Source organism: Acomys russatus, chromosome 7 (assembly GCF_903995435.1).
Source record: "Acomys russatus chromosome 7, mAcoRus1.1, whole genome shotgun sequence".
In the NCBI taxonomy this organism is placed as follows: domain Eukaryota; kingdom Metazoa; phylum Chordata; class Mammalia; order Rodentia; family Muridae; genus Acomys; species Acomys russatus.
In genome coordinates, this window is record NC_067143.1 from 66,132,340 (window position 1) to 66,276,518 (window position 144,179).

The window sequence follows — 144,179 nt, forward strand, 5'->3', positions numbered from 1 at the left end:
GTAAAGACATCTGCTACCAACCCTGAGGACCCAAGTTCAATCCCGGAGACTCACACAGTAGATGGAGCGAATCAATTCTCCCCAAGCTGTCCTTTGACCACACACATTACAAATAGAGAGAGAAAGAGTGTGTGCGTGTGTGTGTGTGTACTTACACAACAAATAAATATAGCATGCAGAAATAGGAATATTAGTATACAAATGAGAAGACAGTTAATATTTATGGAAGACTGAGTACTGTTAGGATGCCATGTTATCCAGTGGGAGATGTGGGTTACTGCATTCTCTGTCAGACATGTTTTACTCACTGTATTAAAAAAAAATCCCAAAGTTCATGCAGAGCTACAAAGTCCTATGAGCAGTCAATGCTGTCCTGGTGAGAAAGAGCAAAACTGGAGGCTTCACACTTCCTGGCTTGAAAACATACCACGCAGTTACAGTAGTCAGGTCACTGTGGCGCGGACACAGAGCTGGACATGGTCAACAGTACAGACCAGAGAGCTCAGAAACAAGCCCAAGTGTTTATGTTCACTTGAGTGCTGACAAAAGCACCAAGAATACGCAGTAGACAGACGATACTCTCGCTAACAGATGATGGTGGGAGAACTGTGTATCTATAAACAAACACAAGATTTGGGCAGTGCTCCTTTAGTTGTTCAAGTCCATCTTCAATGTTCCATGTCTAACTTACTGGCAAATGTTCCAAACCCGTTCCTTTTGTACTGCAGACCTGTCCACACCTGGCTCTTCTGCCTTCTCCCCTTTCCTGATTCTCTGTATAGACACAAGGACATCTTTAGATTAAGCACACTTAGATGATACTATAAAGACTCCAAGGTGGCCAGCCATGCGTGGGGCGTAGGAATGGGGCTACCACTATAAATCCCTCATGGCCAACAACTTCAGTACATAGGCCAGACAGGCTGGTCCATGGGCTTCTGATGGTTCAGCGGTATCTGCCTCCCATCTTGCCATCACTGGGATTTACAGGTGGGTGCCATAGCTGGCTTTTCCAGGTGGGTGCCACAGCTGGCTTTTGCAGATGAGTGCCACACCTGGCTTTTCCAGGTGGGTTCTGGGGATCCAAACTCAGGTCCTCACACCTCATGCTTTGCTGATTGAGCCTGTAAGTCTGATAACAAAATCTCTATCTCTTTGTTGATTCCTTTGGGCAGGATGGAATAGGAGCTGTGTGTCCCATCCTGGTCTTTGATCCCCATTTTGTCCCTCCTTCAAGGAATCTTGGTTAAAAACAACATAGACCATGGGCTCCCTTGAGCTGGAGTTTGAGTCCTACCATGACTTAAAAAAGATTTATTTATTTTTATTATTTCAAATTATGTCCCCTTCCCCACCCTATGTGTGTTCATGAGTGCAGTGATTGAGGCCAGAAGATGGCATTAGGCTCTCTGGAGCTTGAGTTACAGGTGGTTGTGAGCTGACCCTGTCGAGCTGGGAGCCAAACTTGGGTCCTTCAGATGGGCAGTATGTACTCTTAACATCTGAGCCAGCTTTATAGTCCCTCCCCAGGCTTTTTTATTTTAAACGTGCAATGCTTTACAAGTTAGCACGTCATCCTTCCTCAGGAGCCATGCTACTCCTCTCCGTATCGCTCCAGTTTCAGTATATGTGCTGCCGAAGGAGCGCCCTCCCCGCGGCTTTTATCCCTGTGATTTGGGAGGTGACGGCTTGCATTTGGGCCCAAGGGTGCCCTGCTGTTGCTGAGATCTGGGTTATTTAGGTATCCAGGATCTTTCTGTTTTCGATTTTTGTCTTGTTCCTGCACGCAGAACATGCACATCATTGCAAACCAGGACCTCTGCGTCATGTGTCCTCGGGGCGGGTGCAGAGCGCCCACTGGCCGGAGGAATGGTGAACTCTGTCCGGAGGTGTGCAGGGTCGCTGTGCATGCTGGGAACTGAAAGTGGGGTGGGGGTGGGGGCCCTTCGTTGCTTTACTTTAGAAAGGTTGTTACCTGCTCTTCCACAAGCCATTCAGCAGGTGCCATATACTGTTTTAAAAATACATATATTTTTTGTGAGTAATTTTAGATTTGTAGAAAAGTCTCAAATATAGCACAGAGAATTCCGGCATTCATCCTTCATCCGGCTCGTCCCAGATTAGTAGCATCATGTATCACCTGAGTATATTTGTCGAAACCATGAAGTTAACACCACCACATGGCCATTAACTAAGCTGTGACTGCCTAACGATTTTATATGTGTTCCCATTGATTTTCTTTTTATATTAAAAATAAATTTTGTGCCTTTTTCCCCCTGGGCTAGGGATGGAACACAGCGCCTTGTAATTGTAGTCAATCCCTTTACCACTGAGGAACACTCCCACACTAGTGCCCTTAAGAGCCTTTTATTTTTGAGTCAAAATCTAATTTAACATATCTCCTTGCATTTATTAATTTTACTTTAAATTAAACATGTTATTTATCTGTGCACATATGCCCATGTTATACATAAGTATGCATATGTAGAGGCCAGAGGATAGTGTTAGGCATCTTTATCAATTACTCTCCACCTTATTTATTTATTTACTTACTTATTTTGAGGCAGGGTCTCTCATTGAACTTGGAGCTCATTGATGACTTGGCTAAGTTGGTTGGCCAGTGAGCTTCAGGGACCCACTGACCTCTGCCTCTCCAGTGGCAGGGTTATAGGCATGTGCCACCATACCTTGCTTCTTACTTGGCATGGTGGACCCAAGATTGGGTAGTGAATAGAAAGGACCTGCCAACTGAGTCGCCTCCCAGGCCAAAACCAACCAACCAACCAACACTTTAAATTCACTCCAGGTGACAGTGTCCTTTGCCTTAAAGAAGCTTTTCATTTTCGTCATGTCCCATCTATTAATTGTTGATCTTAGAGCCTGAGCTGCTGGTGTTCTGTTCAGGAAGTTGTCTCCTACACCAATGCATTCAAGGCTCTTCCCCACTTTTTCCTCTAGCAGATTTAGTGTGTCTGGTTTTATGTTGAGATCTTTAATCCACTTGGACTTTAGTTTTGTGCAGGGTCATCAATACAGATGTATTTGCATTTTCCTACATGTAGACATCCAGTTAGACCTGCACCATTTGTTGAAAATGCTGTCTTCCCTCCTGCCCCCCCCCCCCCACTGTATAGTTTTGGCTTCTTTGTCAAAATCAAGTGTCTGTAGGTGTGGGGTTTATTTCTGGGTCTTTGATTTGATTCCATTCATCAGCCAACCTATTTCTATGCCATTTTTTATTACTGTTGCTCTAGAGTACAGCTTGAAATCAGGGATGGAGATTCCTCCAGAAGATCTTTTATTATACAGGATTTTTTAAAAGCTATTCTGGGTTTTTTTGTTTTTCCATATGAAGTTGAGAACAAAATGGCAACCTACAGACTGGGTAAAGATCTTTACCAACCCTACAACTGACAGAGGGCTAATATCTAAAATATATCAAGAACTCAAGAAACTAAACACCAACAAGCCAAATAATCAAATTGAAAAATGGGATACAGAGCTAAACAGAGAACTCTCAACAGAGGAATATCAAATGGCTGAAAAGCACCTAAAGAAATGTTCAAAGTCCCTAGTCATCAGGGAAATGCAAATCAAAATGACTCTGATATTCCATCTTAGACCTGTCAGAATGGATAAGATTAAAAACTCAAGTGACAGCACTTGCTGGCAAGGATGTGGAGAAAGAGGAACACTCCTTCATTGCTGGTGGGAGTGAAAACTTGTACAACCACTTTGGAAATCAATCTGGAATTTTCTCAGAAAACTGGGAATAGCTTTACATCAAGACCCAGTTATACCACTCAGAGACATATACCTGAAAGATGCTCCACCACACAACAAAGACATTTGCTCAACTATGTTCATAGCAACCTTATTTGTAATAGCCAGAATCAGCAAACAACCTAGATGTCCCTCAACCAAAGAATCGATGCAGAAATTGTGTTACATTTATACAATGGAATATTACTCAGCTATCAAAAACAAGAAAATCATGAAATTTGCAGGCAAATGGATGTAACTAGAAAGATCATCCTGAGTGAGATATCCCAGGTCCAGAAAGACATGCATGGCATATACTCACTTATAAGTGGATATTAGCCCAAGATTGTTGTTCTCTGAGAGACTCCACCCAAAGAGGGATTGGCACAGATGCTGGGACTAGCAGCTGGACTCTGGGTAGAGCACTGAGAGGTGTATGGAAGAGTGGGGGGATGGAAGGACCTGGAGGGGTGAGGAGCCCCACAGGGAGACCGTCAGGGCTGATGGATCTGTACCTAGGGAGGCCTGCTCTAACTGGGGCACCAAACAAGGACAATGCACACAGAGACCCCAGAACCCCCGTTCAGATGTAGCCGATGGGCAGCTCACTCTCCACATGGGGGCGGTGGGAGCGCAGGCTGCCTCTGGCATGAGCTCTGTTGCCTGCCATTTGATCACTTCCCACACAGAGGAGTGGGATGCAGGCCATCCTGATGAGACCTGATAGTCTGTGGTCAGATCATGGGGGAGGAGGCCACCCCTCAGAGGACTAAGGGAGGGGGTGGAAGAGGGTGGGTGGGAATGGGAGGATATGAGTGAGGGAATAACAATCAGGATATAAATGTGAATAAATTATTAAAAAATTAAAAATTCCTTCCAGCAAACACAGCTATTGGATGCACCTGCTAATGTGGACCACTCCTATTGACTGTATCTGCCAGTGTGGAGCACTCCTGCTGACTACACCTGCCAGTGTGGAGCACTCCTGCTGACTACACCTGCCAGTGTGGAGCACTCCTGTTGACTACACCTGCCAGTGTGGAGCACTCCTGTTGACTGCACCTGCCAGTGTGGAGCACTCCTGTTGACTGTACCTGCCAGTGTGGAGCACTCCTGTTGACTGCACCTGCCAGTGTGGAGCACTCCTGTTGACTGTACCTGCCAGTGTGGAGCACTTCTGCTGACTACACCTGCCAGTGTGGACTACTCTTGTTGACTGCACCTGCCAGTGTGGAGCACTCCTGTTGACTGTACCTGCCAGTGTGGAGCACTCCTGCTGACTACATCTGCCAGTGTGGACCACTCCTGTTGACTGCACCTGCCAGTGTGGACCACTCCTGTTGACTGTACCTGCCAGTGTGGCCCACTCCTGTTGTAGTCAGCAACATAACCCATCAGCACAAAGCCTAGAACAAAGGGCAGGGGAGTGGGTGGGTTGTGAGGGAGGAGCTTCAATCCCACAGGGGCTGATGGGAGCACACTTCAACATGACTGTTGTACTACGTCTTTACCTACTAATGTTGAAGCTGCATCTGGGTCTCTGCTAGTAGAGCCTGGACATTTTATTTTATTAGTTTAATTTCTTGTGCACTCACTGACTCACTGACTCACTGACTCACTGTTTCACTCACTCACTCACTCACGCACTCACTCACTCACTCACTCACACTTATCTCTTGAGCACTGGTATGTGCAGACACCTTTCAACATTGAAGATAAGGAGAGGGATGAACCACGGCTCCGCCCACTCTCATCAAGTTTGTTTCTATTGTGACAGTTGACAATAAACACATATACTAATATTGGTTAATTAGTCAGTTGCATTTGTTTGTGTGTGTGTGTGTGTGTGTGTGTGTGTGTATGTGTGTGTGTGTGTGTGTGTGTGTGTGTGTGCCTGTGTGCTTGCACATGAGTATGTGTGTGCATGTGATGACCCAAGGCTGTGACTGTGGGAATCCCCCCGTACGGAGCTGGCCAGTTCATCTTGTTTACTTAGCCTGTTTGCTTTTTTTTGGGGGGGGGGACTCACAACCTCTCCTAAGCATTGGGATTGCGGCTAGGTTGCCATGCCCACCCTGTGTTTCCTTGGGTGCTGGGATTCACACTCCTGCTCTCCTATGTGTGTGACAAATTCTTTACCCATTGAGCCATCTCTCTATGCTGAAATATTTTATTTGAAAGAATGCTTGAGTTGACACAGAGCATCAAGGGCATGCCAGGGGTGGAGGCACCTTTCTCAGCATAACAGCTTTATTAGATGCATAAGTTGTACAGATCTCCTTTTCCCATCCAGGGCACACAGGGCGAGGGGTTTTGGCGCGTTCACAGAGCTGTGCGAGCAAGACCACATTAGGTCTTCGAGCAGCGCCATCGCTCTGAGAAGAAACTTTCCACCCGGAACCTTCCTCACACCCTGAGCTCACAGAGGCTCCCTGTGATCTTTGCCGCAGACACTTCATGGAAATGTTAAGGTGTTTCTGACTGGCTGCTGTCACTGCTTAGACTCCTAAGGTCTGTTTAGGGTGCCATGTGTACTAGTCCTCATGCTTTCTTGCTGGCCACCACTCTGTGTACAGACAGGACATTTCTTATTCCGTTTATTCATTGTATGGACATGTGGGTTGCCTCCATTTTTTTACAGGTTGTGAACAATGCTATTATGAACATTAGAGTGTCAGTGTTTTTGTGTGCATATGTGTTGTTATGATGGCTAGCTTTAATAACCTACTGGACACAACCTCCAGGCAGCTAGACGGGGAGTGTCAGTAAGAGGTTGTCAACATTGGGTTGGGCTGTGGGCATTTCCATGGAGGGGCTGGCTCCATTGCCCCCAATGGTGTGGGAAGAGCCACTGCCCACTGCTGCTCAGGTAAGAGGACATGGAGGCGGGATGCTTTTCCTTTTTTTTTTTTTGCTTGCCTGGCCCTCATGGTCTCCAGCAAGGTCATCTGCTTTGTTGGGGGCACTGTTGATTTCTTCGCTGATAGCAGAACCAGCTTCTTCAGGCCTCCAACTTGGATGGAAGACTTCAGTGATGTCTTTGCTGATATTAGAACCAGCTCCATTGGGCTCCCAATGTGAACTGAAGACCATTGCTTCCCCAGGAACCCTCAGCTCTCCAGCGCCAGCCTATGACTGATGCACCCAGCAGCATGGACTGAGGGACACACCAGCTCCCCCATCTTTCTGGTGGGAGCCACTGCTAGGCTCCTCCAGCTGTATTGTGGAAGCCAGTGTAAAGGTTATCTTTTAATGCATATGTGTCCTGTTGACTCTGGTCCTCTGGAGCTGAGGACCCTCACTAACACTGTGAGCCTTTAACACAGGTCCTCATGTCATGGTGACCCCCAGTCATATAATTTTTTTCATTGCTACTTTGTAGCTCTAGTTTTGCTACTGTTATGAATTGCAGTGCGAATATCTGGCGTGCAGGATATCTGGTACGTGACCACTGTGAAAAGATCATTTGACCCCCGAAGGGGTTGCAACCCACAGGTTGAGAACCGCTCCTCCGGTCACATGCACACTAGACTTCTCATGAAAGTGACAAAACACTTGAGAAAGCAACTCTAGGAAGGGAGGGTTAGCCTGGCTCCCAGGTTCAGAGGTAGTGGCCATGGTAGGTTGGTTCCGTGTTTCTGGGCTAGTGATGAGCATCATGGCTGAAGAGAATGGCAGGGAAGAGCTGTTCGCCTCATGTCATCTGGAAGGAGGTATGTTTTCCCAGAACATTCCCTTAGTGACCTGCTGCCTCCAGCTAGGCCCCACCTCAGCTTTCCAACCCCCCTCCCCCCTCTCCGTCCTAGAGCACTGCTGGTTGGAAACCAACTATTCAGAACTTGAGCCTGTGGGGGAATAGCTTCTATTTAAACCAGAACAACATGCTCTTAAATATTCTTCTTTATTTAATAATCTTAAAATTATATTCATTTATTTGTGTGTGTGCACATTTGTAGGTCAGAGGACTTTTGGGATGTGGTTCTTTACTTCCACAGTGTTAGAGTTGGGGGTTGAACTCTGGTCACGGGGCACATTTACCTACTGAGTCATCTTGTTGGTCCTGGCTTTAATACTTACTTACATGGACTTAGGATGTAACTTCTGGATCTCCTTGAGGAGCTGCCAGTTTTGCTTTCCGCAGTGATGGCGCCACTTTACATGCCCACCGGCAGAGCGCTGAGAGTTCTAATTCCCTCAAATGATCACTGTTATCTTCATCATCCTGATGTTATAAAGGGACATGTCTGCCGGGCGTGGTGGCGCACGAGTTTAATGCCGGCACTCAGGGAGGCAGAAGCAGGCAGAGCACTGTGAGTTCAAGGCCAGCCTGGTCTACAAAGCGAGTCCAGGGCAGGCAGGGCTATTATATAGAGAAACCCTGTCGTGAAAAACAAAACCAAAACAAAAACCAAGCTAACAAAAAAGAAAGAGAGAAAGAGAAAGAGAGAAAGATGGAAAAGGATGTGTCCTTGCCAGCTGGGCTCATGTCATCTGGCACCTTTTCCTGTGTTTGCGGGCGATGAGTGTTATGTGGCCCTCCCTCATGTGGGTTCTACATTTGGGGAAGGCAGAGACCATACAGTACAGCTCTGAGAAGGAAGGTCTGCATCCAGGGCCTGATAAAGTTTCCTCAGGTCCTTCTGTCAGGGCGTGAGCTCCTGAGAGCCCCTGAAGGAGGGCTAGGGTGCAGAGAGCCACAGGGAGAGGCTGCTGCAGGTCCAGGCAGGAGGCAAAGGGTACCTGGACAGGAGCTGGAGGCAGGCAACCCGGAGAACAGTGTGAGAAAGGCTGAGGAAGTCAGGATCGGGACTCCAGGCTGATGAAGTCCTGGGGGCGGTGTGGAGGGGAGGGAAGGACGGAAGCCTCGGGCTATGGGATGTTCCACTTCAGCGGCAAAAGTGGGAAAGGCATCTGTAAAAAGTCACCACATGTGTAAAGTGTGTAGGCCAGACATCTTCTCCCACTTAAAAAAAAAACACTGTACATTTATAAGTCAGAAGAGCAATCCTTTGTGTGTGCAGCATGGAAGGGATGTAACCGAGGTAGCCTAGACAGCTACTGACTCGGCTTGTGTCTAGCACATTTCTTATACTGTTATTTACGTTGGGTCGTTCACTATGGCACTGTCCTGTTTACCTTAATCGTCTTCCTACTTGCTCACCCTCGGGGACCATACAAGGCAGGGTGGGTTAACGGTTTCCTCGCTACCCCTTTCTCACCAGCTGCACCCTCGCTGTAGACCGCACGTTGTTGTAGATATTACTTTTTGTTATACCTGCCTTTCCAAACCCCTACGAGGGCCGTGTCCCTGTTTCACAGGTGAGCCAAATGGTGCTTTTCTTTCCTGGAGCGGCTTGTTTGAGGACTCAGCCAGTTTATGGCCTAGGCAGGTGTGATGCTTTAACTATTAACTTGGTGCAACCTAGACTCACGTGGGGCGAGAGTCTCACTGGGGGGTTGGCCTGCGAGCGTGTCTTTCTCTTGACTGGCAGTTGAGGTGGGAAGGCCTGGCTGGAATGTGGGTAGCACCATTTCGTGAACTGGGCCCTGAGCCGTGAGCGGAGAAAGCGAGCTGAGTGTGGGTGAGTAGTCCGCATGGGCGCATTCGTTCCTCTCGGCTTTCAGCTCCCAGACTGACTTCGCCTTCGTGATGGACTGCAGACTGGAATTGTAAGCGGAACAAACCCTTGTTTCGCCTAAGTTGCCTTTTTGCCAGATTATCTTTTACCACAGCGACAGATGGGAAGCCAGGAGTGATAAGAATAGTGTTTTGTTTTATTATTTTTTTCTTCGTGCTCTATGCCCGCTTATACAGTTTTTTTTTCTTAATCTCTTGTTCATCCACTAAAGTTGGCATCTTTGCTTTAAAAATAAGGAAAAAAAATTATCCAGAACTGCCCAGCTTCGGAAGTGGCACGGTCTGAACACAAACCTCCCTGGAAGAGTCTCTGGCTGCAACAGAGACTTTCACAGATGGCCCGCTAGAACCCAGAGAGGAAACTTCTGCTTGTCGGGGAGAGCCTGCAGTGCAGCCGGCTGCTCCTAGATGGCGCTCGAGGCTCAGCTTCCAGGCCAAACCTGAGGCTTCCTCTCTAGGGCTTGTGGCCAAGGCAGGCAGGGGAGTTTCTGCAACTATTTCAGGAAAGGAAGACTTCTAGTGCCCTTTGTGCTTGTTCTGGCTTTGTTTCCGTTTGCAAAGCCAGTCTTCCATCTCGAAGCTTGCATTTTATATGTAGCCACATTAGCCTGACAAGATGAAGCCTACGCGAAGAGAGTGGGCAGACACCTGTTGGAAAGGACATCCCAAGTAGATAGAAAATGAGGTGAAATGGCGCTATCACAGATAGCTCTTTCCTTGACCCTGTAATCAAATTTGTCACGGCTTTTTAGATGTCAGCAGATTCCCCCTGACCAGGGAAGAGAGACCTCTCTCAGAAGAGGGTGGGAAGAACCTGTCATTTGGAGTCTGACCCCTCATTTTGTAGAGCCGGGAAAGAGTGGCTGAGTCACTGGGATTCTGCGCACCTCGTTCACACTTCGCGTGGGGCTAATGGGCGCAGATGCGTGCAACAGCTGGGCGTGCAGTATGGGGAGGAACAGGAAGCTGGAGGTGCCTTTCTTGGTGGAGGTGACAGTTACTCAGCTGAGCCTTGGGGAGATGAGTATGATCTGGATTAAAAAAAAACTCTAATGTTTAGTTGGCGTTAACTACCAGTAAAAGAAAAAGAAAAATGGCGTAAGCGTAAGGAAAAAGAAAGAAAAACGTTAAGCAGGATACTGGAGTCTTGGTGGGGGAAATTGAGGTGTCTGAGGTCAGCGTCCCGGGAGGGAGGTAGATGGCAGCCAGCAAAGGGCATGTCAGCTTGGAAGGGTCTTGGTAGCTGACCTGGCTGGCTCCAGCTCTAGAGAATTAGAATGGGGAGACCCACCATCTTTAATTTCTGCCGCCGCCCCCACCCCATTCTAAGCGTGTCCATCCTCTCCTTGCTCATTTGAGATTTGATTGCCAGTTCTGAGTTTCATGCAGACTACTTTTGATTTCTCTTTTTCTTTTATAAAAAAGGATTTTGTTTTTTATGCGAGCACGTGTGTGTGTGTGTGTGTGTGTGTGAGAGAGAGAGAGAGAGAGAGAGAGAGAGAGAGAGAGAGAGAGAGAGAGAGAGAGAGAGTCAACTGGGGTGCAATGCCCATGGAGACCAGAAGAGGGCACTAGATCCCTGGATCTGGAGTTAGAGGCTGTGGTGAACTGTTTTGGGTGCTGGGGAGCGAACTCAGGTTCTCTGCCAAGAGTAATGCAACTCCATAGCCACCGAGCCATCTCTCAAGCTTCTGATTTTTTTCTTTGCTTGGATCTCCGGAAAGCTTAGCACCTGGTTGGAGTCTGGATGCCTAGAACGTGGGCATAGCCCAATGCCTTTCATGGCTATTTTCCCTGTGGTTTGCCTTTCTTTTCCACGTGTCTTTTCCCTGGCTTTGTCTTTCAGTTATATTTTCCAGTCTGATTGTGCCGCACACATTGTTAGAAGCTCCCTGATACCTCCTGTGGAATGATTTGGGATGCTCGTATAGCAAGCGAGCCGGTTGCATGAGCTGGGGGTAGTGAGGATCTGACTGGAGACAGCGCTCCCCTCTCCTCTGCCTACTCCCATGTCTTGGAGGAGGAGGAAGAAGGAGGGGGTGGTACAAAGTCTGTTTTCCTTTGGCCCTTTAGCCCTCTGTACTGGCTTTGGGTCTTGTGATCAGAGGCACACAGACTCACAGATGTCCTTCATAGGAGGCTTGGTGACATCAGAGGCAGAGCGTTATGGCAGGATCTGGCATATATTTCAGATGGCCTTCACTGTGCCCCACTGACAAGCGAAATCGCTTCAAGACCTGGGAGAAAATAGATGATTGAACCCCGACTTCTGGACCCTTCAGCGAAGTTTGCTATTTTCTATTTATTCCTAGACAGTGCTGCTGGTGGGAGCTGTGGGGACACCTGGAACAGCCCGATGGTGACAAACAGCAAGGGCTCTCCTCTCAGCCCACTCGTGGGCCAGTGAGTGGCATGGCGGATCTGAAAGGGCTTGCTGGACTCTGGCATTGGATGCAGAGGCTCAGAGTGCAGATGCCTCAGGTGGACCAGCAGCCACGCTGAGAGGGGCTGACTGCTGCAGACCACCCCCACACAGAAAGCCCACACTGCTGTCATTGGCACAGTGAAAAGGGTGGTTAGGTTGTCATAATCAAGCAAGTGAAAGCACACGTCTCCATGTATATAGCAGTTTTTTTCCCCTTGAAAATAGATTTCATGGAAGAGTTCACATGTGTGGAACAAGGTGTGTTCATGATGTTTACTGTCATGTCATTTGGGATAGTGAAAAAATGGGGCCAGATACGGTGTGCACAAGTTAATCTTGGCACTCAGGAGGCAGAGGCAGGTGGATTTCTAGGAGTTTGAGACTAGCCTGGTCTATGTGGTTAGTTGCAGGCCAGCTAGGCCTACGTTGTAAGATTCCTTCCTTAAAGAAGAAAAGAAGAGCTCTTCCTCTCGGTCCCATATTAAACTCAAGTTGGTAGAGATGAGTCTGATCTCAAAATGGAGGGCCATGGTCCAAAGGAACCAGAACAGCTAAGGAAGCAGCTGATTGGTGGCCTGAGCTTTGAAACCACAGATGATAGCTTTAAGAGGACATTTTTAAAATCCTTTTAAAAATATTTTATTAATTTATTCATATTACATCTAAATTGTTATCCCATCCCTTGTATCCTCCCATTCCTCCCTCCCTCCCATTTTCCCCTTACTCCCCTCCCCTATGACTGTGACTGAGGGGGACCTCCTCCCCCTGTATATGCTCATAGGGTATCAAGTCTCTTCTTGGTAGCCTGCTATTCTTCCTCTGAGTGCCACCAGGCCTCCCCATCACAGAGTTTGTGTGAAAGTCAGACCCCACCAGACTCAATGGTGGAGAATGTCCTGTCCATTGGCTAGATCTGGGTAGGGGTTCGAAGTTTACTGTACATATTGTCCTTGGCTGGTGCCATAGTTTGAGCAGGACCCCTGGGTCCAGATCTGCCCATCATAATGTTCTTCTTGTAGGTTTCTAGGACCCTTTGGGTCTTTATATTTCCACATTCTCCCATGCTTCTCTCACCTAGAGTCCCAATAGGATGTCCTCCCCTCTGTCCCAGTTTCCTGGTAAGTGAAGACTTTCATGGGACATATCCTTTGGGCTAATGTCCAAAAGAACATTTTGAGGAATGGGGCATGCTTGCAGACTGTGTGGTCATGACAGATCCCCAAACAAAATGATCCAGGGGCTTTGGTTTTGTGCCCTACTCTTGTGTTGAAGAGGTGGATGCTGCAATGTGTGCTCGGCCACACACGGTTGATGGGCGTGTGGTGGAACCAAAGAGAGCTGTTTCTAGAGAGGATTCTGTAAAGCGTGGTGCCCACTTAATGGTGAAGAAAATTTTTCTTGGTGGTATTAAAAAGGATACAGAAGAATATAATCTGGGAGACTGCTTTGAAAAGTATGGCAAGACTGAAAGCATAGAAGTTATGGAAATCAGGCAGAGTGGAAAAAAAGAGAGGATTTGTTTTTGTAACTTTTGATGATCATGACACAGTTGATAAAATTGTTGTTCAGAAACACCACACTGTTAATGGGCATAATTGTGAAGTGAAAAAGGCTCTTTCTAAACAAGAGATGCAGTCTGCTGGATCACAGAGAGGTCGTGGAGGTGGGTCTGGCAACACTATGGGTCGTGGTGGGAACTTTGGAGGTGGTGGAGGTAACACTGATCGTGGTAGAAACTTTGGTGGAGGAGGAGGAGGCTATGGTGGTGGAGGTGGTGGCAGCAGAGGTAGTTATGGAGATGATGATGGTGGATATAATGGATTTGGAGGTGACGGTGCCAACTATGGTGGTGGTCCTGGTCACAGTAGTAGAGGAGGCTATGGTGTGGTGGACCAGGACATGGAAACCGAGGTGGTGGATATGGAGGAGGAGGAGGTTACAGTTAAGGAGGAAGTTTTGGTGCAGGTGACTGTGGTGGTGGGGGAACTATAATGACTTTGGAAATTACAGTGGACAACAGCAGTCAGATTATGGACCCATGAAGGGGGCAGGTCTGGTGGAAGAAGCTCGGGCAGTCCCTATGGTGGTGGCTGTGGATCTGGCGGTGGAGTGGTGCATACGGTAGCAGAGGGTTTAAAAAAAAAAACCAGCAGAGAAAGGCCACAGTTCTTAGCAGGGGAGAGAGCGAGGAGGTGTCAGGAAAGCTGCGGGTTGCTTTGAGACAGTCGTCCCAAGTGCAGTAGAGGAGCTGTAAAAGTCTGCCCCAGCAGGAGCGATGATCCACAGTCAGAGAAGTCACTGCCGCTTCAGCAGGAAGCCCTCCTTGTTCAGGACGTCACAGCCACAGTTTGCAACAAGTGCAGCTGTTGGTTAATGCAGTGTAGTGTCCTGAGGACTTCTATCTGCTGTAACTTTTTCTTTTCATTGCATCAGGTATATTGCCCTGTAAATTGTGGTAGTGGTACCAGGAATAAAAAATTAAGAAATTTTAACTTAAAAAAGAAAGAAAGAAAGAAAGAAAGAAAGAAAGAGAAGATGAAAAGAACAAAGTGAAGGACCCTAAGTCGCCATTACTAAGGAAATATAAATTATGGCCTCCACCCATACTAGAAAGTGCCATGTGCTAATATGTGAATACCTCCAACATATCAAGTTCATGTTATAGAAGATGCATATGTGTGTACATGTTTACTAAATATACTTTATACTGCATAACTACATATAAGAACAGATTTATGTAAGTTCAATGCATATATGTAAATGTCTGTATATTTTATATGCATATAGATATCTGGGTAAGTATGGGCTATGTTAGTTAATGTGGTGATTATTTGTAATTGCCAACTTCACATGACCTAGAATTAATTTCACTCACTGGAGAAGAGAGTCTTAGTGAGGGATTTCTGCATCAGGTTGGCCTGTGGTGTGTTGGTGGGATTGTCTTGATCGGCTTAATTAGTACAGTACAGCCCAACCTGGTGACACTTATTTTTATATCCTCAAATAAGTGTAGCTTTCACCCTGTCTTAGTTTTTTCTTTTTTCTTTTTCTTTTCTTAGTTAGTTAAAAAAAAAGTTTTAATTGATTATTTGTGAATTTCACATCATGCACCCCGGCCTCACTTATCCCCTTTTCTCTTTGCATCTGTCCTTGGTCCTTGCAACCCCTCCCCACAAAAAGAAAATAAAATAGAAAATAAACCAGAAACCAAACCAAACCAAACCAAAACAAACCAAGAACAAAAAAATCTCTCTGTGGAAGCGTCAGTGTGTCACAGTGTGTCCCACAGTAACCCTTTTGACCAAACAGCTTTACTTGCAAATGTTCATTGCACTGAGTCACTGGTCTGGTTCGAGGCCTTTGACATCTGCCACACCACCAGTACTGGATCCTCACTGGGACTCCTCTCAGATACCCTGTTGTTGGCCTGTCATGGAGATCTTGCAGGTTTGGATCTGTAGGACCAGCCCCTCCATGTGCTCCAGAAGTTCACATATGGGGTAGATGTTGGGGTGGGCCAACTCGAAGCCCTGGATCTGGGCCAGGCCAGGGTGCTAGCTGAGTTGGTCAGCCTGCCAGCTCTCCTGCACCCACACCCCTAGGACTTCCTAGCTATCTCACCAAATACTGCAGCTGGAAGGGGGGGCAGCTCTCCCACTGTCATGCTCTTGGGGTGGCTTGCTCACTTTCACCCAGCTCTACTGTGCTGGCCAGGTGAGGTATGGGGGCACCACTCTCCCAAATGTTGCAGCCGTCCAGGGATCGGGGCAGATCTGCATGGCCCTTGGACATCAACATGCATGGGTCCAGGTGGCAGCCCAGATGAGGGATGTTTGCTTCTGATGGTAATATGAGCCATGAACATTGACACAGATCCCTGCTGCTGCATGGCCATGCATCCAGACATGGCTCCCAGTGGAGCCCAGCCAGGACTGCACCAGGGCCTCAGGTGCAAGTCAGGCTACTCACATCAGGCTATTTCGCACTAACCTAGAGTCTCCCGTTCCACCTCTCTTCATAGTGTTCAAACCATTCTGTTTCTCTTTCTCTCTCATCTCTCCACCACATACTTGCACACTGCAGTTGCTCCCACTGGGGGTAAGCCATAGGGGCAGGTGGGCCTTCTTCCCACTGTGTGAGCGAAGGTGGGCCTCGGTTACTTTTCTATTGCTGTTAGAAAATACCACGAGCAAGGCGACTTACAAAAGAACGTACTTAATTGGCTTACAGTTTCAGGTGGTTAGAGTCTCTGATGGTGGAGCAAAGGAATGGCATCTTCATCCACAAGCCAGAGGCAGAGGGAGAGACACTGGGAATGGCAGGGATCTTTGGAAACATTAAAGCTCACCCCTAGTGACACACCTCCTCCAATAAGGCCACACCTCCTCATCCTTCCCAAACAGTTCCACCAACTGGAGACTGAGCATTTAAACATATGGGCCTGTGGGGGCTGTTCCCATAGAAACCACCACATTCCTCTTTTTGCAGCAGATGAAGATCATCACAGAAAGGCACAACTAACCAAAATTCAGGACAGCAGACTGTGGGGTGCTCGGCCCTAACTGATACAGCTGCCGCGCAGCTCCTGCGCCTAAGGCCTAGGGAATAGCTAAGAAGAGGGTCTGGTAAGATTGTAAGGACAAAGGCGTCAGGGTGCCTGCTGTGATACCGTCTTCCAGACTACACCCACAACAATGTCAGCGATACTGCTCCCTAAACAAGGTCTGTGTAATGACCGTACCCATTGGCATGCCAGCTGTGCTGCAGACGTGTCCACTGGACTCACCACAGCGCAGTAGCTGTGCTGCAGATGTGTCCACTGGACTCACCACAGCGCACTGGTCTTGGCATTGTGTCTAGTTATGGTTGTCTGGGATGCTGCCTACTTTCTGTAGAGAGGCTGCTTTGGCAAGGGTGGTAGCTACCGTTATGAGAGAGTAGAAGGATGAGCTGAGGGACGCAGTGAGGAGGCGTGCTGGCGCAGTGTAACTCTAGCAGCAGCACAGTAAAGAGCAGGGGGAAGTAGCTAAGCACTTAGCACGCACAGACTCCCGTCTCTCTGCTCTTGACTGGATGTGGTATCACCTGCTGCCACAAACTCCTACCACTGTGACTTCCTGGCAGTGATGGGCTGTGACCTGGAATTGTAAGATAAAGTAAACCCTCTCTCCTCTAAGTTGGTTTTTGTCAGTTTATTTTCTCACAGCAATAGAAACAAAACCAGAAGTTAACTACATACATGTAGTTAGGGGGGCATATGTGGTTTATAGTTTGTATTTAGCTTTGTTATCTATATTAAGTATACATATGCATATAGCTATAGTTAATGTCTATATGAATGTACACTATATAGAAATATAGTTTATATATTGCATATAACTGAATAGTTTATGTACATAATATATAGCTATAGTTATACACACCTATAAGTATTGTTAATTATAATATCTATACAATTATCTCTATATAAATATACTTACAGTGTATATTCATAGCATATGTATAAATGGAATATAAATAAAACTGAAATATTTTCCACACTATTTCAGTGTTCTATATGTAACGATGGCACCTTATGGTAAGATCATCCTTTATGTATGTATCCACCTATATAGGTAGATGTAGTGTGTGCGACTTTATTCATGTACACTGAGCACCCTCCCACTCTACAGGAAGGCCCCTAGGCTGTAGGCTGCCTGGTCAATCACTGATTGTGGAAAGCTACTGTCTGAAGTGTGGGTCACAAGCAAGATCTGTGACCACCCTTCGGGCAGGAGCTCTGACCGAGGAGCAGATGTCCAGCAAGTGCTGGAACTGCCATTGTGCCCCCTCCTCAGTTCTTGGATCCTGGAAGGAGGGCCATAGAAGGCCCTCTACGCTGCTGAGTAGCTGAATGGAAACTTCCTGTAACAACTGTGACTGGCACACCCAGGCTCGTGAAGCACTAGCTGTGCTGTCCTGGGTCATCTTGCAGTGGTGTTTGTGTGTGTAAATGGGTGCATATGAGCATGTATGTAAGTATGTGAGTGTGCGTGTGTGGTTTGTTTGAATGTGTGTTTGCATGTACATGGGTGCCCAGGTGCTTGTGCATGTGTGTGTGTGCCCATATAGAGGCCAAAGGCCATCCTTGGTCGTCATTTCTCAAGTCCTGTCCATCGTATTTTTTGAGAGAGGGTCTTCAGTTATCCTGGAACTCACTGACTGGACATGGCTGGCTAGCCACTGAGCTCCAGGGAACTGCCTGTGTCTGCCTCCTTACTGCTGGGATTATAACTGTGTGCCTCCATCACAGCTTCTATTTTCACATGGATTCTGGGAGCGAAACCCAGGCCCCTGGGTTTGACTGACTGAGCCATTTTCCCAGCCCCTTATGTTTCTTGCGCCTCCTGAGCTGTGAGTTGGGCTCCTTAGAGCAGAGGTCTTTGAGAAAAGTTGAGGTCTGATGTGACCCAGACATCCTGTAAGAGTCTGCAGGAGGACTTCCTGGCTTCTGCAGGAAACTTGGTCATTAATAACCAGAGTGGGGCCAGGTGCAAACTCTTTTCCATTCATCTCCACCTGCACCATCAACACCCTGGAGAACTTTAACTGCTGCGCTCAGCCCGCTTGTTCATAATTTTGGTTTTGTCCTACAAACCAAAGCACCATTGTTTATTCTTCCTTTCCTTCTCTCCAACAACAGAGTCAATCTACTCCCCTACCCTCTGCCTAGCTGGTTCCTGAAATCAATAGCCTTGGAAATGTCAATGTATTCCTGAGTGAGCTGCCGAGGCTTGGGGGCGGGGGAGGTGATCCCGGGAAAGGGAGCTGACAGGCAGACTTTTGGCATCCCCAGGCAAACAGGCTGCCCCCTGCAAATCAGACCAGGCAGAGCCCTACATACACCCAGTCTCTGGACTTCACCACCTGAGACCAGGGTCATGGCTTTTCAGATAATAGAAATTCATATCTGTTTCTGTCATGGTTGCCTCCAAAACTCCAAGCTGACTGCAGACAGCTTTCAGCTTCCAATGGTGGCCAAGGAAATCCTATGATGTCACAGCCGTTATTTTAGTTGGGTTTCTGTTGCTGTGATAAACACCATGACTAAAACAAACATGAGTTAGGAAGGGCTTCCTAGGCTGACACTCTCACATCACTGCCCAGCATTGAAGGAAGTCATGGCAGGACCTCAAGGTAGCAGCTGGGAGGCAGGAACTGAACAGAGGCCATGGAGGAACAGTGCTGACTGGCCCACTCCTCACAATTTGCATAACCTGCTTTTTTCTTATAACACCAAGGACTACTTGCCCAAAGGTAGCACTGGCCACAGTGAGCTGGGCCCTCCTATATCAACTGTCAATCAAGAAAGTGTCTCATAAACTTGGCCACAGAGATTTCTCAATAAGTCCCCTCTTCCTAAGTGACACTGGCTTGTGTCAAGTTGACATCAAAACTAGCCAGCACAGTCATTCTAATGCAACTCACAGTCTCTCTCTGTGTGTCACCCTGTCACCTCATCCATGACGCTAGAGTGTGTAGGGCACAGGAAGGCTGGAGTCTTGGCTGTGGGAAGGCATGAAGATGACTGTGCGTAAGCAAGCTCTGAAACAAACATGGCAACTTTTTTAGACTGTCAGCCAACTAAGACTTCAATCTGCTTCCTGGAGAGCAAGGTGCTGAAACAGTCGCCAGAGGTTACTGTTTTGGGGAAGAGAGGTCAATATAGAGTATCTACTGTGTGCCAGTCATGTCATTGAGACTTTATTACCATAACACATCTTCACCCATCCCGGAGGCTCAGTAACACAAAGCCACCTTAAGTTCAGGTGGATAATAAATGGCCAGCTACACCAAGATCAAGGGTATGCCTTTTTGAGTCCACACACACACACACACACACACACACACACACACACACACGCATGCACGCACACACATACCCCTTTCTGTCTCTGTGTCTCTGTCTTCCTGTCCCTTCCTCCCTCTCTCTGTGATCTTTCTCAGGCCTATTTGCCCCATACAGGGGGAAAAGGAAGGCAGGGAGGGGGTTGTGGGGGGCGGGAGGGGACCAGAATCTGAACGTCCTCTGAGTGTCAGAAGCGTAACAAGAGCCATGCCTGTAATGTGCTTAGTCGTACTTTATACTTCAAAATAGTCAATGCTATTATTATCTTCATAATTATTCTGCTTTGTGTAAAACATTTGCGTTCAGACATTTCTGGCTTCAGCACATTTGTAAAAATATTTTTCTTGTTTTTACTCTGAAAACATGTAAAATAAATTCAGATAGGATATCTGTCTTCAAAGAGGTGGCCATCTGGTTATGGGTGGGGGTTGGGGGGGGAGGAGGGGAAGAAACAAATGACAAAGTTGTGTCATCTTTGTCACATAGAAGGAGCAGAGAGAGGAGCTCTGTGATAAGCCACTTCTCAAATAGCCTGTGGGGATCCGAACTGATGAAAGAGGATGAGGAAGAGCCGCCCATGGGAGGGCATCAGGCTGTGAGCAGAAGGAACAGCACGTCCAAAGGCACTGGGGTGAGGAAAGCCCCGGGCCACAGGGGAAAGCTGCAGATGGGCTGTGGCCTCTGAGGTGAAGACAGCTTGTTGAGAAATAGCCAGGGCTGGACCGGATGGTGGCTGCACTGGGTTCAGAAAGTCTTCCTGGCTGAGGAGCATGTATGTGTGCATGTGTGTACATGTGCGTGAGTATGTAACTATGCGTGAATACGCATGTGTATGTGCATCTCTCTGTGTAGGCCAGAGTACAACCTCATGTGTTGTTCCTCAGGGTCTGTCCACCTTTTTTTTTTTTTTTTTTGAGGCAGGATCTTTCTCTGGCCTAGAGCAGCTCACTAAGGAGGCTGGGCAGCCTGGTCAGTGAGTTCCAGGGACCTTCTTGGATTGTACATCACCAAATCTTTTTTTTTTTTTCAAATAAAACATTTATTTTATTTTATGTGTAGGGGTGTTTTGCCTATATGAATGTCTGTGTATCACATGGGTGACGTGCCCACTGAGGTCAGAAGAGGCCTTCAGATCCTCTGGGGTTGGAGTTACAGACAATTGTGAGCCATGCTGTGTGGGATTGAACCCGGGTTCTCTGGAAGAGGCGCCAGTGCTCTTAACCACTGAGCCATCTCTCCAGCCTCTGGACTGTTTTTTGTTTGTTTGTTTGTTGTTATTGTTGTTTTTAAATGGGTTAGGGGACTTGAACTCAGGTCTTCATGCTTACGAGGCGAGCACTTTACTAACTAAGCCAGCTCCCACTGAAGACATTTGAATGGGAATGTTGCAGACTTGAAGCTCTGTTTCAGTTGACTCCTGTGGCTTTGTGGGACTTTACTGGGATGACTGGAAATGGGGGGACACAACAAGAGAAGATGCAGGACTGCTCCCCCAAATCTTTGAGCTTCTGAGTTACCTGCTGTTGGATTTTGGATGTGAAATGTCCTCACTCATGTGCTTAGGGAGATGGTGGAGTCTTTAGCAGGTGGGTGCTCAGGAGCAAGCCTCGAGGGTCACAGGCCAGCGTCAGTTCTCTGCTTCCTGGTCTCCCCAGCTATGAATGAGCTGTTTCTCTCCCAGCAGCACAGAGTTTCCCTCTGCCCTGCCTTCCTTGCCATGAGATGACTGAATCTCCTGAGCTGTGGCCCACAATAAATTCCTCCCCACAGCTGTTTCTGACAGGCATTCTATTACAGTCATGAGGAAAGCCGCCACTGGTAACAGCAGCTTCCTTTCCTTGCCTTTTGCTGTGTTAAGTTTCTGACTTTTTCCTGCCTAGTCATGGCTTGGGGAGATCAAGAGAGAATGAGTCCCAAGTCCAATGTGGTGAGCAAATCCTTTTTGTTGTTGTTGCTATCTTATAGAGGCCAACTAATAACCATGGACGAATGGACTCAGTGATGTGCCTTTTATGGGGCTGTGCCGAGGACAAGGGCATACCCCCAAATGCTGTGAATGGTGTGTCTGGGTTGAGTGCCTTACCTCGCCCTAGCTTTGGTGTCATCAGAGGGGATCCCTCAAGGATCTGGGAGAAGACTATTTCTCCCAATCTCCATCCTGTTAGTGGACATTGCTTTCTGGCTCTTGCTTCTCAGATGCCCAGGCTTGTGTGAGCGCCCTTCCTTCTCTGAACCTCAGCTTCAATAGCCGAAAAGTGAGGCCACTGGAGTCTCTCCTGTTCTGGAAGGAAATGGAATGTCATTCGAAAGGTGCTCTCTGCCGGACGTGTCCCCACGTAAGGGGGGGGGGCATGGACAGAGGGTGCACCCCCCAATAAGCTGTAGCTGGTCACTTCTTTACTTACCACAGGAACTTTGACTTGGTGTAAAAATGTGTCTCATGTTTCATTGCTATATCAACGACCAAGCAGGAAGAATGTCAGGAAGCATCCTATTGGTGCATACAGCAACCGCACAGTTATCAAAACCAAGTAAGAGGAAGAGACCGCAAGCACATACACACAGATGCACAGAGGTTGCCTAGGGAGTCCCAACTGTTGCTTCCCTGGAATTACAAGTGCATGGCACCGTGCCTGGCTTTCATGAACTGGAGGACTCAGACTCAGACTCACAGGCCTGCACAGTGAGCACCTGTCCAGGCCCCCACCCTCCTGTTCTCCTAAAGATGCCATTACGGCCTCACCTGCCAGCGCTTCTGTGCTGCCAGGATTTTGTGCTGAGGAGCTATCCCCTCTGCCACTTCCTCTGCCCTCTGAAAGATGAAATTGTTGGCCAGGCAAGGCAAGGATTTATCAGATGCGACACCTGGCAGATGTCCAGAGGATGCCAATCCCCACCGCTGCTCCATCTTGCCTCCGTGCCAGCTTTCTAATCTGTATTAGGAAAACATGGTCTGGTTGATTGCTCCGTAATAGACTTCCACAGCATTAGCCCTTGTATCCCTTTCTCCTAGCTCTCTGTGATATTTGTTTTCATTTTCAATTCCAGTTCAATTCAATTAGTTGCTTGTTTTGACTCAGGCATGAGGCTGGGCGTGGAGGAGAGAGGGTGGGAATAAAAGGGTCGCCCCTGCCTATAGGAGGGTCGCTCTGCCAGGAGATGCAGAGGTATCAGTCCGTACCGTGCAACCCACCCAGAGACCAGACCCCAAATGTTGTGGTCGTTATAAATAGGAGGTAGGTTAGTAGGTGAGGTGCTTGGTATGCAGGTGCGAGGACCAGCAGACTCACTTCTACTTGCTGTTCTCTCCCTTGGGAAGCGGGCCAGAGCTCGCTGGCCATCTGAGAACCTGAGCTACATGAGACCCTGTCTCAAACAAAACAAAACAAAAAGAGTAAAAGGAAAAAAACCCCATAATTTTCAGCAGGAGTTTTGGTAAATCACTCAGGCTTAGTTTTAACTATATATCTCAGCCATGCCTTGAACTTGCCATCCTCCTGCCTCAGCCTCCTGACTGGGATGACAGACCTACACTCTCAATCCTGACTGCTGTGTTTGGGAATTACTAAGACCGATGTTAGGAAAGCAATTATTCAATTCACTTTTCTCTGCTTTGAGGAAAGTCACTCATCTTTTTTGCTGACAGCCTTTTCTGTATCCTCAGAGGACAAAAACAAACTTAAAAAAAAAAAAGAAAAAAAAATCCAGGCAACATGAAACAGGATGACAGTTTGTGGTCTCAAACCCCAGAGGGGACTCTCTGGGGTCACTGTGGTATGTCCATTTACATTTCCCACCCCCTGCCCCCACAACATCCTGTGTTGGAACGTACAGCTATTTTGACATCTCTATTGTGATATTTATTTTAAGACATCAGTTGGGTTTTAAATAGCTCAATAGTGAACTCTGGCCTTTGGGGAAGGCAAACTCATTACTTCCCGAGCCTCTCTGCACAGTATGCCCCCAAGGTTTCTTTTCCTCTTTTCTGGCAGCCTAGGAAGGAAGAGTGGAGCCAGCTGCATGGTGGGGACAGGAGCTCAGAATCTTGAAGTCCAATGCCACAGTGGCCTCTGAAAGAAACCAGGCATCATCAGAGAGCAGAGCATGGGGGTCAGAGCTTCGCACAAGTGGCTCTGGGTGGAGTAGAGGTCCATTGTCGCTATGCTGAAGAAGGCTGGTCTCTCATGCGTGCTTGGTCTCTCAGTAGCATTACTAGGCTGAGGTTTGAGGCCTGTGTCACAAACGTGGAAAAGAAACCACCGAGGGATGAACCTTTGTCCAACGTCACAGAGGCAGGAAGTTGAGAGCGGTTTGCCTGGCACTGGAGTGTGTGAGCTTAACCATTTGGCTCTGTGGCCTTGGCATGTGTCATTTTGTGTTTGAGATGTGGTCTTCTATTGTAGCCCAGGTGGGCCTTGGACTCATGGCAATTCTCCTACCTCCTCTTCCTAGGGTTCTAGATATAGGCCACCATGCCTGGCTTGCTGTGCATCCTTGGCAGCTCACCCCACCACTCTGAGTGTGTGTTTCTCCCCTCATTCGATGGGTATGAAGTACCATCTGTTTCTCCATTGCTGTAAAGGTGAAATGCTGGATCAGTGGGGTTTTGTGAAATGCCTTAATTTAACATCCCAGAGCCACATGGTCCTGACGTGGCCTTCAGGTATCCACTGTAGATGGCACAGCTCTCCTGGCCACATGAGGTCTATCCCCTGCCCTTCATTTTCCCTAGCTCCACGCCTTGGACTTAGTCTGTTCCTTGGTTCTCTTGCTTATAGGGTCTCTTGGATTCTGGACCTCTCACTCTCGGAGAGTGATGCTTCATGGCAGGGGTGAGGCATAGGGGTTTCAGAGTGCACAGAGGTGAGGCCACTGTGAAGTCTGGAGGTGTAAGAAGTGTCTCCAGGGAGCTGACTCTGGGGATGAAGATTAGGAAGGAGAGGGGAGTGGAGGAGGCATTTGCAGAGAAAGGGCACTTGCTGGGACCCATGGACATTTGTCAGGTAACCTGAATCTGAGTGCAGAACTATTTATTTGTCTTTGCTGAGACAGAGTCTCTGTCTATCTCCCAGGATGATCTCAAACTCTAGCTCCTCCTGTCTCTACCGTCTCTACCTCCTGAGTACTGGGATCATGCCTGGCTCATACATTAACATATACACACACACACACACACACACACACCCACAGAGAGAGAGAGAGAGAGAGAGAGAGAGAGAGAGAGAGAGAGAGAGAGAGAGAGAGAGAGAGAGAGCCCTTTTTTTCTCACAGCAAAGATTGGTCCTTAGAACCACACTCCTCACAGAACCGAGTTCCTGGTGGGGCTCAGAGCCATCCCTGGGAAAGACTCAGGTCATTGATTTGTTAATGAATGATAAATACTGGATTTTGTTAGGGGAGATGGAGATCAAAGCCAGGGCAGAAAAGCCAGAGTCTGACAGACCTTCCATCAGCCTGTATTTGCTCTGAGCCTGTTTTCTCATCTAAGAAATGGGTTTGTTAGGCAGAGACTTAAGTATTCACATTATTAAAGGGCAGTGAAGCTGGAACTCTCCCTCACACAAATGAGGAACTAGAGAGGCAAGACCAATCACTAGGCAGAGGATGGAACCCGAGCTCTGTCCCTGGCTCTGGGAAAGGGTGTGACATCCAAACAGCAAAAGCCATGAGCTGAAAACTTTCTGAACTTGGCCCAAGAATCTTCACACTTCATGAAATTAGTATATAGGAGACTCTAACAAGGACCAACCACTGACCTTCCTGTGAGAGCCAGTCCAAATGGGCCTGACAATCTCCTGTGTAGAGACATGCCCCTCAGGAAAGCTGTCTGTCCCAGAGTCTTTAGAAACCAAACTAGGGTGGCACAACAGTCTCTTTGGCCAGTGTCCCCACTCATCCCTCAACAGTACTTCGCGTCTCTGTGCTACCCTCTGTCAGCTCTTTTCAATTCTTTCCATGTAGATCACAAGGCCTAGAGAACTGAGGAGAGTCCATGGTGTCTGTGGTGACATATGGTGACATCATTTTTGACATTTCTGCCCTGTTATGGTTGGATTTATGTGTGCGTACATGTTTCTGTGAGTGCCTGTGCACATACAGAGATGCACAAGTGGAGGTCGAAGGTCAACTTTAAGTGTCTTCCTGAATTGCTCTCCACCTTGTGCTCTGAGGCAGGTCTCTGACTTTGGAGCCTACTTGATTTGGCTAGACTGGCTAGCCAGCAAGCGCTAGGGATCTTTTCATCACGCCTCCCAGTGCTGTGGTTACAGACTGTTCCACCACACCTCGATCTACATGACTGTGCCTGTCTGCACATAAACTCTTTCTTGGCCAAGCTCCATGATTGACTTTTAGATGTCACCATCATGATGAGGCATGGGCTGCCCTTCCTTGGGCGGAGATATAAACTTGCCTGCGCCTTCCTTCGGAGTGTACACTTCTGTGCCTGTCTATGAGATCTCCCCCATTTTCCTACACTTGGGGAGTACAAGCCTTAGAACACTAGATCTTGCCTCATTTGTGCTTCAGTTTCCTGTGACATCCATGGTCAGGTGCTTTTTCCAAAGGGGAGTGACTTGGCATGTGCCAATTCCTCCAAGTGACTGTGTTGTCATGAGGTGAGGTCACTATTTTCCTAGCAGATGTGGGAGATGACACCAGATACCCAAATGCTGGACCCTCTGTTTTGGGGACCCTTATTTTGCCCACTGTACTAACTGGTCCTGAAGGGAACTTCTAGAGTCTTCTGTGGCTAAGAGCCTCTGATACACTGTGACAGGGATGAGGCTCTTTCTTTTTGTCCGCTTCCTTACAGGAAGACACTTTATGCTGTCCGAAGGAGGAAACCATATCTTTCTTGTGTATGAGGAATACAAGAGGGAAACTCAGTTCCTTACTGGCCAAGGCAACTTCAGAAGCAGGCAAGGCATGCTGAACCTGATCTCTAGGCTCCTAAGTCAAATGTAGGCACTTCTTTCACCCATTGTTTTTTTGTTTGTTTGTTTGTTTTGTTTTGTTTTAATAAGGCCACAGTTGAGCATGAGCTCCTGGTATTTTTCCTTGTGTTAGTTTTTGTCAACCAGACACAAGCTGGAGTCATCTGGGAAGAGAGAGCCTCAGTTGAGAATATGACTCTGCCAGGTTGACCAGTAGGCAAATCTGTGGGCATTTTCTTGATTAAGGGTTGCCGTGGAGCCGGCCCAGACCACTTGGGGAGGTGGTCCTGTGTTGTGTAAGAAAGCAGGCTGGGCAAGCCATGGGGCACAATCCAGGGAGCTGCATTCCTCCATGGCCTCTGTTTCAGTTCTTGCCTCCAGGTTCCTGTCCTGCCTGAGTTTCTGCTAATATGAATGACTATAGCCTCTAAGATTTAAACCAAGTTGGTTTTAGTCAGTGTTTTTATCATAGCAATTGCAAGATTTCTGTTAATTTTTATCTCCAAAGCATCCTTCATAATTGGGACAAATTTTACCCCCAAGCCTTAGAAAGAGACTAACATGACTTTTATACAATGTAACTAGACAGTGTACTTTAATAAAAAGATGGCAGCTGGGTGTAGTGGTGCATGACTTTAGTCCGAGCACTTAGGAGGCAGAAGCAGGAGGATCTCTGTGAGTTCAAAGACATCCTAGTCTACAAAGAGAGTTCTAGGGCAACCAGGGCTATTATACAAAAAAACAAAAACAAAAAACAAAACAAAACAAAACAAAAAACAGAAAAAAAGTTGGTGACATATAGCCAATAACTGATAATTTAATCATCAACAGCATCCCTAAATAGGTGCATCTTGAAAAAATAAAATAAACCTACAAAGCGGCCAAGCATTCCCTATATCTAGGTTTTTATGATTAAAAAAAAAAAAAAAAAGAAAGAAAGAAAAAGAAAAACCCAGGCTGGGGAGATGACTCAGTGGATAAGAGTGCTTGATGTACAAGCATGAGCACCTGAGTTCGAGTCCCCAGCACCCATGTCAATAGCTGGTTATAGCCACATGTGGCCTTCTAAGCCCAGCGCTCTGGGAGGGAGAGACAAGACTCACTCTGCAGCTTGTAGATGGCCAGCCTAGCATTGGGCTCAGTGATAGACTGTCTCAAGGGAGTAAGGCAGAGAGTGATAGCCTCTTCTGGTGCCCATGTACACTGGCTGTATCCGCCATATACACACTACACGTACGTTCATACACACAGGGGAAAACCCAAACGGCATCAGCAATGCTGTCAAGAAGAGCAGGGCTGAAAAGAGCTGGCCAGTGTGAGGAAGAGCTGTAGATGGTGATAGTTACATAAATGCACCCCTGACAAAAGGAAATCCTTTCCACAAGAAAGGATTTTACAAAACAAAGTAGTTTTGTAAAAGACTGTTCCAAAATGGGACAAGAGAAAAGTTAGGAGAAAACAAGGAGGCTAGGAATTCTCACAAGAGGGTCTGTGAACACTGATAAAACAATAATGTGGATGTGACTAAATTGACTATTAAAAGTTCTAATGTCAAAATCTGTGACTATTTAAAAGTAGAGGCTGATTTGCTGCTTGCAGCCATAAGGTTTCCTTAAAATATTGATCTGTTCTTAATAGACTTTGGAGAAACAGGTTTTGAGAAATAAGGTTTTTTTTTTTTTTTTTTTTTTATTACTTACATTGTCTGATGAGTTTGTCAGGCTTTTAGGAAATAGAGTGTGAAGAGTCAAAATCTATTTAAAAATCTGTTTATTTTGTCAAGCTTTAAGTGTACTACAACAGCTAAGCTAAAACCATTTATTTGTTCTTTGAGTCTGGTATAGTTGACACTCAAGTGCTCAGCAGGCCGTGAGTGGAGGTCAAAGCCAATGAAGAGAAAAGACAAAAGACAATATTTTGGCATCTGGTCCAGGCCAGAAAGTTCTCAGATGAGACACTTCTGAAGGGCCCTACAGCTCTGGTAAGTTACCCATCTGATTGATCATGGATCATAGGTCATGGAGACTGGGACATTCCAGCAAGTGACGTGGCTGGTAGAGAAAAACTCTACAGGAACTAAGGGCTCTTCTCCCAAGTGCCTGTGATGATTAATTGGGTTGTAAACTTGACAGGATGAAGAATTGCCCATGAGGGGGACCTCTGAGCACACCTGTAAGGTATCACGTAGATTAGGATAGCCACTAGGCACAGCTGTGAGAGATTTTTCTTGATTTCATTAATGGAAGTGGCAGATCTATCCTGAATATGGCAACACTTTTTAGTGGTGTCCAGACATACAGAGGTTTATAAGAAAAGCATTTGCTTTTTTGCCTGCTTGCCATTGTATCTCATTGGCAAGTTCGTTTACCGTGCTCATGAATCCATCTGCCCTGTTGTTGAATTACTGCTGTCACTGATGCTCAAATCTAGCTTCTTTCTTTTCATGTGAGGACCAGAGGCTCTTCTAGAAATTTCCAGGCCTCCAGCACCAGATTGGGATTGCTGAAACAAACAGTTGCTTGGACCAAACAACTAACAGGTTCTTGGCCTCTCTAGTGTAACAACCGTTGTTCAACTATCAGTGTCCCATCACCTAGGCCAATTTAATAAAGTCTAGAGAGCCCTGGATAACACAGTCACTCCAAGGAACCTCAACTGGCCTAATACAATAAGGAAAGAAAAAATGTTAATTTTGGGCTACCTGTAGAGTTTTAGACACTCCACATGGACATAAAAGCCAAGAATGGAGTAATTAGTAATAATACAAAACAAAAGCATCCAGACTAGATTTTGAAATTGTCAAACATCCTTTATAGGCCTTCCCATCAATTCTGAGCATGAATTATTGACACGCTGCACAGGACAATCATATAGCCCAGCTATAACCAGATCGGAGGAGTTCATACTTTTCCTAAATGGGAACAGTATTTTACCTAGTCTGAACTAGGAGTGAAATTTCAATTTCTGGTGAGCAAAGTCTTCCACTGTGCGGTTTTAAAGTTCTTGCTCCCTCTGTAACACCTCAATGCTGACCAATAAATTATTCCTCAATTTGTCTTCCCAAGACCCCTTCAAAGATAATAATGATCCTTTATTTCCTGAATGCTTGGTCTGCAGCTTAATCTCTGGGCATGATAGCCCCACTAAGATCTCACCTGCTTTATGTAATCTACAAAATCATAACCAGACCATGTCAGACACATGTCCCTTAATGGGTTGAGAAGGAGAAGAAGGAGTTGACATAGGCGGATGAACTCAGGGGGCACTCCGCCTGAGCTCTTATCTTTGTTGACTGTCCACTGTGCTAATACTTGCTGTCTGATAGAGTCTTTGCCTCTTCAGTTGGCAATAAGGGGAGGGAAAATTACATATATAGAACACTGCCTGTGATGGCTATCCTTAGCTGTTGACACAACCTAGAATCTGTGAAGAGAGCCTCACTGGAGGATTGTCCATAGTGTGTTAGCCTGTGAGCACATTTATGGGCGTTTGCCTTAATTAATTGATATGGGCAGGCCCAGCCCACTGTGGGTGGCAGCATTCCCTAGGCAGAAGGTCAAGAGTGGAGAAACCAAGCCGAGTACTGAGCATGTGCTGACACGCCGTGCTGCCCTCTTGACTGTGGGTGCGATGGACTGGATGCTTGAAGTCCCTGCCTCCGGTTCCCCACAAGGACCAACTCATCTGGATTTTTTAGGCTGGCAAAAGCATCTTTCTCTCCTGAGTTGCTTTTTGCCGGGGTATTTTACAAAGTGGGACAGGAGCCAAGCTAGAACACTGTTAACTCGGTCACCAACTGTAGTTACGGCACCAAGAGTTGACTCTACCACATCCCTATTGTAAGATGGGCGTTTGCCCTACAGCAGGTGCAATGCAAGACGACCCCAGCATGCAGGAGCTACACTTCCTCTTCACACCCATCTGTGCTGAAGGCCTGGGAGCCCCACAGGCTTGCAGACCTAGGGAGGCTCCATGACCCTCTCCTACCCTCAGCTCCTGGCCTTCTGATCTTGAGCTCTCCTCAGCTCTGTCCCACCAATGTAGGGGACTTTTAAAATAAAAGACCTAAATATGTATTTATTATTTTATTTTGCTGGGCCTGGGATGGCTCTAAGAATGGTGTGTGGGCTCAGGAATTTGTTGGTGAGAGGCATGTACTGCCTCCCCGTCTCCCAGCCTCCTCCTTCACTCACCTTCAAGATGGAGTTAGTGTTGCTAGATCGCATGCCGTCCACCCCAGTGCTGTCTTTCAGTGACATGTTCCACATTGGGCCATTGACAGGAGGCAGGTGGAGGGCCAGGGAGTTCAGGGCAGTGTTTCTACAGGGAGGCTCCTGGGCTGTCTGCTTCGTTTAGTCAAACTTGAAAGGAGCTTGTGGTCTGTGCTCTAGGATGAGTGACAGGTACTTTCCTAGCGTGCCTTAGTTCTTTAAATTATAAATTTAGGTAGTATATAAGAAAACAGGTCTCACTGTGGTGTTTTGTACACTCACACCATTGTAACTTGATCATGTTCACTGTGCCCCATGCCCCGGCTCTAGTCTCCTCCCCTCTCCCAAAGTCTCCCACTGGGCCTTAGATTTATGGCTGGCCTCTGAAGCTTCTTCCCTCGGTAGAGAGCTTTCTCCTCTTCTAATAAGGCGTCAATATAAACTTACAACCAATATTATTGATGCTTCCAGAAGCAAACCCGTTCTTCCTCTCTCTGCTGCAAACTGGGTCAGATCCCCCTCTGTGACCAGGTTCCTGATACACAGAATGAGGCCACACATCCTTCTTCCCCCCCCCCCCCGCCCCACTTTGTAAGCACTGAGGCCATCTTCAGACACACGACTGTATCCATGAAACAGATTCAAATCTGTACCCGTGTCTTGAAGTCTTACCTGGATGGTGTTTTAAAATATAATTAGCGGGGCTGCAGAAGTGGTATAGCAGGAGCAAGTTCAGTTCCCAGCATCCAAGTCAGGCGGCTCACAACCACCTGTGTCTCTAGCTCCAGTGGGTCCACCACCTCTGGCCCCAAGGGGTCTGTACTAGCATGAGATATCTCACCCACCTATGCATACATTAATTAAAAATAAAATAAAATATTTTAAAAGCTAGGTGAAAAGTCAGTAGCTAGTCTGATATTGTGGCTCAGACTTATAATTCCAACACTCAGGAGGGAGTGACAGGTCATCCTAGTTCGAGGCCGTCCTGGGATTCATGAGACCCTGACCCTGTCTCAAAAAGAAAACAAGGAAATAAAGCCTATACTTTTCTTAGAACTTAACTTCTTATACAATACAATGTGACATTTTCTTGGAAGAGAGGTTTTAATTTACGGCCTAGAAGATATGTCAGCATTGTCATGTGTGATGGCTAATTCATTGACAAATTGGTTAGATTCGGAATCAGTATGGGGGCCCATTTCTGTGTGGGGCTATGGGGTTATTTCCACAAGATTTGACTGGAGAGGGAAGACCCATCCTGAACAGGTGGCACCATTGTCATGGGCTGCAGCTGTGGCCTAAGTGAGAAGGAGAAAGTGCGCTGAGCACCAGCGCCCACTGAAATCTGCTTCCTGACTGTGGGACGCAATGTGACCACCCACATCCTGCTCTTTCCTCTGTGGCCCTACCACCATCCTATACTGTGTCCTCAAACTGTGAGTCAAAATAAGCCCTTTCCCCCAAAGTTGCTTCCCCCCCCCCCACCGTCATGTATTTTGTCACAGCAATGAGAAAAATAGGTATCTCATCATACTGGTAGCGATGACTGGGGAAAGAATTTCCAATCAAATCAGTACATGAGCTTTCCTCCCTACCTGAGCCTCGCCTTCTCTCCTGCCTAGCTGAGGGTCAGCTATGACATACAAGGTTGCAGCCTGGGGAGATCACCTGCTGGAAGGCAGGAGGACCCATGTTTAGAGTTCTAGCACCGTTGGGAAAAGGTTGGTTTGGTACTGTGCGCCTGTGAAACAGTGTGTGGCTGTGGGAGGTGGGAGAGATGGGTGGCGCTCTGGAAGCTCAGCAACCACATAGTAAGTGTCAAATCCAGACCTATGCTAATCAGAGAATGGAAGCAGCAGAGACCTCACAGCCAACGTCCTCTGTGTGCTGAGTGAGTGCACTCCTGTAACCATACAAACGCAACACGAGCTCCCGTGCACACACACACAAGCATATACATGCACAAGACTTACACATACATTCAAAGTCACACCCACCCACTTGCACACACAAGCACATACATGCACACACACACACACACACAGACAGACAAGCTTCATCCTAAATGAAATGGCTGGTGGGCGGAGGAAGCAGGACAAAGCTTAATGAGCCAGGGTTCAGGAGTGCCGATGGAACCTCTCCACACTCTCCGTTTTCATCTCCCAATCAATAAAGCCACACATGAGGGAGAAATATGTTGGTTACATTACTTTAAAAGTGGCCTGGCAAAATATAATTTTTTATTGATTAGTTTTGAGGTTTGTGGATAAAAGAAAATTGACTTCTGAAAATGCTAAAATAAAGTAAATGAGGGAAGATGTTTCAATGTTTAAAGTGTAGAAAAAAAAAAAAAAAAAAAAAAAAAAAAAAGACATAATCAATGTCCCCGAAAGTGCTACTTCTGAAGGTGCTGCCAAGCTTGGGACCTAGGTAGCTTCTGATCTGATTGCCTTGGTCTCATTTATTATAACATTTGAAAAACCGTGAGGCCAACCTTTGGAAAGCAAAACTAGGCAGAGGTTTTATGGAATAAAGAAGGGGAAAGGACAGAGAACAGGGCTGTGTGTGGCCATTCCACCTGTGATTTCTGTTTCAGGGAGACACAGGCCTCCCTCTGAATTTGAGGGCAGATCTTGCACTACATAGGGTATGCCATAGCGAGTGGCTGTTTTTCTCTTTGGCCTTCCTGACCTTTGTCCCACGGTCTTTCTGGAGCGACCCATGGTGGCGACTGAAGATGCTGACTGGCGAGGCCTTGGCACATACCTTCTGTGATGCTGACTCAGGGGGTTGAGTTGGCTTCACCTCCCCTCAGGGACTGGTGGGCTGGCATGTCGAAGGTGCTTTTCCAAAAGTAGTTGCAGTATGGGGGAATGCATGTTAGGCTGCCAAAAATGATGACTTTTGCATTTATCTCTGCATCTCTCCATCTATCTATCTATCATCTATCTATCTGTTCATGTATGTATATTATATAATAGAATATATTATAATTATATATAAATTATATATAATTACCTCACTATCTGCTTATATATAAACAATATATCTATATAATATATAAAATAGATATATAATATGTATATAATATATCTCCATATATACATTTACCTTCCTACCTGCTTAGGGCTTGTGGATTAGATGTAAGCTCTTCAGAGAGATGCCTGCCCACCTCTTGCCATGATCCCTCAGACTCATCCTCTGAAACTCTAAGCAAGTCCCCTATTAAATGCTTTCTTTTATAAATTGCCTTGGTCATGGTATCTCTTCATAGCAAAAAAAGGTAATAAGACAGAAGTCGGTACCAGGGAGTGGCCTGTTTCTGCGATAGGCCTGGCCATGATGCTTCTTGAAGGGACATGGACTTCCAGCTTTTTGGATCAGGAAAGCGCTTGAATGTTGTGTGGATCTTGGAGGATGGTTGTGCTGAGAGCAATGTGGAGTATGCAGACCTGATCAAGAGCTTTCAGTGGGGAACAATGTTACCACCTGGGCTAGGGACCATTGTTGTGATAGTTTCCTTAGGCCCAGTGTGTGTGTGTGTGTGTATGTTGCCTGGTTCTCAACACAGAAGCAGCATCAAGCCTTGGGCCATTCTTGTTTTTTTTTCACTTTGATTTTCATCAGAATTTGCAATCTTAGAACTTTTGCACAGTTTTCCAGCCTAGACTGTTTAATTTTTGAAAAATCACATGTAACTGGTATCTGTAAGCCAATAAAAATGGTAGTTACATCAATAAGGTAAAAACACCGTGGGATGGAGGATTTATGAAAATATTGTTTACACAGTGTATACTGAACAGGTTCTGTTTAAAATGATCTGCTCTCTCTGTGAGTATAGGGGAGGCTGCAAATGAGGGTTCTCTGACGTCCGATGACGTTTCTAATGGAAGCTGCTCACCTAAATCTCAACAAATAAATTGGGAAGACTAGTCTTTGCTCCCTCCTTTCTTTGTTTTAGCCTTTTGACATTTGGACAGGGCACAGCTGCCTACCAGTTCATGCCTGAGAGCTGTGAAATAACGTCCCCATGCCCACAAACAAACAAACAATCAAACTTAGAAAAAAAGAAGAAAACCAAAGCAGAAAACCACCTGGATGGCTCAGCAGCTAAAAGCAGTTCGTGTTGTTGCAGGGAGCCTGAGTTGCTCCCAGCGTTCACATGGCAGTTCACAGCCACCTGTAACTCCTGTTGCAAGGGATGCATTGTCCTCTCCTGGTCTTCATGGGCAGTGCATATATGCCATACGCAGACCTGCATGTAGACAAGACCCTGAGATTCATGAAATAGAAATGCATATGTCTATATATGAAAAGCCCTAATGCTTTAAGTTTCCGATTTTTGTGTAGTCCCTGCCGCATGCCGTCTGCAGGCTGTGGGTTGGACATACCTGCTTTAGGACGTGACTGCTAAAAGTTTTGGGAACTAGAAAGGAAGTGAGTGTTTATTGAGGACAGCTAATGGCCAGGTGCTGTGTGCCACTTGCGGAAGGTGAGCTCATCCAGTGACCTCGCTGATTCTGCACACATGGGTAGTTCTCAGTGCGGCGAGGCTCCCTTCTCTTCCATTCCAGCCTCCGACAGCTGCCGCTCTGTTAAAATCTGCTCTCTAGACTCATTTGTAGCTATGGTTCTGGCTATGACTTGGGGTCTGTAAGTTAGATGCTGTACAACCGTCTTTTGTTGTTGTTGCAGTGATAAATTATCCTGAAAAAAAAAAAAAAAAAAAAAAAAAAAAAAACCAAAACAAAAAACCCAAACCAACAACTCAAGGGAGAGAAGATCATTTTGGCTTACAGTTCATGGTGCACTTAGTCATGTCATGTGGAAACTGAAAGAGGCAGAAACTTGCTGGAGAGAGAGAGAGAGAGAGAGAGAGAGAGAGAGAGAGGGATTCATTCCGGTGCATAGCTCTCTTTCTAACTTTACATAATCCAGGACCCCCTGTCCAGACACTGGTCCCATCCGCAGTGGCCAGGTCCTCACACCTCAGTGAGCACAGCCTGTCTCTGGGATGATTCTAGATTCTGCCAAGGTGACAATTAAGGCTAGCCATCACACGTGCTTTCCCATGCGTCTTGAGTTCAGAACCTTGTTAGGAAGGGAGAAAGACCCGAGACAAACCAGCATCTGATTGGGCCTGCAGCCATTAGCTTCCTGACTCAGCGGCTTCCTGTAGTGGTAGCAAGCATTCTCCCTGGTGCGCAAGAGGCAGTCACTGTACACTCCAGTAAGGAATTCCTTTCAGCTGTCATGGCCTCCGCCATCTGCAGCTGAACTCTAAGGCCCTGTGCCTCGGACATCCTCTGCCCCATCTCACATGGGGACATCGTGTGTCTGAACTGAAATAACTTGGCTCATCTTTTGTAGTAAGTACACAGGAGGAGGAGTCTTTTTCCTCCTTTCCCTGGATCCCTTTCTTATCTCAAATCCTTCTCCCACAACACGGTTTGTTTGAAACAGATGGGATCTAACAGTTTCAAACCCCAGGGGCCAGAGGAAACCATTTCCAGGCACCTCTCCGCTTTTTTCGGGGCTGTGGTATGTGTCGGAAGGCTGGACAACTCTAAGGTGTGAGGCAGGTTCTGAGACACCTGCTTGAGGAGGCAGGGAAGTTGTCGGAGGGAAAGCTGCCATGGGATGGAGAAGAAGGAAAGGCAGGACACAAACTTCATGTCTTCGTCTCCTGAGCGGTCCTGACTTACCTACCGCGAGAGCCTCCCCAGCGAGAGCCTCCCCAGCTTGCTGAGAGCGCTTGGCCCCAGGTGCTAGGCTTCAGAAGCTCTGGGTGAGGTGGCTAAGCTGGCTGGAGCACACGCCCAGTTCCCAAGAGCTCTCCAGTCAGCTCTCAGACATGCCAGCTAATTCCTTCTCATAGGTTTGCCTGGCTTTATTAGCGGTAATGGTATCGAGGGTATTTTTCTTTATAGACATTATAATTAGTAATTGTTTTGAAGGGCAATTGCTGTTAAACTACTTATTTTTTTCTTCTCCTGGAGGACAGGACAATTTCCAGGACTGATTATTTTGCAATTGAAATTCCACATCTCCCAGAGGGAAATTTTTATAGCAGTCAGTGGAAGTCAAATCTGCTATGGTTTTTTTTTTTTTTTTTTTTTTTGCCTAGTGCTCATTTACACACACACACACACACACACACACACACACACACACACACACACATACACATACATACACACACACGTTTATGGTTGACAGCTTTTGTAAGCAGTTCCCTGGCTCTCTGGCTAATGGAATAGATGATAAATATTCCCGTGATACCATTTCAGTCAATTAATTAGCTAATGTTCAAAGATGGAAAGTGTCATGTAGACAGAGAATATTAAGACAGTTTTAATAAAAAAAGACTTAAAGTGAGGAAAGCCACGGATGGGGAGATAGTGTGTGTTTTGCCTTTGAACTCTAATTTTCTTTTCTCTTCTAGTTTTGCAGCCTGTCACAGAGCTGAAAGCGCTTCATGCTATCAGGTCATCTCTATAAAGCTTTTTCTTCTGCTTGGAAGTTTTCTGTGCCATGTCTGTGGTGAGCTAATGAACAGGGTATTTCCTCTTAAGTGAGGCCAGGGTAGTGTTCAGTCTGTCAGGCTTGCTGCACTACAACACCACAAACAGTGTGGCTTACAAACAATTTGTGCCTCCCAGTTGTAGAGGTTGGAAACCCGAGATTAGGGACCTGGTAGGTTCAGTGTCTGACCATGGTCCCCTTCCTGGTGCAAAGACAACTAGCCTTTCTCTGTGGTGTCACGTGGCTGGAGGGATGAGGATCTTTCCAGGTGATATACCAGTTACATTTCTAATTGACGTGACACAACACCCAGCACACACAACTTAATGGAGGGGAGGTTTATTTGGGATTGTGATTCTGGTAGGCGTAGTCCGTTGGGGTGGGGAAACTGTGGCAGCTGGGCCCATAGTGATGGGAACTTGCAGGCTGGGTCTTCATGTCTTCCTGGAACAGGAAGTAAGGAGTCCTTCAGGTTGGATTCAGAAGCAGGTACCACTGTCCGGACCCACTGTTAATGACCCTTTTCTTCTAGAAGGCCACAGTCCCATCGATTCCACAACTTCCCCGAACAGGAACACTTGCTGGGCATGAAGTGCTCAAACACAGGGGCCTGTGGGAAACGTTTTATGTCCAAATCATAGGACTGGGTATCTTTTATGAGGGTACATCCTTTCATGAGGGCTCCCCTGCTTACAATCCAGTCACCTCCCAGAGGCCCGCATCCCAACACCATCCCCTTGATGACTTCCACCTTTGTGTTTTTGGGGAGCACAGTCTTATCCAGACCATAGGAACCAAGGATGTTGGGCTTTTGTGACCAGGTAGGAATAGTTACCTAAATTAGCTTTGTTTGGGAGCAAGCAGGAGGTAGGGTGGGATGTATTACCCTATTTTTGCATAGCCCCAGCCATCAGTGCTTAAAGAATAAAATATGGTCCTTTACGGTGAGCATTTAGAGATGAGTTAGAGATGAGACGGGTAGCAGATGGCTTACATGCTGGGTGTGTAGTTGCTTTGGTAAGAAGATTTGGGATGAGAGCAGACAGCCCTCATCAAACATAGGGTCCATCAAATTCACCCTCCCCCTGTCCTCCACGGAGGCTGCCTATCTACCCATCACCCTCCCCCTGTCCTCCACGGAGGCTGCCTATCTACCCATCACCCTCCCCCTGTCCTCCACGGAGGCTGCCTATCTACCCATCACCCTCCCCCTGTCTCCCACGGAGGCTGCCTATCCTACCCATCACCCTCCCCCTGTCTCCCACGGAGGCTGCCTATCCTACCCATCACCCTCCCCCTGTCTCCCACGGAGGCTGCCTATCCTACCCATCACCCTCCCCCTGTCTCCCACGGAGGCTGCCTATCCTACCCATCACCCTCCCCCTGTCTCCCACGGAGGCTGCCTATCCTACCCATCACCCTCCCCCTGTCTCCCACGGAGGCTGCCTATCCTACCCATCACCCTCCCCCTGTCTCCCACGGAGGCTGCCTATCCTACCCATCAGCTCCCCCCCCTCCCCCGTCCTCCACGGAGGCTGCCTATCCTACCCATCAGCTCCCCCCCCTCCCCCGTCCTCCACAGAGGCTGCCTATCCTACCCATCAGCTCCCCCCCCTCCCCCGTCCTCCACGGAGGCTGCCTATCCTACCCGTCAGCTCCCCCCCCTCCCCCGTCCTCCACGGAGGCTGCCTATCCTACCCGTCAGCTCCCCCCCCCCCCTGTCCCCCACGGAGGCTGCCTATCCTACCCGTCAGCTCCCCCCCCTCCCCCGTCCTCCACGGAGGCTGCCTATCCTACCCGTCAGCTCCCCCCCCCCCTGTCCTCCACGGAGGCTGCCTATCCTACCCATCAGCTCCCCCCCCTCCCCCGTCCTCCACGGAGGCTGCCTATCCTACCCGTCAGCTCCCCCCCCCCCCCCCGTCCTCCACGGAGGCTGCCTATCCTACCCGTCAGCTCCCCCCCTCCCCCGTCCTCCACGGAGGCTGCCTATCCTACCCGTCAGCTCCCCCCCCTCCCCCGTCCTCCACGGAGGCTGCCTATCCTACCCGTCAGCTCCCCCCCCCCCTGTCCTCCACGGAGGCTGCCTATCCTACCCATCACCCTCCCCCTGTCTCCCACGGAGGCTGCCTATCCTACCCATCACCCTCCCCCTGTCTTCCACGGAGGCTGCCTATTCTACCCATCACCCCCCCCCTGTCTCCCACGGAGGCTGCCTATCCTACCCATCACCCTCCCCCTGTCCTCCACGGAGGCTGCCTATCCTACCCATCAGCTCCCCTCCCCTGTCCTCCACGGAGGCTGCCTATCCTACCCATTCTTGTTTACCCCTCGCCTGTCTATTAAGAGGGTCCCAGAGAGGCAGCTGCACCAGAGAGGCTCAGACGTGATGGCTCCCTAAAGTTCTGTTCTATTCTGATCGTTGACAAAGTGGCAGTGTCTGATGTGGAAGACACATCCCTGGGATGACACGCTCACAACTGTGTGCTAATAAAAGACTTTTCCCTTGTCACAGCTCCTTAGGCACTTCTCATTAACAGGAGTTGGGAAACAATTGATTAAGAAATAATCTCCCGACTTCCCGTACAGCATCCAGTAGAACACCGACTTTGGAGTCAGACTGTTTGGTGGTCAGAAACTTGTCTCTGTCATCCGCTGGCTGTGCAGATTTGTGGCATTGCCTGATCTTGGCATTACCTCAATTTCCTTATCTGCAAATGAGGCCAGTGGCAATGTAGGACGAGCCAGAGGGCCAGTCAGCTATTCATTCATTGCAGAAGTATGTATTAAGCGGGTGTGGTAGCCACTTAAAAGGTTGTTATTGTTTGACAGTGTCATAGATTTTTATTTTATATTTTATTTTTTCGAGTTTCTATGTGTAGCATTGGCTGTCCTAGATTCACTTTGTAGACTAGGCTGGCCTTGAACTCACAGTGATCTGCCTGCCTTTGCCTCCAGAATTCTGGGATTTAAAGTGTGCGCCACCATGCGGGGCATAGGTTTTTATAATGATTTTTTAGGCACATCTTCTCTGTTCCTCTCCCTTATCTCTCTGTCTTTCTCCTTTGGCACAAGTGTTCTCAACCAGTCCCCCACACAGCGCCTCAGCTGAGGATCAAACCTCCAGAAGCAGAGCCTGTAGGAGACGCTCCCTACTCAACCCACAATGGCAGCAGGTGTGGACTCGCATTCTGCTCTCATAACACTTTGCCCGAATATCTCCGTGTTTTCCTGAGGCCTGCATGTTCATGGGAAGTGGGGATTGGTCATGTGATTACACATGGTGATGAGGGTGGTAGCTGTGTGCAAGGACCAAGTTGGTCCCCCAAAACCATGTGGTGTGTGTGGGACTACTCTCAGTGCTGAGGAGCCAGAGCTAGGAGGATTCCTGGAGCTCCTTGGCCAGCCAGCCCGCCTTACTTGGTGAGCTCCAGACAGTGAACGACCTTTTCTCAACACAAGGCAGTCAGCGTTGGAGGGATGACACTTGAGATTAACTTGTGACCTCTGCAAGTGTGTGTACACAGCTGCACTGCTGCCCTTCCCCCTTAAATATGTACCTGATTGATGTGCTATGAAGGGAACACAACGGAGGAGCCTGACGGAGAAAGACCACTGAACGTGGGCAGCTTTACCAGGGGCCACATCTCTGAGCTGATGTCATGTTGAGGAGCGAGAATGGATGAGCCTTGCACATCTTAACGGAAAGGCATTCTCCACAGACGGAGCAGCAAGTGCAAAGGCAAAACTCTTGCCTTTGCAAAAGGAAGCTTGGCAGATACTAGGAAATGGGCAGGGCTGGTGTGCAGGCAGCATAGGATGGATGTCAGAGGAGAGATGGGTCAAAAAGGGCTGGAGGTGTGGAAACATGGCTGGCTTTGCCCCTTGGAAACACCATGGGCACCCCACTGAGATTGACATTGTGATAGACTGAGAGGGGCCATTCTGGGTCTGGAATTCTGGGACTCCAGTTGGGCTATTGTGTTTCTAATTGAGCATCGATGGGAGGAGGGAGCCTGAGGAGAGACCAGGGATTGCAAGCCTAGAGAGAGATGCAGGCAGAGAGGAGAGGAGAAGGCTGCAGGCTCCGACCATGATGGTGCAGATTGCTTCTGTCTGGCAGAGAATCAGCATGCAGGCCAGAGACACCTAGGGATTCCTCCTGTAGAACTGATACCCAGAAGGTTTATTATTGTTCCCTTAACCTCTTTTCCCTCCTACTGTCCAGATATAAGTGAATATACACCATTTGAGTCTAATTGTTAATAAACAGAGCCAAGGTGCTTGTACTAGTTTGCATTCCCACCAGCAATGAAGGAGTGTTCCTCTTTCTCCACATCCTCGCCAGCATGTGGTGTCACTTGAATTTTTGATCTTAGCCATTCTGATGGGTGTAAGATGGAATCTCAGAGTTGTTTTGATTTGCATTTCTTGATGACTAAAGATGTTGAGCATTTCTTTAAGTGTTTCTCAGCCATTAGATATTCCTCTGTTAAGAATTCTTTGTTTAATTCTGAGCCCCACTTCTCAATTGGTTTGTTTGGTTTTGTGGTGTTTAATTTCTTGAGTTCTTTATATATTTTGGATTGCTGGTGGGAATGCAAACCAGTACAACCACTTTGGAAATCTATCTGGCGCTATCTCAGAAAACTGGGAATAAGGCTTCTTCAAGATCCAGCTATTCCACTCCTTGGAATATACCCAGAAGATGCTCCAGCACACAACAAGAAAATTTGCTCAACCATGTTCATAGCAGCCTTATTCATAATAGCCAGAACATGGAAACAGCCTACGTGTCCCTCAGTAGAAGAATGGATAAAGAAACTGTGGTACATTTACACTATGGAATACTACTCAGCTATTAAAAACAAGGAATTATGGGGCTGGAGAGATGGCTCAGTGGTTAAGAACACTGTCTGCTCTTCCAGAGGTCCTGAGTTCAATTCCCAGCAACCACATGGTAGCTCACAACCATCTATAATGAAATCTGATGCCTCTTCTGGCCTGCATGTCTACATCAGATATACAGAAAATAAATAAATTTAAAAAAAAAAAACACACAAGGAATTCCCGAAATTTGTGGACAAATGGATCGAACTAGAAATGATCATAATGAGTGAGTTAACCCAGAAGCAGAAAGACTCAAATGGTGTATACTCACTTATATCTGGACACTAGCCCAAGGAGCACATTCCATGAAAGTCTTCACTTATTCTGAAAGTGGGAAAGAGGGGAGGACATCCTATTGGGACTCTCGGTGAGAGAAGTATGGAAGAATGGGGAAATAGATGGATCCAGAGGGTCCTAGAAACCTATAAGAAGAACATCATGATGGGTGCATCAGGGCCCAAGGGGTCTGCTCAAACTATTGCACTAACCAAGGACAATACATTGAACCCCTACTCTGATCTACCCAATGAAAAGGACATTCTCCACAGTTATGTGCAGAGTGGGGACTGACTTTGACATGAACTCTGGTGCTCCATATTTGACCACCTCCCCTTAGTGGGGAGGCCTGGGGGCACTCAAAGAAAGAATAAGCAGGCTACCAAGATGAGACTTGATAGCTTATGACCATATAGTGAGGGGAAGGAGGTCCCCCTTAGTCATAGACCTAGGGGAGGGGAATAGGGTGGAAGCGGGAGGGAGGGAGGAATGGGAGGATACAAGCGATGGAACTGCAATTTAGTTGTAATCTGAATAAATTAATAAAATTAAAAATAAAATAAAATCTTTGTCTCAGAAAAAAAAAAAGAAAAGGAAAAAAAAAAAAAAAAAAAAAAGAAAAGAAAAGAAACAGAGCTGACACAGATGACAGCAAAGAATAAACCCAGCAATTGAGGGCCTGGTACAACTCTGTGCTCAGTCATTTAACATTTGCTTTCTTTGCAATTTCTCTTTCTTTCTTTCTTTTTCCTCTTTAAATCATTTGCATTTCAATAGGAAAAATTACAATGGGGAAAGAAAAATTTAAATAATATTATAGTCTGTAACTGGACCAGTGACTGATGGAAATAGAAAGTTATTTTTTTTTCTGTCAAAATATTCTTATTTGTTTTGTACATATTTCTTTTCGTGTAAGTTTTTTATATAATATATTTTGATTGTATTCTTTTCCTTCCCCAAACTTCTCCCAAGCCTGTCCTACCTCTACCCACCCAGCTTGGTGTTCTAAAATGACAAAATAAGAAAATAAAAACAAGGAAAAACTCAAACAAACAAAAAAAGCCTTAAATAAACAAACAAGCCAAACAAAATAAAATAAAAAACCCCACAGAAAGACATGACGTCCGTTTTGTGTAAGACACAGGACCTGCCCTGGCTTGTGGTCGACACAGCCACTGGCACTACTGAAGAGAACTGACTTCCTTTTCCCCTCAGGGAACAACTACAAACAGCTTCTTGATTAAAGACGAGACTTAGTGTCCACTTCTTCCTCTCAGACAGGCCCTGGACTGAGGAAGACTGTCAGAGCCAGAGACGGTGGATGACTCCAGGGAAGCAGTGTCTCCCAGATACAACAAGATTGATGCACAGATGGACTCACAGAGGCCCAAGACCCACCCAGGTACAAAGGTGTTTCTTTTCCTTAGACCAGGGCTGAATCCTGTGAAGGTTATTGAATGGCTGTCCTGGACGTTTCTTCCCATAGTGGGGCAAGAATCTCTTACTTCACAAGAAAGGTCTTGGTTTCTTTGACAACAGCATAGACTGTGGGCAGCTACCACGGAGGGGTTTCATGCACTTTACAGAGAGAATTCCATATGCTCAGAAGGCTGAGCAGCCAGACTACAAAGATCATAACAGTCAATCTCACTGCAAACTTGAAGGGATTTGGAATCACCATGAAAATGCACCTCTCGGTGTGACTATAGCATGTTGTCAGAGAGGTGTATCTGAGCAGAGACGATCTCTTTAAGTGAGTGGCACCGAGGGCTGGAGTCTTCTGCTTCCTGACTGCAGTGGCAGTGTGAACAACCTCCTCCTCCTACCACAGTGTCTTCCTCAGTGTTCTGGACTGCCCCCTCAAACTGTGGGCCAAAATAATCCCTCCCTCCGTTGTGTTGCTTTTGTCAGGGAGTTGTGTCACAGGGTTTAGAAAAGTGACTAATATAAGACATGGGCTTATTAAGCTGTGATATAGATACCTGCACAAGCCCATAGCTTACTGATAAGAAAGCACTGCAACTGACTTGAGGTAGACCTTGAGTCCAGAATGCTCAGATAACCAGGTCGTAGAGTGCCAGAACACTGCTGTGGAGGAAGGGTGAAGAAAGAGAATACGAATGATAGCAAGGAATATTTTATTGCATTTATGTGTGTTATGTGTATGTTTTCATGTGTGTGGGTATCCATGTATGTATGTATACATACACATGCATACATACGTGTGTGTGCGCGCGCGTGCGCGTGTCTAGGCCTGAAGTTAATATGGGATGTTTCCCTCAATCGATTTATTGAGGGAGCGTCTTTCACTGAAGCCGGATATCACTGGCTGGTTAGTCTATGCATCGCATTGCCTCTGCTTACAAGCTGCCTCTGCGTCTCCAGTGCTGGCCACAGGCAGCTGCCGTGCCTCCCTGGCTTTTTTTTTTTTTTTGTGCTAATTAATGGTTTTATTGTGATTTACCAGAATATTTATTGGTCACATTTTGAGTAATTCGTCAGTATTTTTTGACAAGAAAGGAAAATGTAGGTGTATAACTGAATCTTTGGTTTAAATGTGTTTTCTTACTTTATAAAGCTTAGCGATACCTCTCTTTGCTTCTCAATGGTTCTTTTACTTTCTTATTTCTTGGGTGTCATAACTTTATCTGATGAAGCACTGAGTTGAGTTTGTTCATATAATACCAAACCATGTGCTTACCCTCTAGCTTTGTTGTTGTGGAATACTACTCAGCTATTAAAAACAAGGAATTCCCGAAATTTGTGGATAAATGGATTGAACTAGAAATGATCATAATGAGTGAGCTAACCCAGAAGCAGAAAGAGTCAAATGGTATATACTCACTTATATCTGCATACTAGCCCAAAGGGGCATGTCCCAGGAAAGTCTTCACTTATCAGGAAACTGGGCCTGCCTGGCTTTTTATGTGCATTCTGGGCCTAGGAATGGTGGTCTCCAGCCTTGCACGGGCAAGCGGTTTACCCGCCGAGCCCTTGCTTTTTATTTAGGCTCTCGCTAGGGCAGGTTGGGTCTACCACACGGATTAACCTTGAACTTCCTCTGTAGCTCAGGCTGTTCTCAAACTCACAGCCTTCTCACCTTAGTCTCCCAGGCAGCTGCTATGACGGGCTCGTGCCATCAGGTCTGGCATGGAAGGAATTTAAAAATAAAAGATTCCCACCTGTCAAGGATCTCTTCCCAACCAAACACCTTGTTATATCTTTAATCTCAGAATACAAGATTCTTAACGCCTGTGAGGTGTTATCTCTCACAGACAGGCACCGTATCTTTGGGGGTAATTTATGGGTAGTCTCAGAATGGACTAACATATAGGTTTTCCCAAGTAATAAAGGGAGGAGTGAGTGGGAATTTTAGTTTTATTCCTGTGCTAACCATGGTGATAAAAAGCCACCCCAATCACCTACCAATGCACACAGAACCCTGCTTAATCATTCTCGCTATGGTTGGCAGACAAAAGCTGAGCAGATTTCCTCTAAGTATGGTGCAAAGCCAGGCTGGATTTTACTGTAATTTTGTCATTAGGACCCAAGGAAGAAATCACATCAATCAAAGATAATTTTCCTGGGCTTCCCAGAAGGGCATGAAAGGAAGAGTGAATTCCCTGTTGCTCTGAAGTGGCAGTGAGTGACTGTCCAGCAGATGAATCGAACAGATGGGAGGAAGTGTAAATGTGAAATTGATACACACCCTGCTGCTAGTGAAGAAGATGCTCAGAAGATGACGTAGGGCCTGCAGAGAGTGAAGACCTTGCGGATTCTGAGTGATTTTGGTGGCTTAAGAATGATGGGACACAGGGAGGCATTTGCTCAAAATTTCATGGTCAAAGCAATAAAATAAAATAATTGGCTTGATAAACACTTATTAAGCATCTACTATATACCAGATGGCATGCTTAGGTTATGAGTAAAAATGCCATGGGAGCTATTGGTGAAGTACTGGCTGTGTAAGAATGGGCACCTGAGTTTGAATACCCAGCATAATATAACACACACACACACACACACACACACACACTCACACACACACACACAGACACACACACACACACACACTCACACACACACACAGACACACACACACACAGACACACACACACACACTCACACACACACACAGACACACACACACACACACTCACACACACACACACACACACACACACACACACACACACACACACTCACACACACACACAGACACACACACACACTCACACACACACAGACACACACACACACTCACACACACACACACTCACACACACAGACACACACACACAGACACACACACAGACACACACACACACACTCACACACACACAGACACACACACACACACACACAGACACACAGACACACACACACACTCACACACACAACCAGCCGTGGTGAAATGTGGTAGAGTTGTATTAGAGATGGGGGTCTCAGGCACACCATCAGTCTAGCTGAATTGTTATGCCCCACATCCCTGTAAAAGAACCTGTCTCAAAAAACAAGATGGAGAGAGATTTAGGAGGCGCACAAGGTTAGCCCTTGTCTTTCACATGCACCAATGGCCACAGGCAGATTATTCTCTCCCAAAGCTCTGTTCTCCTTCTGAAAAATAGGGGACACAAGTAGGGGAACAAAAATGATTGAGGATTAAATTCAGGGTGGTGATGACCAGGACAGAGCAACACAAGGGGTGTTCAGACTCACTTTTCTGGAAATATCAGAGGAAAGAGATGCATATGTGAAATGGGGGTACTGAATCCATCATCTATTACTACATATCAACCCACACTAGAACTCAGTAGCTTCACACAACTTTGCTATATTTTCACAGTTGTGGGTCGGGAGTGTGGCTGTGAGCTAGCAAGTTTTTTGTCTCATAGTTTTACACAAAATAGAAGCTGTCATAAAATTTCTGATGTTCCAATAAAATGCCCCAACAAGAAAGGACTTTAGGAGATAGTTTATTTTAGCTCACAATTCCAGATTACAGTCTAGCATTGTAGGGAAGTTGAAGGTGGAATTTGAAGCAGCCAGTCACATCACAACCACAGCCAACGAGCTGAGAATGAATGCATACATACCTTCTTCTGCTCAGGCCTCTTTTTTATACAGCGTAAAACCCCAGCCTAGGGAATGGTGCTGCCCACAACAGGTGAGGATTTCTATCTACTTCAGTTAGCTTAATCAAGACAGTTAGTTCTCCACAGACATGCTCATATGCTGACGAGATAAGGACAATCCCTCACTGAGACTTTCTTCCGAGCTGATTCCAGACTGTATCAAGTTGATAGCGAAAGTCAACCATCTAGCATTGCTAGCTCCCATCATGGCACCCACCTGGCTCATTCTTTGGCAGTGTCTGAGCCCACTCTTGCCTCCCTGACATGTGGGTCTCCATTGTGTCAGTTACACTGTCAACACACACACAAGGTGAGACAATGGATCTGGTAGCAGGATGGAAATCATAGTCTTTTCCAATCTAGTGACAGAAACTGGTCACATCAGAGTGTAGGGCTTGCTCAGGGACGTGAGAGCAGGACACAGATGTCACTGGGCTGTGTATCATGCAGAAGCTGTTAGACACATGTCCCGGAAGGAGAGCCTGAAGTGAGAAACTCATTATAAACCAATGTGTTAGGGTACTTCTCCAAGAAAAACCACAAGCAAGCGCATGTGTGCAGGGGTGAGCCTTGGGTCAATTGGCAAGGAAGACAGGAGACAGCACTTGGAATATTTCCTATCATGGATGAAGGGGCTGGAGTACTTAAACCCCTGAACCTGCCCATCACGAGCTGTTAGACACGTTCCATCACCCACAAACTATCTAAGGATGTCCACTTATAAGAGAAAAGAAACATTTATTTTGGCTCATTGCTTTAGAGGGTTTAACTCACAGTAACTTGGCCCCACACGCTTGGGTAGAACAACTTGGTGGGACCATGTGAAGAAAGAGGCTGTTCATTTCATGAGGAACAGGGAACGGGAAGCAAAGAAGACACTGCTAGGTGTAACCTTCAAAGGCACCTTCTGAGCGACTCCCTCCAAATATTAAAGTCCAAACCCAAACCAAGCAGCCAACAAACAAAACAAACCAGAGCCACCAGCTGAGGATTGAACATCAAACTAATGACCCCGAGGAGACATTCTGTATTCAAGCTACAGGAAGGAAAGGTGTATTTTGGTTGACAGTTCTGTAAGATGCAGCTTTTGGCTAGCTGGCTGCATTGCTGTGGGCCTGAGCTGAGATTGATGATAGTTGCTCACCTGGTAGCTAGGGTGGAAAGGCAGAGGCACCATCAGGAATCAGACATTACCTTCAAGGCCACACGCCTCACCTCAGTGACCCACCTTACCCTTCCAGCTAGGCTCTACTTATTTTCCATTACCTCTCAATAAAGCTACCCAAAGGTGAATCCATCAAAACATCATGCCATCAGCTAGAGCATAGCCCTCATGATCCAATGACCTTCCCAAAGCCTGACCTCTGAACATTGAGTTGGAGACTAAGACTCCATCATATGAGTCTTTCAAGGGTATATTTCGTAACTCAATTGTAATATTGGATGAACGTTGGTTTTGGGAGAGATGAATTCTCTGGCACTCCTGTCTGTGCACACACACAGAGAAAGTGGATTCCTATGCCCTGAAGAGGAGCATGGAGTCAGAGAGAGCTAGCGGGTAAGGCAATGTCAAAGGGTATAGATTGTCTCTGTGTGAGACTCACATTCATTGCAAAAACCTTCAAGGATATGGAGAAACATGGACAAACGGATAATTCTGCATGAGTAAATGGGACAAGATGGAGTCTGAAAGGTCAGGTGGGAAAGAGCCCAGGAAACAAGACAGAAGTGATGGCAGTGGAGGGAGCATCAGGGAGAGACGCCAGCAACACATTAAAGTGTGTCTAAGAGGTTAAAGAACAGAGCCAGACCAAAGCACCAAGAACCACTGGTCACCAATGTCTCCCTCTCCATCCTATTAAAGTCAGGGGCTGTCACTGAACCTGGAGCCCAGTGATTCAACTAGGCTGGGTGGGCAGTGAGCTCCACGCACTTTCCTTGTCTCTGCTTCCCCAGTACCGGGATGCTGCTCACTGTTACCCTGCTGCATGCATATTTTTATGTGGGTGTTAGGGATCCAAATTCAGGTCCTTGTGCCCACACAGCAAGCACTTCACCCGCTAATCCATCTCCCCAGCCCAAGATCAGACTTTTAAAACAGACCCCAGATATTCAGAATCAGGTCAATTATAATCCTCATTCACGATGTGCTGTCACCTCCTCCCTAAGAATGGATCTCTCTTCATTGACTTCAGCTCATTAAATATTTACTAATCTATTAAATGCCCATGGTGTCATTTAACCAGGAGTGGCCACACTGAAGGCAGTTTACCTTTGTTCTCATAATGCAGCGAAGTTGAATCATCTCTGCTTGTTCGGCGCCTGTTCTCTATTACAGTAACCCAGCAGCTCTTAGATGAGTTTAGAAGCCATGGGATATTATAATTCAAATCTGAACTGTCCTCCTGTAGGCTCGTGCTTTAAGGAAATTGTATATGTATGTGTATTTACATGTGCATGCATGCAAGCACAGATTTGCACATGTCCAGGTTTGAGGACTACCCCCAGGTGTTGGTTCTTGCGTTCCACCTGGTTTGAGACAGATTTCTTTCTTTCTTTTTTAATTTTTTTTTATTAATTTATTCTTGTTACATCTCAATGTTTATCCCATCCCTTGTATCCTCCCATTCTTCCCTCCCTCCCATTTTCCCATTATTCCCCTCCCCTATGACTGTGACTGAGGAAGATTACCTCCCCCTGTATATGCTCATAGGGTATCAAGTCTCTTCTTGGCAACCTGCTGTCCTTCCTCTGAGTGCCACCAGGTCTCCCCCTCAGAAGCAGAAAGAATCAAAGAGACAGATTTCTTGTTCATGGCTATGTAACTCAGGCTTGCTGGCCTGAGAGCTCAGCGGACTCTCCTGTCTCCACCTCCCATCTGACCTTTGGAGAGCTAAGATTATATACCAGCTGGGGGATCTGAACTCAGGTCTTCACACTGTGTGGCAAGGGCTTTACCCAGCGAGCAATATCCCAGACTCATCATGTTTTGAATTCTCTCCTTTCCCAGGGGTGCCACCGTGCAAGGTTAAGCTTAAGCATTAGAGCCTAGCTGATGGAAGTCCGCCCTTGGCCATAGGCCTTTGGAGGCTATATCTTGGGTTGTCCTGTTTGTAGTGGAGGGAAATTCACAACATCAGGCCAACAAGCAGCCAATTCCAGCTGTTAGGACACTAGGCCTTCTGGCAGTACTTGCCTGCTCATTCGAGCTGCATTGTTTGGCAGCTTCCTTTCATTTACATGGAATCTGAGGAACAGAATCCCCACTCACCCCCTGTTGTGTGCCTGCCTCCTGCATGTCACTGCCAGGAATGCAAAGGTCCTTAAGATAGGTATTTTCTATCCCAGTGGAGTTCATAGTTTAGAGAGAAGGAGAGAAGGTAAAACAAATACATAAGTTATTATAATAGAAAGTCGAGTATGGTAAGAAAGGAACAAGAATGGGAAAGAGAGAGAGAGAGAGAAAGAGAGAGAGAGAGAGAGAGAGAGAGAGAGAGAGAGAGAGAGACAGAGAGACAGAGAGACAGAGACAGAGACAGACAGAGACAGACAGACAGACAGACAGAGACAGAGATAAAGGGAGCAGTTAGAAATGTGTCTTAGAGGTGGTGTTAGGGCCATGTCTTGGTGAGAGATGGCAGTTATAGTTTTGCATATGCAGGACAGGACAGTGCATGAGTACTGTTTCATGGAGATAGAAGACTGCAGGGTTGATGGCTCTCAGGGGGATGGTTCTGGGCATAGTCTCATGCCCAAGGAGCCTCAAGGTAGAAGCAACAGGTTGAGGTGACCACAGGGGCACAAGATCCTTGTCTGTCAGAATATATCTCCTTTACTTCACTAAATCTGCCTTGTCCATCTACTCTAGGAAGCTTTCGCTTTACTCTGCCTTTCCGCTGGCTCTGCTGCGACTGTGTTTATGCCCATATTTCCCTGTGGGAGCATGGGAAGCAGAGGGCTGGCATCATGAATTGCATATCACTGTATCCCTAGCACTTAGCACAGTGCCTAAGCCATAGCAGGCATTTGATTTGTAGTTGCCTGATGAGCAACTGCCATTTTGGTCCTTGACTATTTCCATCTTGCCTTCCTTATCCCACCCACCAACTTTTATTTTGTATTTATTTATTTTATTTTTTTGTTTTGTTTTTTATTTATTGATTTATTTATTTTACATCTTAATTGTTATCCCATCCCTTGTATCCCATTCCTACTTTCACTATTCCATAGACTGTGTGAGGGGGGTCCTCTCCCTGTATATGATCATAGGGCATAAAGCCTTTTCTTGGTAGCCTGCTATCCTTCCCCTGAGTGCCACCGGGCCTCCCCATCAAGGGGACGTGGTCAAATATGGCCACCCACCAACCTTTAGTATGTGATCAGTGCCCTTTAGTCTACCACCAGCTGTCATTCCATGTCTTGATTCTTTCTTATTCTAGTATATGTTTTCACTTTTACGTGGATTTGGATTTAGATTTTAGCTCCTATCTTGGCACATCCTACAGTAGAATCTTCTGGGGGAGTCTTTCTTTTATTTAGCCAACTTGCTGTGCTTAAGGGCGCAGTACATACCATATTTTTCTGACTATAAGAGGCACCCGGCCATAAGACGCACCCAATTTTTAGAACAGTAAATCAAGAAAGAGTAAAAACAGCAATCGGAACATAAGGCGTCCCCTAATCCCACTCCCACTTTTGGGGGCGGGAGGAAGTGCGTCTTATGGTCCAAAAAATATGATAGTCTCCTGGGCAGTTTTCAATTCAGCCCTTATTTCCTGAGTGCCTACTACAAGCCAGGACCACAGGATGAGGGTGCCAGTTATGCTGTCCTTGGGTTGACCCAAGGGAGCTGTGTCCCTGAATCACACAAGAAAACAAGGGAGCTTAAAAAAGTGACAAGTCCAATGAAGCAACAAGGTCTGACAGACCAACCAGATGAATTCATTGTGGTGTCTGGGTCAGATGAGCGTTTGGGTCTGTCAAGCACGCCCGATCTGACAATCATTGGGAATCCATGTGAGCTCCTCCAGGGGGAATGAGAGGTTGTAATTCTGAAGTGGAACAGAAAGAAGTGTAATTGGATCAATGTGTCGCTAATGATGATATTGATATTGAAGAACTTTCTGCCAGAGCTATGCTGGGAGTGGGGCTGGCCACAGGCAGCCTGGCCACAGCCGTGCATGTGCTGCGCTCTGACACAGATTCTGGTCTCTCTCTCTTTCTTCCTCTCTTTCCTTCCTTCCTAATTGAAAATTCATACATAACGTTCCGATGATGGTTTCCTCTCTATTTCCTCCCAGGTCCTCCCCACCCATCCAACCCCATATCTTTTTTTTCTCTCTCTTTAGAAAACAAACAGAAAAACAAAAAAGCAAACAAATCAGAACTTAAAAAATACAAGGGAAAATAACAGGAAACACACACACACACACACACACACACACACACACACACACACACACACACCATAGAAACACAAAATCATAAACCATAGTATTCAAACAAAAGACCAGTGACATAAAAAATGTCCAAATCAAGCAATATGAGCCAAACAAAAATCTACAAAAGTGCCATCAAGTTCATTGTGCTGTGCGTCTACTGCTGGGCATGGAGCCTACCCTTAGGTATGGTTTATATATCCAGTGAGATTCCATAGGAGGAAACAGAATTTTCTTTCATAAGCAGTTGTCAACTGTAGATAACTTCTTACTTAGGGGTGGGAGATGGTGTCCACTCCCCTTTCTAAGGGTTGGAACCTATCTGTCTTGAGCACGTGTAGGCCCTGCACATACTAACACAGTTGCTGTGTGTAGCAGCCCTGTTGTGTCTGGAAGACACTGTTTCTTTGGCTTTACCTATACCTGCTGGCTCTTGTAATCTTTCTGCTACCTCTTCCATATAGCTTCCGGAAACATCAGGGAGGGGCTTGATAAAAACATTCCACTTAGGACCGAGTGTTGCAAAGTCTCTCACACTTTGAACATTATCCACTTGTGAGTCTCTGTATTATTTCCCATCTACTATGAGAGGAAGCTTCTCCAATGATGGCTGAGCAAGATCGATCTATAGGTATAGCAGACTGTCATTCGGAGTGATTTCATTGTTAGGTTCCTTTAGCAGAGTACTGTTTGGTTTTCCCCTAGGCCTATGGCCTATCTAGTCACAGGCTTTTGGACACACAAGTAATGTCAGAAATGTGCTCCATCTTGTGAAGTGGGCTTTAAATCCAATCAGAGAGTGGTTGGTTACTCCAACAACTTTTGTGTTACTATCCTACCTACCAATGCATCATGCAGGCAGGTCATTGTAGATTGCAGGATTGTAGCTGGATTGGTGTTGACCTTTCTCCTTTGGTAGCATACAGAGTACCTTACAGTACCATGTACTCTCGTCAGTAGAAGTGAAGGGTCTTCTCTATGTCTGATGAGATGTATAGGTTTTGTCTTTAGCAATAAGGCTTTACCATCAGTTTGTGGAGAATAACCAATAGCCTTGGCAATAGCTCAAGTTGTTTAGTGGCAAAACATGTCTAGTTGGTGCATTATCTCCCATTGTTATTTGATGGCTTCATTTAGCTTTCTTTCATTTCTGTATATATCTTATATATTTATATCAGCTTTATAATAGTAGGTCTCCATGTGCCCCTTAAATGGCCCTTAGCATTGACTATCCTTCCATGTATTCACCCCATAATTTAATTCTTTTCCAGTATGCTCCCTGTCTCACCATAAGTCTATACTCTATTTCCCCTTTCTTGAGAGAACCTCTTCACTCTTCACTCTGTATCTAACCTCTGTGGTTATATAAAAATTGTAGCATGTCTATCAAAGGCTTAAAATCTAACATCTACACAAAAGAAAATTCATATCACATTTGTCCTTTTGGGTCTGTGTTACTTCATTTAGATGACTTTTTCTAGCCATCCATCAACATGAGAATTTCATATTTAAACAATTGAATGATATTTCACTGTATAAATGTACCACAATTTCTTATCCATCTGTACACTGATGGACAACTAAGCTCTTTCCAATTTCTGGCTATTATTAATAGAGAAGCAGTGAACATTGATGAACAAACGTCTTTGTAATATGACACAGAATCCTTAAGATATATGTTTAGAAGTGGTGGGGCTATTTCTTGGTGTAGACCTATTTCTAGCTTTCTAAGGAACCACCACATCGATTTCTGAAGTGGCTGTATACATTTGTTCTCCCACCAGCAATGAGTAAATGCTCCTCTTTCCCTGTATCCTCCCCAATATCAGCTGTCATTTGAGTAATTGATCTTGGTCACTTTTAACTAGTCTAAGATGAAATATCAAAGTAGTTTTGATTTGCATTTTTTCTGATGACTAAGGATGTTGAACATTTCTTGAGGTGTTTCTCAGCTATTTGTGTTTTTTTTAATTTTGAGAATCTCTGTTTTTCATTGGGTTATTTGTTTTCTTGATTTCTTTATACATTTTAGGTATTAACCCTCTGTTGAATATGTAGTTGGTAAAAATTCAGTTCTTTAGGCTGTCACTTTGCATGAGTGATGGAGTCCTTTGCCATACAGGAGCTTTTTAATTTTATGAAGTTCACTTTACTAATTGTTGATATTAGTGCATGTACTATTTTTGTCCTGTTCAGAAAGCCTTTTCCTGTGCCAAAGAGTTCAAAAATATTTTGTATTTTCTCTTCTATCAGATTCAGCGTTTCTGACTTTAAGTTGAGGGGCTTGATCCACTTAGAGTTTAGTTTTGTGCAGGATGGTAAGTACAGATCTATTTGGATGCTTGTACATGCAAACATGTACCTTGACCACTACCATTTGTTGAAGATGCTGTCTTCTCTCCAGTATGTATTTCTGGCTTCTTTGTAAAAAAAACAAATCAGGTTTCCATAGGTGTGTGGGTTTATCTCTGGTTCTTCAATTTGATTCCATTGGTCAACATGTCTGTTTTGTGCTGTTTATTACTATAACTCTGTAGTACAACACGAAATCTGGAATAGTGATACCTCCATCAGTTCTTTGATTGTTCAGGATTGTTTTAGATATCCTGGGGTTTTGTTTCCATGTGAAGCTGAAAATTGTTCTTTCAAGATCTGTGAAGCATCACTTTGGACTTTGATGAGGATTGCATTGAATCTGTAGATTGCTTTTGGTAGGATGGCCATTTTCACAATATTAATCCTACTGATGCATGAACATGGGAGATCATCCTATCATCTGATGTCTTCTTCAATTCTTCAGTGTCTTAAGGTTTTTATTATATAATACTTGAACTTGCTTGGTCAGAATTATCTTGAGATTTTGAGGCTATTGTGAACATGTTGTTTCTTTGATTTCTTTCTTAGTCTTCATTGTTTGTGTACAGAGAGCCTACTGACTTTTGTGAGTTAATTTTGTGTCTAGCTATTTTGCTGAAAGTTTTTATCAGCTGTAGAAATTTCCTGGTAGAGTATTTAGTGTCTTTCATGTGTACACCCACATCATCGGCAAATAGAGATACTTAATTTTTTTTCTTTCTATTCATAGTCCCTTGAATTTCTTCAGTTGTCTTATTGCTCTATATAAGACTTCAAGCACTATATTGAATAAATATGGAGATAGTGGACAGCCTTGTTTTTTTTTTTTTCTTTCTTGATTTTAGTGGAAATGCGTTGCATTTCTTTCCATTTATGTCGTTGCTGTTGTGGGCTTGCTGTATGTTGCCTTTATTATGTTGAGATATGCTACTTGCACCTCTAGAATCTCCAGGAATTTTATCATGAAGGGATGTTGCATTCTTTCAAAGGTCTGTATTGAATAAGATAATCATGTGGTTTTGGCTTTGGATGAAGACTATTTGATCATGATGGATTTGGTTTGCAAGTATTTTATTAAAAATTTTTGTGTGTATGTTCATAAGGAAAATTGGTCTATAATTTTCTTTCTTTGTTCAGTCCTTGTGTGATTTGCATATAAGGGTAATTCTGACCTCATAAAAAGAATTAGAAAAATTTTCTGTTTTTATTTTGCAGAATAATTTGAGTAGAATTGGCATTAATAGGTCTATGAAGGTCTGATAGAATTCTTTGTAGAATCTATTTTGCCGTGGGCTTTTTTGGGGGGGGGCGGGGGAGTCGGGGAACCTTTAATTACTGCTTCTATTTCACTAGGGTTTATGGATCTGTTTAAATTGCTTACCTAATCTTGATTTAATTTTGGAAGCTTGCACATATCAATAAATTTATCTATCTTCTTTTTTCAGGTTTTCTAGTTTGGTGATATACAGATTTTTAAAGGATGCCCTTATTCTCTGTATTTTCTTAGTATCTGTTGTTATTTCTCCCCTTTTGTCTCTTATTTTATTAATTGAATCTTCTCTCTTCATCTTTTAGTTCATTTGGCTAAGAGTTTATCAGCATTAATGATATTTTTAAAATAACCAATTCTTCATTTCATTGATGCTTTATATTTTTACTTGTTTGATTCTATTTTATATATTTTATCTCTGACTTTGATTATATCTTGTTATATACTCTTCTTCTGGTATGATTTCTTCTTTTAGTTCTAGAGCTTTCAGGTATGCTTTTAAATCCCTAACGTGAGATTCCCCCAAATTTTAATGTGGGTGCTTAGTGGTATGAACTTGCCTTTTACAACCACCTTCATTGTGTCCCGTAGGCCTTATTATACTGTGTTTTCATCTTCATTAAATTCTAAAAGTTTTAAAATTTAATTAGTAATGTCTGTCTTGACCCGTTATTTTCATGAGCTTGTTTAGTTTTCATGAGTTTGTACACATTCTGCTGTTTCTTTTGCTGCTGATGCCCAGATTTAATCCATGGTAGTCAGATAGGATGCAGAGCGTCATTACCCGACAGATGCAGGGTATCTGCTGAGACTTACTGTGTGTTGAAGTATGTGGTCAGTTTGGGAGTAAGTTCCATGAATTTCTGAGAAGAGGGAATGTTCTTTTGCATATGGGTAAAGTGTTCTGTAAATATCTGCTATGTTTATTTATTTATGATATAATTTAACTCTAGAAAAATTTCTGTTTAGTTTTTGTCTGGATGCCCTGTCTATTGGTGAGAGTGGGGTATTGAAGAAAGTCACTATCACTGTGCAAGGGTCAATATGTTATATGTAATTTTAGCTGTTTCTTTTATGAACTGCATGCCCTTGTGTTTGGCGTACAAATGTATTGAATTGTAATGTTGTCTTGGTAGATTTTTCCTTTGATGTAGTATTCTTCCCTATCTCTTAAGATTAGTTTTTTTTTTTGAAGTCTATTTTCTCAGATAATAAAATACTTATTGTAGGGAATTCTTCACTGGCTGCCCGCTGCAGCAGAGAGAGCCTCAGTGCCCTACTGCCCCTCAGTCACCCCTGCCAGTGCAAAGCGGCAGCGACCACGAGGCTCTTCCAGCTGCAGAAGTGGCTGCCGTGGTGGTGATCTAAGATCAAAAGCTGAGGCGCAGTGGCCTGCCACAGCAGCTGAGAGACTGTCACCTCGACAATGGATTGATGGCCCACTGCCTCAGTGGCAGACCACAGCAGCAGCCCCAAGGCAGAAAAGTGTCTCCATGCTGCACTCCAAACTGGCCTGCTGCTCTAATCCATCCCAAGAGCCCACCCCAGAAGGCATAAGCCTTGGCCATCCCACCCTGAACCCCAAGGTGTGGGGTGGCCCACCAAGCTGAGGTGACCTGGTACCCCAACCTGTCCTGACATCCCACAAGCTGTGGTGATCTGCTGATGCTCCTCCCCTTCCTGTGGTAACAGGCAATCTGAGTGGCCTACTGCTGCCCCACCAAGAGCTATGTTTAGAGGCTGATTAAATACATAGTAGCCCTTGAGCAGCAGGCCACAACAATTTCAAGTGGCTTGCTGCCAGTCCTTCTTGACTTAGGGCAGTCAGCCCCTCCCTCCTGCCCTGGGGCTGTGGAGATGGGGAGACAAAATGGCCGCTCTTGTCAGCCCCTCAGCAGGAGCTGTCCATGGTGACTATTCCTGCCTCAGAATGCCTACTGCCACCACCTTGGGAGCTGTCCCTGATGAGGACAACCTTTTCTGCTTCGGCCTACCACCTTCACAGTGGACTGTTTGTACTCTTGGTAAACGTTATAACCCCTCAAAGCAGAACAGTGGCCAGACCTCTGCCTAAGAAAGCTCCAGCAGCACAGCTTCTCCCCCCAGACCTCTGTAACTGCCAACTCGAGCTCCTCAGTAGGACTCATCCCAGATTATGCTAATTTGGGATGAAAAGTCTGGACAAAACCCCCACCAGTCCATGAATAGGAAAGCTCACCAATCCCCAAGGTTCCCCTGAGCTCAGGACTTGAAATCCCATCAATCCACACTCCAGAAATTCCTGCCCCTGTAAGCTCCACCCCCTAAGAAGCCCTGTATAAAGGCCATGTCTGCCCAGTTACCTGCTGCTTTCTCCTGGGAGCAGAGGCAGCCACTCCTGGATTTATCTCTTTGAAAAAAAGTCTCTTTTAAGATATTTGCTGCCTGCTGTGACTCTCTTGTTGGAAGAAGCAGTGAAGAAAAGGGGAAGAAAGGAAGAAGGGGTACAGCTCAGGCTCCAAGCTTCCCAGCTCCTCAGGATTTGGGGTAACCCTCCCCTGGGAGCTGCAAGGTCTGTTGAGGAGGCTTCGTTTCAGAGCTGTGGTGTTTCTGGGCTCTTGTGCCTCCAGATACCCTAGGGACACTGCCACACCTCAGGGCTGGGGTACCTTCCCAGCCCTTGGGGTTGCGTGTTTCCTGGCCCCCCTTCCACCCACGTACCAGAAGGCAGACCCACCCACAACACAAGCAACAGCACTTATCACTGTTTGCTGCTTGTCTATTAATTTGGAATATCTTTCCCCATCCTTTTTCTCTGAGGCGATGTCTATCCTTGATGGTATGATGTGTGTTTTGCATGCAGCGGAAAATGGGCCCTCTTTTAAAATCCAACCTGTAAGACTCTGTGTCTTGTTATTGGAGAAATGAGACCATTAATACTGAGAGTTATCAATAAGCACTGTCTGTATTGATTCCCACTCGTTTGTGGTTACGGTGGATTTCCCCTCTCTTTTGATTAACTGGTCTGGGATAATTTATTCTTTATATTCTCTTGGATGTGGTTTACTTCTTTAGATTGAAGTTTTCCTTCTATCTCCCGTAGATCTGAATTTGTATATAGTTTTTGTAAATTATTTGTAAATAATTTTAAAAAATTATTTATTTTTTCACTTTACATCCTGACTGTAGCCCCTCCCTCCTCTCCTCCTGGTCCTACCCCCCCCATCCCTTTCCCCCATCTCCCTATCTCATATTCGTCAGAAAAGAGAATCCTCCACCATCCCAGCTCATCAACTTGCATCAGGACTGAGAACACTCTTTTCTCCTGTGGCCTGGCAAGGCAGCCGCACCAGAGGGAAGTGATTAAAAAACAGGCAACAGAGTCCTCAGAGACAGCCCCTGATTCCCTTACTAGCAGACCCACATGAAGCCTGAGCTGCCCATCTGCTACATCTGTGGAGGGGACCTAGGCCCAGTACATATACAGCCCTTAGTTAGTGCTTTAGACTCCACAAGCCCCTCTGGGCTCTGGTTAGTTGGCGCTGTTGGTTCTCTTGTGGAGCTCCTGTCCCCTCTAGGTCCTTCTATCCATCACTCCACTTTTCCACAAAACTCTCTGTGCTTTGCCCAATGTTTGACTTTGAATATCTGTATCTGTTTGGATCTGCTGTTGGGTATAGTCTGTCAGAAGAAAGCTATGGTAGGCTCCTGTTTGTGAACATAGGAAAGTATCATTAATAGCATCAGGGGTTGGCTCTCTCTCATGGAGTGGGTCTCAGGTTGGGCCAGGCAATGGTTGGACATTCCCTCAATCTCTGCTCTATCTTCATTAATGTATATCTTGTAGGCAGGGTAAATTTTGGGTTAAAGTTTTTGTGGGTGGGTTGGTGTTCGCTTCCCTCCACAAGGACTCCTGCCTAGTTAGAGGATGTCCTCCTCAGTCTCCATGATCCCTGCTGCTGGAAGTCTCAGCTAGCATCACTCCCAGAAGCCTACACTGTCCTCGGTCTCTAGTTTGTCATAGAGATGCCTCCAGCAATGGTTTCTCTTCTCTCTGTAGACCCTCTGTCCTCCTGCTCCTACTAGCCCCACGACTGATCTTCATCCTCATTTCTCTCTGCATTCCTTCTCCTACCTTGTCCCCTGTCTTCAACCAATTCCAGTATTTATTTCCCCTTGTGAGTAAGATTTAAGCATCCTCCATTGGGCCCTCCTTGTTATTTGGCTTCTTTGAGTCTATGAACTGTAGTGTGCTTATTCTGTACTATATGGCTAAAATACACTTACACGTGAGTACATACCATGTGTGTCCATATGGGTCTGAGTTATTTCAGTCAGGATGATATTTTCTAGTTCCACCCATTTGCCTGCAAATTTCATGATTTCCTTGTTTTTGATAATCTGAGCAGTATTCCATTGTGCAAATGTAGCACAATTTCTTTATTCTTTGGTTGAAGGATATCTAGTTTGCCTTCAGATGCTGGGTATTACAAAGAAAACTGCTATGAACATAGCTGAGCAATTGTCCTTGTTGTGTGGCAGATTTCTTAGTACATACCAAGGAGTCATATACCTGGGTCTTGAGGTAGAGCTGTTCCCAGTTTTCTTAGAAAGCACCAGATTGATTTCCAAAGTGGTTGCACAAGTTTGCACTCTCACCACAATAGAGGAATGTTCCCCTTTCTCCACATCCTCATCAGCATGCACAGTCATTTGGGTTTTTGATCTTAGCCATTCTGACAGGTGTAAGATGGAATCTCAGAGTTGTTTTGATTTGCATTTCCCTAATGACTTAGGACATTGAACATTTCTCTAAGTGCTTCTCAAATGTTTGACATTACTCTATTGAGATTTCTCTGTATAGTTCTGTACTCTATTGTTTCTCTTTTTAATTAATATTTTAAATTTTAATGTATACTTTTATACTATTACACATATACAAAATAAATTACATACAGCAATAAGAACCACAAGACAATCAGGAATTATATTAATGTTGTGTTCATAGTGTTCTGGCTACTTGTTTTTGGCAACCTTGAAGAAAACATCTTTCCTATCTTGGTGAGTCTAAAATTCTGAATGTAAATCAATATCTATCATGTCTCATCTCTATCAACTTAAAATATCTATCTAGACTTAAAAACATCTTAACCCCTTAATAACTAAGCTTAATTGTAGAACTAAACTATGTGATCTTCAACTACATCAGAGACTTGAGAAGGAAATTACCCGACAAAACAAGAAGTACAGGTTAACAGCTTCCAAAGTGAAAAAAGTGACAGATAGTTTTCTGCCTTAACAGTCACCCAACACTCTCTCTCTTTTTTTAAAAAATATTTATTTATTTATTGTATATGAGTGCTTTATACCTGCAGGTCAGAATAGGGCACCAAATCTCATTATAGATGGTTGTGAGCTACCATGTGGTTGCTGGGAATTGAACTCAGGACCTCTGGAAGAGCAGGTGGTGCTCTTAACCTCTGAGCCAACTCTCCAGCCCATCACCCGTCACTCTCAATAACATTGGAGCATCATCTACAGCCTTCTGGCCTAATATATCTGACAGACATATTTTCGAGGCAGGAACTTTTGAGGACTTGCTTACCCTGTCTTGGCAGAGTTTGGCTGTTGACTATGCCTGCATCTAAGCTTGCCCATTTTTAGGCACAATTCTGTGTGTGGTAGAAATGAGAACATTTTGCATAGTGTCTTGTTTGCCGCATTTGAAGCCAACTCTATAAAGAGGTCTTTGATTCTCATCATCTTCTTTTAGGTAGGAGGGGTGTTGCTGGGAGTTAATCTGTTTTACTGTCAATAAATCTTTAAAATAGCAAAAACATCTTTAAATGCCATATTCTGTAGGTCTCTGAAGTTTTTGAAGACTATCTAACTATTCTACCTTATCTATCTATAGAGTCATAGCTACTATTAAAACTAGGGTGCCTTTTCTTGTAATATAAATAGACTAGTAATTGACATGACCATGATACGATCAACTAACAAGTACCTTGTATAGCGTACTTATCCTAAATAGACTGAAATAGCACTTTCAAAGTATTGGAGGTCAAGCACGCATTCTACTTGAGTTGTAAGGGTACAATACCTCATATTAGAGTAGAAATATATATATATATATATATATATATATATACATACATATATATATATTGTGTGTGTGTGAAGGAGTATCTTAAATTTGAATTCTATACCAATGTATCAAAATTAAACTTATTTTGCATCAATATATAAAATTCTATACCAATGAATTAAAAATAACCTTGTGAGTAACAATTAAGGCCTTACTCAGGTAGAGGAGTAGATTCAATAATCTACTTTTGTCCTATTATCCCTATATATTTCTATATTCCCCCTTCTTTGTTTTCAATCCCTATCTCTAAACCTAAGAAAGAAAGTTAAAGGAAAAAAGGGACATCCCTGAGTCCAACCTCACATTTTCTCTGAATAAGACCAATAATAACTTATAACCAACCCCCAATGAAAATAAACATCTATAACCCAAGAAAGCAACCAAAACCCAACTCAACCCCATTAAGGGAAATGGGGTATTGTTCTCTTAAGGTTTATTCTGGCTGATTTGGGATGAATAATACCTTTGTAGAGGCCCAAATAAAACTGGGAAAAATGGTTTAAAAAGTAATAGTATTTGGGGTCAAGTTTCTAAATGTTGAGAAATTCCAGACTTAATTAAAGTCCTGTGTGCGACAATCTGAAATGCTGGACCAATTGGGATTGAAAGCTTTCTTTGAAGCTGTCCTGTTCTGATGAGGAACAGCAACTGAAGCACTTGGCGTTGGAGCATGAAGGATGCAGGATGTCAGCATCCAGCATGCTGGGAGGAATGAATCCTGTCAGGTCTTATCCAGCAGCAGTGTCCAGTTCTTTTGTTCTGAAAACATAATTTTCACAAACATTATACAGTTCTAGAATTATAAATGTATGAGGTAGGTATAATGCACAGAACAGTTCAGGCTAGTTTTCTGCTCTTTGTATGAGCAGAAGAAAAACATCTGTATATCTTCATTCATGCCATATGAAGAATGGCATCTAATTCACAGGGATTCTGTAACCAACAAGAAGCATTGTCTATGCATAGACATTCATGTCTCAGGCAGTCTCAGAGCTATTCTCATGTGGTGAGATTAGCAAAATAAGTTACTGGCTTGTTCTGCAGTTTGAATTCTTTACATCCCAATTGTAGCCCCTCCCTCATCACCTCCATCCCTCACTGCCTCTCCCTCCCTCCCCTAGTCCTAAGAAAGGGATCCCTCCTACCCTAAAATCTGACTTTAGCCTATCAAATCTCATCTGTACAGCCTGTATCATCTTCCTCTGTGACCTGCTAAGGCCACGCTGCCAGGGGGAAGTAATCAATGTTGGGGGGCCAGAGTCCATGTCAGAAGTATTCCCTACTCCCCAAATTGTGGAAGACACAAGGAAACTGTGCTGCCTATCTAATTAATACATCTGAGCAGAGTGTCTAGGTCCTTGGTATGCATGGTCCATGGTTGGTGCATTAGTCTCTGCAGCAGCCCACTCCTTCCCCCAGAACGGAGTACTACTCAGCTATTAAAAACAAGGAAATCTCAAAATTTGCAGGCAAATGGATGGAACTAGAAATGAGCATCCTCTGTACTTTATTTTCAATTGTATTATTTTGTTTGTTGGTGTTTAATTTTTTTTTTTTAGTTCTTTATATGCTTTGGATAGTAATCATTTTTTGGACATAGGATTGGTGAAGATCTTTTCCTAATCTGTAGGCTGCCATTTCATCCTGTTAACAGTGTCCATTGCCTTATAGAAGCTATTCAGTTTCATGAGGTCCCATTTATTAATTGTTGATCTTAGATCCTGAGCTGTTCTGTTCAGGAAGTTTTCTCCTGTGCTAAAGAGTTCGAGGCTCTTCCCTACTTTCTCTTTTAATAGATTTAATATAAGGTCTTTGATTCATTTGGAGATGAGTTTAGTGCAGGGTGATCAATATGGATCTATTTGCAATTTTCTGCATGTAGACATCCAGTTAGACCAGCACCATTAGTTGAAGATAATTTCTTTTTTTTTTTTTTTTTTTCCTTGTATGGTTTTGGCTCCTTTGTCAAATATCAAGTGTCCATTGGTGTATGAGCATATTTCTGGGTCTTTGATTTGATTCCATTGATCAACCTGTCTATTTCTATCCCAGTAACATGCAGTTTTTATTACTCTTGCTCTGTAGTACAGCGTGAATTCAGGGATGGAGCTTCCTCCAGAATGTCTTTTATTATATAGGATTGTTTTTAGATATTCAGTTTTCATTTGCTTGTTTGTTTGTTTTTATATGAAATTGAGAATGGTTCCTTCAAGGTCTGTAAAGAATTGTGTTGGCATTTTGATGGGGATTGCATTGAGTCTGTAGATTGCTTTTGGTAAGATGGCCATTTTTACCATGCTAATTCTACTGATCCATGAACATCGTACTTCTTTCCATCTTCTGATATCTTCTCCTATTTCTTTCTTCAGAGACTTGAAGTTCTTGTCATACAGGTTTTTGACTTGCATAGTTAGAGTTACCAAGATATTTTGTTTTGTTGCTGTTGTAAAGGGTGAGGTTTCTCTGATTTCTTTCCCGGCTCGTTTGCTGTTTGTATACAGGAAGGTTACTGATTTTTAAAAAATTAATCTTGTATCCAGCCACTGTGCTGAATGTGTTTATCAGATATGGGAGTTCTCTAGTGAAATTTTTGGAGTCATTTATGCATACTATCATACTGTCTGCAAATAGCAATACTCTGACATCTTCCTTTCCAATTTGCATCCCCTTGATCTCCTTTGGTTTTCTTATTGCTCTAGCTAGGACTTTAAGTACTATATTGAAGAGATATGGAGAGAGTGGACAGCCTTTTCTTGTTCCTGATTTCACTGGGATTGCTTTAAGTTTCTTCCAATTTAATTTGATGTTGGCTACAGGCTTGCTGTATATTGCCTTTACTGTGTTTAGATGTGTGCCTTGTATCCCTAATCTTTCCAAGACTTTTGATATGAAGAGTTGTTTGATTTTGTCAAATGCTTTTTCAGCATCTAAAGAGATGATCATGTGGGTTTTTCTTTCAGTTTGTTTATATGGCAGATTACACTGATGGATTTTTGTATAGCAAATCACCCTGGAGTGCCTGGGATGAAGTTTATGTGATCATGATGGATGATATTCTTGATGTGTTCTTGGATTCAGTTTGCAAGTATTTTGTTGAGTATTTTTGCATCAATGTTCATTAGAGAAATTGGTCTGAAATTCTCTGTCTTTGTTTGGTCTTGTTTAGGTGTCAGGGAAACAGTGACCTCATAGAATGACTTTGTCAATGTTCCTTCTGTTTCTGTTTTGTGGAATAGTTTGAGGAGTATTGGTATTAGCTCTTCTTTGAAAGTCTGGTAGGGGAGGCCTGGTGGCACTCAGAGGAAGGATAACAGGTCACCAAGAAGAGACTTGATACCCTATGAGCATATTCAGGGGGAGGAGGTCCCCCTCAGTCACAGACATGAGGGAGGGGAGTAGGAAGGAAGCAGGAGGGAGGGAGGAATGGGAGGATACAAGGGATGGGCTAATAACTGAGATGTAATATGAATAAATTAATAAAATAAAAAAACAGGATACTGGAAAAAAAAAAAAAAGAAAGTCTGGTAGAATTCTGTGTTGAAACCATCTGTCCCTGGGCCTTTTTTTTTATTTTTTGGAGACTTTTAATGACTGCTTCTATTTCCTTAGGGGTTATAGGACTATTTAGCTTGTTTACCTGATCTTGATTCAACTTTGGTAAAAAGAGTCTGTGTAGAAAATCGTACATTTCATTCCAATTTTGTGGAATACAGGTTTTTGAAATAATATTTAATTATTTTTTGATTTCCTCAGTGTCTGTTGTTCTGTTTGTCTTTTCATTTCTGATTTTTTTGATTTGTATATTGTCTCTCTGCTTTTTAGTTAGTTAGGCTAAGAGTTTGTCTATCTTGTTGGTTTTCTCAAAGAACAAGCTCTTGGTTTTGTCAATTCTTTGAATTGTTCTCTTTGTTTCTAATTTATTGATTTCCTGCCTGAATTTGATTATTCCCCACCATTGACTCCTTTTGAGCGTGTCTACTTTTTTTCCTAGGGCTTCCACATGTGTCATTAAGTAGCCTGTATGAGACGTTTCCAATCTCTTTATGAAAGCACTCAGTGCTATGAACTTTCCTCTTATCACTGCTACACTCCTTCATCACTGCCTCTTCTCCATCTATTCATTCATTGTTGTGGCATTGGAAACTACAGTGTGTCATATAGAGTTTTTCCCCCAAACAGCTTTACATGCAAATATTCATTGCAAGGAGTCATTGGTCTGGTCCAAAGTTTCTGAAGCACCACAAATACTGGAGCATTGTCAAGACTCATCTCAGCCTGATGTTTCCCAGAGTCAGAATGACATAGCTGTAGAATCTCCTGATAGCTGCACACTCCCTGCCCTTGATGTGTGCCATCCTGAGGCTCACAGGGCTTGACCTTTGTGCTTATAGGCTGTGGGTAGTGCCACTGCCCACACTATTGGTCTCCCAGCAGGGTAAGTAGCATAGGCTGCAGTCACAGTGGCTCCATGCTGGGGCATGGCCTAGGGCTGGCCCTATTTAGTAATGACATGTTTCTTCTGGAGCTCCAGGCCACTGCTTCCAGGCACTACTGTTGTGCTTGTAGGCTGAGGACATCACTGCTGCCCAGACTTTCCAGCTCCCAGCAGGGCAAACAGCACAGGCAGAGCCACTGCAGCACCATAATGGGAGCTGGCTGGCAGGGTTAGGGTTGGCCCTATTCAGTGATGACCTGTTTCTGTGGGAACTCCAGGCTTCCACACACCTTCCTGTTGTTGGTGCTGGCAGCCCCAAGGCTCATTGGGTAACACCTTTGTGCTTGCAGCCTGCTGGCTGAGATGCAGTGGTGAAGGGTTCTGCCATCTTTCTTTTCGATTTTGTGAGTCCACTTTTTAAAAGCATCTTCCCACAAGACTTGGTTTTTTTCTTAGATGTTCTTGGGATATTGTGGGCTCTGCACTCTTTCTGATACCATGTCACTCCTTAGAGCCTCCAGGGGCCTTTCAGATTCCTTGGAGCTCTGCAGTGGGCGTGAGTGGTGGCTGCTAGCTTTGTTTTCCCAACTTCCTAAAATTTTCGCCTCGAATTTTATATCAGCTTAGGGTTTGTGTGCATGTGATTTTATTTCTACTTTAATGTTTTGAACTGTTTTCATTATTTGATTTTCCTGTTTGTGTTTTCACAGGCTTCATTAAAGGATTTATTCATACCCTTTTTTAAGGTCCTTGGGCATATTCACAAATGCTATTTAGCAGTCCTCATCTTTTACTTCAGTTATATTACATTTCTCAGCCTCTTTTGTAGTAAGGTTACCTGGTTCTGATGGAGACACAGTGTCTGGACCATTAATGATTTTTTTTTGTGATGTTTTCTAGGCACCTGGGGTCAGGGTGATTAAGGTGATTCTGGGTGTTGGTAGCTGGGTCTTGTCTTTGTTGGGTGTGTTTCATTTCTTGGTTTCTTCTGCTCTCTCTGGGATCTTAGGAAAGTGTGGTGGCTGTGGGTTGCCTGGTAGCACGTGCTTCTGCAGGTCAGTGGGTAGCAGAGATGAATAGAGATGGTCTGGGAGAAGAGGTTGAGGGAGCTGCGGGAAAGGGCTAAGGGGAGTTGGAAGTATGGTGGTCTTTGGCAAGTAGGTTTCCATAAGACAAATAATAATCTTGAGAGACAGGTTTGAAAGGGCTAGAGCAGTGGTTCTCAACCTTCCTAATGTTGAGATCCTTTAATACCACTCCTAATGTTGTGGTGACCCCCAGTCATAAAATTATTTTCATTGTTACTTCATAACTATAACTTTGCTATAGTTATAAATCATAATGTAAATATTTGTGTTTTCTGATGGTTTGAGGTGACTCTGTGAATGGTTCATTCAACCTCAAGGGCATTATGACCCACTTGTTGAGAGCCATTGGACTTGGGAGACCTGGGATCTGTGCCAACAGTTGGACTCACCAGTGAATGGAGATGAAATCAGAGACGCACCTTTGGACAGGTTGTTACTCAGGTGAGACTGGAGAGATAGCAGTGGAGGAAGCAAGGGAGAATGACCTTGCCTACCTGACTCCCAGCCCGGGGTAGCCATGGGTAGCCCAGGTAGAGAGTGTTTCTGTGTATTCATGGCTGACACAAAGGAGTGGAGATGGACCAGAAGGGAGGCCTGAGAGGGTCCATAGGATGGGGGAAAGCTGGGAATGCACTGGGGTTCCATGGAGTCCACAGAGAATGCAGCTCCAGCTGCTTCTAACATCTGTCTTTCATGTCGTTCATTCCAATCATCCCCAGCTGGAGAAGGTGTTTAGAGGTGTCAAGGCATGCCTGCCTGGTGTGTTGGGTTATGTGTGTGTGTGTGTGTGTGTGTGTGTGTGTGTGTGTGTAAGAATGGGAATGCCCTATGGGTGTCTGTGCTCTACTGGTAGATATGGACATCAGCTGCCCTGTAGTGTTGTTTGTAGAAATTGGACGAAAAGTGAATGCTCTTCTCCAGAGGAGCATCCAATGTGCTCGGATGTCCATCCATCCGAGATCCAATGTGGCCCATTAACGGGAGTGAAGCAGGTTCTTTCTATAAGACACCATGGAATGAATAAAGCCACATGGAGAACAGTAGGTAGCATCATTCTAAAAAGGAGCAAACTGACTTACATGCCTATGAATGTTCACCTCTGTCTAGAAATAAGTAGGATGGACAGAGATACTACAGAATGAAGTGGTGGGGTCATGGGACAGGAAGGGATGGTAACAGGATAGGGACCAGGGCAAGGGAGAAAAATCAGAGAGGAAGAAATAGCGTTTTCTCTCTCTCTCTCTCTCTCTCTCTCTCTCTCTCTCTCTCTCTCTCTCTCTCTCTCTCCTGTCTTCTCCTCGTTCTCTCCCTCCCTCCTACCCCCTTTCCCCCCCTCTCTAGCTCTCACACACAAAGCTTACATTTAGTCATTTTCATGCATTCCCTTCAGTCCTGGGTATGCCTTACCGGCAGACATCATGAGAGGATGGCATTTAAAAAATACCGATAAGGTCATTATGTACACATTTCAAATGAACTTTTTGGTTTAATTTTGAGATTGTGATTACAACATTTCTATATTCCTTTTCCTCCCTCCAAAACCTCCCATACACCCCTCCCTTCTCACCTTTCTATCAATTGTTATTGCAAACACATATTGCATGAATATATGTATATATATATGTTCCTAAGTATAACAGGTGATTCCATATAGTGCTACTTGATGTATTTTTTCAAGGTTGACTGTTTGTAAAAAGAATCCAGAGTTTAAAGTATACCCAATTATGTAAAAATACTAAAATTTCAATAGAATCCCCATTCAAAAAAAATCTTGAAACCTGAAGGCTCCTCGATGAACCAATTAAAGTAGAAACCAGAGCCTTCTCCTCCTCTTCCTCTTCCTCCTCCTCATCATTGTCGTCAAACCATTTCAAATGTGTGGGTCCAAACGATTGATTTGGAACTCTCATTCTAACACTATAAACATCTTGTCTTAGAGCAGAGTCTGTACTTGTGAACTTAGGCTAGACTTCTGTGAAGATTGTATTTATTTCATCAATGTGAAATTAGGATGCAGCTCAATGGTAAAGCATCAAGTCTTGGGTTCCACCCAACGTCTATGCATGCACACGTACACACACACACGCACACACACACATGCTCACACACATACACATGCACACATGCACACACACACACATACACATGCACACACACACACATGCTCACACACGCTCACACACACACGCTCACACACATGCTCACACACACACACACGCTCACACACACACATGCTCACACACACTCACACACACTCACACACGCACACATACACATACACACATACACATGCACACATGCGCACACACACATGTGCACATGCACACACATACAGGACAAAGCAACTGTGGCCGTGAAGAAGTGGGGCCGACTTGAATCCTGTAGGCGCTGAGACCCCAAGTGAGCTGAGCTAGGGGAGGTGAGGGCAGCCTGCTAAAGGATAGGCCAGCTAATAAAGGAGCCCCTGCCATGGTCCCGTTGTTTCTCCCCAACCTCTGCTGAAAGTGGGTCTCTGGCTCGGGCTGTTCAGACAGAAGCAGCATTTTCTGGGCCTGCTCTCCTACCTGCCTGAAGCTCTGTGGTTTGAAATTAGCTGGGGGCGGGGGAGGGGTTCTGCCACCTCTGGGATGTTGTTTCCCCACTAAGAAGCATGCATGCAAGCCAGCCAGAGCAGCTCCACAGGTGAAGCCCAGCGAGTGAGGCTCTGCAGGGACGGGAGACTGAAAGCAGCAGCTAGGTCTTTTCTGAACAGAGCTATTAATAAAGACACCTGCACCAGGAAAGATCCAGCAATGCCCCTGCAGACCTTCGGCACTAGCCTAGTAGCCCTCTTGGCTCTGTCACTATACACCATTTCAAGGCTGCTATGAGGCATGCCAGGCACCTAGGATATGAAATAAAGCCTTATTTCTGTGATGTATGCATCATCAAGAGTCCTGTGTTGCTTCCATCTCACAGACATCCATTTCAGTGTCCTGAATGAGCAATGTGCAGGGTTCTACATGTACGCGTCCCATCCCAGGTGCCCTCCTGAGCTCAGCACAGTCTCAGAGGCAGGAAAGCTGGCATGTTTAGGGAGAGACAGGCCCCTCATGATTATGCTTTCTAGCTCAGTGACTTGAGTCAAGAGGTAGCTTTCTATTTGAGCCTCAGTTTCCTTAGGGGGGAAGAATGGAAAGCTGTGGGGAGCTGATGGAGTGCTGAGTTAATGTGTATGGTTGAGGAAGGCAGGTCGAGGACCCAATGCTTGAGACCTATGGAAACGGCAAAGCCTGCCCTGTCCAAGTACCAGTGTTGGGGAACAATTGGCTAGTTTGTGTAGAAACTATCAACCACAGCTTCCTCCTCTCCGGTGCCTGTAGCCGGAAACCGATCCCCTCTAGAGACCCCTTCTGAGGGTTGGCTAATGTATCAGAACTAGAAAATAGAAGTGACAAGTTTTGGCCTTCTGCTTCTGTGTCTCCATCAGGGCAGATGGCCCACCCGATCCCAGCGTTTATGTAGGTATGCATGTGAATCTGTCCTTATTTGCCCCAGTCAGGTCAACCCCAAAGCTGTGTGGGATGTGGCAGGAAGCACAGTGTTCCATGCCAGCGTGCAGGTATGCTAGATGGTGTTACTGTTAGCTAACAGGGAATTTTTATTTAGAAATTGGCCGTTGTTTGAGTTGATCCATATGGCAGGCTTAGGAAGAAGTCCTTTGCATTGTTTTTTTTTTTTTTCCCCCAGAAAAAGAGCTTAATTGGTTAGGTTTTCTTACTTGCTATGAAGCTCAGTTTGGGTGGTGTGGAGGAGTTGTGTTGCTGCACGTGATGAAGGACAGGGCTCTGAGATTTCCTAACTCTCAAGAAGATGGGGTTTCGAGGGCCTTGGACATTGCAACAAAGGGGGAATGCCCAGGAGACAAGAATAACTAGTTTTAGTGGGAAAGAACAGAACATGGGATTTCCTAGAGCGGGTGGGTACTTTCTAGAAGAATAATTAAGCAATGTGACAGTTGCTGCCTGATCTGCTGCAGGGATCCGTCCCACTTCCACAGGGCTTCCACTGTGTTAGTGGTCTATAGCAGCCCTTAGTCGGTGCTCTGTGCACGTGAAGGAGAAGGTGGGGTCTGTTTTGGGTTGCAACAGGGTGGACAGATGACATAAACCAGAGATCACTGTGGAGAGATGAGGGAGTCTCTAGGATTGGGAATTCCAAATGAGACAGGGCTTGAGTGAGAAGCCCATGGAAACTGGGCCAAGATTCACATTTGCTGCCCAGTGAGAGATGTAGTGTTCGGCATTTCATTTGGCTTTCAAGAGAAAGAGCAACGTAAGGAAAATTAGAGACATCCAAGCAGCCAGATGTCCACTTCATAGTGGCTCATACTGAAATGCTCCGGGCAGGGGCTACTTGGGGACCACGTGCCCAGAATCGACCCGTTGTTTTCCCCTTCATTCTTCCTTTCCAAGTTCTATGATTGTCAACTGTGGAGTGCTTTTGGTGTGAACCTGGTTTCCCCCAGGTAGCCAAGTATATATATTTACAAACTAATGTGAGCCCAAAATACTCTCTTCTCCTTTAATTATTTATTTACAACTTTCCCTGATCCTACTCCTTGGGACCTATCCAGTCTAAAACTCTCCCTTTATTTATTTATTTTTTCTTGTCACAGGACTCAACAATAGCTGCCATCATTCATGTTATATTTATTTCTTGTTGTCTTTGATCCTTCTCTAGAATATAAGATCACTTTCTCTGCCTTCTATCCATCTGTACAATCTTCTTCCGTTCTATCTTTCCACCCATCTGTCATCTACCCATCAGTCTACTCATCCATCCTTCCCTCTTTGTTTCCATCTGTCCATTATCCATCCGTCCATTGATAAATCCTTCCTCCTTTTCACCCATTTGCTATCTATCAATCTACTAGTCAATCCAACAGTCAATCTATCCATCCATCCATCCATCCATCCACCGATAGATCCTCCTTTTCATCCATTTGCTATCTATCAATCTATTAGTCAATCCAACAGTCAATCTATCCATCCATCCATCCATCCGTCATCCATGTGGACAGCTTGTCTGACTACATGGTATAAATAATAGAAAAACCTCCTGTCAACTAGGATCTGATACATTAGTGTCAAGAGTTCAGTAACTCTTCAGCCTTCTTGATCTTGTTGAGCATCTGCCTTCAAGACAAGGGAAGTCTGTAATGTACACAAACGCGAGTCTTCAGCTGCACAGGGCCCATGTCTCACCACATCTGAAAGCCTTCACTAGGTTCTGCAGATGCCTTCATGTCGGAAACTTTATTTATTTATTTATTGGAAGACACAAAGGGTAAAATTTATTTAAAAAAAAAACACTGTAGAAAGTTTTGTTCAATACAAAATTTTATTGTTGTATGGAAGGGATACTGTAATTAGGATATATTATGAGAAAAAAATTTATTTTCAATGACGGGGGGGGGAGAGAGAGAGAGAGAGAGAGAGAGAGAGAGAGAGAGAGAGAGAGAGAGAGAGAGAGAGAGAGAGAGAAGCATGTTTTGCTTACTACAACATTTTCTTTTTTCTTGAATTTTATCTTTCCCCTCTTATTGAAAATAGATTTTTCCTCCCTCATATAATTTATCCTGATTATGGTTTCTCTTCCCTATACTCATCCCAGTTTATCCCCAACTCACTTTCCATCCGGATCTGCCTCCTTTTTGTATCTCATTAGAAAATAAACAGGCTTCTAAGATAATAATAAGATAAGCTAAAACAAAAACTAACACAGTGGATAAGGACAAATCAAACAGAAGGAAAAGAGCAAGAGTAAAGGTGCAAGAAACAAATATAGACAAAGAAACTTGCTTGTTTCCACACTCAGAAATTCTATACAAATAATAAATTGGAAAAACCATAATATATACACAAAGAACCTGGAGGTTAAAAAGAGAAAAAATAACACAAATAAAATAAAAATTAGCTTTGACATGACATTAGGAGACAAGAAAACTCCAAAGATGCCATTGAGTTTTTTTTCTTTTAAAAATTTTTATTTATTTATTCACTTTACATTCTGATTGTAGCCACCTCCTCTTCTCCAGTTTCCACCTTCCTTCCCTTTCCCCCTCTCCCCCATTCCCTACTCCTCAGAAAAGGGGAACCCATCCCCAGACCACCCCAGCGCAGAATGTCGACTGAGCACATCCTCTTTCCCTGTGTCCTGGCAAGGCAGGCCTGCCAGGGGAAAGTGCTGAAAAAAGCAGGCAACAGAGTCCATGTCAGAGACAGGCCCTGCTCCCCTTACTAGGGAGCCCATATGAAGCATGGGCTGCCCATTGGTTATATCTGTACAGGGCCCTAGGTTCAGTCCATGCATGGTCCTTGACTGGTGCTTTAGTCTCTACAAGCCCCTTTGGGCCTTGGTTAGTTGGCTCTGTTGGTATTTTTGTGGAGCTTCTGTCCCCACCATATTCTGCCCCCCCCCTTTTCCACAAGACTCCCTACCTTTACCCAACATTTGACTGTGAGTCTCAATATCTGTTTTGATCTACTGTTGGGTGGGGCCTCTCAGAGGACAGCTATGCTAGGTCCCTGTCTGTGAGCATATCAGAATATTGTTAATAGTGTCAGGGGTTGGCTCTCTTCCACGGGGTGGGTCTCAGCTTGGACCAGACACTGGTTGAACATTCCTTCAGTATCTGATGATAGGCGTTGACTGTGAATATAGCAGAATGTCATCAGGAGTCATTTTTATCCCTGCTCATCCTGTAGGCAGGGTAAATTTTTGGGGTAAAGTTAGAGTCCTATCTAGTTAGAGAGTGCCCTCTACAATCTCCATGACCCCTGACATGAGGAGTCTCAGCGAGAGTCACCCCCATATCCTCCCAGAAGCCTACCCTGTTCTAGGTCTCCAGCTTGTCACAGAGATGCCCTTGTGGCCATGTAGCCTACCTTTAAGAGTAGTTTGTTTCCCCAGTGAGCCTCCCTTATGAAAAAAGAACCCCTACATTTTCATTTGCAAGTGTTTATCAGTTGGAGGAGATAGCTTCTGGGTCAGGTAGAGGCATGTGCCCACCTATCTTTTTAGCTCTGGAACTCCATCTGGTACAGGCTCATGTAGGCCCTGTGTGTGCTTCTGTAGTCTCTGTAATTTCATCCATGCCCTATCGATCTAGAGTGCTTTGTTTCCTTGGTGACCTCCATCCCCTCCGGCTCTTACATGCTTTCTGCTTCCTCTTCTATGGGTCCCTGAGTCCTGAGCAGGGAGGGATTGGATGGAGACCTCCCTTTTAGTGACGTGCGTTCCAAGGTCTCTTGCTCGTTGCATATTCTCTGGCTGTGGGTCTCTGTATTTGTTCCCGCGTGCTATAGGAGGAAGTTTCTCTGACTATGAATATAGCAGAATATCATTAGGAGTCATTTAATTGCCTTGTTCTTTTAGTAGAACAGTAGTGTTTGGTTTTACCCTGGGCCCCTGGGCTATCTAGTCTCAGGTTCTTTGTTACCCAGGAATGATGTTTATAGGTTCTATCTCATGGTGCAGGCCTTGAGCCAAGTCAGATAGCGGTTGGTTACACTTACAAACGTTGTGCCACTACCATATCTTGTAGGCAGGACACCGTCACGGATGAAAGGTTTGTAGCTGGGTTGGTGTTTGTTTCTTATTTGGCAGCCTGCAGAGTACCTACCTGTACCAAAGATGCTAGGGCATCATGAAGGTACTACATAGGCACTAGCTCACTCTCTCTATGTTCAGTGAGTTGTGTAGGTGTTGTCTTTAGCAGTAGCCTTGACGTCAGTCGGTAAAGAGAAACCATAGTGATGGCAACAGCCTCTGTTTTTCATTTTTGTTTTTTGTTTTTTGGGGGGGTGGATCCCATGGGACCACTTTGGCCAAAAACTTAATTAAATGTAATTCATTCCCAGAGTTCCGGAAGCCTCATTTGGTGACAAAAGGTGTTCAGGTGGGACTCTGTGTCTCTTATTGTATGGTGATTTAATTTAGATTACTTACTACACATCCTTTCCAGCATGAGATGTCCTATATATGAAGCTTGTGCTGTGTTAGGCTTCCATACTACCCCTCAAATGGCCTTAATTTTAGTTGTCTCTCCCTGAGTTTCCTTCATTGTTTCTCTCTTCTTTTCACTTTCCCACTTGATCCTCCCCTTCCAGCCTCACCCTCCCCACCATCCATTTGTAACTATCCTATTTCCATTTCTTATGGAGAGCTCGCCTCTCTAGTCCCTTACTCTGTGTCTAACAGTTGTGACTCTGAGGATTATAGCTTGCTTGTCATTTACTTAATAGCTAACATCCAGATAGAAGCAAATATGTGCCATATTTGTCTTTCTGGGTCTGGGTTCCCTCCCACAATAAATTTTTTCTAGTTCTATCCATTTAGCTGTGAATTTTAGGATTTCATTTATTCCCCCACCAACATAAATCTTTTATTAATTAATCAGGAATTTCATACAATGCATCCTGATGACACTCACTTCTAATTCCTCCCAGGTCCACTCTCCCATCCTTGTGGCCCCCCCCCCATCACCCCAAGGAAAACAAGTCCAATTTGTGCTGCCCATGTAGTCATTGGAGCTTGGTCAAACTCCCAGTGGCCAAACCCTTGAAGAGAACTGAGCCCTTCCCCCACCCTGACTCCTGCCAGAAGCCATCAATTGTGAAGAACTACATTTCAATAGCGTCATGTCTGGACTGCTTGTTTTTGGGGGGAGGGAGGAAGAGGTTGGTACGGAAGCCTTCAATGTCTCTCATTCTCAGTTATGAGTCTGCAGCCATAGATACCACTACAAAATATGCCTCCCGACCCATAGCAGCGGGTGGCAGCATGGAACACAGAGGGACACAGACCTCAACACAGTCTCCAGAGGCAGCAGAGACTGCAGACATCAACATGGTCTCGGTCAGCATCCATGATCATGGGCATCAACATTGTCTCAGTGGCAGCACAGACTGCAAACAGTAACATGGTTTCCTTCAGGAGCATGATTATAGACACCAACATGTCCTCCAGTGTCGGCACAGATTAGGGGCGTCCACATGGGTTCTGGCAGCGACATAGATCATGGCCATGATCACGGACATCAACATGGTTTCCTCTGGCAGCACAGACCACAAAATCCTTTCAAGAAAACTGAAACAAGAAAATGAACCATTCTTCATCTTGGATCTCTAGTTGTTCAGAGTCAGGGTGTCCAGGGCAGGACCTGTGTGAGCTCTAGGCTGCTGAGCATCATCCTGTTTTAGTACCCATCATGGTTACAGCCTGAGGACAGTGCCTTGGCTCTGTGCTCTCCCAGCCTCAGTGACAGCTGCAAGGTGGGCCTGGCGGTGTCCCAGAGTCTCCTGGCACTTGAGGACTGGTTCTTCTCAGCAATGGCATGCTCCTTTGTCCTCCACAGCCACATTCCCAGACCTTTGGCTGCCATTGCACCTCTCATTTTTCTCCTCTGCATGCTCTGCTCCATTCTGCTACTTTTTTTTTCATCTTGGATATCTTGTTGCTCAGAATCAGGGTGATCATGGGGTTGGGCAGCATGTCCATGCTATATACCCACCTTGCCTCTGGCAATGGTCGTCCCACTGGTACCCTAGGCACAGCCATCTTGTTTGCAGACCACAGGCTGTTCCAGGGTCCAATGTTCTCCTACCTTGAGTGGCCTTGGGTTTGCAGGCTGAGTTGTGGCATCATCCTTGTGGGTAGCAATGGGGTGAGGTGGCCTAAGCCTGAGGACCAGCTCTGCTTTGCAAAGACATACCCCTTTGTAGCCACACTCCTAAACTTGTCTGGTTTCATTTTTTAATGACTGAGTAATATTCCATTGCATACATGTACCTTCTCTATCCGTCAATCTGCTGAGGGTCATCTAGTTTCCAGTTAATGGCTATTATGAACAGAGGAGCAATGAACATGGTTGATCAGGTGTCTCTGTGTTGAGATGAGGCATCCTTTGGGTATATGCCTAAGAGTGGTATATCTGAGTCTTGAAGTATATTGGTTTCCATCTTCTTGAGGAACTGCCACACTAATTTTTATAGTGACTTTACAAGTTTTCACTCTTGTCAACAATGAATTTTTTTTTTTAACCCCACATCCTTGCCAGCATGAGCTGTCACTTGTTTTATTGATATTAGCCATTCTGACTGGTATAAGATGAAATCTCAAAGTAATTTTCATATGCATTTTTCTGATGACTAAGGGATGAACATTTATTTAAGTATTTCTTAGCCATTTGGGTTTCCTCTTTTGAGAACTCTCTTGTTAGATCTGTGCCCCATTTATAATGGAGATATTTAGGTTTTTTTGACATCTACTTTTTGTTATTTATATATTTTCAAAATTAGTTGTAAAAGCTTTTTTCCATTCTGTAGGCTGAACAATGGTGTTCTTTGCCTTACAGAAGCATCTCAGTTTCGTGAGGCCCCTGGGATTTAATGGATAATTCTTATTTTGTTGTATATAGCTTATTTTATTTAATAAAAAGGGGGAGATGAAGGAGAGATAAACATGTTTTTTTGTTTAGATCACAAGTGGGGTATGAGGAAAAGTTGTGAGGGAGCAGGTGATGTTTATCCTCTTAGAAGTCGAACCACCATGTGGGGGAGATTGATTGTTAACCAGCTGAAAAACATTCTTGAACAAATTCTGAGAGGAGGTATAAATGTGAGCCAAAAACAAGAGGCGGGGCCTTTGGAGACTTGAGATAGTTCTGGCTGTTCATCGCTCCACTTTGAGATGCTCCTAGAGAGAACTCCTCGAGGGAAGGCTTAGGGCTCTGGGCTCTGGCTGAGGTTCCGGGTTCTGGTTGTTCCAGGTTCCAGCAGAAGAAATCCTGCTGATTACGCCAGAAGAATCGTTCCTTGGAACTGATATCCTTATGGTTTCATTATTGTATTCTTTCATCTCCTTTTCCTGTTGCTTAGGTTAGTCTGGTTATAAGTGAGGTACTCTCAGTTAATAAGTTCATAATAAATATGCTAAGAAAATTGAGCCTACAGGCTGCACTTTCTCCTTTGTCGGGAATAGTGTGTCTGGCTTTATATTGAGGTCTTTGATCCATTTGGAGTCAAATTTTATATAGTATGATTAAGTATGGATCTAATTGGATTCTTTTACATGTAACGATCCAGTTTGGCCAGTACCATTTTTGAAGATGATGTTTTTTTATTTTTTCAGTGTATATTTCTAACTTCTTTATTAAGGTATCCATAAGTATATGGATTTACGTCTCCAACTTTAATTTGATTCCATTGATCAACTTGTTTGTTTTTGTGCCAATACCATTCTGTTTTTATTATTATAGCTCTGAATACAATTTGAGGTAAGAGATAGTGATATTTCTATTAGTTTTTTTTTTATTATTATTGAGGATAGTTTCAGTTATCCTGGACTTTTTCTTTCCATATGAAGCCGAAAATTGTCCTTTCAAGATCTGTGAAGAATTGTGTTGGGATTATGTTGCATGTGTAGATTGCTCTTGGTAAGATGTTCATTTTTACTATGTTAGTTCTACAAATCCATGATAGTGGAAGATCTTTCCATCTTCTGGTATCTCCAATATATTTATTTTTATTATACAAGTCTCTTATATGCTTCGTTAGAAAAACCCCAAGATTTTTTTTGAGGCTTTTGTTGTTTCCCTGATTTCTTTCTCAGTCTGTATGTATATAGGAAGGCCACTTATTTCTTGTTAGTTAATTTTTTATCCTGCTACTTTTATGAAAGTATTTATCAGCTGTAGAAGTTTCTCAGTGAAGTTTTTAGGGTCAGTTATGTATACTATCATATCACCTGCAAATAAAGATACTTTGACTTTTCTCTTTACAATTTTATCCCTTTTTTCCTTCAGTTGTCTTATTGCTCTAGCTAAGACTTCAAGTACTATATGAAATATGGATGGTGAGAGAGAGGACATCTTTGCCTTGTTCCTGATTTTGGTGGAATTTCTTTGAGTTTCTCTCTATTAAAAATTAAAGAAAAATTTTTTTCTCATATATTACATCCTGACCTCAGTTATTTCTCCTTGCCCTCCCCCAAACATTCCCTGCCATAACTCCCCTCTTTCCCAAATCCATCCTCCTCCCCTCAGGGAAGAATAAACCTTTCAGGAACATTAACCCAAACCGGCATAACAAGCTACGATAAGACCAGGCATAAGCATGCCGTCACATCAAGGCTGGACAAGGCAACCCAACAGGAGGAAAAGGATCCCACAAACAGGCAAAGGAGTTATGGACAGACCCTACCCCTGCCATTAGGGTTCCCACAAGAACACCAAGCTGCTCAGCCACAACATACATGCAGAGGACCTCAGTCAGACCCTTACAGGCTCCCTGACCTCTGCAAGTTCCCATGAGTCCCAGTCAGTTGATTCTGAGTTTCTTTCCAGTTAAATTGATGTTGGCAGTGGGTTTGCTGTGAGCGTGAGCTGCCTTTATTGTGTTTGGGTATGCCCCTTGAATCCCTAAGCTCTCCACGGCTCCTTTTCATGATGTGGTGTCCATGCCTGGAACTTCACAAATAAGGAATCTGCCATGTTAGAGAGCTCCCTCTTTTAGCCTAAGATCAGACGAGGCCCCAGCGGAGTGGGAGGTCACTGCAGGAGGAGTGTCTCATCTTTCCATCTCCATTTGTCCTTAAGGAAGCTTGTAAGCACTCTGCTTTTCTGTGCCTCGAAGGCCTTTCTATTTTTAAACCTCTAGTGAGAAATTTCTGCGACTTCTGCTTGTCACACAATCGGCTGAAAGGTGAGGTGAAAGTATATTCAGGTCAGCTTGCTAGCTTGTCATTGGCTTAATATGTGGAAAGAAGTCCCATCTGCTCTGAGTCCTTGTCACCAGTGGCCAGAACCTGCCTCGTGGGGCAGAGGAAGAAGGAGACTTACCTTGTGGCTGTGCCCATCTAGCCAGGCATAATTTAATTCAATTTATACTGAAGTGATTTTTATTGTACATTTTATTATTTAATTACTCACTTATTGTGTATTTATTTATTATGTGAGCATACATAAGTATGTGTGTTACATATTACATGTATGTGCAATATGTGTTCATGGTATGCATGTGCAGGTGCTTGGGCTATGTGCTTGCATGGGGACCAGAGAGCGTCCTCTCTACCTTGTTCCTCTGAGGAAAGTCTCTCACTACCCCACTCACAGCTAGCCTGGCAGCCAGCAAGGCGCAGCGATCCTCCAGTCCCCAGCTCCCATAGTACTTGGCTCTAGTTTTGGGTCATGATGAGTAGAGTCACTGAACATTTGTGTTCCTGTCTAGTTATTTTCATGTTTTTATTTACTAACTAGGAATTTCACATAATGAACCACGAGCACACTCATTTCCCAGTCTCTCTCTACTGCCCCGCCCCCAAAAAAAAAGAGAAGAAAAGAAAAAAGACACCTCTCCTAAACCAAGTCCAGGTTTTTATATGAACAGTTTTCACTTCTTTAAGATGCCCGGGGGAGAGGTTACAGGTCACATTGTAAATGTGAGTTTAACTTTGCAAAAACCAAACCAAACCAAACCAAACCAAACCAAACCAAACCAAACCAAACCAAACTAAACCATACCGCTAGACTGGATCTTTCCAAGTCAATTACATTAATTTAGAGAGTTTCCCCATAGAAATGACCCCAAGTCAAATCAATGTAGAAAATTACTCTTTGAGACTAGTTTTTCAGAAGACTCTAGGTATGTCAAGTTGAGAAACCTAACCAGCCCACTCCTTCCCTTGTCAACTTGACACACAAACACACCACTTTCAAGCTACAAATTTCCATCCCTTGCCCTCAAAAGTCTCATTGTTATTTCATAATGTAAATAAATATATTCCAACTTTAATAGCCTAAAGTCTCTAAGTCCAAAGGCAGGCAGTAAAGATGGCTCAGTGGTTAAGAACATTTGTTTTTGCAGAGAACCCAGATTCAACTCTCTAAGCTAGTTCAGTTCACAATTATCCATGGCATCAGTTCCAGGGAATCTGACGTCATACACATTTTTAAAGGTACAAAATAACAAACATCTCTTGTCATCATTCTTCTAAAAAAGCATATCTCACAGAAGCTTAGGGCAGAATGTTGACCAGAGTCTGGGAGGGTCGAGTCTAGGTGCAGTGGACAGGCACACACAGTGGACTAAACAAGATGGGGCTCATCTATTTATGACGACCGCCATGTGAAATGCCCCTCAGAGAGAAGTAGGCGTGTAGGTGTGGGGGTGAGGCTCTTACCCCTGGGGGCTCACCTGAACCCTCTGCTGTTCTCTTTTACTTCCTGTCTACCATGATGTGAACTGGTCTACCCCACCATGTCCTCCTGTCTACCATGATGTGAACTGGTCTACCCCACCATGTTCGCCTGTCTACCATGATGTGAACTGGTCTACCCCACCATGTCCTCCTTGCTAAGCTGGGCTAATACCTATGAAAACACAAGCCAAAGCAGACATTCTCTTCTCTAGGTTGTTTCTGTTCATTATTTTGGGCACAGTGATGAGAAGACGTATTGTGGTTATTCATGCATGTGCACTTGAAGGAGACTGATAGGAGTTTCTAACCACTGCTGACCACTGCGTTGTGAGTTTTGCATGGGAACAGCAGCTGCTGTGCAGGAAGCTTCTCCATGCACACATTCCTTGTCGTTTCTGAAATTCATCTGCCTGCTAGGTATGAAATGCATCATTAACAGGTTTTTTTTTTTTTTTTTCTGAATGGACATATGCTTTAACATTGCTTTTGTGTATGACTGTATTATGTGCCGGTGTGTGTGTGCGTGCGTGTGTGTGTGTGTGTGTGTGTGTGTGTGTGTGTGTGTGTGTGTGTGTGTGCATGTGAAGGGCAGAGGTCAACATTGGGTGCTGTTCCTCAGGAGCTGCCATTGGCCTGGAGTTTATCAATTTATTCAGCATACCTGGCCACTGAGTTTCACGGATTGGCCTCTATTCTCCCCCCACCCCCCAGGTAGAATTACAGGTGTATTCCCCATGTCTGTTCCTTTATATGGTTTCTGGGACTTGAACTCAGGTCCTGTACTTGTGCAACGAGCGTTCTATCAGCTGAGCCATCTCCCCAACCCCTAGCATCTCTTTCAAGGTTCATTGGTTAACAGTAGTATTCTTCCACCATGGCACTGTTGACACTCAGGTGAGATAATTTCGCCATTTCAGTCAGTGTGTCCTAGTCATCAAGGTACTCACTGTAGCATGGTCAATGGCATCTCTGACATCTACCACTGAGCTACATTATCCCAGCCTTCCAACCTTGGTTTTGATGGGGTTTATTAGCCAGGTGGGCATACAAGGCCGTGACAGGTGCTGAATTAGCTAGCCATTTAATTAAGCATTGAACCAAACATATGGCTACCTGATTAATTAGCTAAGTGATTAGGCATCAAACGCCTAGTATATGCGAGACATTTCTAGGTGACTGGAGACAGAACAATGGATGAAGGGATGAATTTACTGCCCCCATAAGGCACACATAGTGGTGAGGCAAAGAGAGCACATGAATGACAGAAAAACGTTGCAGAGGTGCAGTGAGTGGGACAAACAGAAATGGTGTGGCAAGTGGCATCAATGAGATGGACTGTCTTGTTCCATTTTCAGTTGTCCCTTCATGCCATGGCTGATTAATGTACAGAGAATAGGTGTATTTACATTACAGATCTGGAGGCCCAAGTGTGGCCATGTATTTGCTGTATCGCTGTATTGCAGTTCCAAGCAAGCCAGCTACAGGGTCAGCTGTTCCCATGCTAACACACTGGCTGTTAACCCTTGAGCTGACAGATCTACTCTTGAGAGCATTTTTCTTGACTCGGTCACCTCCTGAAAGTCCTGTCTCTCAACACCTGCAATGGGAACCAAGCTTCCAATATTTCAAATTTGCGGGGGGGGGGGGGGGGGGCGGAGGGGGAGATGCACATTAAGACCGTTGAAGGGGTCACAGAATAAAACAGGGTGCAAGAGAGTTAACATTTGAGACAATTGACAATCTGAAAGATGTGAAAGGGTGTGTGTGTGTGTGTGTGTGTGTGTGTGTGTGTGTGTGTGTGTGATGGTTGGTGTTAATCGTTATATTCAAAGACTCAAGAATCACCTTGGAGATCGGCTTCTGGACATGCCTCTGGAAGATTATCTTGATTAATTAATTTGGGAAACCCATTTTAATTGTGGGTGGGACTGTCTCCTGAGGTAGAGATCCAGGACTATAGAAAACGGGGAAAGGGGATGGCCTCGTTAGGGTTATTATTGCTGTGATGAAACACCATGGCCAAAAACAGCTTGGCGAGGAAAGGGGTTGTTTGACTTACACTTCCATATCACTGATCATCATTGAAGGAAGACAGGGCAGGAATCTGGAGGCAGGAGCTGGTCCAGAGGCCAAGGAAGACAAAGTGCTACTTCCTGGCCAGTTCCACATGGCTTGCTCAGGCTACTTTCTTATAAAACTCAGGGCCACTAAGCCAGGGGTGGCCCCACCCACAATCCCTGGTTAAGAAAATGCCCTACAAACTTTCACACTGCCCACTGTTTTGGAGACATCTCACCTGTGGTCCCCTCCTATCCTGTGACTCCAGCTGGTTGACATAAAACTAGCCAGCATAGGAGCTGAGCCATTGAGAGGTTTCATCTCTCCGCTTCCCGACTTTGGGTGTCACAGGACCAGCAGCTTCAGGGTCTAGCCACATTACTTCTCTGCTGTGATGGACTACACCTACAACTGTGAGCTACAGCAAACCCTTTCTACTGTGAGTCAGTACTGTGAGACAAAGAAAGATACCTTTGTCAGGGTATCTTATCATAGCGGCAAGAAAAAGAAAGACACAGGGTTAGCGCATACAGAGGACCTTGAACTGCAAGTGCCCTTGATTTGTTTGAGAAGCAGCCAAGAGCTGCTGTTTGGAGCCCAGGACGAGTCATAGGAATGAGATCTGAGGGAGAGAAGAAGAGGAAAGAAAGAAAGAAAGAAAGAGAGAGAGAGAGAGAGAGAGAGAGAGAGAGAGAGAGAGAGAGAGAGAGAGAGAGATCTACCATTGAAGGTGAACCTCCCCAAAGTCCCCATGGCCATAACAAGGTTATCCCAGAACAGTGCCCGTCAGCTAGCTCAGCCATGCTGACTGCTGTTAATTACAAGTCTCTAGCTCTATCTCCTTAGCCAAGGTGGGTTAACTCAGATTAAGTCTTTGATTTAATATCAGGTTTATGTCCCTTGTGCTTGAGGATATGTCTTGATTAATGGTTGAATCTATAAATTGACCTTATGGTGGAGGGTTTCCTTTTGATCTTTCAATGAGCTCTAAAATGCAAACTCCATTTGTAGAGGACAGATTCTGCTGTAGTTAGTGACCTTTGCATCTGGGTGGAAGGCCCAAAGAGGACCATTTGGCCTATGCTAGCCTTGAAAAGTCCTGACTATTCTTGGGCTAGCCTTCCACCTTTAAATATGCACCATAGACCCCGAAAGGGAACAAGAACAGAAAATATCATGCTAATGTGTTAACTGGACAGAGGCACTGATGTGAGCTCAGAGTTCTGCACAGAATGCTGCTATTGTTTTTTTGCTTGTTTAACTGTTTAGTTAAAAGAAGGTGGTAGAGCATCAGGAATAAGTATTTTCAAGTTTATCAATGCATCCATTGAATCGCTGTCATTCCAGGGCACTGGGGACACAGCAGTGGACAAAGAAGACAGCAGCTCTTGGCCTCAGATGCTTTGGGGATGGCTGGAAGGGAGAGAAAATTCAGGCTAGACGGTGGTAGTTTAAGATGGTAAAAGGTGCTATAAAGAAAAACAACAGAAGTTCAGGTCCCAAGGCATGCTGGGAATGATGGGTTCCAATTTTAAGTAGTATGGTTAATATTTCTTTGTCATAAAGAAAATTACCAAGACAATCAGTTGACTATGAATGTAGCTTGAGGGTCTAGGTGGTAGTGTGGCAGTGTCTTAACGTTCCTGGCCCTATTCAGTGGTGAGCTAAGGGAATGGCTGCTGTCTTAGAAAATGCTCATGGATGGTTAGGGGAAAGGAATATCATTACCTAAAGCGTCTTACTTTCACTGCTGTTTTTGTGCTGCTCCAACAAACAGTAGCTTATAGGAAAAGGATTTACAGTGTATGGGTCCAGCAGGATAGAGCTCACCATTGCAGAGGGGTCAAGGCATCAAAAAGGTATCCTGGTGGCAGAGGCAGGAGGCTGGCTGACCACATTTTATCTGCATCCAGGAACTAGAGGACAGGAAGTGGGGTTTGGCTCTAAAACCTCCACTCCTACTGTTGTACTTGCCCCTCCAGCCAGATTCTGTCTCTTAAAGGTTCGGTGACCTTCTGAAGAGCCCTGTCAGCTGGAAGCCAGGTGCTCACACATATGAGCCTCTGGAAGCATCTCACACTCAAACACAACACCCAGGTGTGTCATTCAGAAGCAGAAACACTCATCTGTGTACAGACTAAATACAGAAAAGCAAAGGTGATAAAATATCGACTATTTTGGGGAACCTGGGTGCATTGCCTTTACATGAATCTCACAACTTTATTGTTAGGATGACACCGTTTTTAAATATGAAAAATAAATTGTAAAATAAAATCAAGGCTCAGGCAGCTACGAGTTATAAACCCTACCCTCACTACTTTACTCCACATTTAATATGGTAGCTTCACTAAACTGAGGTGTGACCTTCTCTTCCCTCTTTTTACCTTCAACCCAATAGGGTCTTTAAAAATATTCTACCTCTGTCTATCATTACCAGAAATTACCCTTTTTTTCCTAATAAAACTTTCCTGTGCATCCCTTAAAACCCTCCCTCGTGCAAATGTATTCTTGCTGTTTCCAGCTCTTTCCAGAAATGTAGAACAAACCACGTGTTCACTAACCTGCAAGAAAGCGTACTGTTGTGTGTGTCCATGCATATGGTGTGTGCAGGCGTACATATATGCTCATGTATGTAGAGACCACTGGTTGATATTGGGTATTTTCATCAATCAGCTTTCTCCTTGTTTATTGAGGCAGAGTCTTTCACTGATTTGGCTAGACTGGCTGGCAGGCACCAGGGATCCTCCTGGCTCATCACTGGGATAAGGATATATACTGCTGTGACTGGCTTTTTTTTTTTTTTAAAGATTTTATTTATTTTATGTATATGAGTACACTGTCTTTATGCATACCAGAAGAGGGCACCAGATCACATTAAAGATGGTTGTGAGCCACTATGTGGTTGCTGGGAATTGAACTCCCGGACCTCCGGAAGAGCAGACAGTGCTCTTAACCTCTGGGCCATCTCTCTAGCCCCTGTGACTGGCTATTTAAAATAGGAGCTCTAGTGATGAATTAAGGTCCGCCAGCTTGCATGGCAAGCATTTTACCAAACGAGCCACATCCCCAGACCTACATGCCATCATTCTGAATTTGAAGTAAGTCATCTATCCAAATCTCCTGAGCAAGATGTGGTCCTCAGGAGGCTTAGCTGATCAATTATTTCCCTCTCCCAGGCTGCCTTTTGTCTGGTACAGAGGTGCGGTGCAGTAGGACATTGCGGCACGGATAAATGGGTCTAAGTAGAGCACAGGAACCTGGGGAGAAATAGCGCCGAGGGCAAAGGAATCTGATGGAAGAAGATGACGTCAGCAGAGCCTAACATCAGCAGGGTTGCCATGAAGCCGCTTCATGGAGATGGGCAGTACCAGGAAGGCCAGGCTGTGACAATACGCAGGGGTGGAGGACACTGCGTTTATATCTTGTAGCTGTCAATGTGTGGGTGGCTGAGTGCAGGGCCCAGGCAGAGAGGTGTCTGGCTCAGATCATCAGAATTGTAACTTCGGGTGACCTAAAAAAAAAAAAACAAAAAAACTGATACCGTGATGTTGACCAGCCACTCCTTGCCATTAAATGGCTAAGACTGCCTTTGAGTGGGATCCCTGCTACATTTTTCTGCCTTGCTGAAGTTGGAAAATCCGAGTCGTGCAGGACTGAGCAGAAGCACACGGGTGATTAGTGCAAATCTCACGGAAGGCAACTGCTCGCTCATTACTCTGATTTCCTCGGTTCTGCGGCTCAGGAGGAGTGTGACCCAGCGTGCTAACCTTCCAAGTGGAACACGGAACTTCAAGACTGTTAACCACTTGACTTCATCTCTCTGGGTGCCCGAAGAAGAGAGATTCTTTGTTATACAAGACAGTATAAACTTCGGTAATTGTAGTTTTTGATACAGTTCTAGTGGGGTCTTCCTCCCTCACGTGTGGTGTGGAGACTCAGGCACAGAGAGATGAAGGCAGAGTTGAGTTATATGGGGACCGGAGGAATTGCTGAGGAGGAGTTGGAAGAAAACACAAAGAATGGAACAGTGAGGTGTGGGGTAGATAGGAAGCAGACAGCTCTGGCACCTCTACCACCACCCAGTGAGAGACTCCATGCAAGCTCTGTGTGAGCCTCAGTGTTCCCCTCTGTGAAACAGGATGATCTTATACCAGACTCAAAGGGTCTCATAGGGAGTGAATTGATAAGTGCCCACTATAAATAATAAAACAATTGAAAAACAATTGCCTTCATTACTGTTCTATTCCTGCGAGGAAACACCACAATCAAGACAGGTTATAAGAGAAAAGAGGGTGAATCCATGACCATTGTGGTGCAGAGTATGGTGGCTGGCAGGCAGGCATAGTGCTAGAGACAAGAACTTACATTCTGATGTGCAAGCAGTCAGGAGAGAGAGAGAGAGAGAGAGAGAGAGAGAGAGAGAGAGAGAGAGAGAGAGAGAGGAGAGAGAGAGAGAGAGAGAGAGAGAGAGAGAGAGAGAGAGAGAGAGAGAGAGAGAGAGAGAGAGAAGAGACTGGGCCTGGTGTAGGCTCTTAAAACCTCAAACCCCACCTCCATTAACACATCTTCCTACAACAAAACCTCACTTCCTAATCCTTCCCAAACTGATTCACTAATTGGGGACCAAGTATGGAAACATAGGAGCCTATAAGGACCATTCTCTTGGTTATCACTTTATAGTAATTAAAGTGACACACACACACACACACAGACACACACACAGACACACACACACACACACACACACACACACACACACACACACACACACACACACACACACGACAAACAGATGACATCCCAAAAACGGTGAGGAAGGAGGTAAGAAAGAAGATACCTCTTGGAATACTCACAAAGGAATTTCCATTGGAGGGTTAATTGATGAGTGAACAGCTGCCCTGAATGAGGGGTGTCTTTCTCCTGGGTGAGGACCCCAGGCTGAATAAAAAAGGACACAGTCTAAGTACCGACGTTCCCCTTTCTCTGTTCCTTGGCTGGCACCACAGATCTCGCCTGTTGCGGCATCTTTCCCCCCCAGTGGTAGGAAGCATTCCTCTGAATGCAATAAACTCCCTTTGTTTGTTCCAGGTATTTGGTCGCAGTAATGGGAGAAGTAACTAATACAAGAATTATGCATCTAAAGGAGGCTAATAAACACCCACTCATGCTGCCAGTTAGCCTGGCTTCTGACACAGGCCACAGATCCTAGACACTTTTTGTAGTGACTGCTGCACACCACTCACGTGATGTGGGTAATGAGTTTGCTGCTAATTCACACCTGTGTTTCCCACCTGTGCCAAGACTTACCCTGAGACGCTGTCTTCTAATTTCCAGCTGTCCTGCTTTGAAATGGTCTCTACTTTGTAGTCTGCTCACCTTACCTAGTACATTGTATATATTTTTTAGTTGAGTTTCTGGTAATTTTATTGGTTGATCATTTTTGAGACTTTATACATCCGTTTTAATTTGTTCCATGATTTCCTTAGATGACAAGTCTAAGAGATCGCTGTGATGATTATGGCTAACAAAGATGTATTGTGCCTTTGAGGATTGCTAAGATCATAGATTCTCTTCCCTTGTGCTGCTGGCATGAAACTCGGGCCCTTACACATGCTAAGCAACTGTCCTACCTCTGAGCCACACGCCCAGCCCCGAGAGAAGGTTTTACAAGTCTCTCTGCAGATGGTGATAAACACGTGAAGTAAAGCTTGCTTGTCAGTGTAGCTCGGCCATTTTACAACATTGCTTGGCTCATGACGAGTATACATTATTTTTCACTTTACAATGTAAAAGTGTCAGCTAAAAACTCCTTCAGAAATCAATGCCTGTTGTCTCTGACTCTCAAATATCAACATGTGGTTTCCTTTCTGAGCCTGGTGACTTCTCCCTAGCTTTCTGGTTTTCCTCAAGTGTCACAGTACTGGTCTTTGATGTCATCTCCATGGATACAAACTTGAACTCTGGGATTTCATTCATTTGGTCTGGATGCTTGTACTCACTAATAACCATGTCTTTTTATTGCTGTTATCCACCTCTGAGTCTAGGCTTCTCTTTTTTCATTATCTATCATCTATCTATCTATCTATCATCTATCTATTCATCTGAAGTGCCTATCTTTCCCGTATCTGCTTCCTGATTACAGAATCCATGTGATCAGACACATCCTCCTGCTGCAATGACCTTACTACAATGAGGGACTGCACCTTCAAATTGTGAGCCAAAAGAAACCCTTTCTTCTTATGTTGCTGTTGTCAGATGTTTTTATTGCAGTGGCAGATTAATAACTAATTCAGAAGACCTTGTATTGCAGCAGCATGGTTAGTCTAATACAGAGCCATTTGCCTTTTACCTTTTGGCAAGTTACTCTAGGATACATGCCTTCGTGGTCATGTCCTTGACATTTTCTGCCCTTCTTTGCTGCTTCTTGGTCATGCATCTGTTGCTAGGTGTGGTGAAAGGTTCTAAGAAAATCCCTTGCCTGGACCCATGCTTGCTTGATCTTCCTCTTCCTCTCCTCCTCTCCCCTAATCTCTTCTCCCCTAACCCATCCCTCTCATCCCCATTATCTCCCCTCATCTCATTTCCCCTCCAGGCTCCCCTCTTCCCTCCCCTCCCCTCTCCTTCCTCCTTTTGTTGCTTTCTTTCCCACCTCCCCTTTTCCCTCCTCACCCTCCTCTTCTTTCCCCTCCCCCACACCCTACCACAGCATAGGCCTTGCATTTAACAGAAACCAGCCTCAAACTTGTCATCTTTCTGCCTCCTCTTCTAAAGCTGTAGGAGTAAAGGTCTGTACCACCGTGCTCTGGTTCATGTGATATATATTCATATTCAGTTCTTTTTGTAAAGTTAATACTTGTCTGTGATAGAGAATTTAAAGCTACCTTGCATTTATGAATGGTGACATTTGGAATTGGCCCTGAGGCAGCAGAGTTACGTCATTTACCCATTATACAAAGGAGGCAGAGAATATTTAAGGGAACCCCTACTTTCTCACAGCTGGATAATAATTTCTGTGTCTTGTGGTGTTAAAACCAATGCTGCATGTCCTGTGAAGGAATCCTTTGTGATTGTCTCACAGAATGGATCCAGAAAGAACACTGCCAAAGGAAAGATGCTTTTAAGGCCCCTTGGTACAACCATGAAGTTATCTTGCAAGGCACAGTCTGATTTGCTGCTCCCTCCAGGAGAAAATGAAAGGGTTTCTTGGTTTAGATATATCCCTCACTGAGATCACTCTTCACTCACAGTAAATGCTTAATAATTAAGCCACCGTTGCTGACACTCTTATGGTGACTTCTCCTTTGAAGTCCTCTGCACAGGGTCAGCATTGGAATCCTGCAAACTTCTCTTCCCAGCCTGTGGACTGTGCACCAGGAAATGCCGTCTTTCCTCTGAACTTAGAAAATAATCCTCCTTCTCAGAGAGAACCACCAGGGTGTAATTCCACGTAGAGACAGGGGAAGAAAAAGGAAGGCTCTCCTTGAATAGATTGGAACAAAATTATGGTTGTTTCCTTGGCTTCTTATGGTTTCCTGTGCTTTCTTTATTTGTTGTTTTGAGAAAGGATCCTGATAGATAGTCCAGGGCTCAAAGTTTCCATCTTCCAGCCCTGCCTGATGATGCTGGGATTGCAGGCCTGCAGCACACCTGCTGCCTCCATTGCTTAGTTCTGCCTGCTTATCTGATCTATCCCCCCTCTCTCCTATGTATCATGTATCATGTGTGTGTGTGTTGTTGTTGTTGTTGCATGTCCCCTTCTGTGTGCACAAACCATTTACATATATGTAGAATCAAGAGGTATCTTCCTCTGTTGCTTTCCACTCTATGTATGTATGTATGTATGTATGTATGTATGTATGTATGTATGTATGTGAGTATGTGAGTATGTATGTATTCACTTCACATCCTGATCATAGTCCCCTTCCTCCTCTGCTCCCAGCCCTACCCACCCTCCTTCCTCCTCCTATCTTCTCTCCTCTACTCCTTCTAAAAGTGGAGCCTCCTCCCTACAAACCCCACCAGGCACATCAAGTTGTATCAGGGCTGAACAATTCTCTTCCACTGAGGCCAAGCAAGGCTGCCCTGCCAGAGGGAAGTGATCAAAAAGCAGGCAACATAGTCCATGACAGAGAAAGCCCCTGGTCCCCTCCTGGGAGACCCACACAAAGATTAAGTTGCCCATCAGGTACATATGTGTAGGGGGCCTAGGTCCCTCCATGCATGGTCCTTGGTTAATGCTTCAGCCTTCACAAGCTCCCGTCCCCGAACCCTGGTTAGTTGGCTCTTTTGGTCTTCTTTAGAACTCCTGTCCCTTCCAGGTCCTTCTGTCCTTCACTCCACTTTTCCACAGACTCCCAATGTTCTGCCTAATGTTTGACTGTGAGTCTCAGTATCTGTGATTCCACCTTATACCTATCAGAATGGCTAAGATAAAAAACTCAAGGGACATCACATGCTGGCAAGGATGTGGAGAAAGGGGAACACTGCTCCATTGCTTGTGGGAGTGCAAACTTGTATAACCACTTTGGAAATCAATCTGGAGTTTTTTCAGAAAATTGAGAATAGTACTACATAAAGACTCTACTGTTCCACTCCGGGGCATATTCCCGAAAGATGCTCCACCACACAACAAGGACATTTGCTCAGCTACGTTCATAGCAGCCGTATTTGTAATACCCAGAATTTGGAAACAACCTACATGTTCCTCAACAAAAGAATGGATAAAGAAACTGTGGTACACTTACACAATGGGATAATATTCAGCTATCAAAAAATATCAAGGAAATCTTGAAATTTTCAGGCAAATGGACGGAACTAGAAATGATCAAACCGAGTGAGGTAACCCAGACCCAGAATGACATGCATGGTATAGACTCACTTATAATTGAATACTAGCCCAACACAGATGTTCTCTGAGAGACTCCACCCAGTCGGGGACCAGGACAGATGCTGGGACTTGCAGCAGGACTGCAGGAGAACAACTGAAAATTGTATGCAGGAGTTGGAGGGTGCAGGGTCTGGGAGGGAGCAGGAGCCCCACAGGGAGACCATTGGGGCTTATGGATCTGGACAAAGAGGGGCCATGCACAGACTGATCCACCAACCAAGGCCCGGGCATGCAGAGAACCAAGACCCCGTGCCCAGATGTAACCAAAAGACTGCTGATTTTCCATGAGGCAGTGTGTGTGTGTGTGTGTGTGTGTGTGTGTGTGTGTGTGTGTGTGAACTGCTGCTGAACCTCTGAAATGCACTTTGGCCCCAACGACTTAGTCCCTGCCCCTAGACAAGACAGCCTAGCAGGCACACAGAGGAGGAGGATGCGGGCTATCCTGATGAGACCTGATAGACCATGGGCAGACAGTTGGGGTGGGAGGACTCTCCTGTCAGAGGTCTAGGGGAGGGGAATGGGCAGAGGAGGGAGGGAGGGTGGGAATGAGAGGATAGGAGGGAGGGGATGGCAGTTGGGATATAGTGTAGGTAGATTATAATAAATAAAATATACATTTAAAAGAAGAAGGTCAAAATGAAACAGATCTAGATGAAAGAGAGACTTCTAACTTACATGAATGAATTCAAACTGCAGAACAAGCAGGTAACTTACATTGCTAATCCCACTACATGGGAATAGCTCTGAGACTGGCTGAGACTTGAATGTCTATGCATAGACAGTGCTTCTTGTTAGTTGCAGAATCCCTGTGACTTATTTTTAGATGCCATTCTTTGAATGTTATGAATGAAGATTTACAGAGGCCTTTCTTCTGTTCACACAAAGAGCGGAGAACCAGCCTTAACTGTTCTGTGCATCCTGCACACCTCATACTTTCATAATGGTTGTATAATGCTTGTGAGTAACTATATGTTTTCAGGTAAAAAGAACAGGAGACTGATGCTGGATCAGACCTGACAGGATCCATTCCTCTCAGCACGCTGGACACTGGCATCCTGCATCCTTCAAGCTCCAGCCCCATCCAGTCCTCATCAGAACAGCATAGCTTCAAAGAAAGCTCCTGATTCCAATTGGCCCAGTATTTCAGATTGTCACACACAGGACTTCTATTAAGCCTGGACTTTCTCAACATTTAGGAATGGGAACACAAATGCTATTCCTAGCTTGCTTAACCATTTTCCCCAATTGTATTTGGTCCCCTAAAAAGGTATTATTTATCTCAAGTCAGCTAGAAGGAGCCTTAAAAAGAGAACCATGCCCCATTTCCCTTAAGGGGGCCTTGGCAGCGATTTTGATTGTTTTCTTGGAATATGAATGTTTATTTTCATTGGGAATTGGTTATAAGTTATTATTGATATTATTCAGAGAAAAAGAGGTTGGATTCAGGGATTTCTCTCTTTTCTTTTATCTTTCTTTCTTAGGTATGGAGATAAAAGTCAAAAAGAAAGAAAGGGGGATATAGAAATATATAGGGATGACAGGACAAAAGTAGATTATTGAATCTACTCCTCAACTTAAGGCCTTAACTGCTACTCACAAACAAGGTTATTTTTAATTCATTGGTATAGAATTTTGCATATTAATGCAAACTAAGCTCAATTTTGATACATTGGTATAAAATTCAAATTCAAGATTATTCTTCACACACATTAAATATATTGCTACTCTAATCAGAGGTAGTGAACCCATACAACTCAATTATAACACACGGTTTACTTCCAATACTTTGGAGGTACTATTGCAAGATGTTTAGGATAATTAAGTGATGCACATCGTTAGTTGATCAAATCATGGCCATGTCAATCACCAGTCTATTTTTATCACAAGAATATACATGTAGGTTTAACGTATAGATAGGATTCTATAGATAAGGTAAAATAGTTAAGTAAGGTCTCCAAAATCATCAGAGACCTACAGAATATGGCATTTAAAGATTAAAAAAAAAAAGGTTTTAAGGATCCTTTGACAATAAGACAGACTAACTTCTGGGAACACCCAGCCTACCTCAGAGAAGATAATGACCATCAAAGAACCTCCTTTTGGAGATGGCTTCAAATGCGGCAAACAAGCCACTGGGGAAAATGTCCTCATTTCTGCTACAGACAGAATTCTGCCTAAAAGTGGGCAACCTTGGACACAGGCAGAGTCGATGGTCAAACTCTGCCAAGACAGGGTAAGCAAGTCCTCAATAGTTCCTGCCGCACAAATATGTCTGCCAGATATAATGGGCCAGAAGGATGAAAACGATGCTCCAATGTTACAGAGAGTTTTGAGTGACTGACTAGGCAGCGAACTGTCTCTGTCATTTTCTCACTTTGGAAGCTGCTAACCTGCACTTCCTGTTTACTCAGATAATTAATTTCATTCCTTCTCAAGTCTTTGATGGGATTGAAGACCAGATAGTTTAGTACTACAATTAAACTTGGTTGTTTAGGGATTAAGATGTTTTTAGGTCTAGATAGAACTTTTTAGGTTAATAGAGATAAGACAAGATAGATACTGACTTACATTTAGAATTGTAGACTCACTAAGATAGGAAAGATATTTTCTCTAAGGCTGCCAAATAAAAATAGGCAAAATACTATGAATATAACATTTATATAATTCCTAATTATTTCATGGTCCTTCTTGCTGTATGTAGTTTATTGTATATATGTATAATAATATATATGTAAAAGTAAAAAAAATAAAATAAAAAACAGACAGGTTGATCAACAGAATCAAATAAAAGACCCAGAAATAAACACACTCACCTATGGACACTTGAATTTTGACAAAGAAGCCAAAACCATACAATGGAAAAAAGAAAGCATTTTCAACAAACGGTGCTGATCTAACTGGATGTCTGCATATAGAAGAGTGAAAATAGATCTATATTTATCACCTTGCACAAAACTCAAGTCCATGTGGATCAAAGACCTCAACATAAAGGCAGATACACTAAATCCATTAGAAGAGAAAGTGGGGATCAGCCTTGAACTCATTGGTACAGGAGACAACTTCCTGAACAGAACACCAACAGCTCAGCCTCTAAGGTCAACGATTAATAATAAATGGGACCTCATGAAATGGAAAAGCTTTTGTAAGGCAAAGGACACTGTAAATAGAACAAAATGGTAGCCTACAGACTGGGCAAAGATCTTTACCAAGCCTATATCTAACAAAGGGCTAATATCTAAAATTTGTCCACCTTAGTTTTTTGATACAGGTTCTCACACTGAATCCAGGGAGTTCACTATTTTGGGAATACTGCCTGGATATCGAGGTCCAGGACTGAGGCTTACTGCTGTCTCATCATGTCAGGTGTTTTACATGCGTGCTGGGGATTGAGTTTAAGTTCCTGGGTTTTTACAACAAATATTTTCTCTGGAGCCATCTTCTCAGCCAGTATTTTGTATTATTTAAAGTGTAATGGGAATTTTAATTTTCTTGGTGACAGAGTATGTCACAGAGTTGAAGTTGGGATTTTGTTTGTTGTTTTCTGAAACAAGGTCGCATGTAGCCCAGTCTGCCCTTGAACTCACTACCTAGTTGAAGATGCCCTCCTGTCCCCACCTCCCAAGTACTGGGATCACAGGTGTGTGCCTCCACATCTGCCTCTTGATGCTTTGTTTCTGAATGAAGGAATGGGTTAATGATTGACTCCTGGAGTCTTTGACCAATTTCAACTATAACCTTGATACAAAATGTGACTTATTTCTCTCTTACTAGAAATAAGTGGGCATGTGGGAAACTGCTATTCTGCTAAGTGGGCGTGTCTAGGTACTGCCATGTGTCTCTTTATGATTGGTCTGTGTTCTGAGAAGTGTACTGCAAAAATTCTGTCACCATGTAAACATACTTCTAGCACCGTGGACAGGACAGTCCACTGCACACTTAGACTATATGGTCTGGCCTCCTCTAGTGCCAACAAGCAGGACTCAGCATGAAGTTCAAGAGAACACCGGAGGAAACAATGTATATTGTTAGAGGCATCGAATTTGAGGCACATGCAAGTTGCTTCTGGTTTAGTTCAGTTCTTTCCACTTGAGCAAGAGTGCAGTGAATGATAAAAATAAAACAGTAGCCTCACAGACGGCAAGAGATGTCGTATCATTATCTTGTACTGTACGTTACATGTAGTTCTTTACCCCATTTTTGTTCATTTTATGTGTGTGTGGGTATTTTGTCTGCATATGTGTGTGCATATATATGTATAGACACACACACACACACATCTCTATCTCTATCATCTCGATCTCTATGCATCCATGTAGTACATGCATGCAGTTTCCTCAGAGGCCAGAAGAGGGTATCATTTCCCCGGGGACTGGAGCTACAGATGGTTAGGAAGGGTTCTGTGCAAGGGCAGTCACTGGTTTTAACTACTGAGCTATCTCTCCAGACCCATTCCCTCCACTTTTCCGTGTGTGTGTGTGTGTGTGTGTGTGTGTGTGTGTGTGTGTGTGTGTGTGTGTGTGTATGTTTACATGCATGCAGAGGCCAGAGGTCAGACTTAGGTGTCATTCCTTAGGAACTGTCTACCTTATTTTTTGAGACAGAATTGTCCACTGGAACATAGGGTTCATAGTTCAGTTAGCCTGGCTGGCCAGGAAGCCTCCGAGATCTACCTGCCTCTGCCGCCCCAGCACTGGGATTGTAAGTGCATGCCGCCATTCCTGGTTTTTTACATGGGTTTTAGGGATCAAACTCAATTCTCCTGCTTGTGAGGCAAGCACTTTACTGACTGAGCCATTTTCCTAGCCTTTGTGCTCCACTTTCCTGTGATTGTCAGTGCAGTGGATTTGTTACATGGCACCACCACAACCATGGGCATGGAGATTACATAGTGACACTATGGTGGCTACCATGTCACCAGATAACAGGAGTCCCTCAGCTCCTGGATGGTCTTATAGGTCCTCCAACACATGTGCAACCTGTTGCTGAGACGTTGTGTGGTGTGTGGCCAGATCTGGATCGCGCCTAACCTAGCAATGCCACCCTTATGTTGTAGCTCACACCCTCTGAAGTTGGCTGTCTTCATCATCATGGCCTGAGATTGTTTAAACGGTTGGTGATGGGGGCTGGCTCAGTCAGCAAAATGCTTGCCGTGGAAGCATGTGGAGCTCCACATGATCCCAAGAACTCATGTAAAAAATAGGAGTCAGGAGTCAGCACACATTCCTTGTGCTGTGAATATGCAGACAGTGGATACGGGGGTTTGCTGGCCAGCCAGCCTAGCCTAATTGATAGGTTCCAGGCATGGGAGAAACCCTATTACCAAAATCAATGTTGATAACATCTGGAGAAATGACACTTGAGGTTGACCTCTGCCTTCCACATGCATGCACACAAATGCACATGTTCTCACCCATGTACTCATGTGCACACAAGAACACACATGTGTGTATACACAGGAACACACACACACACACATACACACGCGCGCGCACACACGCTAATGAATCCCTTGCATTACTGTCCTAAAAACTCTAGGGATTGTTCTTTCTATGTCAAGGACCCCAAAACACTGATGTAACCATATTCTCAGACCATTATGGTGCAGTGCATGGGGACCGCTGGATTTCCTGTCCTTTTCCAGAACGCCATTTGCTGTTTTCTTCGCTGGCTGCTCAGTGAAGACATGCTGTTTCACACTGATGAGCCACCCTGGCTTCAACCCTCCTGATAACACTGTGCCCAATCTCCGAGGTTGTGCCTTTTGTCTTGTTTGCTAAGGCTGCGGCTGACAGCTTTCTTCAGCCTCCCCACAACTCAGCTTTATTACAAAGTTCTGCTCTCTTTTGGAGAAATAGATTTGATGCTGGGGACTTTAATCACTGGGTCCTGCCTGGCCAAATGGCTCATCTAGTGTTTTTATGGGGCTCTGGCGACTTCCAAACACTGTAAAATAGTAAGCTAAGCAGAAGTCTCATTGAGCCTGTCCTTTTCACCCACCAAGCACATTCCATGCATTGGCATTTTATGTCAGTGAGTAGATAGAGCGAACCCACTTTTCAGGTCAGAAAACTGAGGGGAAAAAAGACTAGGAAATGGTCCAGAGTCACAATTCACCTGACACGAGTGTTGGTTCTGCAAGACTGTAGAGTCCTAGCTTAGAACCAGGGAAAAGCTTGCAATTGAGGCATTTAGATCCTGGGCCTTGGGAGGTTGGAGAGTGTCGGAATGAGGGTGCTGAGTTCTATCCACGCAGGGTAATTCAGGAGCTTGGGCTCATCACATGCCAAGTTCAGAAGAAAGAAACAGTGCAGGAAAGCAATAGGTAGGATGCTAGCAATGGCGCAAAGCATCACGTTCAAAGGCAGCTGGGGGAGATGCAGAGAAGCATCGGCTATAAAGAAAGGACCGTGGCCAGGAGAAACCAAGTGGGGGGCCAGGGAGGGGACCCTGATATTGCCCATACATGGTGGGAATATACAGAGGGCTCCGAAGACTCCGTGGTGCAGCGGGTGCAGCACAGGGCACCCAGGCAGCGGTCTGCAGTCTGACGCAGGTCTCAATTTGTTGCCACATTCACCTCTTACTTCAACCACTCAAGAAATGTCATGGAGTTCCTTTGAAGTACTTCAGTCACCAGGATGCAGGGGAAAAAGGTAGAAAAGGCTCTGTTATTTCCTAGGACACATAACACTATATTAATAATCGTTATAATCAAAGCAACCAACAACCACCAAGTGCTTAAGCGTAAGCCAGTGTTTTAATTACTTTACGTATATTAATATGTTCAATCTTAACAACTACCCTGTGAAGGCAAGTGCTGTTACTATTTCTATTTTACAATCAAAGAAGCTTTTGGAGAGAGAAGTCATATCCCTGCCCCTCCTCCGCCTTGTGGTATTGTGGCTGCCATAGCCTCTGCGGGGATCAGGCTGGTTGGTGACTCTTGGCTTCTGATCCCTGGGCTCTGTCACCTCTCATGAGGCCACTCGGCTTCTTCCAGCAGCCTTTGATAGCTTCCAGGTTCATCGACCGGTGTTTTGTGCTTTTAATTGTCCTCACAGGCATTTCTTAAACAGTCTGCTTTGAAAATGTGGAACTTTTAATTGGTCTCACTGGTGAAAAGGATGTGCCTGCATTGTGCCCAGCAGGCATCTGTATGCAGATCACCCAAACAACCATACTGCCATTTCTGAGTGGATGTGTAGAATCCAGAGCCCAGGAGAGAACCTCTGCCACCTGCCTGCCTGGTCCTCTCCCCCTAGAATTTTATTTGACATTTGTTGGATAAGACATTTTTATATCTGTGTTCCAAGCTGCCCAACACTGTGTGGGGTACCAAAAATATAAGTGGAGGGATTTGGCATCAAAGAGTCTGCAGACTCGCTGTGGAGGCAGTCAGTGTGGGTACAGAGATAGCCTACTCAGGTCCCAGTGAGGGCTATCCGAGCAGCCGAGGTTACCCAGTGCTTCCCAGGTTTGGGGGAAGGAAAGCAGCATGGCTTCCTTAAAGGAAGGGGACGAGCTTGAGAAGATCTGGATAGGTGGAGGCAAAGAGGACGGTCATTCCAGGCAAGGTCAGCCAAGGCAAAGGGGACGTGGGCGGAGTCCTGTGGCTACCTGTGCCACTCAGCTTTCCTTCCTTATGACAAGATGTCCAAGTCAACTGCAACAGGGGAAGAGTTCATCTGCTTCATGGTTTCAGAGGTGTCAGCCTGCAGGGCTCTTGGATTCTGTTGTCTCTGGGCCACAGGGAGGTAGAGAGTCACCTTAAGTGCACATGTCAGTAGGTCAAAGCTGCTGGTGTCATGGAAAAGCTGGGAGGGAAGAGGGAGGAGAGGATGAAAGAGGAAGAGGGAGAGGAAGAGCGGGAGGAAGAGAGGAGAGAGAGAAGCTGTGAAGGGGAGAAGGGGTGGTGAGAAAGAGGAAGAAGAGGAGGGAGTAGAGGGAGAGAGAAGAGACAGAGAGAACAGAGGTAGAGAGAAGGGAGGGGAAAGAGAGAGATGAGGAAGGATAGAAGAGAGGGGATGGGAAAGAGAGAGAGAAAGAGAAGGGGAGAGGATGAGGGGAACGGGAGAAGGAAAAGAGAGAGGGAGGAGGGGAGAAGAGAGAGACAGAAAAAGAGGGGAGGGGAGGCATGGAGAGAGGGAGGAGGGAGGAGGGAGGAAGCAGATGGGGAGAGACAGTTGGTAGATGTTCAAAATGCCTGTTAATGCTGAGATTTTTTTTTGTGTGTGTATAAAAGACTTGTTCTCTTTTGTTAATGTCTAGAACACAAAATAATGGGATTCTCTTTGGCATTTTTATCCATGTTTATTATTGTACTTTGCTCTTGTTTGACTCTGCCCTCTCCCTAACCTCCTCCTCTTTCTGGAATGGTCCACCTGCTGATTACATGTCAGATAGACCTTCTGCATATGAGAGAAAGGATGGCTCCCAGCCTTGCTGTTTGCTGTCATCATTGGGAACACCGATAAACAGACCCCACATCTAACAAGGTACACTTACTTGGGCCGGAGTGGCCCAGACAGCAGCATTTACTTGTAGATTTCTATAAGACTCTCAGTTGTGCTTAAGTTTGGGAAGTGCTACTTCGGAGTGGCTCAAAAATTATTTTAAAGCCTGGCTTTGAGCTTACCAGCTATACTTTGGCATGTCTGCTCAGCCTGTCAAAGGCCGATGTCCGAGCCTGTAAAAAGCCTAATCACATGCCCTTCCACAAATTATGTAAAATAGAATGAAGTAGCTAGCACTCTGGGAGCACCATTACCTTTCTTGAGAAAGGACGGACTTCTGTTTTATTTATAAGCAGAAGCTTCACTAGTGAGAGCCAGGGCTGGGCAGTGATGGGTGCGAGGGCTGCTTGGAGTCCTTCTCACGAAACCTGCCCTTGCATGGTGCACAGCCTTCCCTGTGCTTTTAACCAGGGTTGATATCACAGCATACATGCCACAGATTTGGTGTTTATGAGGAAAAGGGGGGAGGCCCACAACCCCAGATCTGCTAAGGGTTTCAAATCCCAACATCCCGCGCACCTGAGGTTGATAGAGAGTCATGGAGAATGGCCAGTCTCACGATTAACAGACTGTTCCCTACGCCTCCCCCATTTTTTGTGCCCCAGACCCCTGTGTCCGGGGAGCAGCCCTGGGGCATGAGTGTACTGGCCAAAGCTGACTTTTCACCTGAGATCCTGGTGCTGTTTGCACCTAATGGTGGGAGGGTGCCACCTCCCAACTGAGCCAGAATCTCTATAAATGTTACCTCCATGTTTCATGACTAATGCAGTGCACTCAAGCTGTAGCGTCTGTCAACAGTACTTGGAAGATTTGAAGACACAAATTGATTGATTTCACTCCAGTTCCTCTTCATTGTTAGGTCTGGGCTTGCACCTCGCAAGGTGTATTGCAACACATGGACCAGTGCTATGTGTTGGTTTATGTTAAAGGCCTGGGCTCCAGGGGCTGCCACTGAGAGGTGGTGGAGCCAGGAAGAAGTCAGATCCCAGTGGGGCGAAGTTAGGCTACCAGAGAGTAAGGCAATTCTTCAGAGACTCCTGGAGTTCTTGTGGAAGATAGTTATTGTAAAAGGAGCAAGCTGGGCCTCTCCCATCCTCTTGGCCTTGAGAAGTATCATCAATTGCATGGATATATGCATGTATCCTCTATTTCTGTCTGCTGGGGGGGGGATACAGCTGAGACTTCATTTTGCTGAGCCTTTGTCTTTGGATTTTCAGCCTCCAACTCCTTTTTCTTCACAGGTACCTTGCCTCATGTAATTTGGTGTAACACCACGGCTTCTTCTTCTTCTTCTTCTTCTTCTTCTTCTTCTTCTTCTTCTTCTTCTTCTTCTTCTTCTTCTTCTCTTCTTCTCTTCTTCTTCTTCTTTCTCTTCTTCTTCTTCTTCTTCTTCTTCTCCTCCTCCTCCTCCTCCTCCTCCTCCTCCTTTTCCTCCTCCTCCTCCTCCTCCTCCTGCTCCTCCTCCTCCTCTTCCTCCTCCTCTGCTGTTGCTGCTATTGCTGTTACTGTTGCTGGCCTGGGACCCACACTTGCAGAACTATGGCCACATAACATCATTAGTCTCATGTATTAGGCTTAAAAGGAAGAGCTGTACAAACACCACTAACAACCAGGAATTTATGTCCTTAAAATGTTGTGTAGAGCCGGGCATGGTCAGCTGGATTGCTGTGAGTTCAAGGCCAGCCTGGTCTACAAAGTGAGTCCAGGACAGCCAAGGCTACACAGAGAGACCCTGTCTCAAAAAACAAAAACAATAAAATGTTGTGTAGCTGGGTACATGGAAGAAATCTCAGCACTGGGGAGGCAGACACAGGAGGATTACCAGGAACTCGAGGTCACTCTGGGCTGTACAGTGAATTCCAGGTCAGCCAGGGATACAATGTTTCAAACCACCTAAAGGGAGGGAGGAAAAAAAAAGCACAAATGACTTAATGATTAACATAATGACATGTAAGACTTCTTTGGTAAACATTTATGGTACCCTATTAGAAAAGTTTGGTTCAAATTTCACTGTTAATAGAAAAGGTAATAAGTGATATTTAATGCCATTAGTAGAAATTTGCATGTGTTTTCTATGTATGCCAACTTTTGATTTTTGCCTTAACAAAATACCCAAGAAAAACACTGTAAAAGAGGGAAGGACATACTCTGAGCTCATCCACACATGAGTCCATTCATAGGCTTATAATGTGATGGGTTGTTGAGACATGGCAGAAACACTGTGTGTGTGTGTGTGTGTGTGTGTGTGTGTGTGTGTAGGCAGGCACACAAGTGTCACAGCACTCATATGGCCACTGGAGGACAACGTGGCCATGTAGTTAAGCTTTTGCCTTTTTGAGGCAGGTCTCTTTTTTTTTTTTTTTTTTCCTTTCCGTTGCCTCATACTTCAGGCTGGATGGCCCACAAGCTTCCAGATGATTCTTCTGTCTTTACCACATCAGTGTAGAAGTGCTGGAATTACAGGTTTGTAATTTCCTGCATAGCGAGAGGATGAGACTCTGGCTGCCAGGCTTGCTTGTAAAGTGAGTTTACTCATGAAACCATCTCCCTGCCCTTAACCAATGCTTCAGTCATTACCTGCAGTCCACAGCACATCCATCCATCAGAGACACATTTGCATAATTTCTGACATAGACAATTCACAGTGCGCATGTACATCATACAACTTCCCCTACACAGAACTGACACCATATCTGTGGCCTCATACTTGTGACCTCACATAGCACAACCTGCAACATACACAAAACTTGTTATACCTTATGCAACCCATAATCCATATAGGACATACTGTAACCTATAACTCACCTATATAACCCAAGACAAGCACCCACATCTCACATGCATGCAGTCTTCAGTACCTGTAGCTCATCTTGCAGATAACTCACATGTTTCTATACAGCTTACAGCATGCAAACAATGCAGAGTTCTTCCCTCAGATACTCAAGCAATCTTGAGCACACAGTCCACACTCAGAAAACACACACAGTCCCCCCAGTCCTTCAGAGACACCACACTCACCCTCACATCACACATACCCACACCACACCACACACACGTGCACACGTGCATATATACACCCATCTCTCTCTCTCTCTCTCTCTCTCTCTCTCTCTCTGTCTCTGTCTCTGTCTCTCTGTCTCTCTGTCTCTCTGTCTCTCTCTCTCTCTGTCTCTCTCTCTCTCTCTCTCTCTCTCTCTCTCTCTCTCTCTCGCCAAATAGCCTTTCCTTTTCCTGACTCAACAATAACCAACAAAAATAAAATTATTTGCTTGTTTTAATGATATGTGTATTTTGATGAGTATTTTGTCTACGTGTATGGAAGTGTACCATGTGCATGGAATGCCCATGGAGACCAGAGACAGCTGATGAGTCTTCTGGAATTACAGTTGCAGGTGGCTGTGAACTATTATGTGGATGCTGGGAACCTAGCCTGGCTCCTCTGCAAGGGCAGCACATGGTGCTCTTAACCACTGAATCATCTCTCAAGGCCTGAAATAATGCCTTAAAAAACATGGCAAAGAAAGAAGAAGGGATGAGTATTGTGAGGAGCCATGCTGAGCTCTCACTGGCTTTATGCTTTTAGCAGAGTCGGGGTCTCATTTCTCATTTGTCACCAGGGAATTTCTAGAATGGTCCATTCTTCCATACAAGCTGATGTGGGCTGTGACAGCCTTGAAATGGTCCTTATGTCTTTTCACCTGCTCCATCTCCATTTTTCTACCAACCATCTCCTAGCAAAGGTCATGAAAATGTTTCATACCCATTGCCTTTAATTATTAGAGAGTCTGGCCCCTGGTCTTTAGAGAAGAAATAAATCTTCAAGCAATTAGAGCAACAGGGTGCAACAGGCTTTAGATGCCAATTACCAAATCTCTGTAGGACCTCACTTCCCAGAACAGCACGGAAAACATTTGCTAAACTGTACTGTGAGACGAGGCAGCACGACCAGGCCCGAAGTGCATCCTCCAGGCTCTGGTTTGTGCTTGGAAAGGCAAGAGTCCACTTTGATGTGTTCCAGGTGGCCACTGCAGCATCACAGGGCAGCAGGGGAGGATGCTGGCTCTCTCTCTCTCTTGTCTGTCAGAGTCTGTGGATTCCTCTTGGATACAAGAGTGGTGAGAAGGGAAACTGCCAGCACCCGTGGCCGAGCTAATGAGTCCTGCTCGCAGATCTGTGGTGTCTGCTTAAGCTTCTGCTGAGAAGTGTGTGCAAAGTGGCCCCCAGGCACTTAGCAGGGACAGGAGGAGAGCATCCATCCCTTGGAGTGCAAGGGTCCTGGTCTTGCTCTGACTATGAAGGAAATGGCAGGGCAGGGATTTGAGAGAGGGTGGGAAGAAACTGTGCTGGAATCAGGTCTGTGTTTATCTCAGGACCCACCCGGATTGATCCTATAGGGAGAGTTTAGCCAGGCATTAAAACCGAGGAGGATAAAGAGGATCCAGAGAAGGGAAGAAAGCAAGCTCGCCCACTGAGAACTCAGCCTGAAACTGGGCCCATTCATATTTTGTTGGTGACTCTTTCTGTCTGTCTGTGTCTACCCACCTACCTACCTCCTGACCTATCACCCCCCACTACCTATCTATCACCTATCCATTTATCATCAGCCGTCTATCCATCAGCCATATATCCATTCTATTGGTTCTGTGTTTAAAAACATTGACTATCACATTAGCATTTACATATAATTTTAAGTATGTAATTATTAGAGTACATTATTATGGTCCTCGGCTTATACTTTTTCTTATCTTTGTTTTCTATAAAAAGTTTTCACTTCAAAAATCTCTATCTGTAGTTAAGAGTCCATTGGGAAAATGCCAGTTGAGTCCTGGGTGTGTGATGCTGTAACTCTAGTTGTTGTGGGTGTGCGATGCTGTAGCTCTAGTTGTTGTGGGTGTGTGATGTTGTAACTCTAGTTGTTGTAGGTGTGCGATGCTGTAGCTCTAGTTGTTGTGAGTGTGCGATGCTGTAGCTCTAGTTGTTGTGGGTGTGTGATGCTGTAGCTCTAGTTGTTGTGGGTGTGTGATGCTGTAGCTCTAGTTGTTGCGGGTGTGCGATGCTGTAGCTCTAGTTGTTGTGGGTGTGCGATGCTGTAACTCTAGTTGTTGCGGGTGTGTGATGCTGTAGCTCTAGTTGTTGTGGGTGTGTGATGCTGTAACTCTAGTTGTTGTGGGTGTGTGATGCTGTAGCTCTAGTTGTTGTGGGTGTGTGATGCTGTAGCTCTAGTTGTTGTGGGTGTGTGATGCTGTAACTCTAGTTGTTGCGGGTGTGCGATGCTGTAACTCTAGTTGTTGTGGGTGTGTGATGCTGTAACTCTAGTTGTTGTGGGTGTGCGATGCTGTAGCTCTAGTTGTTGTGGGTGTGTGATGCTGTAACTCTAGTTGTTGCGGGTGTGCGATGCTGTAACTCTAGTTGTTGTGGGTGTGTGAAGCTGTAACTCTAGTTGTTGTGGGTGTGCGATGCTGTAGCTCTAGTTGTTGTGGGTGTGTGATGCTGTAACTCTAGTTGTTGCGGGTGTGCGATGCTGTAGCTCTAGTTGTTGTGGGTGTGTGATGCTGTAACTCTAGTTGTTGTGGGTGTGCGATGCTGTAGCTCTAGTTGTTGTGGGTGTGTGATGCTGTAACTCTAGTTGTTGCGGGTGTGCGATGCTGTAGCTCTAGTTGTTGTGGGTGTGTGATGCTGTAGCTCTAGTTGTTGTGGGTGTGCGATGCTGTAGCTCTAGTTGTTGTGGGTGTGCGATGCTGTAGCTCTAGTTGTTGTGGGTGTGTGAAGCTGTAGCTCTAGTTGTTGTGGGTGTGTGAAGCTGTAACTCTAGTTGTTGTGGGTGTGCGATGCTGTAGCTCTAGTTGTTGTGGGTGTGTGATGCTGTAACTCTAGTTGTTGTGGGTGTGCGATGCTGTAGCTCTAGTTGTTGTGGGTGTGCGATGCTGTAGCTCTAGTTGTTGTGGGTGTGTGAAGCTGTAACTCTAGTTGTTGTGGGTGTGTGATGCTGTAACTCTAGTTGTTCTTGGTGTGCGATGCTGTAACTCTAGTTGTTGTGGGTGTGTGATGCTGTAACTCTAGTTGTTGTGGGTGTGCGATGCTGTAGCTCTAGTTGTTGTGGGTGTGTGAAGCTGTAACTCTAGTTGTTGTGGGTGTGTGATGCTGTAACTCTAGTTGTTCTTGGTGTGCGATGCTGTAACTCTAGTTGTTGTGGGTGTGCGATGCTGTAACTCTAGTTGTTGTGGGTGTGCGATGCTGTAGCTCTAGTTGTTGTGGGTGTGCGATGCTGTAGCTCTAGTTGTTGTGGGTGTGTGATGCTGTAGCTCTAGTTGTTGTGGGTGTGCGATGCTGTAGCTCTAGTTGTTGTGGGTGTGTGATGCTGTAACTCTAGTTGTTGTAGGTGTGCGATGCTGTAGCTCTAGTTGTTGTGGGTGTGTGATGCTGTAACTCTAGTTGTTGTGGGTGTGTGATGCTGTAGCTCTAGTTGTTGTGGGTGTGTGATGCTGTAACTCTAGTTGTTGTGGGTGTGCGATGCTGTAGCTCTAGTTGTTGTGGGTGTGTGATGCTGTAGCTCTAGTTGTTGTGGGTGTGCGATGCTGTAACTCTAGTTGTTGTGGGTGTGCGATGCTGTAACTCTAGTTGTTGTGGGTGTGTGATGCTGTAACTCTAGTTGTTGTGGGTGTGTGATGCTGTAACTCTAGTTGTTGTGGGTGTGCGATGCTGTAACTCTAGTTGTTGTGGGTGTGTGATGCTGTAACTCTAGTTGTTGTGGGTGTGTGATGCTGTAGCTCTAGTTGTTGTGGGTGTGTGATGCTGTAGCTCTAGTCGTCTTGTGCCTAAGTGGATATTGTTCAGGGAAGGGGTTTTTCAAAGAAGTGCTGGGCACAGTGCCTGACTCAAGGGATGCAGGATCTCTTACTGTAGCTTATTATGCCATGTTTGTTTGATTTCCCTGGGAGATCTGCTCTTTTCTGAGGGGAGGAGGAGGTAGGGTAGACTTGGGGATGAGGTGTGTGTGGGGAAGTGGGGGAGGGGAAACTGCAGATGGGATGTACTATATCAGAGAAGAATTTTTAAAAAATGAAAAATAAAAGTAGAAAAGATGGCTAAGAGAGAGGGAGGAGCAGGGGCAGGGAGCCTGTGGTGTGATGTCTGCTCTTCTGTCCACCCCAGTGGTGTGGGACCAGGGCATGAAATGCTCTTTATATAAGCTGAGGTAGGTATGTGAGATTTGGAGGCACCATTGGACCTACAATGAGTTACCATGACAAAGCCCAGCCTCACCTCATGCAAGCGGTGACTCAGATAGGAGTCCCACCGGTCAACTTCTCTAGGATCTTTCCTGGTGCAGCCACCATGTAAGAAATGCACATAGATTCTTTTCTTTTTAATATATTAAAGCACCAGCACCCACCTCCTGCACAGAAAGTCTTCTCTACCCCAGCCCTCGCCTCATTGACTGAACTGCAGCCGAATGAGTGTGAATGTGTGTGTGTTTATGTGTACATATGTGTATGTGCACCTATAATGTGTGTGTGTGTGTGTGTGTGTGTGTGTGTGTGTGTGTGTATTGCAGGTGGGGAGTTAGGAAGTACTATATAGGAGGAGAAATGGTGAAAAAAATGGCCCAATCTATATCTAAATTTTCTATTTTACATAAAATGTGTAAATGCATGCACATGTATATGTGAAGACTAGAGAGCAAATCTGAGAGTCATCCTCAGGAATGCTACCCATCTCCTTTGAAACAGGGTTTCTCATTGGCCTGGAACTCACCAATCTGGCTGGACTAGATGCCAGTGAGCCCCAGGGATCTCCTGTCTCTGCCTCTCCATCATTGGGAGTACAGTCAAATACCAATGCCTGGCATTTTTAAATGGGGTCTGAGGACCATGGTCAGATGCTTGTATATGCAAAACAAGCACATTATTAACTGACTCTTCATATCCCCACTATTAAATAAGGTGCATGATATAGTCTTTTGGCTCAATGTAGAAGCTTAGCCTACATGATGCCCTGGATTCTCATCCCAGTAAAACACACACACACACACACACACACACACACACACACACACACACACACACACACATGAGTTTTCTTGTCTTTTGATACTCACTTGAATATATGGACCAGGTACCTGTGTTCTTGGCACAGCACTAGGCAGCCATACCAGCTAAGAGGTGAGAGGAGGAACTTATTGGAATCACCAAATTCAGAAAGGATGGTCTTTTGCCTAAAATCTGTGTGCTACATACAAATGTAAAATTGTGAGGAGACAGAGACAGGAACAGGAGGATCCCTGGGCCTCACTGACCAGCCCTTCCAGCCTGACTGCTGAGCTCTATGCCAATGTCTCAACGTTCGTGCATCACTTTATAAGTCTTTTCCTTTCTCGTCCTGGCATCCCCAGAGAGACACAGGGATGTTCAGATGCCACACACCTTAGCAGAATCACAGCTGAAGCAGAACATTCCCGCCTCCAGGGCCAGACACCGCTCCATCCCCTGACCTTTGTGTTTTGATATTCACACAGAGCATAGTCCAAAGGGCAGAGCAGCTTCCCCTGCTCAGTAGGCGAGGTCTCCAGGCTTCTGCAGGACACCGATGGTCAGCTATTATCTAGACGGATGGGGCAATCGGCCACAACATTTAGCAACCTCTCTATCAAATAAATGGCCAGAGAGGCTTCTGACACTTCCAGTATAAAAGAGAGGAGAAGCTATATTCCTCAGCGTTACAAGGTTGTTTGAACAAGGCCCATTAAAGGGATTGGTGTAAATTGTGGCTGAATCAGTGGTGATTTTCTGCCTCATACTCTTCCAGGGTTTTTCTGAGGATGGTGTGGCTTAAAGATATTTTTTCCCCTCTCATGCTTAAATTGAATCCCTATTGTGAGGTATTAGGAGACTGGAAATTAAATCTAGCAGTGCTGTTTAGAGGCAAATCCTTTAGGAGGTGATCAACATTAGATGCATCCATCATGGTAGAGGCCCCATAACTGAGTCCCCATGACAGTGAGGAATAGAGACACACATGGGCATGATCCTTGTCCCCTTTCATGGCAACGGTCTGTGACACCTCTGAAGCTACAGGAAGAGTATTGGCAGGTGCATACGGCCTCTCACTCTGTGGCAGCAACTGGTCCATCGCCTGCTGTTGTTGAGTTCTGGCTTACAGCATCCTCTCCCCCAGCCCCACCTGTCTCCCTGCTCATCCCCCAGATACCTGCTTCCCTTCCCTCCCCCTTCATTTCCTGGATACCGGCTCCACCTGCTTGCTCCCCCCCAATCTCCCAGTGCCAGCTCAAGTTTCACCCTTGCCAGAGCTCTTTCTTTACTCTTCCAACTGAGGTTAGATCCCCAGAGTTTCTCTTTATTAAATTGCACTGTGCCTTTCTCCCTTCTTTTCTTCAGAAGTCTATTGTATGTTATGATTAAATACAGCAGAATATGGTGACTGGGAAGGAAATGAATGAAAACAGGAAGGAATCCTTCAGTGAACAAACTTGGCGATGCGAGTGCAAATAAGAGAGGCCTTCCTCAGTAGGTGGGTCAGAGCAAAGGCTACTGGCAATGCTGGGCTTAAATTCAGACTCCATAGCCTACGATCTGATCTGATGTGTCTCAACTTTTAATCCGTGAATTGGAGGCGATGATAGAAACGCCAGCTCTGACAGTTCTTTGTAGGCTGATGACTTATTGTGGTGAAGTGCTTAAAAAAGCACCAGGGGCATGTCAAGTATTGGCACACCACAGTCATTATTAGGAAGTGGATTATAACTGGGGAGAGGCTGTAAATGTTACAGATGACTTTATGTGTTTATTTTTTCCTTGTTTGTCTTTGAGATGTGGTCTCTTTATGTAGTCCCGCTGTCTTGTAATTCTCTCTGTAGACCAGGCTGGCCTTGAACTCACGGAGATCCTCCTGCCTCTGCCTCCCAAATGCTGGGATGAAATACGTGTTCTATCATGTCTGGCTTAACTTACGTGCTTTATTTTGCTGCTACAAGCCAAAAGCGCAGACTCAATAGAACCAGACAATCACAACTTAGCCAACAAGACTGAGTCCTTCTCCGGTAAATGCTGGCTTGCTCTAGAGTGGCTCACCAAAACAGGCTGACTCCCTAGACAGAGGATGAGGCCCACAGTGTGGGGTGCTGAGCAGAGTCGGTGAGGGTGTCCTGATCACAGACTCCTCCATGTGGAGAGAGACACCAAGAAATACAAGTGGCAGAAGATAATCCAGCAAGACAGGAGACAGTCCCCTCAGCAGGGATGATCATGGGGACCAGCTGAGATGAGGTGGGGCATAGAAGCAAACCAATGCAGGAGAGTCATGGCTGGCAGGAGGCTGCCACAGCGGTCTAGGTATCCATGGAGAATGCATGGAGAAAGGCAGTGTGGTGTGTCAGCATGGCGGAGTGTTGTCCACTCATGAGGAAGGACGAGATGACATTGCATGAAGATGCAAAGAAAGAAAGCACCATGTTAAAAGAGTAAACCAAGCTAAGAAGACAAGTATCACATATTTTCTCTCTTGGTCAGAATCTAGATGGAAAAAAATATATGTATATGCATTGTGCACACATGCACACACACATGCACACACACACATGCACACACATACATGCACACACACACATGCACACACATACATGCACACACACATGCACACACACACATGCACACACATACATGCACACACACGCACATGCACACACACATGCACACACACACACACACACACACACACACACACACACACACACACATAGTTTGGGAAGAAGAAGGGGGCCATAGAAGTATGGACCAAAGAAGGCAATGAGGTTATGAATGTGAAGTCAAGTCCCTGACACACACATGTGGTCATCATAAAATGCCTTTGTATAGTGGGTGTACCGTGACTTCAAACACACAGGAAGAACACTTTATGAAAGGCTCTTCTAGATTTAAATCTGAGCATGGAAAGAAATAATTCTGTGGAAGCTATAACTATGTCTAGGCTAATGACGTCAAGGCCCAACATGATCATTTAAGCCATTATTCAGCCAGAAATTGCAGTAATGCAGGCGTTTCTGGCTGAGCTGCCCTCTGGAGTTGCCTCTGCCCAGCAAGGATGTGCGTTTTCATTTGGCGTCTGAGTGGTTTAATATGAAATGTGCATATTAAGTACACAGAAATAGCTGTGAGCGGGGGAGTAACGGTGGCGTAGAACACTGGTGTTGGTGGAGTGAGGCTGGGAGATTTTTATCTCCAGAGAGCCAAAGAAGCTGGAGTGAAGCGTCCGTCTTCATCTCTCAACCTTAGAAGCCTCTTGAGTCTCGAGTGGTGGAGAGTGAGAAAACACAGAGGGGCTGAAGGGCTCTTGAACACCCTCGCTCTTCCATGTGTTGTCTGCACAGCACCAGCATCGCCATGGCTGCCTGGGTGTTTGCTGAAAATGCCAGCTGACTCCAAAGCTGCACTTAATGAGGTCCCCAGGCGCTCTGTGTAAACAGCAAATGTGAGAGACTCTTCCCTTCCATGACCAAGGTAAAGGAGAGCTTGGAAGGGAGCTGGTTCACGGACTGAGCGCTGGCCCCAGGGGAGGCCACATGGACCATAGATTGGGAAAAACATGTGCTTAAGCTATAGCTAATTAGACACACACACACACACACACACACACACACACACGTATGTATGTGTGTGTGTATGTATGTGTTAGTGTGTATATATATCGTTGGGCTTGGTTTCCCCAAATATTCAAGAGGAAGGATAGAATTGGCCTGCAGTAATTCTATTCACTTACTTTTCATTTCTGAGAGATAGAGTCTGATTTAAAAGCCTTGAGTGACACTAAGTATCGGACTCTTCTTGCTTTGCCTTTCCAAGGGCTAGGGATGGGCATGTGCTGCCAGGCCTAACTGTGGAGATTAGGTATGAATAGGTAAGCTGAATGTCAGTAGAAAGCTGAGGTTCAGCGGTCGGTCATCCTGTTGGTTTTCCGTAGCACAGACATGTTTGTCCTCTCTGAGCAGGTAGACTGGTATGAGCTATTGGGGGAATAGCTAAAGTTTATTAAGTTGAAGCTTTGTACTGGACACTTTCCTAACAGGGCAGTCCACAGAGTTTGATGAAGACCCTATGGTGACACCGGGCAGCTCACCTCCCTGTGCTTTAGTTTTCTCACCGGGGACATGGCTATCTGCCACCAGCTGCTTGGTGAGAGTTATATGCACAGAGCTCCTTGTTCATTGACTGTCTGATCAATAGTGAATACTGAATAAGCATCGGCTACTGTCAACACAGTTACCGTGTCCCTCTGGGGACAGAGCCATCATCGCTCTTGGTAGTTGAACAAGCGAGAGGCTGAGAAGCTTCCAGAAAAGAATGTGGCTGTGGCTCAGTGATTAAGTACTTGCCTGGCGTGCATAAACTCCAGATTCAGTCCCCAAGACTAGAGAAAAATCAAACAAAAGCGAAAATCAGAAACAGAATTTTCCAGGGCCTGACTCTGGGGCAGGAAGATGACGAGGTCCAGGTCAGTCTGGGCTCCAGAGTGACATTCATGCAGCCAACCCAGGGCTAGAAGTTTCAGAATTTGAACTCATGTCTCATTAACTTAGAAATCTGCTCCCAGTTGCTCGGAGGCTGGGAGAGTCGCCCTGCAGTGGGCCCACTCTAGTGCTTGCTGTCAGTTTCTTTCCTTCAGTAGTAAGGGCAAAAGCAAGTGAAACAGGAAAAAAAATCAAAGCGCCAGTGCAGGGAGGGGTCTAGAGCCTTCCTCACAGCGGTTGCTCTGATATTCAATGCAGTCCTTTGAAACGCTCTGCTCATCCTCTGTCAAGGGCAATTTGGAAATGTGGTCTTGGAGGTGAATGGGGGCTGCTCCTGACAGCAGCCCTTTTATTATGCATGAGGTGACAGGCATACTGCACAGCTTGGACATGACAGATTCATGGAGCCTCAGCTGAACTTGTCCTTGGAGCATGCAACAGATTTTACTAGGAAAAAGAAAAGGGGGGGGGGGAAATGTGCATTTGTGGGAGGTAATTCTTATTTTATAAACTCATTTTTAAAAAGGAGGATGTCCCAATTATGACTGGGATGAAAGGAACACTCTGAATTTACCTTTGTGAACTCACACTTGGGATGAAAATGTGTAAAGGAAGAGTGTGCTGCACAGGAATCAGGCATCTTGGGCTCACGTGTAGCTCTGCTTCTTGCTGTCCAGGCACGTCTCTGTTCCCCACCAGCTGGGCACCTTTGAACAAGCCATGCCACCTTCCTGAGCCTGTTTTCTAATCAATAAGGCTAGCGACATGGGTGCTGAGGGAGACTGAGTCAGGTGCAGCACACCAGAGACCTGTGCCAGATTCGCACATGCTCACCGTCATTAATGAGAACTGGGACACGGTGGCCTGGCACACTAATTCCTTTGCCTTTTGAAAATGAGAAAGTGAGGAAAAATAATATTTTGGATTTCTTCTAATCATATTGCATACTTCCCCTCCTAATTTGTGTTTTGTTTTGTATGCCCTCAGGGTCAGAGATAGGGTCCATCTGTATTGGATGTGCTTGTGCATTCACCTCTGTGCTTGACTATGTCTCTTCTGTTATCTATCATATATCTATTAATAACTTACCCACTGGCTTTTCTGTCTGTCTGTTATCTATCTATCACCTATCACTATCCGTTTGTAATCTATCAATCACCTAAAATATGCAAATATCTATCATCTATCATGTTACTATTTATCATCTATATATCTGTCTTCTCTCTACCCATCATCTATTGATCGTCCATGAATCATCTCTGTACTTATCAATAATCTGTCTATCCATCATCTATCATGTATCAATCAATCAATATATCCATGTTATCTACCTATGTGTCTATTTATGTATCTGTATATCTATCATCAGTCAATCCTCTTAGATGCCCTTTCCATACATTCTAAAGGAAGAACAAGAAAAAGCTCCAAAACGTTCTATTCTTCAAGGCTAAGCAGGAGTTAACCTTGCTCTTTGGGTGAGAACTGTTGTGGACAGAACATTGCCTCATTATAACCTTTATAAACATAATTTGTGCCTTGTATTAATTGCTTGGCTTCTCCTTCTCTGTTCAACTTCCTCTCGCCTGCCATCTGTTTAACAGAGAGGCCTGGAAGGACTGGGATATCTGCAACCCACAGCAGCATCAAGATGCATCAGGAAATCTCTGAACTTAAGCTGGTTCCTCCTAAACCCAGTGTGCAGAAACACAATAGCGATTAAGAGCAGCGTCTAGCCAGTAGGCTGCCTAAAGTGCTGCAACAGAGTTGCTGCCATGGAATTCCTTCTGTAGGAGTAATTAACAGAGTGGCATTATTTCCAGAGCAATCTTTGTCGCAGATATTATCATGTTCCCTAGGAGGGGGAAAGCGAAGAGGAGAGAGGAAGTCTGAGTGCAGAGTGTGATCTGTTGGTGATGGTAATTGTTCTGTCCCCGTGCTTGAAAACTGTTGGTACCCTGAGCATCCACGCACTCTCTTACTCATCCTCACAGCCGCTTTGCCAATGTGGATTGATTTGCCCACAATTCAGACCCAGACAACGACTCCTGGGGGGCTTTTACAGAGGGTCACATCTTACAAACTCAAGACTGAGCTCCCACCTAGTGTTCCAGACCTCAAGATCAACCTTTAAGATGCATAAACCTTACAGCATGAGCCCAGCAGGGCTTAGCTTCCTGCCTCCTCCACCTTGTCCTCTCTTCTCTGAGTGGAGGGGAAGTGCAACACTTGGGGAAACAGAACATCCAAGTTGACTGAGAACAGTGCTTGCAGACAATTTGTAGATCGCTGGATCCCACTTTGTCCTTCTGTAAGGAGGAAAGTCTTGACTCACAGAGCACTTTGAGCTCTCACAGGATCTGGGCATGCTGGGGTTAGGGCACTGGCTACTCTTTTTGGGATTCCAAGAACCTTTCCAGGGCACTCTGAGATCCTTGGTTGCCTGTGTTCTGAGTACGCAGATGTTTATGAACATGCCTGTGTTGCTGAGGAAGCCTCCTCGCCATCTTCCTTTCCCCTGAGCTCCACAAGCCTCTTGCTGTTGAAATAAGCATTAGCAATGTGGCTTAGTAATCACCTGGTCAACCAATTCAGTTAACAACATCGAGCAGGAGGATTACAGGCCAAGCAATCCCCACGGCATGCTCAGTCCTTGTGTGTAGATTCAGAGCGCCTGACAGTGGTTCCAAGTTTAGAGAAATGAGATTAGCAAGCTGTTCTTGTTCCAAGAGTGCCTGTGACATGTAATCCAGATTCCCCAGGCAGTGAACTCCACTCTCCTGTTCACACACATCCAGAGAGAGCAGGAAAGAGAAAGAGAAAGAGGGAAGAGGAGCAGGAAGAGTGTGGGGAGAGTAGGAATAGGAGAAAAAGAGCAGGGATAAAGAGGAGGAAGAAGAGGAAAAGGAAGAAAAGAATTGGGAGATGGGGGAAGAGAAGGAAGGGAGAAAGGTGTGAGGAATAAGAGAAGGAAAGAGAGGAAGAGAAAGAAGAGAGGAAGGAGTGGAAGAAAGGACAAAAGAGGGCAAGAGTCTCTTTCTCAGCCTCCTCCAAAGGCCTTGGGTATTTAAGCTGAATGTTCTGGTTGGGACTCACAGCAGATCTGTTTACAGCACTTTTTGTGCAGAGAGAAAATAGTTTTCCTATGACATTTATGCACTTGCAAGGCAGGGTGATCTTCAGTGGATATTTACCCTGTAATGAGTCCGCTCATCATTTTAACTGCGAGCAAAGGAATCTATTACTTCTGAGTGAAACTGCTTCTGTTCCTCACCTCTCCCTCATTTTTGTTAATCTGAAACTCATGTTTGTTTGCTTGTTTGTGTTTTGTTGGATCTGTTCCTCTGTGGGCCTTATAGAACATAAGAGAAAAGAGACTCCAATTTCCATTTCTTACAAGCCAGTAAACATTAATCTAAAATAGAATTTTAAGCAAGCAGAGCAAGACAAGAAGAATTGATCATAAAGGCTCTCATTCAAGTACAAATGTTGAGTGAACCAGAAAACAAAGGAGCCACTGGCTTAATGAAAGCTAAACAAGGAAGATGGGAGCAGGCTCAGACATATTTCCCAGGGGTCCTCATCTCTAGACTCTAGTGATGAAAGCTAAGCCTTTGCTGGTCTCTGTGGACATCACTATTCATCCCTCCTCTCCTGAGCCTCATGGGAGATTCTCTGCAGCTTCCTTACATTCATCATCATCATCATCATCATCAGAAGTTGTTTCTTGGATGAACACATTATATATTTGTTTGCATAACCAACCACTGAAAGACAAGATAAAGCCAGATACCAACCTCTGTTTCTCAGCAGGAGCAGAAAGTTTTTTTTTTTAAATAAGTGAAAGTGTAAAGTATCTGTGATGAGAAATATTAAGCAAATAGCAGCAGGCAAGGTACCAGTGTCTCAGAAAGCCACAGAGATGGTAGTTGAATGACTGAAGCATGGAAAATACTGTCTTAAAAAGCAACCAGAAGAATGCTTTTTGGTTTCATTTTACAAGAAGCTTGATGCAGGAACCTGGAGCTGTGTTTGGCTTTGTTTGCTAGAAGTAGCTTGTCCGACGGCACACCTGTGGATGATCACGGTGTAGAGGGCTGGCAGGGAAACAGGCAGGGAGCTGGAATTGTTTTGGCTGCTCAAATTCTTCCTGCTGTAACCTGCTTTAAAGACGGAGCTTGTGCTTCTCCTGTAGAGCAACTCAAGGCTGAACTTGAGTTACTTCCTGTTCTCTTGGAGGACAAAGTATAGGTTCTAGAACTAAATAATAACAAGAGCCTTCCTGGGGCTGTGAATGTGAACATACTGACACAATGTGTGGACTGTAGACTGGGCTAGGGGGGGGAATTCAGTGGTAGAGCACTGGCCTTGCATTGCATGTGTGAATTCCATGTCTAGCACTGCAAGACAAGTGTACAAGTAAACAAGCAAGTAAGCCAGCCAGCAAATGTGGATTATGGAGGAAGATAACCCCCCTAGTCAATTCTCTGAGAAGTCTGTGACAACAAGCATGCCCTGATACTTCTTAATTTTCAAAGTCCACTTCCCTTTGTGTGTGACACATGCACCCATGACACAGAAGATTCCTTAGGAGCAGGAAGAAAAGAGCAGTCAGTAAATATACACCAGCACGTATTTTGTGTTTATGGCTCTTTGGTTTAACTAATTACTCTTCATTTACTTTGTGGCTGATTGAATGATTTTTCTTTCTTTCTTTCAATGCCTTCCTGATTCCACCATGGAGTCTGGATGGTAAGCATGTGAGTTTTGGTTCTGTTACTGTGCTATGGGGCCCAAGGTGCAAAAAAATATATAGAAGAGGTCTTTGATGGGTCAACTCTCTAACTCAGGGGCCCAGGATAGTGCTTGACAGAGAAAATGCTCAGTATAGGAATGGTGGCAGCACTGCACACAATTCCTAAGATACAGAATTAAGCCAAGTATCCATCAGTGTTTGAAGGCATAAGAAAAATGTGGCATATCTACACAATGGAATATTACTCAGCTACAAAAACGAATGCAACCTGGTCCTTTGGGGTAACATGGATGAGTCCAGAGGGCATTATGCTGCATGACAATTGACGGCTGGTCAGGGAGTCATATGACTTTGGGGTTTGATTGCTGGTAGGTTGCCCATGCTCCACCAGCTGACCCCACACCTCTGCACACATGGGCAGCACTAGCTGTACTCAGTGAGTTAATTTTAAAAAATGTGGTGGCATTTGTCGGAGAAGTGGTTCAGGGGTTACTTCTCTTACAGATAATCTGGGTTTGGTTCCCAGCACTCATATCAAGGGATCTGGCAACCTCTTCCGGTTTACATGGGTGTGTGCATGCAGGTGGCACACATAGAGACAAGGAGGTTTACACACACACACACACACACACACACACACACACACACACACACACACTAACTAGCTAACTAAGTAACTAAAACAAGTAAATATTTTAAAAGAAGACGTAAAAATGGGAGAGGGATGTATGGAGGGTGTCCAGGGATGGGGTGGACATGACTGAGACGTATTGTATACATATATGAAATTGTCCGAGAATAAATTAAAATATGAAAGCTATTTAAAAGTGAATGAATAAGGAAGATCTAGTCTCATTCAGAAACATAAGTTTTGAATGGGAGACGCTAATGGCTCAAGGAAAAAGAAAGTAGGAAATAATGACCTCAGTCCGTAGATGCCTTTCTGAGCAAGATGGCGGTGCTTCCTCTTTCCTCCTCTTCTTATTTTCACCTTTTCCAACCAGATCTGCCTCCTTGTGGCCCATAATCTTCTCTTTCTCCACTCTCTCTGGGTTTTTTGATAGTGATAGTCTCCACATTGTAGGGGTTCTCTTAGGGTCTGGGGTTTGTGGACATTGGGCACGGGAGGTGAGCATGTCTTGATAGTGAGGGCTTTATCCTGACAGGGCACTTTTTGAATCCCGGAATGAAGCTGACACAAAGGAAGCCTTGAGTGTGTTGAATGAGGACCATGCACCTGAGTGTGACCTGAGTGTGACGTGAGTGTGACCTGAGTGTGACCTGAGTGAGTGTGACCTGAGTGTGACCTGAGTGAGTGTGACCTGAGTGTGACCCCTCCACCAAGCCTGGGAAGGGCAGCTGCTGGGAGCTCGCCTACTTCTTTCTTGTTTTGCTTCTTTGCTCATAGGGTAATGCTTGTACCTTTCCACCAAGGGAAACTGCGCCAAAGGGATGACACAAGCAGCTCTGGGAAGTGCAGGATGCTGAAGAAGAGTGATGCTCCCAGAGGGGAGCTGTGCAATTATTGTCTTCTTCTCTAACCCTTCCCAAGGATGATGAGAAAACACCCAGTATTTCTAATGCTTGGAAGCCACTGGGGAGATCCATTCTTTTATTTTATACACTTTCAGGAAGATGAGACCTTTTTTTTCCCCCCGGCCATGGCCTTTCTCTGTCTAGTGAGTGATATATCCATCCTGATCACAATGCTTGTGTCTTTTGTACATTTCAGGTTTGTGGTTAGAATGTATATAATCAATCTGTAGCACAGATTCATCAGCGAAGTTCTAAAATATGAGCAATCCTTCACAGTTACGACACCCAGAGAGGAACAGAACGGCAATGGGAAGACACTTAAGTGGCACTGTAGAATTTGTACAAACAAGGTTTATCTTAAGATTTATCTTTTACCTTTTAAAAGTTATGTGTTTGTGTGCCCCTGTCTGCTTTCTCTCTCAAAATGTGTGTGCGTGTGCACATGCATATGCGTGTGTGTATGTGTGTGTGTGTGTGTGTGTGTGTGTGTGTGTGTGTGTGTGTGTGTGTTTGTGTATCTGGAAGAGGGACGCAGATCCCCTGGAGCTGGAGTTACCCAGTATGAGTGCTGGGAACCAACCTTTGCAAGAACCACAAGTAACCACCAAGCCATCTCTCCAGCCTCATGCTAGACTTCTTAAAATAATAAAATTTAAATACTAGTCTGGGTATGATGGTGCACATCTTTAATTCCAGAGTTTTGCAGAGTAGAGACAAGGAGACCTCTGTGAGTTAGTGGCCGCAGTCTGTCTGGTCTACATAGTGAATTTCAGACCAGTCAGAGCTATATAGGGAGACTACCTCAAAACAAAAACAAAATACCCTCAAAACTCTAAATTCTATTGTATGCTGTATTTAGAGTGCCATGCATTCAGCTTACTTATTAAAAAGCTAAAATCAATTTTTTTCCCAGCCATAGGCCAATTCAGCCATCACTACAAACCACTTTGGCTTTCCTCCACTAAATGGAACCCCCAGCCTATCTGCCCCTTGGCTCTCTTACCCACTCAAGCCCCAGCTCCAGAAACCGTGAGTCTACCAGCTCTCTGCAGGTTTGCCTGTTCTGGGCCCTTCACCAGAGTGGGTCACAGGTGGCTTTGTGACTGGTATCTGTCACTTGGCTTGGCATTTTAAAGGTCCATCTACAATGTGGCTTTGGTGTCTTCCTGTTCTCTGTGTGCTTAATCAGTTATTTAATTAGTTTAATTTGTGCCTCTCTTGCCTGGTCCTGTCTTCTCACTTTTGACATATGAAAGATTTCTGAGCCAATTTAAGCGTTTCTGACTTCAAGCTTTGGTGACAGCAATGCCACCTCTTATCTGTGCTGTTGAATGTGGGATCTTCAGCTTCTGAGGGACTCTGAGGAGCCCATTCTCCATGCTTAGGAATGAGGAGAGCTGAAAGTGAAAGCCTCTAAGGGTCAGGGAACATAGGCCTAACTCATTCTGCTTAAGGAAGACACACACCCCTGAGGGACCCTCCTGAGGCAGAGCCTGTGCTCCAGGCTCCAGCTCCTTGCTTTCTTTCTCCCCCTTTCTTGTCAGTCCATGGAAGAGCTTTGAATTTCCACTGTTTTTCTCTCATTGTACTTTGACCACAGGGCACTTGGCACATTCTCCTCCTTTTGCCTTGAATGAATTACCTGCCTTCTTTTTCTTCTATTAATTAACTCCTGTTTATGATTCGCATGGCCCTGATATCAGCTCCTCCACCCAAACCCATTATTTGTTGTGCCTACAGGATGTTCTGTGATAAAGGTGACTCCAAAATTGTGGGCATAGCCAACAAATGCCTGGTCCAGCTTGAGACCGAAGCGCACCGCTGACACTGCCTGAAGGGCCAGGAACCAGAGGCTGGCTATCCCAGAGACCTAGGATAAAGTCAAACATGACTGTCAAAAAAAAAAAAAAAAAAAAAAAAAAAAAAAAAAAAAAAAGGTCAGTTAAATGATGCCTAATAATATTTCTGCTATACTAATAGATTGGTGCCTAATCCAATTGTCATCAGAAAGGCTTCACCCAACAACTGGTGGAAACAGATGTGGAGACCAAGCATTGGGCAGAGCTTGGGGAATCCTGCTGAAAAGGTGGAGAAGAGATTGTAGGAGCCAGAGAAGTCAACGACACCACAAGAATAGCCAGAGACTCAACGGAGCTCACAGGGACTGAACTGATCACCAGGGAGCCTGCATGGCGCTGACCAGGCCCTCTGCACACATGTTCCAGTTGTGTAGCTTGGTGGTCTTGTGGGACTCTTAACAGTGGGAGCAGGGCTGTTCTCTGACTCTTTTGCCTGCTTTGGGGACCCTTTCCTCCCACTGAGCTGCCTCTTCTTAGCCTAAATAGGAGAGGAGGTGCCTTGTCTTACTGCAACTTGATACACAATGGCAGGTTGATATATGCATGGGAAGAGCAGAGCCACGGTGAGGCCTGCCTTTTTCTGAAGAGAAATGGAGGAAGAGTAGATGAAGGAGGTGTGTGTGTAGCACGTGTGCGTGCGTGCGCATGCGTGTGTGTGTGTGTGTGTGTGTGTGTGTTAGAGGTGGGGGTTGCTAGGAGAAGAGGAAGGAGGGGAAATTACAGTCAAGATGTTAAAAAAATTACAGATAGAATCACTACGTGGTTCAGCAATCATATTTCTGGGCATACGGTAAAAAAAAAACAAAAAAACAAAACAACCACAGGAAGTCAACCAGATGTATGTAGGTTCTCAGGAGTGTAGATTGGTAGCATAAAGGTAGAGTCAACTCAGATGCTTATCGGTGAATGATAGACAAGCAAAATGCGGTATACAAACGTAGAAAACGATTTAGCCTGGAAAAAGGCAGTTCGGATACGTTACATAATACAACATGTAAAAGCCTTAAGGCTATTGTGCTGAGTGAAAAAAGGCAGTCACAGAGTGACACACTGCAGCACTCTGCTCATGCCACCTGTCTAAGGGAGTCAAAGTTATAGAGCCACAAGTAGAGTGGTGATCGTGAGAAACTGGGGGTGGAGAATTGGGAGTTATTTAATGGGGGTAGAACTTCAGTTTGGGATGATGAGGAAGTGCACTGCATTTGGATGCTTGAGATTAAGACTGTACTCAATGTGTGGGGTTGGTTTATGCCATGCATATTTTACCATAATAAAGAACTAAAGGCGTATTAGCATGCATGTGTAGAGCAAAGCCCTCTATTGGAGGCTCCCAGGGAAGGAGCAGCGCAGGGGTTCACCTAGTCCTAGTGTAGTTCACTCTTCCTAGTCCACCCCTACTGGCCAGGGGAGGGATCAGAGGACTGAGTCTTCCCAGCAGCTTCTGGGCTGCTATCTCAGATTAGGTCTGCACTGCAGCGCGTGCAGTCATCTGGCGGGCTTCCTCTGATTGGGCGGATGCATATGACATTACTGATCTGGGGAGTTAGACAATGGTTGAATATTTTCGATCTCCTTCGGCTCTGGACTCGGTGGAGAGCGGGCACGGGAAATGCCCATGCTGGTTCAGCCTTGGGCGTGGCTCAGCAGACGGTAGGCCTTGAATGGGCAATCCCTCTGCCTCACCATCCAGAGGTGTTTAGTGGGTAGATATTTGCTGAACCACTGAACTGAATTCTTCCAGGAATGTAACAAATTAAAAGATATAAAGCTTTAGTTCTTTGAGAAAGGACACACCCACAGTAAGTGCCAGCCCCACAACAGTGAGCTCAGCTACCGTCTGGTGACTTTGGAGTTTTTATGAACAGTTTTAGGAAATAGCACAGCAACACTTAAAACAATTAAATAACACTTTTCGACTATTGTGGTCCCTGTCCATGTTTTAGTGAAGAGGCAGGATCCTGTTTAGGAAGATGAGCTTGCTTTCGGGAATAAACTTTTTTCACTGCATTACTAAATATTAGAGTCAAACACGAGCCCTTGTCCCCACAACATCGAAGAAGACATGGGAGCCGAGACCAGGCCTGAGATTTAGTCAAGCGTCAATGCTTCAATCTGTTATCACAAATACTCTCTCCATTATCTCTCTTTGTCTTCTTTTAAAATTGCGCCCTGTTTGGATTCCGGCTTAGTCTCTCTCGTACTCTATTCACAACCAGTTGACATAAAAGCAACATCCAGAACTTTCTGGTGTTGCAGCTAGGGCCCATCTTGCTGACCCTTGCTCACGTACCACAGGAACGTTGAGTGTAACTCCCCCCTCCCTTTCCCACATCCACATCACCCTGACATTTTGATGTGATGCTTATTTCTGGGTGTGGGCTGCTGTTTCCACATGTGTCATGTATGTGGAGATGCCAAGCAGTGTACTGGCTAAAGGAACAGACTTTGGATTCACAGCTTTGATGTGACGCTCCGCTGTCAGTCATGAGCTGTGTTAGTTTAGACAAGTTACTTAACTTCTCTGTATTCTAGTTTCCTGACTCCTGAAATGAGGATTAAAGTGTACAGAGATCTTAAGATAGACCCTGGGATATAGAAAGAACTCTAAAAACATTAGGTATTAGTATCATCATCATTGATAATATTGTGATAATATTGATCTTATAATGACAATAATGTGATCTTTTTATTATATGTGTGTATTCTTATGTACACCTATGCACATATAAACATCATTAAGTGGACTTAGCTGGTTATTTGTATTCCTTCAGAACTGGTTGTAGGAGACAGGGAGCAATCTAGAAACTAAATGACAGACAAAGCAGAGGAGGAGAGGGAAGCCCAGCTCTGAGCATCCCCGTCGGGGAAGAGAGGGGTCAGTGAGGCACATTTTCCTCACATCAAAGCTGGAGACAATTGCTCTCAGAAAATGGATTCACTCTCAGGTTAAATGGGGGGGGGGTGTGCGGGGGAGAGTGAACCTGAACCAAAAGAGGCATGGGGAGAAAAGAAGTGCCGAGGTTATCACAAGGGTACCCTTCCCCAGGGCACTCCTCCCCAGGGGAAAGCCTGCTCTCCTCATGCAGCAGGCATGCCACAAAAAACCATGGGGTGACTGTCTTGAATGGAAACTAATCAGTCTTTGGAACTTGTGGGCTTGGGGGTTCCAGTAAGTCTGATGGAAATATTTCCATATGGATGTGGGATGACCCTCCCCCCTTGCCCCCGCCCCTGGGACAGTCTACCGTGTCAGAGACTCTGATGTATGACGGTCCGTGGAGACAGAGAAGTTCCTGTCTGGGAAGCAGCATCCCAGATCACCTGGACAAGAGCAAATGATGCTCTTATCTGGGTGGGATGCAGCTGGGACCCGTCTTAGAGGATGCTCGTGAGTTTGTCTGTGTCCAGGCAGGATCTCAGAGCTTCCAATATGAGAGCCTTACAACCTGAGCACCAACCACATGCAGCCCTGTGCTACAGATCAAGTTTCCTGTGATGAGCCTCTGGGTCCCTGCTCGCTGCTGTGGTGTCTTCTGTGATCCCCTTCCCTCTAGTGTCACAGGCCATGTGACTTGTTGTAGCCATGGAATAGGGAAGAGGTGGAGGTCTAGTGGATCCGGTCAGTGTTAGGAAAGCCCCAGAGCTATTTTGAATTGTTTGCCTTCTGGCTTAAGGTGCTTGCCTGCAGGATAGACTGTTTCCATCATGAGGAACTTTACACTACATGGGACAGGGCACCCAGATGATAGCGATGGAGATAGGCTGTGAACTATATAGTCTGAGAGAAAGTGATGGAGTTTTGGTTGTGTCTTTTTTTTTCTTTTTAATTGAAAAATAAAATCATTCAGATTACATCTCAATTGCTATCCCATCCCGTTCATCCTCCCATTCTTCCCTCCCTCCTGCTTTCACCCCCTTCCCCTTCCCGATGACTGTGACTGAGGAGGACCTCCTCCCCCTGAATATGATGCTAGTGTATCAAGTCTCTTCTTGGTAGTTTGCTATCCTTCCTCCAAGTGCCATCGGACTCCCCATCAAGGGGACATGGCCAAATATAGAGCACCAGAGTTTATGTGAAAGTCAGTCCCCACTCTCCACTTAACTGTGGAGAATGTCCTGTCCCTTGGCTAGATCTGGGTAGGGGATTGATGATGACTGCACGTATTGTCCTTGGTTGGTGCCATAGATTGAGCAGAACCCCTGGGCCCACATCTGCCCATCATAGTGTTCTTCTTGTAGGTTTCTATGACCCTCTGGATCCTTATATTTCCCCATTCTCCCTTCCTTCTCTCATCTAGAGTCCCAATAGGAAGTCTTCCCCTCTGTCCCACTTTCCTGGTAAGTGAAGACTTTCATGGGACATGCCCCTTGGGCTAGTGTGCAGTTATAAGTGAGTATTGGTTGTGTCTTGAATCCTGTCAGCTCTTCTATAGGCAGACAGTGATTGGCCTTTCTCATGCTCTTTTGGAGGTTCAACTCTATAAGAAATAAGAATTCAAGTCACAAACCAGTTGGTCCCAGAGCTCTTGGGAGGGTAGCTAGTGAGCTTCCTGGTCAGAGGAGCAGAGTGTGCACTTGAGAGTCTGTCTGCTGAGTGACAGGTACAAGCTGTAGGTTCTGGGTTGGGTCTTCGAAAATCACAATGTATTTGTTACTCATCTTATTACTGTAGCAAAAAAAAAAAAAAAAAAAAAAAAAAAAAAATACCAGACAAGCAACTTAAGGAAGGAAGGATTTGGTTACACACACACACACACACACACACACACACACACACACACACGTCTGTTTCCATAGTGATTCTATACCTAGTTGAGCTGATGACAAAGGTGAACCTTCACAGACAGACAGATGGACAGACCTGTTGAAGCCATGCAAACAGGTTTCCATAAAGAATGCTATCAGAGGGACAGACTCTCATCCAGAGCTAAAACTGTAAGTGATAGAGGCAATAAGCCTCAGAATGGATTCCCCTTCCTCAGGCAGGCTGACATTGTAAATCTTGCCCAAAAGCCGAGATGCTGGCTAAACTCATTATTTGCTGTTCAAGACTCTTCTTAACACTTCTCACTCTTCCTGAAATTTATAATCTCTAAATCCATAGCCAAGATCCAAGGCTCTGGGGGAGGGAACAGCTGCAAGATTTAAAAGTAGTTCTGTCCCCGGGGTGTTAATGGTGAAATAGACTTTGGTAATATGTTCTTAATTGTCACCATAAATCACCATGGTTCAATATGCTAAGTTCACCCGTGTAAATTGTTGATTGGAGAGGCTTTCCTGTGCTTCAAAGACAGCTGCAGCTTTGATGAGACATGTGGTTTGTCGCAGGGGATGTGGCCTGATAAACACACTAATTGATTCTCTTAGTACCTGCCATGCTCTTTACCCTCAGAAAAGGATGGAAAGGCGCCCCAAGTGCTTCAGCCTGAAGTTTCACCATGCAGAGGGAAGGTCATTCTCACCCCCTGGCTATATAGTTTTTTACTGAAGTCTTTTGTACATTAGGATTTCCCCCCCTCTGAGTCTGTCCCCTGGAATATGACAGACAGCATCAGTAGTCTCTGGGAGGTTCTGCCAGCTGTTTTTCTTCTCACACATTTATTTGTTTAGAGAACATTTGCTGCACACTGACAGGTTGCATGGCTGGCTTTGTCCTTGCCATGAAAGCTCTAGCAGAGAGAAAAACAGACAAGAATTCTGTGTCATGGAGATTATTAATAAAAGGCTATTCGCTCATGTAAGAAAAACAGGTTCTTGGATGAGTGTAGAAGATGGACTTCAATCTGACTGCGATTCTGCTCAGTTCTCTCTCTATTTGTGTGATAAGCTCCATGGCCAAAGCAACTTGGGGGGGGGGTCGGTGGCGCAAAAGTGGCTATTTCTATACCTGTCAGGTCACAGTTCATCACTGAGGGAATTCAGGCCGGACCCCCAAGCAGGGCAGGAACCTGGAGGCAGGAACTGAAGCAGAGTTCATGGAGGAGTGATGCTCAGTGGTGTGCTCTCTGTGGCTGGTCCTCTTGCCTTCTTATATAACCCAGGTTAACCTGCCCAGAGATGGTGTGGTCCATAGTGGGCTGTTCCCCCCACATCAATCATTAATCAAGAAAGTGCCTGCACAGACTAGCCTATAGGCCAATCTGATTGAGACATGACTTCAATTGGGATTACTTCTTCTTTGATAGTCCTAGCATGTATAAAGTTGAAAAAAAACTAGCCAGCACCGAGTCCATAAGTTATATCAGAGGTGCAGCCTTCATCAGAAGGGGAAACAGCCACGCTCTGGGGGAAGAGCAATTCAATCAATAGGGTTTCTAAAAGGCCGGGTTCATTTGATATCGTAGATACACAGTAAAAGGCAAAGGAAGCTGAAATATAAGCAAGAAGCACATTGTGAAAAGATGTCCTCTTCACAAAAAGTGGAATGAGCCCAATCATGTGTGGCAATAGATCACACCATAAGCACAAAAGGAGGGAGTGTAGGCATGCCATTTCAGAAACAGGTAGAGTGGCCTGGCAGTGGTGGTGCACGCCTGTAATCCCAGCACTCAGCGAGGCAGAGGCAGGTGGGTTGCTGTGAGTTCGACGCCAGCCTGGTCAACAAAGCAAGTCCAGGACAGCCAAGGCTACACAGAGAAACCCTGTCTTGAAGAAAAAAATAGGTAATTATGCCGAGAGTGGCTTGCAATAGGGAAAGTGTGGAAGCTGGAATGTCAAAGACAAGGCTCTCCTAGCCTTCTAGGTGAGATGGAGACCAGATGAGAGGGAGGGAGGGAGGGAGGGAGGGTAGGGAAGGTATGGAGGGGTTATGGAGAAGGAACACTGGAGTGAATGGGAGCAAGAGAGATGCTCAGGGAGCCTAGTTAATGCCCAGCATGGGTCTGTTCTCTCTTTTAGTACAGATGAGCTCCGATTAGAATCAGCAAAACAGGAATTCCTTAATTACTTATATTTTGCATGCCAATGAGGGAAGTGGGTATTCTTTATAGGGTTCTTAGATTCAGCAACAAACCCAAACAAATAAAAACATCAACAATAAAACAGATGCTCACGCAGCACATTAAGACATACTAAACTATTTCTGTTGTTTATCTGAAATTCACACTCAGGTGGGCTCCCTGAGTTCTATCCGGCAGGCCTTAATCCTGCACTTTGCACCTTCCACTCTCATTTCTAGAGAGCTGTAGTCACTGCAGGTCTCCACAGTGGTGTGCCATGTCCTTAGAGGTGGGGAGCAAGAGAACAAAGAAGAACTTGTAATGTGCATGCGACAGTGGCCATGAGGCATCTGCCAGGAAGGTGCACGAGAGTGCTTCGCTGACAGGACTCTACTATGGCAAGGCCCATGGAAACCCCTTCCCACTTTACAAGGACCTATGGTGATTTTTTTTTTTTTTTTTTTGCCTCTGTGTGAAGGAAAGATAAACCTGTTTTTTAGGATCCCAAGTGTGGGAACGGAATGGTCTTGTGAGAGACCAGGTGAGTCTAATCCATTACAAGACCAACTACCTATTATGGGAGTTTGATTGTTGCCAGCTGAAAAGATCCTGTGAACAGACTCTGGGTGGAGATATATAAATGAGCCCAGAACTGGAGGCGGGGCTTTTGGAGACTTCGAATAGTTCTGGCTGTCCATCGCTCCACTTCGAGAGGCTCCTGGAGAGAACCACTCAAGGGAAGGCTTCGGGTGTCCGGCTCCTGCTAAGGTTCTGGGTTCTGGTTACTCCAGGTTCCAGCAGAAGAAATCCTGCTGATTACGCCAGGAGAATCGTTCCTTGGAACTGGTATCCTTATGGTTTTGTTGTTGTGTTCCTTAATCCTCTTTTCCTATTGTTTTGGTTAGTCAGGTTATAAGTGACGTTCGCTCGGTTACTAAGTTGTTAATAAAATATATTAGATAAGAAAATTGAGCCTATATCTGTACTTATTACGCAGATCGCGTGTGCTACAAGTTCTTCTTGCTTTTGTTATGCAGTTTATACTCATAGCAATGTTTAGTTTCACTTTGCTGGTCATGTGCAATGCTAGGACCACACAGGCTGAAAGCCCCGTGGATGAGTCTTTTTTTTTTTTTTTTTAACTCCTTTTTAAAGAATAAATATATATTAAAATTTTATTCATATTACATTCCAATTGTTATCCACTAACTTGTATCTTCCTGCCCCCACCCTTCCTTCCTCTTCTGACCTATTCCCCTCCCCTAGACCTCTGACAGAAGAGGTCTTCCTCCCCAACCATATGACTACAGCCTATCAGGTCTCATCTGGATAGCCTCCATCCTCTTTCTCTATGTGCTCTCAGGGCCTCCCTGCCAAGGGGAAGTGATCAGATCCAAATCTGAGGCACCAGAGTTCATGTCAGAGGCAGTTCCCACAGCCCCCACAGTGGTGGAGAATGCACAGTCCAGGTTCTCTGCATGCATTGTCCTTGGTTGGTGCAACAGTTGTGCAGGACCCCCCCCCCCCCATCCCCGGGTCCAGATCTGCAGGCCTTGATGATCTCTTTGTGGGTCTTCTGAACCCTATGAGACCTTCCATCCCCCCAACTCTTCCATACCGCTCTCAGCACTCCGCCCAGAATCTGGCTGCAAGTCCCAGCATCTCTCCTGATCCTCTGTTGGGTGGAGTCTCCCAGAAGACATCTGTGTTGGGCTAATATCCACTTATTTCAAAACTCTTTCAAAGGGTAAAACCCTCCTTTCCGCTCTCTACCTCTATTTATCCTCCAGATGTGACCATTAATCTTGGATATTTGAGGACACCTAATCATGTTCCTAAGAGAAACAGCTACAACAGTCACACTGAGTAAGCCCATGGCAGTTGTGGAAAGCAATGGGTCCAGCTTGCATAACTGTTTGGAGGAAGCTCAACAGAGACTTAAAAAAATGGAGAAGCTGTGTCTGATCAATAGAGACTTAAAAAAATGATTCTTGGAAAGGCAGTATCAGAAATTTATAGGTGCAGGTGATCAGGAAAGGTTGCTTGGTGCAATGAACACATCTCTGTCTGCAATTATTGTGACAAAGGGTGCTATTTGATAGATGGACTTATACCCACAAATGGTTAACCTATTTCTCACCTTGCATAACCATGTAACCTCATTTGCTGCCAGCTGGGTATACGCTCATGTCCACAGGACATGCCTGGCTAGACATTTATTTTTGGCTTGCTGAAATTGTGCTTTGTAGTGCAAAATACAGTTGAGGGGGAGTGATTGACCCAGTGGGAGGGGGAAGGAGGAAGGAAACTATTGGGGGCTTTTTGCAATTTGGGGGCTTGTGTAGTGCTGATCCTATGATTTCTTTAAATAAAATAACCAATGATGTCACTGCTCAGACGAGCAGGCTTGTGATTATATAAATAAAGAAGGCTCAAGCTATTCAGGGCTACTTGCTTGAATCTCAATGGGTGGACAATGTCTTCACTTTTGCCAACACCACACCTCTGTCCTCAGGACCCAGAACCCTGCTGCCAGCATTGGTCACTGGCACAGATGCGTGCCACCCAAAGCCATCCATTTTTACAACTAGGAGAGGGGCGCGCAGTCTCTTAGCTCTCTTGTGGGTCTTTATAGTTAGTAGCATATTGAAACTCAAAGCAGATTACAATGTCTTAAATAATTATTTCTATGAACACCCCACTCATCCATTGAGCTAATCATTCAAGTAGTTGATCACTGCCGGCCATTTTCCCATAGGGGAAGGAAAGCTAATAAGAGCATTGTTCCACACTATGAAGGAAAGGAAGTGTTTCATGTCGATTTCTAGCAATGAATGAAGGGTTCCTCCAATGCGGCCACTGTTTTAAGAGACGACAAGTATCACAGCACAATCAGGTAGGTTACAAGCACAGTTGCAGGGATGGTGAGGATGGTTTTGATGATGAGATGATGATAAATCGTGGCTAACACCTCCATTGAGTCCCTACACCGTTGGTTCTCAACTGGTGGACCACAATCTCCACAGGGGCTCCACATTAGATATCCTGAATGTCAGATATTTACAGTGTGATTCATAACAGAAGCAAAATTACAGTTATGAAGCAGCTGTGAAGTAGTTTTATGGTTGGGGTCATCCCAACATGAGGAACTGTATTAAAGGGCCACAGCATTAGGAAGGCTGGGAGCCACTGCCTTGTACTACGTTAAAAGCTTTTCTAAATGCCTCACCTTGAGTATATCTTTTGGTCTTTCCGAGAGTCCTGCTATCATCTCCACTTGACAGATAAGAGTATCAACACGGGGAACGGCGAGCCACACACCTGTCCAACAACAATCATCGTATTCATTTTGCACTGATTTGAAAAATTTCGGGTCTCCACTAGGGAAGAAGCTGTGCCTGGAAACATAGTGCTATTCTCTGCTCACCACAGTCCACCTCAGATCTTAGGAAAGTGAGAGCCATTTCACTGCCTGGGATCAACAGGTCTCCGAATCTGGATTCCTCGTTAACCCCCGGTAAAGAGCAGGAAGTAGAATTCAGATATCTTTGCACTCTCTCTCATGCTCTCATCTCCAATTTCTCTGACCTATGACCTCTAGGCCTTAACTGATGTAAAAAAGTCCAAAGAGAGGTATAGACAGAGTGACAGGAGACAGCAAGAGAGCTGAGCCTGGGACAGTATTGAAAAAGGGCAGGAAGGGCATATGGAGGAAGAGCAAATCCCAGCCAAAAAGTAGGCAGGATCTAAAGTTGCTAAAGTTTTTGGGATGGCCCCAAAAGAAGGGGGACCCGGGGACGTAATAATGAGACTAAGCTTCTACCTTCCCTCTGAAACGAAATCCAGAAAAATCAAAAGTTCTGTTCAGTTTTTGAAAAAGAACGCCGTTTCCTACCCTTTCTGTTTGGACTCTTGATTTCAGTCCAGGAAAGCTCAAGGCTGGGACAATTAGGTCCTGATGGGCTGTGATTGTCAGAGGCAGGAAGTAGAGCTACACATGGCAGCTAGGTTGCAGAATAAGTTTGAAAGAGCCCCTTGGCACACAGCATTACCCAGAGTCCTTCTGCCAACCCCTAATGCCCAAAGTGGGAAGGAAAGCGAATGTTCACCCATACTTTGGGGGTGCTAAGTAAGCTTTGATGAGAATTTGACTCCTCAGAGGACTTTTCCTCTTCCTTCTGACTCTCCTTTCCCTGAATTCTACGCCACATTAAACCCTTAAACAATAACAGCTTTCAACACCCAGGATGCATCATTAAATAAGTTAAAGAGCTAATTAAAGGGGGGCCCCAGCCCCCTGCTTTTCTTGTAGTAAATCACCTGTGCCCCATCTCAGCAAGTGTTTCCAAGCCAGGGATTTGCCCGTAAAATGATCTCCCATTAGCGCCTCGTGTTGGATTTCATTTCCTCTCATGCAATTATCTATCAGTAATTGGAGAAGGCATTACAGCAGAATAAATAATTGAACATAAATTAATCGACTTCGGAGTCACACTCAGTCTGGGGAGAAGCACATGTGGCATGTGGCATGTGTTTAAACTCTCCAGGATTTGGAGGCACAGAATCTTGGCAGTTGCATGCCTTTGCTGCGTGCGGTGTTGGTGTTGCCGGGACCAGCTGTAAGGCCGTTCGTTTCCTAGGCAAGTGCTCTACCACAGAGTCGAACTCAGATTAAACCCCACCCTCTCTTAAGAGAGTGTCTTACTAGGTAACCTAGGCTCTCCACAAACTCATGATCCCTCTGCCTCAGCTTCCCAAGTGTTAGCATTGTGGATGTCCTGGCTAGCACGCTTTTCTTGTTTAAAAACAATAGAAAATGGAAATTCTGAAAAATGTCCAACCATCTGTAACCATCTGTTGCAAAGGGAGATGTTCTGGTTAGGTTTTTGGGTTTTTTGTTTTGTTTTTTGTTTTTTGTTTTTCTGGTTTTTTTTTTTTTGTTTGTTTGTTTGTTTTTTTTGTTTTGTTTTGTTTTGTTTTGTTTTTGTCAGCTTGACACAAACTTAAGTTATCTGGACAGAGGGAGTCTTAACTGAGGAATCGGCTCTATCAGATTGCGCTGTAGGCAAGCCTGTGGTGCATTTTATTGATTAATGATTGGTGTGAGTGAGATCACCTAGGCAGGTGGTCCTGGGTGGTGTAACACTAAACAAGCTATGAGGAGCAAGCCACTTCCCATGGTCCCTGCCTCAATTCCTGCCTCCAGGCTCATGCCTTGAGTCCGTGCCAACCCTTACTTCCTTCAGTGATGGAGTGTGGCTGGCACGCCAAATAAACCATTTCCTCCCAAAGCCCCTTTTGATCACAGTGTTCATCGCAGCCACAGAGGAACCTACCTAGGGCAGAAGAGAAGTTGACTGTAAAGTTGTGGTGAAGCCAGGAGAGTCGCAACTGGTGTTCAGCGTGGATGGACCAAGGTCTAGGACTGCATAGGCCAAGAAACTTCACACAGCAGTGCAGGAGCAAGACCCTCCTCTCAGGCAGGCAGGTGAAAACTAAAGCTAATCAAATTCTCAGAGATAGAGAAGACACGAAAATGCTAACATAGTCACAAAGCGAGGCCACGCGCCATCCTGGCGACGGAGTCTCTGCACCGGCCACATGAGCACTCTGCACGGCGCCTCCTGATATTGCAGGCTCCGTTCATATTGAATTCCTGGCAGGCAGGCACACACTTTTGTTCCCTGGACAAAGCCTAAACAGCCTGCCATCTAGTTTTACAGATGACAAAATTCTGAAGTAGCTCAGGTAACAGAACCTCTGTCAGTATTTTCTATCTCATAAATTTGTCCTCGAATCTAGGTCTTGTAATCTCTAGGGTGGTTTCTCCTTTCCCTGTGTACTGTGGTTGGGATGGTGGTGTGTGCTTTGGCCATATGCTATGGAGACAAAGGTTATGACTTATCTGTCTATTTCCTCCCAGCATCTAAGGTAATGCCCTATGTGTACTACTTACAGTTGGTTCTTGTTATTTGTAGTAGTGTAAAGTCACTTTGAACTCTGAGTTCAGGCACATGGGATGTAGGGGAGATACATGGTAAAGTATCTGTGTCCTGTGAGCCACACCATTTTTCACCCCACCATCAACTCACAGTCTTATGTGTTTCTGCTTAAAGATACCTCATGTGATTTGCACTGATGCTTTGTACATGTTGAACTTGCTGCCAAGAGCTCTACCCCGTGGGCCTGAAGGAAACTTCCTCCACACAGTATTTTCTCTGATAGTCACGCCACAGGCCTCTTTGCACTTCTGAATGCTGGAGAATGCCTCAGCACTGCACTCGGGGCCACTGGCAACAGTGAAATTACCATCACAGTGCAGAAAAAAATGTGAAAAACCACACAAGACAGACTGCAGAAGAGGGTGCTTGCTTATTGTCTAAGAGCTGAGAGCCAGGGCAAGCAGAGACAGGGCCAGGAAGAGCGCTCACATACTGGATGCCTTAAGGTTTCCGTGACTTGTCTTGAAATCGATCTCAGGAGCATCACAAGTGTTGGTGCAGGAGCCGCTGTTCTCCTGCCTCTGTAGTTCCTTGGGATGCTGAGTTTGTTCCTGTGAGGACTTTGCTGTGAACAAGGCAAGTTTGCAGGGGACAAGCAAACTTTAGTGAGCGTGAGTCACTGAAGAGGTTGAGAGTTCGCCTCGCCTCCATATCTGGATTCATCATCCTTGGAGTCAACTGAGTGTGGATTGAAAAGAATATGTATCTAAAGTCATATGTGATGGGCTATGTGCAGGAGGGTTTGGGTGTGTTTTGTCCTTCCAGGGCTCATCTGCTGCGGGCACCATCTTCACCGTGCGTGATGTGCGGGGTGGGCTACTTCAGAGGTGAAGTCTAATGCGAGTTCTGTGGAGACACTGGCTACAGAGGGATTAATGTAGTGTTACCAGGGAAACTAGGCCGTCTTTGGGGGTTCTTAGTCCCAGTAATGAAGTAATTTGAAAAAGCACCGTGAAAGAAGCTAACAACAACAACACTCACACTTTTATTAAAGTTTGAGAGGAAAGCAACAGGATGGAGAAGCTGAAAGCCATGGCAGCTGCCAGGAGGAGAGAGACAGAGAGAAAGCCATGCCTTTGAAGTTAGTCACAGAGGTCAGACAAACAGTGAGAAAGCTAGAATGTTAGGGCAGGCATGCTTAGGCTCTGGGCTATTTGAGCTGGTATCTGAAAAAGAGCTAAAGGAAAGGCAAAGAGTGATTAGTGCTCCAGTCATGGCTCTGAGCTCAGAGGGCACAGGATTACAGCTTCTCATGTTGTAGTGTCCCAGGGCAAAGGATTGCACCAGGGGCATATGGTTATGAAAAGAATCACAAGCAGCTTATTAAGAAAGAAAGGCCAGTCTCAGGGATAGGGACACAATGGAGAGCCGAGGAAAGGTCCCTCAACCCAGGGCCACACACTGTCCATATTTACGACTTCCACACAGACCCCAGATCTTTAATTTTTTTTTCTGGGATTCTCTCTCCCATGCCATATTCATTAAATGAATTCCAGGTGCTGAAGGGCTTCCAGCCCTGCTCTGCAGACTGCAGGCTTCCTGAATATGCTTGTCTCGATGTGCCAGCTTCCAGTTCTTGTCCTCCAGCCAGTGTGCAATACTGAGTTCAGCGCTTGTGAGGACTCTGCCGTGAGCAAGAATGGCCCCTTCCTGCTTGCTGGCTTCCTGTCATGTCACGTGATCACTCCCTGTTTCACATACTCCCATCACAATGCCACCTGCCATCCTGGGATAGGGCCTGAAGGTCTTCATGAGGCCTGAGAACTATGAGTGAAGTGGGTTTATTTTTCTTTTAAAGCACCTAGCCTTGGGTGTTTCATTATAGTAACAAAAATTTAGACTTCTACAACACAGATGTGTTTTCTCATCACTACTCTCTAAGCAATTCAGGATTATGACTCTTTAAACAACATTTGCAGTGTGCTGGGTATTTTAAGTAATCTAACAATTATTTGCAGTGTACAGCAGCAAGCATACTTGCTGTGTGCAAACGCTGCCTCATCCTTTGTAAGGATCTCGAACACACACGGGTTTCGGTTTTACAGGGTTGTGTCCTGGAACCAGTCTCCCATGGGTACTAGGAGCAGCTGTACTTGTGTTCGAAAAAAAGAATCATAGACAAATGTTGAGAGAATGAGTGAACAGGTCTAGGGGAGGGAAACTGAGTTCATCTGCTTATACCAAGTCCACAATCTCTCAGCATCCTGGGAGCTCTCTGTCTGATGAAGGAGGCGACACAACTTTGATCAGTGAGGGCCTGTGATATTCACAGCATGAGGTTTCACTATGTGGGTGGAACACAGCTTCTAAAGCAGAATTCTAGGCTCTAGCCTTCTGATTCTCTTCCATGTCTGATCCATCTCTCTCTCTCTCTCTCTCTCTCTCTCTCTCTCTCTCTCTCTCTCTCTCTCCTCTCTCCTATCTCCTCTCTCTCTCTCTCTCTCTGTCTGTCTTTCTCTGTGTCTCTGTCTCTCCTCTCTCTCTCTGTATCTCTCTCTCTCTGTATCTCTCTCTCTCTCCCTCCCTCCCTTCCTTCCTTCTTTCTTCCCTATTTATCTCCCCTTCTCCTCCTGATTTGAAATAGATCCTCGTGTATACACCGCTGGCCCCAAATTTGCTATGCATCTAAGGATGACCTCCAACATTTGGTCTTTCATCTTCCATTTCTAGAGTGCTAGGATAGGTGATGCTCACCATCTCATTGGTTTACATGGTGCTAGGATGGAACCCAGGGTTTCTTGCATGCTAATTACTGTGCCAAAATGAGCCGCAGCCCAGATTCATGTCTCTATCCTATTTATTTAGAGTTTTCTAGGCTATTTAGGCTAGAATTTACCATTTAGTCTTCTTTATCGTGTTTGTTTACTTCCAAGCTGTTCTGTGATTTAGGCAAAATGCTGAAGCTACATGGCCCAAAGCCTTGTGGATACACAGTTGTTCTGAGCACTAGGAAATGCTCCCTTGTCATCTCTGTAGTGTTGTTTACCTTCAGTTGTCCTCCTGTACAGGCCTCCCTGGCACTGACCAGCAGGAAGGTTTTTGGCTATTACTGGGTTGCCATGGGGTACACTGGCCAACAGTGAGAAGAACCTCCTCCTTGACATTCAGCATGATGCCCAAGGGGTAACTGAGAATCCCAGTAATTATACACAGATGCAGTATAAAAGGCCAGCTCCAGTCCCAGCAGGTTCCTTGTAGACAGGCAGGCTTCTGGCCCCAGAGGCTATGCATTTGCCAGAATGGCTTTTCTTGACTCAGTATGTTATCCATATCCAAGGAGAACTTAATACTGATAAGCTAATCACTCTCCAGATAACAAGTCATCCAAACAGTGATTCTGAGATGCTTAGTCAGCCAATTAATTCTCAAAATTATTTAGAAGAAGACTGGACAGAGGAAGGGGAGAAAGTTGAAGGAGAACAAGACTGGAGGCTCTGTCTACCTTTGCTGTGTACCACAAGCCAGTGCGTGGGCTGGAGTCCAGAACCAAGACATGGGTGTGTTGGTGGGGGGAGAGGAAAGAGGGGAGAGAGGGATAAAGAAGAGAGAGGAGGTGAAAGGGGGACAGAAAGGGAGGGAGAGAGAGGAGGAGGGAGAAGGTGGATGGGGGAGAGAGAGAGGAAGGGGGAGAAGGTGGATGGGGGAGAGAGGAAGGGGGAGAAGGTGGATAGGGGAGAGAGGTAGGGGGAGAAGGTGGATGGGGGAGAGAGGAAGGGGGAGAAGGTGGATGGGGGAGAGAGGTAGGGGAGTACAGAAGAAGGGACCACAGAGGGAAGAGTAGGGGCGGAGAGGAGGAAGGAGGAGGACAAGGGAGATATGGGATGAGTAAAGAGGGAGAAAGAAACGTCAAGACCACATTTAAGATCAGCAGGAAAAATCTGTAAAAAGGCTATTAAATGAATAGGAGTATTGATTATCAAATCAAATGTGAAAAGCGAAGCTTTACTGCTTTTAGATGAAACTAAAGTGGAAAATGCTACCACAGGGGAAAACGGGTGAAATGTTTTCAGCAACACTGTATGCTTTCTTACAACTGGATTCGCATCTACAATTATCTCAGTAAAAATTTCAATTAAAGAGAAATTGGGTTTCCTACAATAACATAAAAAGTCTGAAATCTTGGGGGTTTTTGGCAAAATTCCTTAAATCCATTACAAATTTTATAACTTTTCAAATATATAGGAAAATAAAACTTTTTATTATAAAACTTTATAAACATACAGAAACATAGAGAAAGGGGCATGGAGAACACCTGCATGGCTATCACAATATTTTACTCAAGCATTTTTAAACTAAATACAGACAATATAATATTACATATCTAAGCATGTAAACTGGATCTCCAGAAAACAGGATTATTTTCCTGCACAGACATAATAACATTATCCACCTGACTGAACACGTACGAGTTCGGTATCATAGTCCAATCTGCTGGCCGTGCTCAAATCTAATGGTCTCAACATCCTAACGTAGTCTTTGAAATATTAATTTGTATCACTAAAAGTGTGTGGGATAGGTAGATAAATAGATATAGAGTCTGTCTCTTCCTCCCATCAAGAGGTTTCCACACTAAGCACCTTTCTCGTCACTGTGATAAAATACCTGGCACGATCAACTTAAACGGAGAAAGGTTTTATTTTGACTCATGTTGTCAGGAGAATTTCAGGCCATTGCCACAGGGCAAGTGTGGATGTGTGTGACTCCCTTGGTGGTTGCCAGGAACATGGGGTAGTGGTTCTTCACAGAGCTATGAATCAAAAAGCTGATACTGCGTCAGGCATAACCTGCATAGGCCCAACTGCTGGTGGCCTGCTTCTGTCAGCTTGGCCCACAGTCTAAAGGCCCCACCATCTTCCATATAGCACCACCAGCTGCGGACCAAGCAGTCAAGACATAAGCCTGCAGGGGACATTTCAGATTCAACCCATAACATAGCCTCATGCTACCCTACTTCACCCAATTCCCAAAGTGTCTGCTTCTAAACATCACCTTGCAGGTTAGGGCTTCGATATGAGGTTGGGTGGGAGGGTGGAGCACAAACCCTGGGGCCATCGCAGCTGCTGTTCACCTGAGGAGAACACTGTTTTACTTGACTCTATCAGGAACATTAGATGCCCAGCTTTCCTAAGCAGAGATACGAACTAATGTTAGCTTCCTTTCAAAGTCTGTACTAATAAGAAAGTGTCTTGATCTCCCCAACTACATAGAAAAATTAAGTTTTTAAAGAGGTTGAGTGAATCACCCCACTTCACTATGAATGAAACGGCCAGCTCCACTGGCTGTTCTTTCTATTGTGATAACTTTGGGGACCACACAGAAAGGAGACATGCCGTGTTTTGCTCACAGGTTTTAAAGATGGACGGATTACCATAATGAACTAGAAAGCATGTCGGGCACCCTTATTCTGCCTCAGGCAGACACGAGGCTGATGTGCATGGCTGGGTGGTTGGCCTTCTTCTCACATCAGCTCTAGAGCACCATTCCACAGGTGTGGCTGGTTGCCCTGCCTACCTCCCTGCAGGCAGCACCATTTCTGGAGGTTAAATTCACTTCGACAGGTCAGCATCTGAGTCTTTTGCATGGATGTTCTCTTTGGTCAACAGAGTCTACTCTGCCTGTGAGCAGAGGCTGGGTGGTCGGTCCATAGCCTTGGGGCATCTGATGGAGGACTGGGTGGTCAGTCCATAGCCTTGGGGCATCTGATGGAGGACTGGGTGGTCAGTCCATAGCCTTGGGGCGTCTGATGGAGGACTGGGTGGTCAGTCCATAGCCTTGGGGCATCTGATGGAGGACTGGGCGGTCAGGATCTAAAGACGTATACTTACACATACCCATTATGTTTCTTCCTTCCCTGTCTTATTATTTGTCTTAATTGCCAACTTGATTGGATTAATAAATGCCTTGGAGACAATGAAGGACACCCTTGATGGAGTCTCCAGGAATGATTAGACCATGAGGGCCTGGACCCAATCAAGGACTTTATCTTTTAGTGGATTCATAATACAATGGCATCTTTGGGGGCTGGTAAAAGGAGGAGGTGGTGGTCTCGTTGGAGGAGGTAGTCATAATGGGGAGACCCCTTAGGAGGTTACTTTCCCCATCCCTTCTGTGTCTCCATTATTTACTTCCTGCCTGCCATACTATGAGTTCCTCCATGGCACCCTGCCACATGGACTGAGATCTCAGAAACCACATGACTTAAAAAGAAATATTTTCTCTCTGTGTGTTGTGTACATCAGTTGTGTATGTTGTTATATGATCAGAAGTAAGTCACAGACTTCTCTCAGCTCAGGTGCCCTTGCGCCTCCTTTTGGTACATGCAAATGGAACCCTAGTGTTGGGTTCACTTCTAGAAGAACTCAGTGAAGAACTTTTGTGAATACTCATCTGGAATGAGTAGGAGATCTGGAGTTTTTCCAGTGTGTGTGTGTGTGTGTGTGTGTGTGTGTGTGTGTGTGTGTGTTGTGTCTGTGTGCCACAGAGGGAATACATGTGGTGGTCAGAGAACAATTTCAGGGTCAGCCTTTACCTCCCACCTTGTTTGGGACAAGCTCTCTTGTGTTGCTCACTGTTGCATATGCCAGGATAGATGGCCTTTCAGCTTCTGGAGACTTCCCTCTGCCTCCTTCATGTTCAGAGGAGTCTTGGGATTATAGGCATGCGTGCTACCTACCTCTGACTGCTACCTCATCAGCTTTCTGTGGGTGCTGGGATCTCAGCTGGTTGTCAGATTTGTATGTAAGCTCTTTGGCTATGGAAAAACAGAATCTCAGCCCTGGCTTTCTCTTCCTTGTGAACATAATTCACATGGACTTTCCAGGAAAATGGTTTGAAATAAAAAAGAGACCGAGCATCTAGGCTAAAATGTCTCTTCTCACACTAAAGCTAAATGACCTGGGCTATAAAGAGTCATCTGGGGTCAGATCTGCCTTGGAAATAGAATGAGGTCTGCAAAACCAAGATACCCTTAAAAGATAATTCACCATAGCCACTAAGGGGGTGCTTATAAATCCTGGGACCACTCTTCTGTTTCTGGAACTTTGAACTGTGATATTCTTATTCTTATTCATACAGGGAAATTCTTATATAAAGCTCTGCTTTTAATTAACAACACATAGTTGAACTAATATTGGTTCATTAGGTAGCACGAAAATTTCTACTGAGTATAACTTTTGAGGAAGAAAGGACCAACCTGACCTATGCGTGCTGCAAAGCATCACTCTTCAAGCAGCTTATCAGAGCCAAGACAGGGCTGATTCACTTAGATCACTAACCTTGAGAGATCACACCACAGAGCTGTTTCCAGGGTTTGTAGAATGGTTTCCTGGCTCCCATCCATGCATTTTACTTCTTAGTAGAAGAGGAACTGGGCTGGAGAGATGGCTCACTCAATACAGTTGTTGCTGCAAAGACACCGCAACCTGAATTCTACCTCCTAGGACCCACCTGAAAAAGCTGGGTGTGCCTGTGCTCATCCAAAAGCCCAGATATGGAGATTCAGAGGCAGAGATAGGAGCATCCTGGAGCTTGCTGGCCTGCCAGTCTATCTGCATTGAAGACATCCATCTTCAGCGATGAGATATTGTCTCAAAAACTAAGGTGGGGAGAAATTGAGGATGACATCTGAGGTTGACTTCTGACCTCTACATGTACATACACATATGTGCCTACATGGGTTGTGGAAGAGGAAGAGGAGGAAGAGGAGATGAGGAGGAAGAAGAAGGAGGAGGACAAGGAATAATAATAATAATAATAATAATAATAATAATAATAATAATAACAATAATAACGAGAAAGAGTAGTGGAGAGGAGGAAAGGGAAGGGGAGGGGAGGGAAGCAAAGGAGAAAAGGTGAAAATTTGCAGAAAACTAAAGGTTATTCTGCTTATGGCATATAGGGTGTTCCCATCATGTAAGTAGTCCGACCACTGAACAAATACACAGCACAAATCCTTTCAAACCTTAAAAGAAGATAGTGTAGGACTTTAAGCATTTATAGCCATTTTATTTATATCACTGGAGAAACCCAGACATCTTCCAGTGCACAAATGAATAGATGAATAGCATGTGTCTGTCCACACAAAGTGATACTCTTAGCTTCATAAAGAAGTCAGCCTCTGGCAAGCACAGAAATACAGAGGAAGGGGCTGGAGAGTGGTCAAGGTGTTAAGAGCATTTGTTGCCCAGTCTTAGGAGACCCAAGTTCAGATCACAGTGCCTACAATGGTGGCTCATAGAGCATCAAGGGATGTGAAGTCCTCTTCTGATCTCTGATCTCTGTAGGCTCTCTCTCTCTCTCTCTCTCTCTCTCTCTCTCTCTCTCTCTCTCTCTCTCTCCTCTCTCTCTCTCTCTCTCTCTCTCTCCTCTCTCTCTCTCCTCTCTCTCTCTCCTCTCTCTCTCTCTCTCTCCTCTCTCTCTCTCCTCTCTCTCTCTCTCTCTCTCTCTCTCTCTCTCTCTCCCCTCTCTCTCTCTCTCTC

General features: G+C 45.1%; 1 non-coding gene and 1 pseudogene across 1 annotated transcript; one reads left to right on the forward strand and one right to left on the reverse strand.

The window, feature by feature from the left end:
* Positions 1–1,541: 1,541 nt before the first annotated feature.
* LOC127192575 (U6 spliceosomal RNA) lies at positions 1,542–1,647 on the reverse strand. Its single transcript, XR_007831041.1, has one exon. It is a non-coding gene; the product is annotated as a U6 spliceosomal RNA (small nuclear RNA).
* Positions 1,648–12,343: 10,696 nt separating this feature from the next.
* On the forward strand, positions 12,344–102,816 carry LOC127192042 (heterogeneous nuclear ribonucleoprotein A3-like; annotated as a pseudogene).
* The last annotated feature ends 41,363 nt before the right edge of the window (positions 102,817–144,179 follow it).